Here is a 144,179-nt window from a genome sequence, read left to right on the forward strand (position 1 = left end):
AGAGGATTCCGTGAAGTGTTCGACATCAAAACATCTATTCACATTTCACGGGTTGTGCTTGGTACTTTGAGAACCATTGACATTACTGGTGTTTTCTCTCACGCTTGCTAACAGTTTACATCATTGACTGGTAATCAAGTGGTTTCTACCATGTTCGACATCGAATCATTTAATCACATGGCTAGAATCGTACCAATTCGGGAAGTAGAAGTGAAGACCCTGGATCTAGTTTCTACCATCCAGGCTGCGAGGAGTTTTGTATTCATTATCTATGTAGACTAATCATAAACAGATGGCTGCGTCCATACTGTGTCTACAAAAGTCTATAAAAATGATGTACTGCAAGATCATTCCTATATCAGAATAGTTAGTCCATTAGTTAAAGTTTTGAATCTGAGTATGGGAATGCCTACCTCAGTGATGATATAATCTTATCCATGTATTTTGTGTTGAAAATTGCAGGTTCCAACCAGGCCATCCACAAGGCAATCCTTGAAATGATAAAGCGCTTCACCCTTCCTAGAATTACAAAACCCTATTCTATTCCAGGCTTCGCACTTTAGGGGGCAATCTGTTACACTAAAAAATGTCACCTTGACTACTTACAGTTAGTATGGCTCCAATCAACAAGTCATGCTACCCTCTTAGGCAAGTCTCATGCCTCTGTTATCCATCTCAAACTCAAAGAAGAGAGAAAGTCTTGTAAAAATCATGTTTATCTCTGGGGTCGCAGGTTCTCTCTAGCCTTACCTGCGGGGACGCTGACCGTGTTCACAAAATATGCGTCCATGGACGCTCTGTATGTTAAGGGACAGGTGCGTCCCTCTGTAAAAGGCAAAATGCGCGAGTTTTATCTTGAAAAAGTTACTTGTGGTTACTTCTAGAACATTCTAGAGGTCGGTTTGATGAAATGGATGCGCCTCCAGTTGGTTCATGTATCTCTATTAAGGGGGAACCTATCCCATCAATAAGGGAGCTATCCCACCCATAGAGGGGGATGATCCCATTGATAGTGGACCTGAATAACCTCTTTACAGTACTATAAATAAAGGCATTGAGCCAGAAGGAGAGGAGGTTGGAGCTATACATTTTCTTTGGGTAAATGCTGCAGGATTTAGGTCTTCCATTAGAGCCTTTGTGAGGAGAGATTGTCTTCACTTGATTCTACTTGGGAGAGGGTGAGCTTTGTCAAAGTAGAGGAAAACCCTTGATGGACCCTGGGAGGAACTTGCACAACACCAAGGCCAGGTTGTAAGAGTTTCTTTGTTTCGTTATTAATACAAACTGGTTTATTTTTCTCAATAGCTTATGTTAATGAGTTATTTCATGTGTTCCTTGGTCTGCATGTTGAATATATGTTTTATTATATGAAATGCAAGTGCTTGGTAATTGTTTGATTGTTTGTGGTTGCAGGAATTGACTTGAAGGAGGAGCTCATCCGGATCGTCAAGAACGGACTTCAACAACAGCGTTTTGGAATAAGGTAAGCCTAAACACTTGTAGTTTTCATGTTGTAAAAGGTGTATTTAGAGAAAGATCACTCCATTTTGTCTTGTTTGTCATTAGAATGTCTTAGACTTCTAGGAAGGTCAGTCGTGTCCGCACCCTTGACAGATTCCGTGTGACACCCTCTATAAATAAAATTTCTCTTAACTCTTGTATATAGAAATAATGAGGTAGGAGAGTAGAAGAGACTTATCTAATGTCACTAAAGCCGGAAAAGTGATACAATAAAGGGAAAATTTATCTCAAAATCGCTATAGTGTTTTTTAAAATAAATTCTTGACCCTTAAGTTGCTTTCTTCCTCCTTACAACCTTAGTTCCTCCTCATACATGCATTTGATATCTAATCCACCTAAATTAGTTAATATTAGGTAATAAATCCTCTTAATCAACATTGTAAAACAAGACGGGTAGTGGGAATGTAACTGAAAGTAGTTACACATTCACTTTTTTCCCTTTGCTAACTTGAGGCTTGATCCTTTCTACACTTGCACTAGTTATCCCAACAACAAAACTAATGGTTTTTTTTAGATGATCATTGTAGTTGAGATACCCACTAACTTGGAAAAATTTGATCCAAGGGTTGAATATTTTATGGTGTCAATCACTTAGTCATAAACTTCTAACAAGGAGCCATCTACTGTTGTGGCACTTGTTATGATTGAACGATGATATCAGCATGGATTTTTCTCACATTAATCCACCCTTCTCTGTGGGAAACCATCATAACCCACAATATCTTCAAATGTTTATCTTGATCTGTATAGTAAAAAAATTCACCAGATTCATTATCCTTGTCATATGGTTTATGATTATTATGCCAACCAACAATTTTCTAGTCTTTATAATCTTATCTCTCTAGTCCCATATTGTGAGTGACATTGATTGGTAAAATATGTGAATGCAAACTAAGTTGACAAAGTGCTTGATACTTTATTGGTATGAGAGCTAGATGATTGTTCTTTCATTGGCCAAGAAATACATTTAGAATATTAAAAGGAAGGAAAATTGGAAATTGAGACATGGAAAAGGTTTGGAATAGCCAGCAATGGGATATCTAGTATTCAATCATCTTCAAACTATATTATAAAAGAGAATTCCAAGATAGATTCTTGGATTTACATAGGGAATCACTTTAATCTATTCAGGGGGTGGTTATTTGGAGTGGAGAGGCCTGGAGGCTACTTCTTGATTAAGGAATGTTTCTCACTCTCATGAAATGAAACATACATATTTATTTGAATCTCATGACACAAGATAGTGAACCTAAACAATAAGGATCCCTCCCACCCCCTTAGACTTCCCATGCTAATGGGAGGTGTGACTTTCATTTAACCTAGCCTCCATTATCTTGTCATGAAAACGAGGTTATAAAATTTCTCCTTCACCAAAGCTAGTAGAATTAACTTTAGATAACACCACTTCATTTAGCTCATCGATATATTTTAGGTGATATAAAATTTACCCCGATCTGACTCTTGGATCAAAATTTATGCCCATTTAAAGTTTGAGCCCCTTTACTTGCCACATCAGTGAGGATCAACCCTGTGGCATCCACATGGCCACCTCACATGATGTCCTATGTGGCACCTACCATGTCATAGCACCATAGTGCCACCACGTCATTCCTTGGATCTCACCCCATTCAATTTCTCATGGAACGTCATGAATATATTTGTTAGATAATGGAGAAAACTTATGTCACACAACTTCTATCTACCACCATGGGTTTTGTTAAGTCCAAAGTTTTCCTTGATAATGGAGCCACTGATTTTCCTCCATGGTCCCAAGCCCCATGATAGCATGACCTCAACACATATATCACCACATCATTACCACATGGAAATTCCCCATGCTAAGTGGCACCACAATCCACAACCATGTCTCTACTGGGTAACACATCAACCTATCCTCCATGTAACCACTCGACTACCTCTTATTGATATCATATTGAAATCAAGGTGATGTCATCTTGCCATGTGGTATTCCACAAGGGTGCCAAATGCCACCCAAAATCCAGCAAATTAGCCCTCCAAAGGATCCATATTTGCATGAAACATGTCTCGTTCTTAGTATTCCACGTCAACAACCTTTCCATGTCATGAGTACACGTCATTTTTGTCCCACGTGGAATCTACCTCATAAAAATCAAGGGTCCCACCAGATCCCATACCTCCATGCAAAGCACTACTTTTCCATTTAATGACAGATAGGGTTTCTGGGCGTGCCCTCTATCAACAACGTTACATGCCCAATCTCGAAGGAGCCCACCATCACACTTCCATGGTGAAATGACAATTTTGGTAGTAGCTGATGAGCATTTCCCTAGCCCATGCCATTTTTCAACCATGATCCTTTTCACAACCACTCTCTTGGCATTTTTGGCACGACGTAACACAAATAATATACGAAAGGTAATGGGAATTTTCATATCCCACACTTTATTAACTCAATGCCTTAGTATCTCATAGTGCTCCATTTGAAATTTAATCAAGGCCCATTTGGCCCAAAGACAATCCAACTCTACATGAGCGCAAACTTAGAGTCTTAAGAACTTCAATGACCCTTTGTAGTCATTCTCAACACATTTGATGCAAGATCTCAACATCATTTCATAACCAGAGAAGATGGACAATAGGATTCATATATAATAGGAATCCATACAATCTCTTAGTTGCATTCCATAAGAAAAATTTTAACAACATAGATCATTAGCTCTAAGACATGGATACTCCATCTCAAATATAACTTCCAACCCATGACCTTCCATGCAACACAATAGATTGCTAGGTTTATTAAACATTTTAACCACAAGTCTTCATTAGACTGCACATAATAATTGTCCATGGTATTTCAACATATTATACAATAAAACATCACACACAACCACAGTCAATTCGTCATGTCCACAATCAACATATGCATATAATTAACTTTTCCATTCATGAGCATATCAACATCACAAGGATGCACAAGTCCCTTACAATCACAAGAAGCATTCACAATCATCATCATGCAACACACAATAATACACATCCTCATTGATAGTGTTGACACACATCCATTATCATATAAATACATTAGTAATTATTTATACTGCATAAACATGCACAAGATACAAGTGAGAAATTTATCTTAGTAGTTAGATAGGGACTTCAACTCTCCACCTAACCATATGCCAATTGCACTCTTATCCTTTCTTGGAGTTAACCACCCCTAAGACAGATTCAGATTCTGAGGAGTTAAGTGCTCAACGGTTTGACACCAATCATTAGTCAACAACTAATCCAGGTAAAGAGTCCACTATCCAAGTGGTTTATCAACTACTCTTTATAGTAAGCACCACAATGACCCTTAATCTAATCTAAGTCAATCATAAGGATTCATCCAAGGGTCACTGATACATCATTTAGTTTTAGGAGGATGAATGAACTACGTAGGTGGTTTATCAACCCTATGAGAAAGAACTTAAGTGGTTTATCATCCCCAAGGCAAGAACTTAGTGTTTATCAGCTCTAGGAAAGCACCCCGGTGGTTTATCAGCCCTATGAGAAAGCACATAGGTGTTTTATCAGCCCCAAGGAAAGAACCTAGTGTGTAATGTCCCTTTTTTATCATTAGGAACAAGGGATATTGAGTCATAGCCTATCTATATCCCATGGTCTATTTACAAGAAAACTAAAGGGGTCATTATAATAAAACAAATAATAAATAAATAAAATTGGAGAAAGTCACTTTGTGAAATAAAGTGTTCCATGGTATTACCCATGGTTTTCAAAGGAGGAAGTCATTATTGAAAAAGGAGAAGAGATTGGAGGAGGGGTGTGGATGATTAACTAAGAATTTGTTCTAATAGTTATCTGAGAGGGTTTGCAAGCTCTTGTTTGTAAACCAATTTTGGTTTTGAAATATACCCTAGATGGCGGCATTGGTTTTGGTAGTTACTAAGCCACCCTAGACAATTACTTCGATTTGTAGATTGATTTTATAGAGGAAGAATTCATAGCATGAGGAATGGGTAAAAGTTAGAATTAAGAAGAACAATATTAAGGGGTCGATCTATACCATTCAAGTGCATATTAGAGGGCCAATATTGTACCCATAAAGGAGGCCACTTATCTCGCTCTTAGGGGCTGAAGTGAATTTAATGAGGTGGAAGATTTGAAGATAAATCCACTATCTTAGAGGGGTTGTCGTATTGTATCAGGGGCCAAATTAGGTCAATATTCTATCGCTCAGGACCGAGTTGGATATTACTAGGCAACCTATTTGAATTTAATGCATTGTCTTAGAAGGGACACATTATTATCTATCAAGGGGATGATTTAAAGCTGGTACAAAAATCTCATAGGGGCCTTATTTTTGTGGTCGAATTCATTGCATAGTTGGGCCAAATTTAGGGATGTCTACAAAAGTGTTGTGCACATTGTTTGTGTAACCACCCTCATCCCACACTTACCCAAGTTCATCAGTCCACAGGGGTAAATATGTGATGAAGAGTTACTATGATATGATTCAACCTCCTAGATGCAGTTAAGGAATTGGAATTGACATAACAAAACTTTATTGACTTCCCTCAGGTGCTAGAGGACCCCTAAGAGCTAAACCGCCCTTCCAGGCGCCCAAAACCCGAGTTAAACTTATATTTCAGTGACCTAGACTCCCAAATGTTGGTACAACACTGCAAAAATTTGATTGTAACCCTCCATTCACATGCATAAGCCTCCAAGGTAGCGACTGCAGTCTTTTTCTCCTAGTTCTATGCCTGAAACCATGATATCTGAGCCACTTTTTCAGGGCTAGTCTCTAGACCACTGCCCATAACATGATGAAACTTTCCAAAACAATAAGGGACACAAAGACAAATATTTTAACACAAAACTTGATCAAGGACTTGGCCTAAACAAGCCTAACCATGACAAACATTTTTTCCCTTGACTAATAATGGCGAGATTGTGATTGATGTCCCTTGACTGCTAATGGCGAGATTGTCAAGTATCTTCTGCCTAGGATAACATAAGGTACTCATCAAAGAAGAATACATCTACAAGATTTCTTTCCAGACCAGGTATGGGAATTGTGAGTCTATTGTAGTTCCTTTTGGTCTAACTAATGCTCCAACTACTTTTATGTGTTTGATGAATAATGTGTTGTGTCCTTATCTAGACAAGTTTATCATTGTATTCATTGATGATATATTGATATATTCTAAGAATGAGGAAGAGCATGCTGAACTCTTAGCAACAATATTGATATTACTAAGAGAGAATTAGTTGTATGCCAAGCTTAGTAAATGCAATTTCTTTCAGAAAAAGGTACATTATTTGGGGCATGTTGTTTCCAATGAAGGCATAACAGTGGATCAAAAAAAGATAAGAGTTATCATGGAATGGGTAGCTCCTAGGAATATGGATGAAGTCAGATCATTCATGGGGTTAGCAAGCTACTACAAGAGGTTCATCAGGGACCTATAATGAATTTCCTATCCTATTATGCCATTGCAGAGGAAAGGAAAGAAATTTGAACGGACAGAGGAATGTGCAGCCAGTTTTGATCAGTTGAAGCAATTGCTTACAAATTCTCAAGTTATAAATATTGCAGATCTTGATGAAGAGTTTGTGGTATGTACAGATGCTTGCAAGAGAGTACTTGGTGGAGTCATGATCCAGGAGGACAAGTGGTATTCTACAAGTCAAGGAAACTGAATGAGCATGAGCAGAACTATGTGACACATGATCTTGAGTTGGAAACGATCATTCATGCATTGAAGATGTGGAAGCACTACCTTCTTGGCAGGAGGTTGTTGAAATGTGGCAACAAGAATATTCCAATTTAATTTGTCCTTGAATTAAATTGTGAATTAAAATCGAATTTAGTCTTAACAGCTACTTGGAATTAATTAATTAATTTGTTTCAAATTAATTAGTTGGAGAAATTCAAGTTAGAAGTCTTTCTAAAGTCATGCAAGAGCTATCCCTTAAATTAAGGAGATAAGATTGAGTTATATTTGAGTTGTAATTAGTTAACTTAGTTTACTGAGTTAAGTCCAGTTAAATTAGTTCCAAAATATTTGAGGAACTAATGGTGAGTTAACAGTCAGTTGATGCATGCATGCACTCAACTAATGCTACTCTAGTTAACTGAAGATTCCCTCATCAGAAACTCTTGCATGTCTATTCTGAGAAAGACCTAGTTGAGATTAAAGTCAAGGATAGTGTACTATTAGTTGCATGTGTTTTCTTATAAAGGAAACTCATGCATACAGTCAAGGAATCATTCCTTGAAGATTGCATAGTTCTGACAGTGTGTGAGAGAGGTTTTCCACTTGGTGAGGTGAAGATCATCCACAAGGAACAATGCAAGGAAATAGGAGCTTGGAGGGCAAAGAGGAAGGCTAGAGAGAAGCCAAGATTTCTTATGAGCATCTGTGAGGATTGTAATGAGAGTTGGCTAGCTGTGAGAGCTAAGGCTTTGTATAATTCCTATGTATTTCCACCTGTATGATAATACAATAGTGTGGGGTTTTTAGCTGAGGCTTTCCCCAAAGTATTTTCATTTGTATTGTGTGATTGATTCTTCTTCTTCTGGTTATATGTGTTTAGCTTGATCTTTAAGCTTCCAGAAATTGATAGTAGAAGTAGGTTATAGTATTCTGCTTCAATTTATATTTCATTATCGAGTTAACCTACCAACAAAATTTCTACAGAGGTTTGTCTTGATGAGTGATCACAGTGGATTGAGATATTTATTTGACCAACCTAATCTGAATGTGAGGAAAGCTAGGTTTTTGGCCATGCTTAGTGAGTTTGACCTCGAAATTAGGTACATCAAGGAAAAGGAGAACGGGGTTGCATATTCTCTTAGAAGAAGGATACAAGTAAATCATATAAAAAATATAAGTTATTATGGGACATATTTACATGATCAAATCATATAGGCAAGACAACAAGATGATATGTACAGGGATCTTAGGCACATGTTACGACAACAAGGTACAGGTGAACAGGATGTGGATTTTCATCTCACGACATATGGTTTGGTCAAATTTAGGGACAAGATCTATGTGTCGGACAACAGTGAGATAAAGAAGATTATCTTGAGGTAATTTCATGTCAATACATATTCAGCTCACCCAGGAAATTAGAAGACGTTGACAATGGTCAAGAATTTCTACTACTAGCCAAATATGAAGAAAGACATGGAAGAGTTTTTGGTTGAATGTTTGGATTGTCAATAGGTAAAAGAAGAGTGTAACCATCTAGGTGGTCTACTACAACTTATTTTTATTCTAGAGTAGAAATGGGAGGTCATTTCTATGGATGTCATCACAGGTTTGTCGAGGACATCTAAACAACATGATTCCATCATGGTTGTAGTTGACAGGTTGACTAAGGTAGCTCACTTCATAGCAGTTAAGTCTACTTATTCAGCAAGTTAGGTAGCTCAGGTCTTCATCAAAGAGATAGCTAGGTTGCATGGTATTCCAAAGAAGATTGTATCTGACAAAGATACTAAGTTCACTTCTAGGTTTTGGAAAGAGTTATTTGCAGATTTGGGTAAAGAGTTGGCCTTCTGTACAACTTATCCATCATAGAAAGATGCATAGACAAAGAGAGTCAAGATTATTCTAGAGGACATGTTGAGGATGTATTTTATGAACCAACAAAAAAAGTGGAAAGGGTATCTACCACTCATAGAGTTGTCTTAAAACAAAGGGTATCGGGATTCAATGAGGATGAGTCTGTTTGAAGCATTTGATGGGCAAAGTTGTAATACTTCCATCAGCTGGATTGATCTAGTGATAGGGTTTTGATATGATCAGGCATGTTGGAAGATATGGACCAGGAAATGCAGGTTATCAAGAAATATCTAAAGGAAACATGGGATAGACAGAAGAGTTATGCAAATCAGCACAGGGCATTTAAGGAGTTTCAGATTGGGGAATATGTGTACTTGTGCATCAATCCCAAGAAGAGACCCTTGAGGATTGGGTCATGTGTGAAGTTGGTACCTCGATATTGCGGGCCTTTCGATATCCTTGAGAGGATTGGACCAATGGCCTACAGACTTGCACTACCTCCGACGGTGAAAGTCCATGATGTTTTCCATGTTTCATTGCTTAAAAGATATGTAAAGGATGTTGATCATGTGATTGATTGGTCTCTATTGCAGGTGGAGCCAGAGGGAGAATTCCATTTAGAATCTCAATGGATTTTGCAATGGAAACAACTCATGCTCCCGAATCGAGAAATTGAGCAAGTTAAAGTGTGGTAGAATACCTTTGGGCCCCATGAAGCTACATGGGAGATATCTTATCAGATGTGGGCTATATTTATTGGTCGAGGAAAATGAGTTTTGGTATATGTATATATATCTATATATCTGTGTGTGTGTGTGTGTGTGTGTGTGGTTGTTATTGTAAATATGGCAATGAGATAAGTTATAAAGCTCCAATAAGCAGTACGATTGTCATGTTGTTATGTTTTTCATGATGGTTTGCTTCTAAGCAGGTTATTCATTGTAAATACAACATCGAGCTAAGTTATAAAGCTCCATAAGCAGTATGTTTTGGTAATTCAATGGTTTTGTTGGTCATAGGTGTCATTGAACATCAAGGATGGTGTTCCCCTAAGGGGGAGGGGTTTCTAACAGCCTCAGGTTAAAATTTCATGTAATAAAGTTAATAAAGGAAAAAATAAGATAAAGGTCACAGGACACATATTCCAAGTTGAATGTTGGGCAAAACATCATATTGCGTGTTAATTTTGGTTTATTATGGCTAAGGAAATTGGAAAAGGCAATGGAAAAGGATTTGAAAAGGTAAAGAGGCATTAATTGGAATTTAATTTATGAAAATAAAGGAAAATAGGAGAAAAGGAAGGTGAAAGGTCACAGGTTTCAAGTGAGGAGGAAATTGAAGGAAAATAATGGAAATTGAAGAAAATAGAGGCCTCATTTATAAAAAACCTTCTAAGGATCATTTCACAACTATTTCTTGTTAACCTTTTGTCAATTCAATTTTTTATCTCTCTCCATTCTCTCTCTCTCATACTCTTGCACACTTAGAGCATTCTTGGAGCACTTGAGCATTGGATAAAGGAAGGCAAAGGAAGGAAAAGAAAGAAAAGGGAAGAAAAGATCAAGCAAGGAAGAGTTGGATCAAGTGGCTACAATGAGATAACTTGTAGGTATCGAGTTGTATGTATGATTTCCTTGCTAGTTTTGGCATGCATTTTAAATGAATGTGTGTATTTGGTTCTATTGCTATCATTGGCATGGGTTTTTCCACTGTAACAGTGGTTCTCATCCTTTCCTTTCCATTTTTAGATATGCATGGTGTGATGGGGTTCTTTTACTTGGTTGAAATTTGGATTGCCGAATGGTTTTGGAACCTAGTGAGTTGGTCTTAGGAAAATCCCAAGGCCCTAGAAATCCCTTAACTGGTAATTGTGGGATACACGATAAATCCTGAGGGTGGATACCAGAAAATTCCTCAAGGTATTGGTGAACAAATCCAGACGCATCCAAACTTGCTTAGGGGCTAGTGATCCCTTGACCAGTTTTGGTGGAATTGTGATAAAGCCTCGTAATGTATGTTTGTTGTTTGGCCTAGGAATCCCTTGACTGGTAATGGCGAGATTGCGATAAATCCTAGTTGTGTAGATTGCCTAGGATACATGGATGGTTATTGAATACATGATCTAATAGATGTGTGCCCCTTCAATTGATCAAACAATTCATCAATCTTAGGCAATGGATACTAGTTCTTGATGGTTACCCTGTTCAACTTCCTGTAAGGATTGCACAACCTAAGAGTACCATCCTTCTTCTTTACAAACAACACTGGTGCACCCCAAGGTGACACACTTGGCCTAATGTATCCCTTGTCAAGCATTTTTTTCAACTTCAACTTCAATTCCACTAACTCTAGAGTGCTCATCCTGTACGATGCCTTTGATGTTGGTGTTTCTTTTGGTACCAACTCAATAAAAGAATCTACTTCCCTGTGAGGCAACAAATTTGAAATCTCTAATATAAATACTCCTGAAACTATTGTAAAACTTGATACCTCTTCAATACTTATGCATCCTCAACATCCTTACCTTTCTCACTAGAAATATGCACTGCAATTAAAACACACCCCTTCCCGCGACTTCACTTTGCCTGCATATCTATAACCATTCTAACTGATGTAGCCTTCCTCTTACCCTACAAGATTCTTTGTTCCCCATTATCATCCAAGAACTCAATATCCTACTCATAACAATCCACCTTAGTCCTGTGAAGATACAACCAATCCATACCCAAAAGCATACTATATGATCCCAACAGAAGTACATTCATATGCGTTGATGTAGGAATACCATTCAACTGAAATGCACAAGCCCTTACCCAATGATGAACTCTTTTCTTAGAACCTATAGCCAACTGCACTAACCAAGACTCTGCATGCACTTATTTATTCAAACCACACTTATCCACCAGATCAGGGTTAACATAACTATAATTAGATCCATAATCAATCAAAATAGAAACAACTTAATCACAAAGATTATCATCCATCTTGATAATAGATGCCTGGTGATATACCTTCTTGTTATCCAATGTTGCATAGATCTAAGGAATGCTCTGCCCAAAATCCCCAATTGTCTGCACTTCACGTGCACTGTAAATCTGAGGCCTACCACCCTGATGCTCCTTGCCACATATACAACACTACAACTATCCCCTACCACCACCTCTATTTTGTTGCTCTCCGGGTTGAAACCCAAGTCCCCTCTCAACTTTATTAAACTTCTTGGAAGGAACATCATTCTCTTGCTCACCTACATCCGAAGGTCTTGTTCACTTCGGTGGCCATTTACCTTTAGCTTTTTCATTCCCTTTACAAAATTTCTTAGTCTTTGTCTTACGCTTCGAATTTTCATAATAGTGATTCTACTTTCCAATGACTTATTCAAGCGACTAAGGCCCTTTATCCTCAATCTAATCCTTAAATTCTAATGGCAATACACTAACAAATATATGAATCTTGGCCTTCTCATCCTTAAGATATGGTACATACCTCAATAACTCCAAGAACTTGGTCGTATACTCTTCATTTGTCATCAATCACATCTTCAGCTCATAGAACTCCTTGGGCTTACTGTCATATTACCTCTATGACAAATACTTCTTCCTCAAGAGTCTTTTGAGTTCATGCCAACTCAACTCCCCTGTCCTGATGTCTCTGACTCACTTCACATCTTCCGACCAAATGTATGTTTTCCATTTGAGACCATAAATAACTATCATAGCCTTCATGTTCTTTGTCTAGTCATGGAACTCAAGAATTTATTTATCGCAAGTAACCATGCCTCTACATCTTCTGAATTCTTCAGCTCTCCATCAAATGTAGGTGTCGAGAATTTTTTGAACTCATCTGAAATATATCCTCTATCATTCCTTCAGTAAGGATGATAGTGATGATGACCATGATACTTGTCTAAATCATAACTAGAGTAAAGCCCATGTCCAATTCCTCTCCTATCAAGGGTATCCAAGAATCTACCATCCCTGATGCTATCATCCCTATCTGACCTATGCCCAGCATGAGATATACTAGCATAGGCTCCGTTAATCTTGTCCTTCTGTTGATGACTAATCCTATGTAGTCCTTGTCTTTGCAAATCTAAAAAACTCTAAAGGATAACTGCATTGAACTCTAATTGTTTCTCCTTTGCCTTGGAAAGTCTTTCTTGTGACTAAATTATTTTTTCATTGTCCTCCTTGCAACTCCTTATTTCTTCCTTCAAACTTCTCAAAGTGTCTGCTATGTGAGGGGAATACTTATCACCATGTTTCTCATCTGATCTCTAAGGAAAGTCTCGTGAGCTTTAATCCACCATTTTTCTTGTCATCTTTGAGCTTCTATTTCCTAGAAGCATGCCATGTCATATAACCAAATATAAACAAAATCACACATACCTCAATGAAGTTGAGGGAAGGCTATCTTGTCTGCACCAAACAGTCCAGATTAATATATCATATGTATATATTATGAAATCAACATACCAAACATAGTAACATCATCATCCTATACATGAAGACACAACTGCAACAATGACCAATACCATGCATGCATCAAAAGCACATATACAACAAACATGCATGCATGACATTCACATTTCGCCCATTTATTCCAAGTATTGAACCATGCTCTGATACCAATCTATAACCATCCTCATCCCACACTTACCCAAGTTCACCATTCCACCAGGGTGAATATGTGATAAAGGGGTACTACGATATGACTCATCCTCCTAGATGCAGTTAAGGAAGTGGAATCAACATACCAAAACTAAACTGACTTCCCTCGCATTCTACAGGATCCCTAAGAGCTAAACCACTCTTCTAGGTTCCCAAACCTTAAGTTAAACTTCATTTTCAATGACCTGGACTCCCATACACTGGCACTACACTAAAATAATTTGGATGTAACTCTCCAGTTGCATGCATAAGCCTGCAAGGTAATGATAACATTCTTTTTCTCCCATTTTTGTGCCTGTGACCACGAGATCTTAGCCACATTTTCAAGGTTGGTTTCTAGACCAGTGCATAGAACTTGATGAAACTTTATAAAACAATAAATGACACAAATAAAAAGCTTCTAACAAAAAACTTGATTAAGGATTTGGCCTAACCAAGCCTAACAATGACATACATTTCGTCAAACACATTGAGAACATGTAATCCATATGCCATGAATTCATATTTAAACATAGGGTTCTGATACTTATTGGAGAATATTTAAGAAGGTATAATTCCCTCTCATAATAGTTGCAAAATTTATTATATCATGAATTCAATAACCATCCATGTACAAATCAAAACATGATAAGAGCCATAACTAGAATCTGTCATAAAACCATGATTATAACCAACATATAACCAAAATAATAACAATGATAGAACAACCATTAAAGCCACATAATAAAAAGTATAATTACTCATGAAATACAAGAGGAAAATAGCTCTTATTAACATATTCAAAAGCCAACGAATGCAAGGACTTCCACGTACCACCCAACCATAGATTTGGTTGAACTAAATCTTTCTTTCAGCCAATCACCCCTGTGACATATTCCAAGCATGAATGTGGGACTCACAACACAAAAACTAGGGCTTCCTCGAGATTTACCACATATCCTGTCATTACCAATTAAGGTATTTCTAGGCCCAAAACCCTCATCTATACAACTAGGCTTTACTGCAATCTCACCATTACCGGTCAAGGGATTCCTAGGCCAAATAATAAACATACAATACCAGGATTTACCGCAATCATGCCAAAACTTTTCAAGGGATCACTAGGCCATAAAAAATCTTGGATGCCTCCATATTTCTTCACCAATGCCTTGAGGAATTTTCCCGTCTCCACCCTCAGGCTTTACAACATATCCCACCATTACCAGTTAAGGGATATCTAGGCCCTTGGGATTTTCCTGAGACCACCTCACCAGGTTCCAAAACTATCTGACAATTCAAAGCTCAACCAAGTAAGAGAACCCCATCACACCATGGCTATCCATAACTGGAATGGAAAGGTTGATAACCAGTGTCACACTTGGCAAAACCCATGTCAATGACAACAAGAGAACCAAATACACACATCCATGTGCCATTCATGCCAAAACTAGCAAGTAATCTCGTTATAGTCACTTGATCCAACTCTTCCTTGCTTGATATTTTACTCCCTTTGCTTTCTTGTCCTTCCTTTGGCTTCTTTTCTCCAATGCTAGACTACTCTAAGAATGCTCTGAGTTTGCAAGAGTATAAGAGAGAGAGAAGAGAGAGAGCTCCAAAAATGAACCAATGAAATTTTAACCAACAAAAGTTGTGAATTGATCCTTAGAAGCTGTTTTATTAATGATGCCTCTATTTTCTTCAATTTCCATTATTTTCCTTCAATTTCCTCCTCACATGTAACTTGCAACCTTTCATCTTCCTTTTCTCCTATTTTCCTTTATTTTCATAAATAAAATGTCAATTAATGCCTCTTTTCCTTTCCAAAGCCTTTTCCATTGCCTTTTCCAATTTAATTAGTCATAATAAACATAAATGAACACCCACTAGGGTGTTTTTCCCAACATTCAGCATGGAATACGGGTCCCGTGACCTTGGTCTTATTTTTTCCTTTATTAACTTCATTATATGAAGTTTTAACCGGGGTTGTTACAGTTTTACAGGCACCAAATACTTCAAATTGTTTTCCTGAGTACTATATTGAAGCAATGTGAATCAGTGGAAAGGGGATACAATATATTAGTGAAGGAATCCAAGTTCGATTGGTGCAAGTAAGCCAATATGAAGATAAGATGATGGGTTAACAAATATGGAAGTCGAGATCAATATTTATCAAGGGGTTGACTTAGTTTGAGGGACTGAATTGTCAATCTTCCCGAGGCCAACAAATTGTTGGAGAAAAAGACCAAATCTGGGGTCGAGTAATAAATTGTTGGAGAAAGAGATCAGATCAAATAATAATATAAGAAACGTAATAATCTAACCTGCATGAAAGTTCTTCCTGCTAGTCTCTTCAACAAATATGAGCAATGAAGTGGCAATATCGACTTGTTCATTCTCAATTTCAAAATTAAGAGGATCCACTATTGTCATAAATTTTGGATCATACAAAAACAAGTAAAAGTAGACGAAAAGACTCAAAAAGAACAAAAGTTAAATCGAAAAGACTTAAAATTAGCAAAATAAAAAGAAAAGATCATATATAAACGATACCAATGATCACTTATGCTCCCCATTATGGTTTCCAAAGAAATGTTGATGGATAAAAATGGCCTAAGCTATTCTTGCAACATTTTTTGAATTCTTGGTGGGCTAGACAAAGAAAGATGGGAACGTAACCCAAGATTTTATAGCCTTGTGAATAACCACTTATATATTCAAAATAAAATAAAAGAAAATAACTTAACAATAAATATATTACAAAAATTTAAATGAATGTTGATAATAAGCACCATTGTTTAAGATTGCTTTACAACTCTAAGAAAATAATTTAATTAAATTGTTGTAATATGAAACATACACTTTATTACAACAAATACAAACTTATAAATAAAATAGAAATAGTATTAAAATAAGAGACACAAATATTAACAAGATACTGAAGAAGAAAGCAAAAACTAAAGCACGTGATAGTAAAACTTAATGAAAATTATTCATTGAGTTCATTCAAGAGAATTGTTGATACCTCTTGAGTCAATTTCAACATATATTAGAATCTATGAAAAATATCTCTTTACAAATGACATCCTCTAATGACCATAGAAGTCAAATCCAAGTAGTAAAGAACCAAAACAAAGCTTAGGCCTAGCTGCAATTGGTTCGAATAGAAACTTTCTAAACATTGGTAAGACTACTGCTAAAGTATCAATGATTAGCCATGATAAAGAAGCAACAACACTAAACACTCATCAATGACCAAAATTATAAAATAATACCTTCAACAACAAGAGAAGAACTTAATAACCCCATTCATCACTACTTTTTTAAAGAACACCTATATCATCACATCTATTAGACTCAATATCTCTTAAAGAAAACTAAGAGAATCTTCTCAATACTAAAAAAATAACTCTAAATCATTCCATGCCTTATGTAAAAGTCCATCCCCTTTCTCCGTCTGCAAGTTGAAATATATGGGTTAAGACTTGCTGAAATGATTTTAGAAAAATCATTCTTCTTTTTCTAATTTCATACTCAACTCTATACGCTCATCTTTTCCCAAAAGTTATCCCAAGAAAACTAATTTTGGATTTAAAGAAGGAAAATAAAAATAAGAAGAATGACATTTTTTTAGAAAGTAGATGGATGGCTACATGAATCGTTAGGGAGGGACGATCCAATTTCCATTTTGGAATATTTAATTTAAATTTCAAAATTTATTTAAATTACTAGAATGCATGATCCATCACCTTGTCACTCCCATACATGATTTGGTTAAAAAAAACACAATCATCAAATGATTGGCATCTTTTGCACATCAAATATATATATATATATATATATATATATATATATATATATATATATATATATATATATATATCAAAAGAAAGTGCAACAATATTAGTTCTTGTTGTTAGTTCAACTTATCTAAAAAAGTGCCACAATATCCATCAAAATATAATCGATATAACTGAAAAATAAACCTTAAAATTCTTCAATTGACTGCCATTGAAATATTAGAAGCGATAAGAAAACTGTGTTGAATTATAATGAATATCAGGAAAGAGATATTTTGCTAAAATTGTTGGTTGAATTTTAGAAGTCCCTACTAAAATGTTTGTACTTGAACTCTCTTCTCCTTCCTTGCCTTTTCTTTTGTTCTAAGAAGCTATAGAGGCATGGTCAAGACTAGCATTTTCTTGGTTGAGACATTCATCAACATCATACACTTTTGAGAAACTAGGGGCATTGACTTGATTAGGAATTGAATCAGCGAAAGGGTCATCGGGAACATGATCAACATGATTAGCAGGATAGTGAGCAACATGACAAGTAGTATCATGAGCAATAGTAGAATTAACATCATTGCCAATAGTAGGTTAAAATTACCCAACTAGTGTCATATGCTTAGGATTTGGGGTATCAATAGGCTATTGGATTCAATGCTCCCAAAGAAGATTATTTGGAATGCCTATCAAAAGAGTGTGGCTGATTGGGAGTACTAGCAATTATTTTACTCCATCCCTTGTTTTATTCCTGAGGTGGGTTGGGAATGGAATTCCATTCATCATTATCTTGGTTTTTATCAGGGATTTATCGCACATTAGGATGTGATTCCAAAGGGGAATGAGGTCTCACATGTGAATTTTATGGATGGAAAGACACATTAGGTGACCCATGGAATAAATAGATGGTAGTAACAAGTTGGTGAAATTCCTTAGAATCTGAATTGAAATGTACATAAAACCTTTTTTTTTTCTCCTATTTTCCCACAAATTACAAGGCATGTTTCCTCTATCATGACCTCTTCCATGACCTTTCCTAGCTGATCCCCCACTAAAGAAACTCATTTATGCAATTATATTTCATTTAAAAACATGATACATACTACAAAAATAATAACCAACAAAAATTCTAGATTGTATCACTTTTAAATTATTACAAAAGAACACATTCAATATTATCAATAAAATCTATGTGGAAAAGGAATAAAGGTTGTCATGGACAGAGGAAGTGAAAACAAGAAGTTGGAACGAACGTGGTTAAGAAGAGCTTCAATACTTGGTCATGTTTTTTTTAACATTCCTTTTCACATCCACTGATATCATGCATTTAAATTTCAATTTCACACCAGGGAGGTAACTGATATGCTCTGCATAACTCTGAATCATATGTAAAAATTGATTTACAACTACGGTATATGTATCCAAAATTATTATAGCCTGTGCAATAATGCATAAATATTTTTATTCAACTCTTTTATGGTTCCATATAACAACATCAGACAAAAACTGATTTGAGGACAAATAATGGTAGGAAGAGTAGTAGAATGGGAAGGCATATTGTATGCCTTGATGCATGCAATTGAAAATAAGTTTACCTTGCACATAGAATCAATGACATAATTTTTTGGTTCTTATTTAATGTTTACAAAACAACAGTAGGGTGTAGGGTTTTTATTTTTATACAACGGAGAACCAGGAAACCCCTTAAACATTTCAAAAGTTTTCATCTATTCAAGTCAACTTAATATGCAATGAATTTGTTGAATGGTTGCATTAAAGTTTTAATCATTTATAGGGTGAAAGAAAACATTTCAAATTGAATATGGCAGAGGGATGACAAACCTAGAGTCTACCACTAAAACCAAATATTTTAATTTGCATAATTAACCGTAAGCTAAGCCGAAAGTATCTAGAGATGTTGTGTAAAAACCAACTTCCATATCCCCAAGATGAACACACAATCCAATGTAATGAATTCCCTCTTTCCTTACCAAATTTCCGACAAAGATCACTCACATAGAAAGCAACAACAAACGAAATGGACAGAGTAAAGGAAAAAATGCTAAGTTTGTAGGTCTATTTCCATACAAAACCCAAGAAAAAAATCAACGTGATGCAGGCAATCTCCACCATTATTACAAAAACACTACAAATCCTACTTGTTGAACTAACGCAGGATAGGGGTGAGCATTAAATTTTCCACCTTCCTATTTATTTCATGACAACCAACATTCTATTCGAATTGATGTTTCCATTCTTCATACCCATTCATACGAACTTTATAAAACACCCATGTATCATTTGTTGGACTAATAAAACCATGTATACATGATAGAAATAACCATCGCATAACAACAACTGAAATATGGTAACCATTAATATTCATACCATGTCACACAACAAACCATTCTCCATGTGAATATGATTTCACAATCACCCAACCATATTAATGAGGCATCATAACATACCAATCAACATATCCTCGCTCTATTCACTACAACTTGCATTATTCCCACATTCAAACCAAATCACAAACCTTTGAAATATTTACAATATCATTTTTCAAACAAAATCCTACCATCAAATGTATGCGTTGTTAAAACATAATCTTTGGATACCTTGTTGATATTTGAAGTTGAATATATCAAAATTTCCAATGTTTAATACCAAATTCAAGAGAGCTATCAGCGTATATACAACCCTTTTTCATATAACCCAATGGATATGAACCAAAACCCTTCTTTTTCCACCTAACATATATACAATATATGTTTTTTAATTATGACATTATCACCATGATATCAAACATAAGCATAGAATTGTAACGATGCTTTGTGAAGTTGTAGCATATGATAATTTGCATATGCACTATCATTTCAAACCAAACCACTGATATTGAGAGTTGAAGCAAACATTCACATATATTTCGTGTAGTTTTCTGTGTTGGGTGTGGAGCCTAATTATCTTCTATATTCAAAGGTTTCAACCATATGTATAGCCCAGGAAGAATGTACACCCCTCCATGCGGGGGGGTGCGGGGGGGATTGGGCCGTTCATTAGGCGGATGATCTGACGATAGAAGTTATGCTTAATTTAGGGTTTTTTGCCCTAGAAGGCAACCCCTCACTATATATGAGGGAATTGTATTGCATCTATGTAGATCTGTATTCTGAGTGAGGAAGAGAGAGGAGATTGAGAGTGAAGAGGGAGTCACAGTGGATCTTTTGTAGGTTGTATCTCTTCATTTTGTTGGATAATATAAAAAGAAGGATTGTTGTTTCTCCGTGGACATAGCCCAAACTTGGTGAACCACGTATATCTGTGTCTCTCTTGTTTTATGCATTTTCTGTGTTTATATTTCTGCAATATTTTATGTGTTCCATTGCTCTATAATATATAATTTTCTAATAGTCTGTGATTTTTTTTAAAATTCTAAATATGGTTATAATTTCTCATGTGGTACCCTCCCTAACCTGTGGTCATGGTGAAGGGCACCATTTTTTTTTTTTGGGGGGGGAGGGGGGTGTGGGAGGGGGGGACATGGTCAAATTTGACGGGCAATGCAGGGTACTTTTTCAGTTTTAATGTAAAATTCAAAAAAATTCAAAAATTGGTATCAATATGCTCTTTTTTGTCCAACATCATACACCCTAATAATAATTTCATCTTCCAATACATGTTTATGGGTTTGCATGTACTAATTGAATCGACCCCTGGTCCACCCAGTATCAATGATCTAGTCATCCCATTCTACTTAGACCTCTATATCTGAGAGAGGGGTTTTGTGTGTGGAATATTCCCCTCAACTTGAGAAATTTCATCTTGGATAGGACTAGTGTTATTTCTAGGTATCACGTAGATAATTCCTCCAATCGATGATGCATGTGGGAGTGCCCACTTTGGGATCATTTTTTATAACAAGCTACCCCCTCCTTATATGTGTCATCTGTCATGGCATTGGTATTGAGAGAAATTATGTGGAAACCTGAATTAAATATTGAATACAATGGGTGAAGTCTGAACCATAACAACACTAAATATCTCTCAAACTGATGACCTGTACCAGAGGGAGTGTCTCGAAAAATCTGTTAGATAGGCCCACATTGTAGAGGGTGATATAATTATCTCCCCACCCCACTTCCTCTAGACTATTGGCCTTGACCACAAGCCATTTTTACCATTAAGTTTCCAAAAATATAGTGATTGCTATACAAAGCAAACATACTAGAAGTTAAAAAAAACATGTGACAATAAGGGATTGGAGACACATATATATAGATAAAGTTGAAGAACATATAAGCTATCGTGAAAGTCAATATTGGTGGAAATACTTTTGGTTTCCCCTACATCCTAAAACTAAATAATCCCTAGCACAAATTCCATCCCAATACCACTACAATTACACAGATGGTTGGTACCAGGTGAGGGACATTCCAAACAAGAAATAAAATATATCAACATGCCAAGGAAAGGATTGGAAAATCCAAATATCGTTCCCTCCCAATATTTTAGAGGTCCCTTAATTGGGGCATACAATAAAATTTCATAGTGTATATCCAAATCACCATCCTGTCCAAGGCCAAGAAAGATCAATTCAAATAAAAAGGAAATAATTGAGAGTTGCAAGCATAAGAGTAGAGATAACCTTGAAGGAAAAATACTACATCATAAATGCCAAACTGATAAATCTGAAACTAAAACCTCCTCACATCTCAAAATAGAGACAATATTGTTTTCCTTCCTTGCACACTATAGACGTTGTCGATCCTACAATTAGGAAGGAATAGAATACCAAAACTAGAGCCAAAAAGAAAAAGAAATTTACCCCCGGACTGGTGATTTTTTGGACGACTAAGAGAAAGAGACGCCCCTCTATGTTGAAGAACCAGTTGGGTAGGTGACCAACGAAGCTGCGTCGACTGGATGAGGAGACCAATATCATCCAAAAAGAAAAATAACTGAGGGGAAGGAAGTGTTTCCTTACAAGTGTCCTCTAGAACTCCACCTAGTATAATCACTTTGAACATTAGCAGGGTGGATTTAACCTCCACCATTGACTTCCTTCTTTATGAGACCACGCTACCAGAACTCTCTTGCTACAAATTTAGTAAACTAGTTACCATTATTTCCCCTCCTGCCATCGCACAAATGCACCTTTTTTCACTCCGTCTGCAGCCTACCGTCTTCTCCTGCTCATCGATAAAATTAAATCTCATGCAATATGCACTGATCCCATGGATTATTAGCATTATATTTCACTAAGAGTGAGTTCCGCAGCCCCCGACTCATTTTCTAGGTTGGGTGGTGGCATTCCACGCTCCCTTGCTGTACCAAAATTGTCACCCATCCATGATAAATAAAATGATTTTGATTTTATGGTGATTCAATATAATTTTCCAAAAAAATGCCATATTTAAAATAAAATAAAAAAATGTAGTGAGACAACAACATATTTTAGATATTCTTTATAAGTATATAAAATAAATTTTACTATATTAAACATTTGGGTTGCTCTCACATCATAAGATGGGGGAGATATTTGTATACATATGAATGTGAATGTGGGTAACATTAATACAATTTAATAAAAATAGTAGTATTTTATTTAATATTCAAAAAATTGATTAAAAAAGGTTAAATAAAAAAATAAAAAATAAATTCATTTTAATTCAAATATTTTTGATATTACTATATTTAATTTTAAATTAGGAGAAAAAATACACTAATTAAAAAAAAACTGTATATACATCCAAAAACAATAAGTTCTAATAACAATAAACACTTAAATAGAAAATGCATAAGAGGGGCTCTATTATGCCTCCTTTTTATTGAACACTTTTTTAATATTGGGAATTGGTAACTAATTGGAGTGATATAATATACGTCTAGGATGAAACCTCCTAGCTATAACCTAAGATTATATCCAACAACCTATAAGCTAGATATACCAATAAATATAAGGGCTAATGATCTAGATTGGATCGCTATATAATTTGGAATCCACTATATAATTCAGAATCCACTAGAGAATTAGGGTTTGAAACCTTTCAAGGCTAGTTTGAGGACTTCAATATAAAAACTTGGAGTAAGAATTTTCCCCTTAAGTGTTATACCATATGACAGCCTAAGAAGTATGCCAATGAATTTCATATGCAAAATTTATGTCTCTTAAAATTTGACCCATGGTGATTAACCACCATAATTCAAGTGGATTCCGTGTTAGACTCTATTACTCATGGAAAAGGGAATAACCATGTGGAGGTATAAAGAATATTCTATGAGGGTCAACATTGTAACTCTAGTTTAGAGTTGGAGTAAAAATTAACCCATAGTTGGCTATTGGGTTGCGTTATAACTAGGCCACTTGGAGGAAAATGGGTTCCATTCTATTTTAGTGCATTTTGTTCCATAATATAGAAAATTTGCTAAGAATGAATAGAAAGTGATAGAAAATAAAGGGGATTTGTGTTTTATAACATCCAATGGGCCTGTTGTAACATATTTTGGCACACTAAAAATTTAAAAAATTTCTTGTTTTGCCTTTTATAAATGTGGTGAGAATGGAATATGATACTATTATGAAATAATTGCTATGTGGATGGGAGGTCGAATGCAAAGATAAGGTGAAACTACATTTTACAGGAGATTCATAGATGGAAGACCAAGTTGGTAAAATGAAATAAGTGTAAAATGGTTTTACAACGACACATGAAATAAAATTCACAGATGCCATGAATTTATCAGAGAAAATAAAAGGGAAAATTTCATATGAAATTAATGTACAGGTGAGCAAAGATAGCATTCATGTAAATGCATTTCACGATAGGAGATTAAGGTAAAAGAAACATGGTGAAATCAATTTACAGGCATGGTGAAATCATTTATAGGCATGGTGAAATCAATTTATAGGTGTAAAATCATGTTGCAGGTGAAAGTAAAAGAGTAAAGTGAAAATACTCTTCCAACCACACAAATCAACACATGGTTTTGAAAAACCATCCTTGTATTCTACAAGGGTAAAAGGAATTTACAAGCATGAAATGAATTTATAGAGAAAGGTGAAAGGGAGAAACAAGCCATGGATTTTAAAATCTACACATGGTTCTGTGAATCCATGGAAAGGGAAAACAATACGCTGATTTGGTAGATGGTTTATCAAATCATTTAAATATATATATTGAAATTCTAAATCCTGAAATTCATTTAAGAGTTTAATCAAATATTTGAAAATTTTATATTCCTCAAATATTTGTGACAAAATAAAGGATGATGAAAATTAGAAAATGACAAAAATAGAATTCAAAGGGGCATATGGCAGACCAATCAAGTTTAAAGGGACAATTAGCAGATTATGGGAAAAAGGTTTCAACCTTTTTCTAGACCTCAAGGGAATAAAGATCAGTCTAAAACACCTAACAGTAGAGAATTGACAGATTGAGGTTTATTTTGCAGATTTTCAGTAGTCATTTAACCCATTCCAGATCTCAAGGCAAGATACTTGCAAGCAATTCAAAGTTTCCAACAGATAATTTAGAGAAAGTGTTTTATTTTTAGTATACTATTCAAGATTGTATTCCATAATTATTGTAACAGTTAGGAGAGATCTTGTCTATATATATTATTTCATTTGTAATAAACAAGGTGGGCTTTTGATGCCAAGGCTCTTCACTTTGTAATAGCTTCTATTATAGGATTTCTAATGAAAGCCTTCCGGCTCTAGTTTGACAGAATTTTGTGATTTCTAGTATGTTTTTCTAGTGTTTCATATCTTATTTCTACACATGTTCAAAGAATTTGTAGGAAGGTTTGGGTAAGTGTAGATTGAGTATCAATCTATTCTTAAATCCCCAACAAATTCATAACTTTAGAAAGAGATTATCTTATTGGACTGTTTGTCCAAGATAACTCCTCTTTGACTAGTTTTTTCTTTATGCCTTCTGATAGCCATTAAAAGAGATTAGTTTATTGGACTATCTGTTCAAAATAGATCCTCTTAGAATTGGTTTCAGTTTGGCCTTCTTGAATACTCTGTAATGTGTTTTGTTGAGTTGTAGAAACCTTCTACACGCATACAAATTTCCCTAGTTGTTAAGTAGTCAATCTGACTGCTTAATTAGGAACATTCGTACATTCTTCTATCATAATCCTTGAAAATCTAAGTCATTATGTTAGGCTGGAAGCTGACACGTTCTGAAGGAACCTTGTGAGAGAGGCCTTTAATCACAGATAGGGATTGTCATTGATCACCAACCACCCCCAATTAAAACCATAAATCTGACCATTGTGTTTCAAAGGTTGTTGTTCAATGACAGGTGAACAACATTAAAAAAGGCCTCATAACAACTGAGGGAGCCCCCTCTAGTCCAAAGGCCAACTTGAACCTAAAGGCTGGTTGAGCTGGTTTCCTGGCGTAGGTTTTGCAGCCAAGGACTACCTACCAGAAACGAGAGTTAATATATTTTAAATCAAAATTAATATATATAAAAAGAATAAACCATTCAAAAGCACAATAATTATATCTATCAATATTTAACCCAGAAGGAAAGTGGCAATTTCTCACTAAATTTTTTTAAATTTTCAGTGTGCCAAAATATGTTACAACATCAGCTCCAATGGGGAGTCTTCCCCCTACAGGATGTAGAGAACTAGTAGACCATATGCCTTATGTGTTGGGCATGGAGTCATACCATAAAATCATTGATCACTGATCTTCCATCATGTAATGTATAGCCAATCCCCATCATCCAGCGACTGCATATTAAACCTGCAACTATGATTGGCAACTTATATTTCTAGCACTAATCCAGAGACTTATTCATTCTGAAATCTGAAAATTGAAAACTGCTGAAGTGAAACAACTGACACTGTAAGTGGAAATAAGCACAAGAGTGCCTAATTCATGGGCTATGGAGTCAATTATTTAATCCCTTGGAAGTCATTGCACTCAACCAAACCAAACTTAATACTGCAATCTGGAAATATAACTGAAACAATTGTAGATCTACTACACCTTGAATCTAAAAGTAGCTAATCAATCCCACACCTCTATCTAACTGAACTGGAAAATTTTACACTATTAGGTGTAGTATTCTTTCCAATGTAACTGAGTGCAGAGTGGATTTATTAACAAACCATGTTGCGAGCAGCTGAAAATATGAAGAATATATACAATATGAACATAAAAACCCATGGAAAACTTATACTCATGGGTGTACTTTAAAAGTTGCATCCTCTACAAAGCTTTTAGATTTCTGACCATGGCTAAGAGGGAAAGACATATACTGTTGATTGCAAGTATCAACGAACCTTGCATAACAGTAAAGGTAGTTGAAATTTCAAAACAGTGGGATTGGTTACCCAGTGGAATCGCCATATGACAAAGTGGAGTCGCCAGGTGAAAGAAATGCAATAAATAATAAATGCCTACTCCTTGTACACCAGCAAGGAATATATCTAATCTTTATCATTCCCTGGAGAAAGATATCTTCGTTACTTTTCTCCCCGACAACGACACCAAATGTTGTTCCTATTTCCCATAGGCAGTCCTTGGCTACAAAAACTACGCCAGGAAACCAACTCAACCAGCCTTTAGGTTCAAGCTGGCCTTTGAACCAGAGGGAGCTCCCTCAATTGTTACAAGGATTTGTTTAACGTTGTTCACTTGTCACTAAACAACATCCTTTGAAGCACAATGGTTAGATTTATGGTTTAAATTGGGGGTGGTTGGTGATCAATGATAATCCCTATCTATGATTAAAGGCCTCTCTCACAGGGTCCCTTCAGAACATGTCAGCTTCTAACCTGACAGAATGACTTATATTTTCAAGGATTATGACAGAAGAATGTAAGTAGATTCCTAATAATTAAGCAGTTAGACTGACTACTTAACAACTAGGGAAATTTGGATGCGTGTAGAAGATTTCTACATCCCAACAAAATACATTGCAGGGTATTCAAGAAGGTCAAACTTAAACCAATTCTATGAAGAGCTATTTTAAATAGATAGTCCAATAAGCTAATATCTTTTAATGGCTATCAGAAGGCATAAAGAAAAAACCAGTCAAAGAGGAGTTATCTTGGAAAAATAGTCCAATAAGCTAATCTCTTTCTAAAGGTTGTGATTTTGCAGGGGATTTAAGAATAGAGTGATAGTCAATCTACACTTACCTAGACCTTACTATAAATTATTTGAACATGTGTAGAAATAAGATATGAAACACTAGAAAAACATACTAGAAATCACAAAATTTTGTCAAACTGAAGCCGGAAGGCTTTCATTAGAAATCCTATAATAGAATCTATTACAAAGTGAAGAGCCTTGGCATAAAAATCCCACCCTGTTTATTATAAATGAAATAATATATATAGACAAGATCTCTCCTAACTATTACAATAATTATGGAATACAATCCTGAATAGTATACTAAAAATAAAACACTTTCTCTAAATTATCTGCTGGAAACTTTGAACTGCTTGCAAGTATCTTGCCTTGAGATCTGGAATGGGTTAAATGACTACTGAAAATCTGCAACATAATCCTCAATTAATCCTCTACTGCTAGGTGTTTTAGACTGATCTTTATTCCCTTGAGGTCTGGAAAAAGGCTGAAACCTTTTTCCCATAATCTGCTAACCGTCCCTTTAAACCTGATTGGTCTGCCATCTGCCCCTTTGAATTCTAGTTTTGTCATTTTCTGATTTTCATCTTCCTTTATTTTGTCACAAATATTTGATGAATATAAAATTTTCAAATATTTGATTAAGCTCTTAAATGAATTTTAGAATTTAGAATTTCAATATATATATTTAAATGATTTGATAAACCGTACACCAAATCTGTGTATTGTTTTCCCTTTTCATGGATTCATGGAACCATGTGTAGTTTTTAAAATCCATGGTTTGTTTCTCCCTTTCACTTTTATCTGTAAATTCATTTCATGCCTATAAATTCCTTTTACCCTTGTAGAATACCTAGATGGTTTTGTAAAACCATGTGTTGATTTGTGTGGTTGGAAGAATATTTTCACTTTACTCTTTTACTTGACATGATTTTACACCTGTAAATTGATTTCACCATTCCTATAAATGATTTCACCATGTCCGTAAATTGATTTCACCATGTCTCTTTTACCTTAATCTCCTACCATGAAATGCATTTACATGAATGCTATCTTTGCTCACCTGTACATTAATTTCATATGAAATTTTCTCTAATAAATTCATGGCATCTGTGAGTTTTATTTCATATGTGGCTGTAAAACCATTTTACACTTATTTCATTTTACCAACTTGGTCTTCCATCTATGAATCTCCTGCAAAATGTAGTTTCACCTTATCTTTGCATTCGACCTCCCATCCACATAGCAATTATTTCATAATCGTATCAAATTCCTTTCCCGCCACATTTATAAAAGTCAAACAAATAAAGTTCATGGTTTTCGGAGGGGGGTAGTGGTAAGTGGTTTTAGGCTTTGGGGGTCCGAAATTACAAGGGAGTGACACGTAGTAAAAATGGGCAGCCATTGAACAGCTTTTGGGACCCCCCGTTAATTAAAGGTCGGAAGAGTTGGGTTTGAAAATTATTTTTAACTTAATGTGCCCATATCACGAGGCATGGGAAGAAAGGGGTGTTTTAAGCATATGAGTGCCGGGTGGACCATAAGTTTACCTTTTTACTTGGTTTGAATTTAGATCGAATTTTTATAACATAATTTTAATTTAAAGTAAATATTTTCATAAAAATATATAATTATATTTTTATAAAAATAATATATTTTAAATCAAAATTAATATATATAAAAAGAATAAACCATTCAAAAGCATAATTATTATATCTCTCAGTATTTAGCCAAGAAGGAAAGCCAATTTCTCACTGAAATTTTTTAAATTTTCAGTGTGGCAAAATATGTTACAACATGGCCACAAGTCTCAGATAACTCAATAGAGAGTGCCTTCTCCTTTGTATTTGCATCATTTCTATTTAGGCAAAAGAGAGCAGAGAAACCTTACCTTCTCGTTGGGTTTTCTCCTGAAAGGATTTCCCATATCATTTATCATTTCTTATGTGCACTTCTCGTTGGGTTTTCTCCTAAAAGGACTTCCCATATCATTTCTTGTGTGCATTGTGATTTGTGTGTGTTTGTATTTAACCATTCTCTATTTTTATCATTTTATCGTCGCATACATGAGAAAAGAAATAGTAACTAATAAATTGAGAAATATAAGGAAAATTAACCCTCAATTTATATATTTCAAATTTTAATCTATTTTTATCATATTTGTTGTGACAAATTGTCTAGTGAAATATCGATGACAATTTACAAATCTTATTGGTATCACAACATGATTCTTTGATTATTTTGTGAGAAGTTATAGGGGATTTGATTGGTTTAAGCATAATGTCACAAAACCCCTGTCACGGTTGACATAACCCTTGAGATCCGATAGAGGAGAGTTTTGCATAGTTGGAAGTGAAAGTGATCAGGTGCTCAAAATTAGGCTTAAAAATCAAAGTGTCATAATCTTGTTAAACTTAGGTTTAGATCGAAGAGTTCATCATTTTGATTCCAATGGTGTGAACGACAATCAAATCTGAGCTCGTATGCAGAATTTATAGAAATTCAAACTTCAAGTTTGACTTGCTCACATGGTAGGATTAGATAATGTGACAAGGTCCTACAGTGAATGAGGAGGCGCCAAGTGCCAGGATACCATTGCCCCACACATTTCACAAATCACAATCGCAAGTGAATTGGCATTAAAAATTTGCCCCATAACAGCCAAAGTGCGATGCGATAACGCAGGCGGGAAGGAATTCAAGTATCAGTTGAAGGTGTGATGTGATGGATCACAATCGCACATCAACGAAGGGAAGCATTTTAGATAATCAGGCCCCAGTATACCCAGGTTGCGATGCAATGGATCGTAGATCACAATCGCAACTCGCAAGAAAACAAAGACCCACATTAGGTTATCCATCAATTGCGATCGATTGTGAAATGCGAAAGGGATCCCAGATGCGATGCAACTTTAGGATTCAGTTAATAATTCTATCGGGTCCGCCACATTGCTATCACAGTATCGTTCGTCGCATACACAAAACTTAAGCCCGTTGGTCCTCGCCGATTGTGATGTGCGATAAGACTTGACCGACAGATTATGGCCCGCCGCGCGGCAAAATTTTCACCCAGTTAGCATGTTTTTGGGGCTAATTTATAGGATCATGCTGGTAATGGGGCAATTTGTGGAGCGAATAGTAGGAAAACTAGGAGAAGTCATGACTTCTTCAGTTTTCCACCAAATTTGTAGCAAAAAGAGGCAAGATAGCCATTTTTTAGTATTCTGGACTAGTTGGGGTAGGTTTTAGAAGCATTTGAGAATTATAAACACAAATTTTTACACTTCTGAGCATAATAGAGAGGCCTAAACTATTGGAAGCTGGACCAAGGAGATGTAGCCTAGCAGGGGTGAACTCCTTTATCATGTGCTTGTTGTAATGTGTTTTTGATGATGTTTTGTATATGTTTGTGATGTTGTTTAGTTTCCAGTTTATGTTAAATTGCTCATAAAATTAACATAAAAACTCTTCATTTCACTTGAAAAATTTGATGAATCCTTAAGCACGATGAAAGCATTTTGTTTATAATATGAGGAAGATCTTAGCACTACAAACTAATATTCTAAATCAGATCAATTTGGTATCAGATCACTAGGTTTTCTTTGTGAAAGAAGGATTTAATTGTTTACAAGTTTATGTCATGCTTACAAGGTTAAAACTTAAAATAGGTGAAGGAAAGCTGGTTGGAAGCCCTGAAGTTGGCTCAAGGGGAAGAAGAGCAAGGTTTCCACAATCTCCAACACTAGTTTAGCCTCAAGTTGCAGTTGAGACTCTAGAGTTCATGTCTCATGAAGGAGAACCTACAAACATGATAGAATATGAGAAGACCTTTAGAAAGGCTTTCTTTGATATGAAAAAGATGGTGAAGGTCCTCTATGAAGAGAGGAATAGTAGGTTGCAAGGAGAAAGTTCCAAACCTCCCAAAGGAGAAGGCTCTTTAGGAGGAGGTAATGGAAAAGGAGGTAATGGGAATGGAGACAAACCTCCACCCTCTCCACCATCTTCTTCATCTTATTATTCACAAGCATATTCACACTCTTCCACTAATACAACCCTTACTCATACTCATCATCATTCTTCAAAAGGAACTGGTAAATCACCTTTTTTAAAACTTGATGTTAAATTTGAGTTGCCCATTTATAATGGTGAAGTGAATGCAGAGAAGCTTGATAATTGGATTTCTTCAGTTGGAAGTCTATTGCAGGATTCAAAACCTTCAAGAGGATGACATAAAGATTCAGTTAGCTTCCTTGATAATGGAGGGTGAAACACTTGTATGGTGGGAGTCAAATACCAAAGACGAGATTAAAAAACATGGTAATATCTCTATTTCTTGGAATGATTTCATTGCTGCAATCAAAAGACAATTCTACCCTTTATCTTATATGCAGAACGTCATCATGAATTCGCAAAACTTTAGACAACTTAAAGGTCAAAATGTGCAAGACTACACCCAAGAATTCAGAAAAAGGTCTCTGATGTTAGGTGTAGATTTGCAGTCATAGGATACTTTGTTGAACTACATTGGTGGTTTTCACGGTTACCTTAGGCACACTATCTTAATGTTTAATCCCATTAATCTAGATGATGTGTGTGTGGAAGCCACTTATCTTGAGGCAAGAGGGAGAAACACTCCAGAAAAAGGTAGTAAAGAGCCATTTAGGAGTAAAGGAAAAGAAAAGGCTTTCAAAGGGAAGGAAAAGAAAAATGAATCTATTAAAAAAGAAGGAGAGAAGATTAGATGCAAACACTATTCCGGAGAGGGTCACGATGAAGCTCATTGTTGGAAGCTTCACCCCAAAATGAAACCAAAAAGAAATAACAACAAGGGAAAATAGAAGACAACTGCAACCACTCAATGGTATTTGGGATCTGAATCAGGTGATGAAACAAAAATCACAGCCATGGGGTTTTAAGGGAAGGAATACATTGCCAACACTAGTTATTCAAACTCACATAATGAAACTCCAAATGAAAAGAGGAGAATAGGATTGTTTCACATAAGGGTGATATCGAAACATAACAAGATTGGCACGATGTTTGATAGCGGCTCTTAAGCAGTTCTTATCTCTGAAAAAATTGTCAGAGTTTAAATATGGAAACTGTTCCACATCATAAACCATATCGACTTGGATGGGTATATGACAATGCGCAATTGCAGGTTATGAGAAAGTGTAATATGAGATTCACAATCACTGCAAAAATTCATAGATGAAGTGGAGCTTGACGTTGTGTCATTAGATATCCATGGGATTGTTTTGGGCAGCCATTACCTTTATGGTAGAATCTATCTTCCGTCAACATGAAAATAAATATCAGTTATTTAAAAATGGAGTAGAGTATATTGTGAGAGGTCACATTACGAAAACAAATATTGCGCTTGTTAATGCAAGGCAGATGAAAAGACTGGTGAATTCGAGCAAGAATTTTATGCTTCTGATGATCAAACCTAGGAATCATGTCGATAATGAAGCTTTTAAAGGTTGTGATTCAAATTTGAAATCTGAATTGGTTGACGTAGTTAACCAATATTATGAAATGTTACAGGAATGAAAGGGATTACCTCCCAAGAGAGGAATTCAACACGAAATATAGTTGTAGCAAGATTGTCCTCTTCCTAACATTGGCATGTACAGGATGTCAGTGATGCAAAAACCAAGACGCAAATCCAAGAGTTGTTGAATAAAGGTATCATCAAACCATGTTCCTCACCTTGTGGTTCACCTATTGTTTTGGTGCTAAAGAAGGATGGAACATGATGCATGTGTGTGGACTTCCGTGCACTAAACAAAATCATGGTAAGGAATCGTTACCCACTTTCTCGAATAAATGATTTACTGAATCAATTGAAAGATGCAAAGTATTTCACTAAGTTGGACTTAAGAAGTGGCTACCATCAAATTAGAATAGTTGAAGGAGACATTTGGAAGAAAACATTCAAAACAAAACAGGTTTTGTTTGAATGGCTAGTTATGCTGTTTGGTTTATGTAATGCTCCTGCTACATTCATGCGTGTGATGAATGTTGTGTTGAGGCCATTTCTTGATGAATTTTTCATAGTCTACTTAGATGACATCATAATTTTCAGTAAATCCCGTGCTAAACATGTCATGCATGTAAGAAAAGTACTTGATGTCTTGAAAAAAGAACATTTGTATCTTAAGATGTCAAAGTACGAATTTGGAAAGACTTCTTTAGTTTACTTGGGTCATATTGTTGGAGAAGGTGAGTTGAAAATAGATCCCTCCAAGGTTGATGTCATTGTGAATTGGCCAAGGCCCAAGATAGTTACAAAGGTAAGAAGTTTTTTGGGAGCAGCCCAATATTGGAGGAAATTCATTGCTAATTTTTCTCTTATAGCAGCTCCTTTGCATGCATTTACCAGCGTGAAATTTTTTTCAGTGGGGAGGCAAACAACAAAAGGCCTTTGATGCATTGAAATAAAATATCAGTACAGTTCTCGTACTTGCACTTCCATACTTGAGACAACCATTTGAGATTCAGACTGATGCTAGTGATTACGGTATGGGTGCAGTCCTCATGCAACATGGTAAGCCTATTTGTTATCATTCAGAAACTTTTAATGGTGCAATGATTAATTATCCTACATATGACAAGGAACTATATGCATTGTTACAAAGTGTGAAAAAATGGAAACACTACTTGATGGGTAAAGAAACAGTCTTTCACACTAATCATCATCCATTGCAATACCTGTAATCTCAATCAAAGTTGTAGCAATCAAGTCACTTCTGATGGATGGGTTTCCTTCAGCAATTCCATTTGGTAATCAGGTATAAGAAAGGTATCTACAATAAATTTTCCAATATGCTTTCTAGGCCGATTATGAGTGCAGCTAATTTAATCAAGCATAATTTTGTTTTACATGAAAGTTATGTTCAAAAAAATACATACTTTCAAGATGTATATTCAATCTTGAGTCAAAGGAATCAAGTGGAGGAATTTGTTTACCATTTGCATCATAATGTATTGTATCATCTTGGTAAGAAGGATGTTGCTACTGATAGTAACATGGACAAGGCCAAAGAGTTCATTGAACAACTCCAAATGGTACATCAAACAGTGCAAGAACAACTTGAAAGGGTTAAAGGAAAGTGCATAGAAAGGCATGACAAGAATCGTGGAGATCACAAGTTCCAATCCAGTGATCAATGGATCGAGATTGGAAAGGTGAGGGAATTGTACCCTCACCTGCTAGTCAATTGAAAGTGATCTTTTGGGATCCAAAAGACTTCCAGTGGGGAGGAGTGATCAGGTGCTCAAAATTAGGCTAAAAAATCAAAGTGTTAGAATATTGTTAAACTTAGGTTCAGATCAAAGAGCTCATCATTATGATTCCAATGGTGTGAACGACACTCAAATCTGAGCTCGTATGCAGAAGTTATAGCAATTCAAAGTTTAGGTTTGACTTGCTCACATGGTAGGATTGGATGATGTGGTAAGGTCCTTCAGCAAATGAGGAGGCATCAAGTGGCAGGTCACCATTGGTCCCTGCATTTTGCAAATCATAGTTGTAGGTGGATTGGCATTAAAAATCAGCCCCAAAACAGCCAAAGTGCGATGCGATAAGCCAGGCAGGAAGGCAATCAAGTATCTCCCGGAGGTGCGATGCGATGGATCGCAATCGCACATCGGCGAAGGGAAGAATTTCATATAATTGACCCCCAGCATACCTGGGGTACGATGCGATGGATTGCAGATTGCAATCACAACTTGTAGGAAAACAAAGACCTGCATTAGGTTATCCGCCAATTGCGAAATGCAAAAGGGATCTCGGATGCGATGCAACTTTAGGATCCAGTTAATAATGTCATCGGGTCCGCCACATCACTATCGCAATATCACCTTCCACATACATAAAACTTAAGCCCGCTAGTCCTCGTCAATTTTGATTTGCGATAAGACTCGGCCGACATATTATGGCCCACTGCGTGGTGAAATTTTCACTCGGCTAGCACATTTTTGGGGCTAATTTGTAGGATCATGCCAGTCAAGGGGCAATTTGTGAGTGAATAGTGGGAAAACTAGGAGAAGTCATAACTTCTTCTGTTTTCCACCAAATTGGTTGCAAAAAGAGGCTAGATAGCCATTTTTTAGTATTCTGAATTGATTGGAGCAAGTTTCAGAAGCATTTGAGCATTGTAAACACATATTTTTACACTTTTGAGCATAATAGAGAGGCCCAAGCCATTGAAAGTTAGACCAAGGAGATGTAGCCCAAAATGGGTGAACTCCTTTATCATGTTCTTGTTGTAATGTGTTTTTGATGATGTTTTGTATATGTTTATGCTACTGTTTAGTATCCGTTTTATGTTAAATTGCTCATAAAATTAACATAAAAACTCTTCATTTCACTTGCAAAAATTGATGAATCCTTAAGAACAATGAAAGAATTTTGTTTACAATCTAAGGAAGATCTTAGCACTGGAAACTAATATTCTAAATTAAATAAAAAAGTCACAAATATAAAATGTAATGTAAGCCTCTTCATAGCAACCCTATCCAATAAGATTGGGTTATTTGGAGAAGATGGAGGTTCCAACACATAGGTCAGATCGAAGATGAAATCGAGGGATTAGGAAAAACTGGAGAAGGAGTCTAAGAAACCTAAAAAGAGAATCTGATTTCAATAATTGTGAACCCTTCATAGTCTCTCTTCAACATGTAAGCAAAGGTGGACATCAATTTGTGTGCATGTGAGAATCGTCCTTTCAAATTAAATCGCTAATTGTAGCAGTTAGATGTTTACTTTAGTCTTCATTGTATACATAAGGAACACAAAATTTCATTTTCATGTTTGAAATTAGAAGGTTGTGTCATGACCTAATGGGAAAGTCATTTGGAAATAATCAAGATAGAGGGGAATCCTCCATAAACCAAGTGGGGGTATTTTAAAACTCTCAAAAGTCCCAATTCTACCCTATCGGGTATGTAAAGGACTAGTGGATCCAATGGAATTACTTCAAGAAGAATAGGGGCATAGTCTACAAAAGTAGACCACAAAATTCAAAAAGATGGAAATAATGTTAGATATATCTTCCAAGAACCCATACGTAATCCTCAAGTATTCGGGGGATCTACATAGCCATCTACGAAAGTAAGTGACATTGTTCAAACCAAGAATGGTGGACAAGGCTTGTGTGCAAGTGACATACTTAGAAAACATAGTCCAAAAGAAAGGCAGTTGAGAGGTTCAAAGTAAAAGGAACACCAAGAAGTTTCAAAAGAAGGGAAGAAGAATTGGAAAGGGGAGGAAGGACAAGAAAAGCGATGAAAACAAACCAATGTAAAGATCTTGGTAACCATTACAACCACTATAACATTGAGGGTCACATAGAGGAGAAGTGTTGGAAATTACATTCATAACTCAACTTGAAGAATTGGAAGAATAGCATGGAGAAGAAAATATCATAGCCATATATTTTAGTAATTAGTGGGAAAGTAGCTTGGACATGGATGAGAATATTGTCTACAGGTTAGTGCAAAAGTGGGTGAATTTGAGTGGCCTTTACCAATAGGAGGAGAAGGAGATGGCCAAAATATTCCATATAAAGATACAAGTCAAGAAGGAAAAAATTGATTCTATAATCAACTAGAGATCACAAGTGAATCTCATTACAAAAATCTAGTAAACAAACTAGGGTTGGAGTTTTGAGATCATGCTAGCCCATATCCATTGGGATGGGTAAATAAGGATGCAGAAATCAAGGTAACAAAAATTGTCAAATAAAATTTACTATTAGTGATGTTTTTATTAATGAAATAGAATTGATGTAATTCCACTTAATGTATTTGGAATTGTGTTTGGGAGTCCCTATATGTATATGTAGGATGAAATCTTTATGAAAATATCAAATCAGTACCACCTCATCAAGGAAAAATATATATTCATCATCAATACACACAAGAGAAAGTCTAAAATTTCATTGGTAAGTGCCAACGAAGTTAATAAATTAACCATTTCTAGCAAGAAGTGTGTTTTATTGTTTTTAAGAGAAAATTAGTTTGTATAAGAGTCAATAAGAGAAAAATACATCCCAAGAGAGGTGAACTAAGGCATAGATACAACAATTGGAAGAAATTATATAGGTATACAAGAGAGTGTTCCAGGATCCTAAAGGGTTACCACCTAAGAGGGAAGTGGTGCATGAGATCCAAACCTTGTCAAGCTATCCATCTCCAAACATTGGGTTATATAGATAGTCCATATTGTAAGTAAGTGAAGTAAAGAGAGTTGCAATAGCTATTAGAGAATAGTGTTATTTGACCAACTTTCTCACCATGTGAGAGAGAAGAATAAGACTCAGTGAATGCGCATTTATTATAGGGAGTTGAACAAAATTATGCTCAAGAATTGGTACCCCCACCCAAGATTGATGATTTGTTGGACCAGTTACAACAAGCAAAATAATTCACCAATATTCATTTGAAATTAGGGTATCCCCATGTTGGAGTCAAAGTAGAAGATACCTAGAATACTACCTTCAAAAATAGACAAGGTTTGTATGAGTGTTAGTCATTCCATTTGGTCTACGTAATGCACCAGCTACATTCACAAAATTAATGAATGATGTATTGTGCCCTTATATAGATTCATTTGTTATTGTTTATTTGTATCATATATTGGTATACAATGCTACCTAGGAAGTAATGTAGGTGTTAGAGATTGTAAAGAAGCAATATTGTTGGAAAATCTCAAGAAATCTAAGTTTTCATGGTAGCCTTTGGTGTATTTTAGCTATGTGATTGGTCAAAGGGAGATTAAGATAGACCTTTCCAAGATGGAGGTTGTCATGAAGTGGTTGGTGCCTACCAATGTTCCTAAGGTTAGGAGTTTTATTGGGGTAACAAAATACATAAGAAAATTTGTAGCCTCGTCTTTAGTAGTAGTTGTGCCACTCCACACCATAACAGTGAGTGGTAAGAGTTTCTATTAGGGAAAGAGTTATTAGAATTCCTTTAAAGAGTTGAAGAAGAAAAATAATCAAGCACTAGTTCTTGCATTACCAAACTTGTGGCATCCCTTCAAAGTGGAGATGAATGTGAGTTGGTAGGCTATGTGAGCAGTCTTGCTGTAGGGAGGAAGGCCTATATGCTACCATTATGAAGTGTTTCATAGCATGGTTCTCAATTTCCGTACCTATGAAAAGGAGCTCTATGCCCTAGTACAAGTTTCCAAAAAGTGGAAATATTATCTAATGGGAAAGGAGACAATTATTCACACAAATCACTAGTTTCTATAGTACCTACGAGTCCAAAGTAAGTTACAACAAAATAGACATTACAAATGCATGGGATTTTACAATTGTTTCATTTGTTGATCAAGTACAAGAATGGAAACACAAACAAGTTGGATGACATGATTTCAAGGCCACTCACATAAAAAATTACATATTTGGTAACTCTAATGCACACGGAACCTTTCATCCATGATGCATATACAAAGGATGATGACTTCAAGGAGGTGTTTTAATAGTTGCATAGCTAGTTTCATGTAGATAATGGAGACAAGAAAGTTCGCTATCATCTCCATAACGAGTTACTCTTTAGGAAGGGAAATCTATGCGTTCCTAAAGGTGAGTGACTACAATTAATCAAGGAGGCCCACACCTCCAAGGTTTAAGGGAATTTTGGTGTATGGAAGAAAATTCCAATTTGTAGAGGTATGTGTACTATCCCATAATGCAAGAAGATGTAGCTAAGTTCATAATAACATGTATGCTTTGGTGTACTAGCAAGCCTAGTAATAGGAAACAAGGCCTACAGTTGTACCTACTTGTTTGGGAAGGCATTTCCATGGAATTTGTGGGAGGTTTACCAAAAAATAGGAAGGAACATGATGGCATGATTTTGGTAGTTGATAGGTCTAGCAAGATGTTCTTTCTCGTGCACTATAAAAATACCATTAGTGGGAAAGAAGTAATAAACTTCTTATTTAGATAGCTCTAGGTGCACTTTATGTTGGGTATGTGTTATATTTTTGGCATGACTATCTCCATGTGTTGTATGTTGCACCAGGTGTAGCAGGAGCGCCACAGAGGGGTTCATGGGGGAGTGAATCTCGTCTTTCTTGGGGGTTTTGGGGACAGTTCCCCTGGTAATTATTTTAGACAATTTTTCGCATCCATTTTTGGTGGTTTTCAACACATGTTTTCAATTTTAGTAGTTTTGTGGCACATGGCGGTTTTCCCAATAGTTTTCTAGTTTCAGTTACGAAACTAGGATTGTATTATAATCTATGGTAAATGGATTGGTAGCTTATGGATACTGCGAGATATATATAATGTATTCTAATATTATAAAAATGAATCTATATTGAAATACATCTTATTGGTTTTCCTGGTTTAGGTTTCTAGGATAGAATTTTTGAGTTAATGTATGTTTTCCATTTCATATTTACTATTTGTTAAAGAATCTATTTGTAGTAGTTAATTGGACGGGGTTAAAACCTACATTTGATATCAAAGTAGTTTTTGCTTCAAGGGGACGCCTTTGTGGCTAAGGGGTTTGGCCTAGGCTTGTGGTAGACCATGTTGCAATGGGATATCCATGGAAATGATTCATGTGGTGAAAGGAAATGGAGAGAAATTCAAATATATAGATTGAGAAATTCAATGGGCAGAGTTTTGAGCTATGAAAGCTCAAAATGGAAGAGCTGTTGGTGGAAAATGATTAGTGGATTACTATGTATCTAGGTTCTACAAAGGTCGGGATTTGAATAGAAGACTAGATCAAGTTGGATCAAAAGGAAAAGAGAACAATAGGATTTACCTCAGATTCAATATTACTAAATGTTTCAGGGGAACCTATAGCAAATACTTTGTGGAATGAGTTAGGGGCTTTATATTAGTCTAAGTCCCTAGTGAACAAACTGTTCTGTGAAAAAAGTTGTATAACTTGAGAATGAAGGATGGAAACTCTATGAAAGGACATTCCAACACCTTTAATAATATGGTAAGTCAACTATTATTTGTTGATTTAAGATTTTAAATGAAGATAAGTTAGTTTTTTGTGTTCTTCACTAAACTTGTTGAATAGTCTATTTGTTTCTATAGGTAGTAATGCAACTACTTTAAGTTTGAACAAAATAGTCTCATCCTTGTTATCTGATCCAAGGGATCAAAATATGTTTAAAATCTCCTAAACCCAGCACCAAACATTATATCTCATCATTCTGAATCCAATGACACTTGAATCGCCTCAATTTGGCACCATATGAGGAAGTTATCACGTTTTGAAGTTTTTGGAAAACAATAAATAAGTCAAAGTGCAGGGTTGACTGTGTAGACCATATGCTGATGTGGAAGACCATATGTTGACTTAATCAACATGATTGGCTTGTACGGATTGTAACATGGACCAATCTCATGATGATAAGTGGTGATGTTTTATTGGCGGATTCAATTTGAGTTTGGGGAAATCCCAAGCCACGACGTGGGCCAATCAGAGGGTGCCACGTGGCCCAATGAGAGGCCTCCACATGGCCTTAGGAATGGAACCGACTTTTTTTTTGGTGATCAATAGGCTCTATGGGGTTTGACCCCATGACCTCCAACCAACAAACCAACTGCATGATTATTTGGGCTACATTACTGCTTTTTTTAAACAACGTCGGCATAATTCATTTATTTTAATACCATTGGACGGTAGGGGGAAGGGTCAGGTCGACAGGGGCACATGACCGCCCCAGCCACAGGTTTTATGGAACATCTATGGGATTGAAGGAAGAGGTAACAAAGGTGAGGCATTGGCAGAAGTCTCAACCCTTGGTTTCTGGTATGGCATATGACCATGATGGAGAAGATTAGGGCAGGGCACGTGGCACCCTGCTTGCACTCAAGGTCCAAAAGATGTATCCATAGAACCGGAAGCAGGGCTAAGGAGAGCATGTGGCCTATGGACCGTGCCCCTCAGTCCCATGTGGCCATGCGACCAGGTGCACGATCTTCGAAGGGGGCTTCGGCCTTGTATTATTTTTTATATTTTATTTTATAACAAAATCAAAGTAACCATCATTGATGATGGTGGATCGAACCTAAGATCTAAGGGATACCAACCCAAGCACCCAACCAAATGGGTTGGAATGAATTTTTTACCAATTTTACAAAGCCGGGACCTTTTTTTTTTAGTAGTTTACAGGGATTTTGAAGAAAGAGGCCTATTTTGCTCAATTTTTAATATTTTTGAGCTCAAGAAGAGACTGAACAAGGGTTTTTGAGCATTATGGACACGATGGTAGTGTTAATTTTGCATATTGAAGCTTGTATTTTGATGTATTAATCATTTGAGAACATAATAAAAAAAAAGTTACCATTAGAAGTTGGATTCGGAGACATAGCCTAGAAGGGGTGAACTCCATTATAAATTTGTTGTGTTTGATGTTGCATGTTTTTCCATTTTTAACTGTTAAAATTTTGCAAAATTTACTTAAGTTTTTGTGCTTTTGCAAACACGATCCATTACCTAAAAGACATAAACTAGCTTGCAAATTATTTCATGAAACCTTAATTTTTTTAATTTTGGATCAGTTTGGTATCAGAGCATGGTTTTTGTGAAGGTTTGAAAAAATTTGCAAGGTTTTTGAATGCTTAAAAGGTCTAAATTGAGAAGAGGAGAAGGAGCACTTGAAGAAACTAACCCTCAACTTGGCTCAAGGGGGCCACAAACTCCACAAGTTATGGCACATGAAGAAGGAAAAGGACAAGAGTTGATGTCTGAGGATGAAAGAGCGTTAAGAAAATATTTCTTTGATATGACTAAAATGGTGAAAGTGTTGTACAATGAGAGAAAAATACAGTTGCAAGGAGAAATTTCTAATCAACCAAAAGGTGATAGTGGTAATGGGAGAAAACCTCCACCTCCTCCTCCTCCTTCACCTCCATCCTCACCTCCTACTTTACCTCCTTCTTCACATAGACCTACTCATCCTAAATCTCCAAGAGGACATACTAAGCCTCATTTGATTAAGCTTGATGTCAAGTTTGAATTTACAATGTTCAATGGATAAGTAAATGCTTAAAAGTTGGATAAATGGGTTTGTAAAATTTAATTTTATTGCAGGATTCAAAAGATCGTTGATGATGTTATAAATATCCAACTTGCTTCTCTTCACTTGGAAGGTGCAACTCTCATCTGATGGGAGGCCAAAACCCAAGAAGATTTGAGGAAAAGTGGTAAAATTATCTCTTCTTGGAATGATTGTATAGTTGCATTAAGAAGGAAATTTTATCCATTAGCTTACATGCAAAAATAAATTATGGATTGGAAAATTTTTAGTCAAACTAAAGGTCAGAGTGTCCCAAGTTACACACAAGAATTTAGAAAAAAGATCTTTAATCTTGGGTGTTTATTTAACCTCACAAGATACTATCCTTAAGTATATAGGTGGATTACATAGTTATTTGAGACATATTATACTTATGTTTAATCCCATGAATTTAGATGAAGTATGTGTTCAAGAAACTAATTTAGAATCAAGAGGCAAGAATGTTCCTCAAGAGTCCAACAAGAAACCCTTTAAATCTGGAGATAAAGGAAAGGGTAAATTCAAAGGAAAAGGTGAGAATAATTCTATCATCAAGAAAGAAGGAGAGAAAATTTCTTGTAAGCATTGTTGAAAAGATGGCCATGATGAAGACCAATGCTGGAAATTATAGCGAGAATTGAGACCAGAGAAGTTCAACAACAAGGGGAAACGAAAGTCTGCTGCTACAACTCAACAAGATCTAGGATCTGATTCGGGTGATGAAACCAAAATTGCGACCATGGGAATGAAATGTATAACTTGTAACGCAACTACTAGTTCTTCTAGAACACCCGTTGAATCTCAAAATGATAAAGAAAGAAGTGAGCTTTTTCATATCAAGGTCATTACTGTTGGACACCTAATCCTAAATGGGTTAGTGTGGAAGCCGAATGGACAAAAGGAGTCTAAGAGACCTTGGGATGTGAAACCCAACGGTCACAACAATGTACTATAGATGTATATCTCTTGTTAATAAAAATTGTATTGCATGTTTTATCTTTCATATCTCTCTTGTTGTCCATGTGTGTTTAACATGGTATCAGAGCCATGATGTGTGGCCTGTGTAGTTTTCTTCCTCAGGGTTTATCCTTTAGTTAAAAAATGAGATGTTGTTATTCCCTGAGCAACCGGCCTGAGCTGCCTTGAATAGTGTTGGCCTAGTCTTCATTACCTGTAACGCTCCATTAATTCTGCCTGCCTGTTCTTCTGAATACAATAATCGCTCTCTGACTGTCATATACGTTTAAAAAAAGAGTGTCATTACACCTGCGCCTCTACTGCCTGACAATTCACCTGATTATTCTCACCTGCGTTACTGAATGTGTTTGAATAGCCATTAAACTTGAACGCCTCTGTCGTTCTGCCACACCTGCGCTGCCCTGAATTGCACTCTGTCTGCCCTGAAGAGCCCAGACGGTTAACGCACAAGCTGGGTGCCGTGGCGATCACATAATCATTCAATATATTTGCAGTTTGATTTCTGTATATATGCAGTCGTCTGTATATTCATATGTGCAGGCAGTGTCAATTGACGAAGTTTAATGATTCTTAATTGTTGAAATGACGGTACGTGGGTCAAACTTGGGTTAAGAGTAGAACCCAGCAGTTTAATTGCCCATGTCCCCATGTATATCTGAAGAATAATCCATTCTGAAAGCATAATTAATCAGAGCTGAGCTTTTGGCTTGAGAGCGAAGCAAGATCGATTTGTTCTTTCTCTTCTGTGTGAGCGCAATCGATGGAGTAATTTACATTTGTCTAGCTTGATAAGTGCTGTTTCAAAGCGCTGTTTTACACCAGTTTTAGAGTTGATTGGACAGAGGATGAATATGAGCGCACACAAGTAAGGATGCTTCTCATACAACGGGAAGCTGCACCAACGGTTTTGGTTGCCATAGCTAAAATTTTATGAACGCCAGAGTACTTCCAGTAGACTATATTTCTCTCGCCCTGATTTTTGGAGTGGTCTGAACAAGAGAATACTGAGGACCTGGTCTTTCACAACAAGGTCCCCTACTGTGACAGAATCTTGAGACAAGAATCCAGAGATTGCACCACTTCCATACTGAATATCACAGGATTTTCCATTCTTTTTGTAGGTGCTTGACTCGGATGCCTTGAATGGAAATAACAAGCCAACGAGAAGTAACATTTGGAAGACGGCACCCAAAGATTTGAGCTGCCGGTATCAAATATGACCGTAAAAGTCTGAGCTGGAGTTCCAATTCCAATCTCTCCGAAGTACTGAGCGTCCAAGTAATTCTTCAAAGGAACATAAACGCCCTCTGCCAAAGCCTATATGTGCTCAACCGTTGCACAATTTCGAATTATGTTTCATTCATAGTCTTGACATAACAATCAGGCTGTAATTTTACCTACATTCTACACCCTGTCTGTGCTCATTTTCTTGGTCAATTTCAGGCCCTACTTGGTGACCTCTACTCAAATTTGCGCTCAAATACTTGTCAGATACACTTGTATGACCATCTATTGGAGTGTTCTCCTCTGCACAACCCTCACACAATTGATTCTCAATTGAATATAACATATTCTCTGTGGTTTATCCTCTCGCTCAATTGGTACCGCACAGGTTTTGACTCTCGCTCAAATGGTCATCGATTGATCTCGTCACAATATGATTGGGCACTTCCATATGGCATGATACGTCTCGTTGTATGGTATGGCTCGTCGCACATTTTATATGCACCCTCTATCACTGGTCTGTCTCGACTCTCTGTAAAGTATGCATCCTCTGCAATCACAATATTAGACTCACTACGATCTTGTTATAATGTTGTCTTGACTCTCAATATTTCTGCAAAATGGCACAATGGCTTCGATATAATAGTGGCACAATAGTCTCGGCATAATAGTGCCTCAGTAGTCTCGAAAGAGCTCAGTGGCAAAGTGTTCTCGGCTCTCAGTGTGTAAGTATAGTTATCAATCCTCTACATCACCGTATTGTATAATGGCATCTCGGTAGGGATTTGTTTGCTGGTTAAAATGATGATTTTATGCTTTGAATATGAGTTGGAATACGGTGGTATGTTGTCTGCGAGTCCGTTTTGGTGTAGGTATGGTTACAATGTTATTTGAGCCATTTCTATGTGAATTGATATGGTATAATGTTGAACGTTTTATGGTGTTGCACATTGAAAAATAAAAAAAAAAATAGAGAAAGAGGAGCCTATCTCAAGAAGTTGAGTTGGTTGTAGCTTATCCAAAGAGGAAAAGTTGGTTTCAAAGCATCTTCAAATCAAGTTCTATCAGTTTGTGTTCGAGTTGTCCTTTGTTGGCAGATTTTATCACTGTCAAAGAGTCAAATCTCCTTAATAATTTGCTGCATATACATCTGAAGTAGGAGCGAGTATTCTCTAATCTCCTGGAGGTTTTCCTGAAACTGTGTGTAGTTGGAAGGCTCTTGAAAGGTCATGGTAAAATGCTATGGTATATATGACCAGCACCATACAGTTTGCTAAGTATTTGGACATGTAAGGAAGTCTATCACTGCTGTTTTAGCATGCTAGAGATTCATTCCAATGCCCATGACATGGTGTTATAATTATTGAAGTTTTGATAGTCATCATTTCTGATTTGAAAGTAAAGGAGTACTTGAAGGATCCAAGCAAGTTTGCAGTTGCTGCTGCCCCAATTGTGGCATTGTATTTAAAACCCATTATAGTTTCCGTCTACATATATATGCATTGATTCCCTGATTCATTTGTTGCACATTTATACAAGATATTGCTGTGTACTGTAAGTGGATATTACTTTTCTGCATTAAGTAATAATTGTGATCAGTTTTTAAGGTGTAAATCTGACATTGAAGAAAAATGGCCAGAATCAGTGAAGTATTAGAGTTCATGAAAACTCTTATACAATCTACTGTTGATGACACATTACAAATCAGCAAAGGATCTCTCTCAGAAATTCAGACATGTCTACAAAATGCACAGGAAAAGATTGATTTTTTGCAGCTTGAATCACAGCTACAGCAAGAAGAGCTACATCAAAATAGACATCATTCTGAACCTGTTTTTGTTCAGAACATTGAGACAACCACCCATCAGCAGCAAGTCAATAATGTTACAGTTCATTCAAATAAAGCAGCAGTTGTAAATACAGATACTCAGTCTGCACTTCCCAAGCCCATCATCAGACCTTGGGAATAGCTTGTCCACAACAAGCACAGAACTGGTCTTGGATATGACAAGGACTTGTCCTTTCATATTCCAGACTATGCCAAGCCCATTCAGTTTCAGAGTGCTGGATTCATTCATGACAGTTCACCTGCTCCTCATGACAGTTCAGCTTCAGCTGTTCCAGACTCTGCCCCTCTTCCACAGCAACAGCAACAACAACAACAACAACAACAACAGATCATAAAATGCCAACACTGTGACCGAGTTGGCCATCTGAAAGATCACTGTTTTGATCTTCATCCATGTAAGCACTGTCATAAAACTAGCCATTCTTCACACAGATGCTTCAAAAACAAACGTCCTGCAAGAACAAAGATTCATCTTGGATGGATCGCTTCTTGGCAATGGGCATCAACAGCCAAGAAGATATTCCAAACACATGTTAGAACTTGTTCCAGAGTATTGAACAGTCTTGCAGCTGAGTTTTCTCCATCATCTCACCTTGTATCTGACAGGGGGGGAAATGATGGTCATCTACAAGCTTCAAAGTCACATCAAGCGAGCCTGAGCCACAACTTGCCACACCAGTTTCAGAGTTGTAGCCAGAGACAAAGATGCCCCTGAGCATGCCTTCAGTTGGCAATCTGGGACACTTCCTCTAGCAGAAGACTTTAGCTTCTTGCCAGTTTTGGGAGAGTTCCAGGAACAAAATTGAGAACACTTCCTCTAGCAGAAGACATTAGCTTCTTGTCAGCTTTGGAAGAGTTCCAGGAATTGCATTAAGCATTCCAAAGTTGTTGGTTATCCTTAAACCATCACAGGTTGAGACTTCCCTTTTCAGGTTGAAGTTTTACCTTTTATGTGGGGTGAGACCTCCCTTTTATGGTTGAAGGTCTCCCTCTTTAAAACAATAGGATCACTTCCTCTAGCAGAAAACTTCAGTTTCTTGCCAGTTTTGGAAGAGTTCCGGGAAATGCACTAAGCGTTCCAGTGTTGGTGGTCATCCTTAAACCACCGCCCTTTATACCAACATTTCATAGAGCACATTCAGCCTAGTGCTGCCATGCATATTTGCACATTTTGTATTACAGCTCTCTTCTTGGACTCATACATAACCCTTCGGATTAAGGGGGGGAATGTTGGACACCTAATCCTAAATGGGTTAGTGTGGAAGCCGAATGGACAAAAGGAGTCCAAGAGACCTTGGGATGTGAAACCCAACGGTCACAACAATGTACTATAAATGTATATCTCTTGTTAATAAAAATTGTATTGCATGTTTTATCTTTCATATCTCTCTTGCTGTCCATGTGTGTTTAACAATTACAAAACATACAAAAGTTGATACATTATTTGATAGTGGAACTCCAGTCAATCTTATCTCTAAAGTAGTTGTCAAGAAAATTAATTTAGAAACTACACCTCATACAAAAACTTACCATTTGGGTTGGGTATGCGATGATTCCAAATTGCAAGTGACAAGAAAATGTACACTCAAATTTGCCGTCACTGTAGATTTTATAGATGAGATAGAGCTTGATGTTGTACGACTTGAAATTTTTGTGATTGTCTTAGGGAATCCATATTTATATGACCAAAAAGCCATATTATATTGTTATGAGAACAAATATCATATTATCAAATATGGAGTTGAGTATATTGTTAGAGAACATCACAGGAAGATGAACGTATCTCTTGTTAGTGCAAGTCAAACAAAAAGGCTTGTGAATTCTAATAATAATTTTGTGTTGTTGATGATTAAAGCTAAAGATACTGTTGAATATGAAGCTTTCTCAGGATGTAATTATAAACTTAAGCATAAATAGGTTGAAGTTGTTAACACTTATGACAATATGTTTTAGGAACCAAAAGAGTTACCTCTATAAACAGGAATCCAACATGAGATTCGATTGTAACTAGATACACCACTTCTGAATATTGGCATGTATAGAATTTCAGTTTTGGAGAATGCAAAGATTAAGAAGCAAATACAAGAGCTTCTTGATAAAGGGGTCATCAGACCTAGTACATCTCCTTGTGGGTCTCCTATTGTTTTGGTTCCAAAGAAATATGGTACATGGCGCATGTGTGTGGATTTCAGAGCTTTGGACAAGATCATGGTAAAGAATCTCTATCCTCTTCTTCACAATGATGATTTGCTATACCAGTTAAAGGATGTTGTTTATTTTACTAAGTTATACTTGAGAAGTAGTTATCATCAGATAAGGATCATTTCAGCAAAATGTGTGTGTTGATACCTTGTAAGAAATATGTTACGACTGAGGAAACTACAAATATGTTCTTCCAGAATGTATGGGTTCATTTTGGGTTACCTACTTCGATTATTTATGATCGAGATTCTCGATTTATCAGGAAGTTTTGGACAAGTTTATGGGGACTCATGGACACAAATTTAAAGAAGAGAACGGCATTTCATCCTCAAACCAATGACTAGATAGAAGTAGTGAATAGAACAATAGTGCATCTTGTTTGAGGATATTGTGGTAATCATCCTAAACTTTTGGATGGGCATTTTCATTACATCTAACAATCCTACAATCGTGCCAAGGATTCATCTACACAAGTATCTCCATTTGAAGCTTATTTGGGTTATTTTCCAAAGTCTCCTTTGGATTTCATATTTGGTAAAGATATTATAATAAATGGACATAGTGATGTGGAAAAAGCCAAGAATTTTATTGAACAAATCCAATTAGTGCATCAAAGAGTACAAGAACCGATGGAGAAAACCCAAGCCAAGTACAAAACAAGACGTGATAAGCATCAGGTTGATCATGATTTCTAAGTGGGAGATCAAGTTTGGTTATACATCAACAAGGAAATATGACAAGGTGAAGGTAAAAAGCTAAAGTCAATTAGATATGATCCTTTCAAAACCTTGGAGAATATTGGTAACAACGCTTTCTGATTATAATTGCCACCTTCCATGAAAATTTATTCTATTTTGAATGTGGGAAATTTGAGATTGTACAAGCCTCTATGGTTGTTGATCAAGAAGAGAAAGTTTGTATTCCATATATAGAATCTTTTTCTCCAGAATATTTAAATGAGTTACAGGAAGAATCTATTCTTGATAGGAGGATAAGAACTTCACGTAAAGGCAATGTGGACTATATTCGTGTGGGGCTTAAAGGTACCAATCCAAGCAAAGCAAGGTGAATAGAGATCAGGAAAGTGAGGGAGATGTACCCTCACTTATTTGTTGAGTAAAAACGGACTTTTGGTGGTCCAAAATCTTCCAGTGGGGAGGAGTGATCTAGGGGATCAAAAATATGCTTAAAAAGGAAAGTGCTCAAAATATGTCAAAACTAGCACCAAATCGCGGATCTCATCGTTTTGAATCTAATGACACTTGAATTGCCTCAATCTGACACTTTATGAGGAAGTTATCACATTTTGAAGTTTTTGGCAAACAACAAAAAGTCAAAGTCGAGGGTTGACTATGTAGACTGTATGCTGATGTGGCAGACCATACGCTGACATCAACAAGGTGACTGGGTTGTATGGATTAGTACGTAGGCCCATCCCATGAGGACAAGTGGTGACGTTTTATTGGCATATTAAATTTGTATTTGGGGCAATCTCAAGCCACCACGTGGCCCAATGAGAGGCTGCCATGTGGCCCAATGAGAGGCCGCCACTTGCCCTTGGGAATGGCACAATTTTTTTTGAGTGACTAACAGGCTCCATGAGGTTTAACCCCATGACCTCCAACTAAACTGACCATTTTCGATACATTATTTCTTGTTTATACTATATGGGCACAATTCATCTATTTTAATACCATTGAACGGTTGGTGGAAGGTCCAGGTCAGTGGGTGCGCTGACCAACCTAGCCACATGTTTTATGGCACATCAATGGGACTAAAGGCAAAGGTAATGGAGGAGGGGTGTTAGCGGAAGTCTCGACCCTTGGTTTCTAATATGGCATATAATCACGACAAAGAAGATATGGGTGGGGCATGTGGCACCTTGCCTGCACCCAAGGCCCAGGACATATGTAACCACAAAACTAGGAGTGGGGCCAAGGAGATTTTGTAGCCTATGACCTGTGCCCTTGGTCCCATGTGGCCATATAACCAGGGACGTGACATTAGGAAGGGGCTTCAGCCTTGTATTTGAACTATATATATATATATATATATATATATATATATATATATATATATATATATATATATATATATATATATAATGGTGGATCGAACCCGCGACCTACAGTATACCAACCAAAGAATCCAAAAAACTAGGCTAAATTGAATTTATGGCCAAATTTGAAAATTTGAGACCTTTTTGTTGAGCAGTTTACAGGCAATTTAAAGAAAGAGGCCTATTTTTCTCACATTTTAACCTTTTTGAGCTCAAGAAGAGCCTAAACAGGGGTTTTTTTTTAGCATTTTGGACACAATGACAGTGATATTTTTTCATATTGAAGGTTTTTTGTTGATGTATTAATAATTTGAGCATATAATAAAAAAGGCCACCATCAGAAGTTGGACCAGGAGACGTATCCCAGGAGGGGTGAACTCTATTATCAATTATTTGTGTTTGATGTTGCATGTTTGTCTATTTTTAATTGTTAAAATTCTACAAAATTTACTTAAGTTTGTGTGACTTTTCAATCACGATCCATTTCCTAAAAGACATAAACTAGCTTGCAAATTATTTCATGAAACCTTCATTTTTTTAATTTTGGATCATTATCAGGGGAGATGAAATGGAAAAACATGGAAAGTCAGAATGTTATAGATCTAACCCGGAAGCATTATAGATCTGATATGAAAATGTAAGTCAATGCAAATAACCCAGAAATAATATAAAATGATTCTTTATTGATCAAACCCTTAAGGTAGGGCAACACCATACATTCTCTCCTTAAGGAAGGAGAACACTCCACAAGCCATATGCCTGTTCATACAATAATCCTTGACATTATTCCTTGACGTGGAGTCTCTAGCCTCTATATAGGCCTCATACATACAATACCATGGGTCATTACCATGGTTCCCTCATACCATCAACTAATACTATGGGCCCATTACATTATTACTAACTACTTGTGGTCCCTTACATGATATGGGTTAACCACCTTATTTATTACTATGGCCCATCCCATTATTACATTATTACCTTGGGTACCTCCCTTGGTACCCCATATTATCCCCCCTAGGTATATAAGATTCCACCCCCCTTAGCATGTTTCGTCCCTGAAACATGGGAGTGTTGTTGGGAAAAGTATCCAATACAGAATGACCCTATCCCACTCTAAGGGTGATAGTTCCTTAGCAACAATCAAAGCAAAGCTATCTGAGATTACTTCTTTATGAGATGTAAAAGAGGGGAGAAAGAGATCCACTAACCGATGTCTTTCGCTAATGGTTGATCCAATCTTCTCTCTTTGCTGCTTGCCCCCAGCTCCTTGCTCTTTCGCTGGCCCAACTACACCAAGATCCTGCAAAATGGCAAGAGAGGGAAACTACAAGAATCATACATTCATAATTGATTCAAGGATTAGAATAAATCAAATACACAAGTATAACAATACATCATTGAGACACATGTATATAGAAGAACCTCAAATGCTTTATTAATGGAAGAAGTAAGGTTCATGAAGTGATACAACCATAAGAGGCCCAATCTAGCATCACCTTCCCAGCAGAAAGAAATCTCCTCTTCACCTCCTTCAAAGCAAATCACCCAATAGTTCTAAACTCAAACCAACAGCAATTCTTTACATTCACAAGATTCCAACCTCCGGATCTCATGGGAGAGAGATCCATATATAGGAGTTTGGAGAGAGGATGAGTCAGCCTGAGATGTGACTAGTGTCCTCTCCCACTCCAGTTCTTCTTCAGTTCTTGAGTCCACTTGGAGGTTCTTGCTTCCACTTGGAGATCTAGAACCTATTACTCATCACCAGTCGAATTCCTTGATCCAAGTGTCATTTTGGAAGCTTCCTGGGCATTGACTCATTGAGGAATGAGACTTCCACATGTCACAACTCGCTCAGCGCAGGTAGCCTTTGTTGGAGTTGACATTCAACGTAGGTGGTCCATGGAGCAGTTGACATTCAGTGCAGATGCTCAGTGGAGCAGCTGACATGATCCAGAATTGCCTTGTTTTTGAGTAATTTTTAGTGGAGAACTTGTTTGGATTGCTGTGGTTTGCTGACCTTGTTCCCCTAGGGGTAGGAACAACATGTTTAGGGACTTTGGATCCCTTAGATTATGGACATTTCATGCTTCATGTTGTAAGGCACAAAAATGTCTATAACAGGGAGGAACACAAATAATAAGATCTACTCAAAAGAGTAGTCCACTGGTACCATGCACGTGCATCTAGCCATCCAAGAGAAAGTTGAACTCTCGATCTCGCTGGTGCCTCGCTCGCTTGAGATGGAAGTTGACCGTGGCAGCTCTTCTGTGTTGATATGTAGTAGGTGGATCTTTGCTCCTCTCTATCCTTCATATGGGGGTTGTTGTCCTTGTGGCTAATTGGTTGCCATCTTGTTGGTTGTTTTCTTGCGGGCTGATGTGGGTGATGATATGTTGAAGTTTTAACCCATGGTGTCTTTTTCTTTAATTCACCCTGCTGTGGTGCTTGTTGTGATGTCTTATTTTCCAATATGACTTCAACCACTGATCCCTCATCTGAGGTACCTGTAACCTTGTCTGCTTCAGCCTCTATTTGTGTTTGATTGTTGATCATCAAAGGCTCATCATCTGATATGTCAGTCCCTGGAACATCTTCTGCTTCAACGTTTGTGGACTCTACCTGTTTATTGATGGAAATATCCTGTAATGTAATTTTCTTCTTTTTATACCAGAGCTTCAAGAATTTCTTCTGCACATTAATATTGATAGTACCCGCAGATTCCATCCAAGGATATCCCAAAACAACATCCATATTATCCATCTCTAAAGTATAAAAATCACCATGCAACACATACTTATTCATAGAAAGCTTCAAATCCTTATAAATTTGAACATCCTCATCATCAACCTGTGTATTTTCAATTTGTTTTGCTGGAACTTGCAATTTGTTTGCCAAATTAACATTGATGAAATTATGCTTGCAACTAGGATTTATAGAAACAATGATCTTCTCTTTCTGAATCAATCCATGAACCTGCAATAAGGATATACCAGTAGGAAATAACCCCATATGTTTCTCCTTATCTTGTTTTCTAGTATGAGACCATCGGTCTAAAAGGAATTTTTCAAATTCTTCATTAGGCAGGTTGTAACACTTCTTTTGGTTAAGTAATCCCCACCATGTGGCTACATCATCTCTAAATAGTTGCACTACAGGCCATTTCCAATTGTTTTTCCATAACCTCTTGTATTCTTTTATGTATTCTTCAATAGTAGGACCATTATCTTTTCCTGTAAAATATAGAACCGCCATGAAGAAGGTTTTGAAAAAAGTCACTTACTTGGCGAAAATTTGAAATGGCCACAATTCCGTCAATATTGCTCAGAACTCGTATTATGATCTGTTTTCGGAAATGGAACAATCATTCTGCATCTGCCCATGTGATAAAAATCTTGATACAGGCACTAGAATTTCAGATCTGCGCTGCAACTCTCCCGTCGTCGCCAAAATTTCTGCAAAACGAGCTGATTTTAAATCAGCGATATCTCCCTCATCCGAACTCCGATTCGACCGATTTTTTTTTGAAATTAGGTATTTTTTCACAAATATTCCAGATCTACCATTATATTTGGAAAATCGTGTGCTAGGACGTCCATATATGTGCCGCAAATTCGCTACCCGGAAAAATTGTCTGCAACACCACTGATTTTTAGATCAGTGATATCTCCTTCATCCGGACTCCGATTCAGCCGATTTTTTTTTTTGAAATTGGGTATTTTTTCACATAGAATCTAGATCTGCAATTAGATTTTTCAGATCTTGCACCAAAACATACAGATTTGATCTGCAAACTCGCCTCCCCCGAAATCCTGCAAAAATATAAAAGAAAAATTCTCCACTTTTGCCCAAGAAAGTGCTCTAATACCACTTGTTATAGCTTTGATCCAAAAATATAAGATAATTCAAATATACCCAGAAATAATAAGAGAGAAATAGATAGAAATGATTCACTTTATAGCTCCGATACCACTTGTTATAGATCTAACCCGGAAGTATTATAGATCTGATATGAAAATGTAAGTCAATGCAAATAACCTAGAAATAATATGAAATGATTCTTTATTGATCAAACCCTTAAGGTAGGGCAACACCATATATTCACTCCTTAAGGAAGGGGAACACTCCACAAGCCATATGCCTGTTCATACAATAATCCTTGACATTATTCCTTGATGTGGAGTCTCTAGCCTCTATATAGGCCTCATACATACAATACCATGGGTCATTACCATGTTTCCCTCATACCATCAACTAATACTATGGGCCCATTACATTATTACTAACTACTTGTGGTCCCTTACATGATATGGGTTAACCACCTTATTTATTACTATGGCCCATCCCATTATTACATTATTACCTTGGGTACCTCCCTTGGTACCCCATATTATCCCCCCTAAGTATATAAATAGAAAAACATGGAAAGTCAAAACATATATTCCTTTTTATAAGAGGATTCTCCTAGAATAGAAATAAAAATAATCCCTCGAGTGGGAGATCTAAATCTAGAGGAATATCTAAATCTCTAGGAAAATTCATTAAGACAAGTTGGAGATGTGGAAAAGAAGGGAATTGCATGAAAGATTGTAGATCTAAAATTATAGAGAAAGGGAAGGGATATAAATATGCTCCTTTTGTAGAAGAAAAAACCTCCTTAGATGAAGGAGTAGTTGTGTACTTAACTTCTTCAAGTACATGTAGTTCATGAGGCATGGCTAGTAAACCTCAAGTATATCCTTTCATATGACTCCTCAAGTATATCCTTTCAAGTATTAAAGATATGATGATGATGGTTTTTTCTAGGAGATGACTTCACAACCAAAATCATAGGATGAGGAAAAGTTAAATTGAAGCTCATAGGTTCAAGGATTAGAACACTCCTTAGTGTTTTTCACATCCCAATATTGGCTAGAAATTAGATTTCTATAATTAAGATGAGTAATGCAAGTGAAATAAATGTTTTAAAAGGATACTTGTAGGATGACTCGAGAAGTAATGGTATTTTTGAGAGGAGTTTGGATTGGAAATTTGTACAAGCTTTTTGAAAACATTATTAGCGATAGATGTAATAGTTCCATTATTCCTAAGATTCAAGCAGAAGAAGGAAAAACGCCTACTGGATTTAGAGAAAAGATTATGTTGTGTCATCAAAGGCTAGGATATATCAAAGAGAAGAGCCTTTAAGTACTACATGGTAATGGTATGGTAGAAGTTATGTCTAATTTCTCTCTGGATTTTGATTCCTATAAACAATTTTAATATTGGAAGGAAAATTAGGTAATATTACCATTGGTGCACAATGATGTGTTTGGACATGTGTCAATTCCATCACTAGGAAAATATATATACTATGTATCATTTATACATGACTTTTGAAGGAGTACATGGATTTATTTCATCAAGAAGAAATTTGAAGTCTTTTATAAATTAAAAGATTTTAAGGCTCTTATGGAAAATCAAATAAAGAAAAAAAATTAATGTGTTGAGGACAAATAATGGTGGAGAATTCTATGGGCATGAATTCGAAGAATATTTATGAAGTGCATTATAAAAAAGGAAAAAAATCTAATCCATGCACACCATAGAAAAATGGAGTAGCAAGAAGGATTAACAAGGCTTTGATGTAGAAATAAAGGAGAATCTCAGTGGTGCCAGGTTAGGACATGAATTCTAGGCAAAGGAAGTGAACATTGTGTGTTATTTGGTAAATAGATCACCCTCATTAACATTGGATGACAAGACTCACATGAGGTATGGACTAGTAATGAAAATTATTTTAAACATATTAGGGTATTTTTTTTCGATGCTTATGTACACGTTCCAAGGGAGAATCAGAGAAGTTGGATAAGAAAGTTGAAAAGTGTATCTTTATTGCATATAAAGATGGTCTAAAAGTGATGAGCCCCAATTTTTGGTATAATTTGGGCTCATTTGGCCTACTTGTTTTGCTCAAACCATTCACTTTTTACTGCTTATGCATGCATTTCTTAGTTTATTCGTGTTGTTTGTAGGAAGAAGGGTAGACACTTTATCTACGTGACTAATGCATTATGATTTCAGGTTTTTGCATTAAAAGGGAGAAAAGACCACGTGAAAAGGAGACAAGGAGACAATGAGGTGGCACTGCTGGTTTTTAGGAGAGGATGTCCACAGTCTTGGGACCCTCCTCGTGATTCCCACCATAGCTCCGAGCTCCAATCCATCTCCCCACCGAGCTTAGAAGCAACCAGCTGTTCTACAGGAACAACAGTTATAACTGTTCTACAGGAACAACAATTATGACTGTCCTACAGGATCAGCAGTTTAAACTTCAGTTGGACAGCCGAGCACCTAAAATCAAGGACACCTGTTGGATGATCGTTTTGCATAAGTATGGAGGCCGTAGCCTTTGATAGGTTGTTGAAACTCTCGCATTACTATTGTAATTTTTTAGCACAGCTCGGTCTTTGTTCCTTTTTGTAAGCCAATTTGGCATGACATCAGATTATGAATAAAGAAGGCAGATTTTGATCTAGTTCTGAGTTTTCTCAAGGAGCTATAGCTCTCAGGTTAGGGCCCAACCTGAGAGCAATAGATCTCCTCAGTGTTGTAATGTGTTTGCATTTCGTTCCAGCACTTTGAGTTTGTTTATTTCCACATGCAATTTGAATTCACAGTTTGGTAATTTAGTCGTTTTCATGAGCATAGATAGGACTAGTTTATGGTTGAATTGATTTCGGTTGTTTAGTTAGATTAGCAGGTTGATAATACATTGGAGCTCCAGCAAAAAAGGTTGAGAAAGTCTCCACTGCCATCTCTATTTGGAGATTGGAGTGCAGCCCATACCAGCCACAAAAATACGCAGTTCTTCACGTTATACATGCTGCAACATAGTCTCGTTTATGATAGATCTTCCATGCACTTCACTCTTGCACCATACACCTTCATCACTGCTTCATGCACATTCCTCTACACGCTTTATCTTGCTGTTCATTGAGTTCAGGTAGCTTAGGTTAATGAATTTGCTTCTTGGTGATAGTCATAAGCCATTTGTTTCATTTACACTGCTTTTCATCATTCTATCACCTCCTTCTTCATCTTGATCACGCATACAACCACATTCTTGACCTCTGTTACGCTCTGTTATCTCCCAAACTCCTCCACTCCTCACGTAACTTCATCCTTTAGACATTTCGTTGTTATAACCTCCCATCCATCAACCCACTTCATACACTCGTTCTCCATCCTACTTCTCCACTCCCGAGCCATCACCAGCCTTATTCCTACCTTACACATCTCCCCCTACCATTCCATCACTTCAACCACCCACGGTAGGTCATCCTGTAGCAATTTGTAGACTTCCTGTAGAAACCTCTGCGGTTCCTGTAGAATCCCCTGCAGACATCCTGTAGGAGGCCACTCACTCGGTTGTTGAGCCTCTGAACGTGAGGAACCTCTATGGACTGATGCTAAGGATCTCTGGGGACCTCTCCTAGCCTCCCCAACCTTTCCCAAGCTTTCCTTCCTTCCGCATCACATCTGCACAACCAAACCCTAATAAGCACAAAATCACAATCACTCCATCCACTTAAAGGAAAATTACAAAAACATGTCTTTTATGCTGCAAGTAGATTAGATTCATGCATTTTCACTTATTAGAGGTAATGGCATCATTGGTAGAAGTTTCCTTCACATTCTTTGCATCATAGAGGTTAGACTAGTTAAATTAGGGTTTCCTAGGGTTTCCATGTTTTGATTTGCTTTCAGTTCATTTTTGCCAAGTAGATTAGTCTTCTTTGAGCTAGCTTTCGTCCATCATTGATAAAGCTTCTTCTGTGAGCCTATAGAAGTTGGCTTGAGCCCTAGCGGACTTGTGCCAGCTGACCAAGTGACAGCTGCGACAAGAGCTAGTACTTGTGCATACAGCACCGTCGCTTCCAAGTTTGTACGAACTACCGGGTTGATAAAAGTAAGAGACAGGAAGCCCCAGGAGTTGTAGCATTATTGCTACAATACTGGAGCTCACCATCTTTTTGGTGCCGTTGCCAGGGAAGCGTCAGAGTATTAGTAAGTGTTGCTTTTCTTCTACTTTCGAACTCTTACTTCTGCTAGTAGTTTACTTCATTTCCATTCTGCAAAAGTAGCATAGACATTTCCTGCTTTCATAGATTAGCATTTCCTGCTTTCATAGATTAGCCTTTCCTGCTTTCATAGACTAGCATTTCCTTTCTGCAATTTCATTTGAGCAAAGTAGATTAGTTCTTTCCTGCTTTCAGTTAATTTTGCATCTTTCATAGTTAGTTGTAGATCAATCTGTCTCAGTTTTGAAGGTACCAAAAGAAAAGCAAAGCAAAAGCAAGCAAAAAAAGAAAAAAAGAAAGTCTTTTCCATTTCATGCCTCGTAGGAACCGAGATAGATCAGGAAAATTCCTACCAAACACCCCCACCACATCACTGAGTCACCCTTCTCTCTTCTTTGGTGACAGTGACCCAGAGGAACCTATAGGTGAACAACCTGAGATATCCAAAGACCCTATAGTAGAAGAAGAGTTAGAAACCAATCCATCTGAAGCTATGGCTGACAATAGAAGAGAAGATGAGAGAATAGAAGGAGCTTTCCCCATCCGAGAGACTAATGGAGAGATGAAAATGAAGAACATTAGCCCCTCCGCCTTGCCTCACTTCCATGGACTGACCACTGAGGATCCTGATACCTTCTTGTTTGAGTTTGCTGTCCTTTGTAGAACCTATGACTATACTGAAGATGAGCAAAAGCTGAAGCTTTTCCCTTCCACTCTTAAGGATGCAGCACTACGCTGGTTCATGGGATTACCTGGGAATAGTATCACTACTTGGGCTCAGATGCAGCAAGCTTTCAACACCAAGTACCGGGATTACTGTAGGTCCAAGGAAACAAAGGGGGAAATCTTTCGGATGTCCATGGGAAATGATGAGTCCTTAGAGGATTATGAGGAGAGGTTCCAACTAAGCTATAAGCGGGCCAGGTGCACACTTGACCCTGAATCCCTTAAGTTGGTCCTACTCCGAGGAGTCCCTGAAGACCTCTTAGATACCCTTCACATGTTAGCTGGGGGGGACATTTACCAACTGCCTTATGAGGACATCAAGACTGTGTTTAGAAACCACTCCAGGGCAGCTCGGAAACAAGGTAGAGGAAACCACCTCTCAACTAGTGTCCCTTTCTCCAAACATGAGCTTGCAAACCAATTAGAAGATCTTAAGAGTGAGGTGAGACAAACCATTGCCATGTAGCTTGATACATTCAGGATTCAGCAAAAGAAAGAAGAGGCTGAGAGAGCCTTGGCTGTCTTCTTTCCTAGGTGCACAAGGAGGCACCCTAAGAACGAATGTCCATTGCATTCGGTTGAAGTGTGTTTCGTTTGTGAGGAGGACCATCCCAAAAATCAGTGTCCAACCTTACCTGGGTTTAAAGCCATGTACCAAGGGACCGAAGCTCCCACAGAGCCTCTCTATTACCTCAACCAAAGGAGGCCACAAGGATCTAGACCTTATCAGCAGGGGATGCAAGGGGCATCTCAAGCTTATTACAACCCCAACCAGTCAACTCCTATGCCTTCCTGGGGTCCCCCTGCTCATCCTTCATGGTCCATGCCTCCTCCATGGTCTTATGCACCTCAGTACCCCACTCAACCTACTTCTCATCCATACCACTCACATACCCAGCCACAGCCTCAATGGAATGCACCTCAGTCGGGGTGGAGGCCCCAATACAACACTCCTCCTGCCATTTTGCCTCCACCACCAGTGCAACCTCAACCATTACCTCCTACTCCTCCAAGGCAACCTCAAATGCCTGCTCAACCGAACCCGAACCCCAACAATAGACAGGCCCAGCAGGTATACACTGGGGAAACCTCATGCCCTACCTATGCTGTGGAGATCCAGGAGATCAATCTTAGATCTGGAAAGACTCTTCCAGATCGCCAGCCTCCTCCCCCAGAGGATGAGGAAGACCATCAGGAGAGTGAACCAAAGCCTATTCCACCCTTTCCTGAGAGACTAACAGCCACCACACAACCTAACCCAGAAGAAGATGAGCTTTTGGGTGAGCTCAAGCAGTTGTGTGTAAAAATCCCACTTCTCCAAGCCATCAAGGATGTGCCAATATATAATAAGCTGATTAAGGAGAAGTGTTTCAAACACCCAGGCAGACGGAAGAAAGATGCCTCAACTATCAATGTCATAGGACAACTGTCTGACCTTATGCTAGGACAAGTCATCTGCCCTAAGTACCTAGATCCTGGAAGTCCTGTAGTAGATGTTCACATCAATGGCACCATCATACCTCACACCTTGATTGATCTGGGGGCTGCCATTAATGTGATGACCAGGGATACCATGCTTAAACTCAATCTACAGGGTTCCTTGAGGAAGACCTCGACAGTACTGCAATTAGCAGATCGCTCCACCGTGACTCCCGAAGGGTTTGTGGAGGATGTCATGGTCTCCATTGATTCTTGGGAATACCCTGCAGACTTCTTGGTTCTGCAACCAAAGGCCAAGCTTATTGGATATCCTCTCATTTTGGGAAGGCCTTGGTTAGCTACTGCAGATGCTTACATAAGTTGTCGGGCAGGAAACATGACCATCAAAAATGGTCCCATGTCCAAGCAGCTAGTCCTATACCCTCCTGCCCAACCTTCTTTAGAGCATGATTTACCACTCTGGTTGGAAGAAGGAGAAGAAGACGAGGTGTACTCAGCACCTCTGTGCACCTTAGATACCACTAGAAAAGACCCTCCAACCGAGGATGACTTGATCGAGACCTTGATCCAGAATCCACCTTCCAGTGCACTACCCTTAGAGGAATTGGTGGAGGATGCCCAAGCTAGCACCTTAGTGGATCTCTGTACAACCAACCCTGTTACTCCCAGAGTCAAGAATGTGGAGTTCGGCCCTGAGAAAGCATTGAAGATCAGCTCCTCCTTATCTCCTTCTCAGGAAAAGGAGCTGTGTAGTCTGTTGGCCAACCACCTAGATGCTTTTGCTTGGAGCTATAAGGAAATGAAAGGAGTCCATCCTTCGGTCTGTACCCATCATATATACATCAAAGAGGATTGTAAACCGGTTAGGCAACCTCAGAGGAGAATGAATCCAGCCCTTAAGGACATTGTCAAGGAAGAATTGCAGAAACTGTTAGATGCCGGATTCATCTACCCCATCTCAGATAGTGAATGGGTGTCCCCTTTAGTGTTGGTTCCCAAGAAGAATGGGAAGTGGAGAATCTGTGTGGATTACCGGGAGCTGAACAAAGCTACCAAGAAGGACCACTTCCCTCTACCTTTCATAGATCAAGTGTTGGATGGACTGGCAGGAAAGAAGTTCTTCTCTTTCCTGGATGGGTTTAGCGGGTACAATCAAATCCAAATCAGCCCGGAAGACCAAGATAAGACCACCTTCACTTGTCCTTGGGGTACGTTTGCCTACCGAGTCCTTCCCTTTGGGCTATGCAATGCTCCTGCTACCTTTCAGAGAGTTGTCTTGAGCATCTTCTCGGAGCTGGTCCATGATGCAGTGGAAATATACATGGATGACTTTACTCCATATGGGGCCAACTTCCAGGAAGCATTGTCCAACCTGGGGAAAGTCCTAACCAAATGCACCGAGATGAACTTGTCCCTTAGTCCTGAAAAATGTGAATTCCTAATGACTGAGGGGACCGTGCTAGGCCATACCATTTCTTCCCAAGGATTGCAGGTGGATCCTAACAAAATTGCTCTCATCAAGAGGGTTCCACCTCCTCAAAAGGTAAGGGATGTCCGGAGTTTCTTGGGATTAGCAGGATACTACCGGAGATTCATTAAAGATTTCAGCAAGCTAGCCTCACCATTGTTTGGCCTATTGGCAAAAGATGTGGAGTTTAAATGGACTGACGATTGTCAGAGGGCTTTGAATGAGTTAAAGGACAAGTTGGTGTCAGCCCCAATCCTGAGAGGTCCAAACTGGGCCCTACCTTTCCACATCCACACTGATGCCTCGAACAAAGCCATAAGTGCAACTTTAGGACAAGTTGAGCAGAAACTTCCATATGCCATTTACTTTGTTAGCAAAAACTTGTCCAAAGCTGAGCTGAATTACACTGTAACCGAGAAGGAATTCTTGGCTGTGGTCCATGCATTGAACAAGTTCCGACATTATATTACTGGTTACCAGACCTTTGTACATACTGACCATGCTGCTATTAGATATTTGATGAATAAACCAGATGTGAATGCTCGTATTATTAGATGGTTACTTTTATTGCAACAGTTTGATCTAACCATTGTTGATAAACCAGGTAGAGAAAATGTTGTTGCTGACTTTTTATCTAGATTGGATTTGTCTGCAGATGAGGATGGAACAGTGGACGATCAGATGCCTGATGAACATCTGTTTGCTATTTCAGTACTCTCTCCATGGTTTGCTGATATAGCAAACTATCTTGTTTCAGCACAGTTCCCTCCGCATCTCTCTTCAAAAGAGAAGAGCAGAATCATCAGAAAAAGTGCCTCATTTACTTGGATCGGGGGCAACCTGTTCAAGCTTGGCCCCGATCAGATATTAAGGCGTTGTGTAAGGGAGGAGGAAGTCTTTGATATCCTCCTCACTTGTCATGATGGGCCTTGTGGAGGGCATTTTGCAGCAAAGAGAACTGCCTTCAAGATCCTGCAGGCAGGCTACTATTGGCCCACACTTCATCAAGATGTCAGAAGATATGTCAGTCAGTGTGACCAATGTCAAAGAATGGGGAAACTAACCCAAAGGGATGAGATGCCTCTCCAACCTCAAGTGACTCTTGAGCCATTTGAGAAATGGGGCATGGACTTTGTGGGTCCAATCAATCCCTCTTCGAGGCAAAGATCCTACATCATTGTGTGTACTGACTACTTGACAAAGTGGGCAGAGACTAAAGCAATCAAAGCAGCAACAGAAGAGAAGGTGGTCGAGTTCTTAAGAGAGAACATCTTCTACAAGTTTGGCTACCCAAGAGAGCTGGTGACCGATCAAGGGAGCCAGTTCACATCCAACTTGGTTGAAGATCTCCTAGCTCATCACAAGATCAAGCATAGGACTTCCACTCCCTATCATCCTCAAGCAAATGGGCAGGTGGAAGTCACCAATAGAGCATTAGAAGGGATCTTGACCAAAGTGGTGAGCAGTAGCAGAAAAGATTGGGCAGATCGCCTGGTTGAGGCCACATGGGCCTACAACACCACTTGGAAGACCACCACCGGCTTCACACCTTATGAGTTGGTCTATGGGAAGAAATCTTTGCTGTCCATTGAGTTTGAGTATAACACTTTGAGGATGGCAGCTCAGCTGGACCTAGATCTCAGCCATGCACAACAAGAAAGGCTGTTGCAGCTGAATGGACTGGATGAGCACCGCATGCAGGCCCTCCTTCACTCAGAAGTGGTTCAACTTCAGAGGAAGGTGTGGCATGACCAACATCTCCATGACAAGCAATTTCAGCCGGGAGATTGGGCTTTGTTGTATGATTCCAGATACAAAGATTTCAAGGGGAAGTTGAGAACCAGATGGCTAGGACCATATACAGTGGAGAAGTGCCATGACAATGGATCTGTCCTCATTCGAACCATTGATGAGGAAGCCATTCCCATGCTTGTCAATGGGCATCGATTGAAGATCTACAGGAGACCTCTCTCAAGACAAGAGTTTATCAAAACTATGGAGAAATCTGTATTGGTCATAGAGAAGGGTTCTGCCTCTGCCTCTGGCACACCCTGAAAGAAGATCTGAAAAAAAAAAAAAAAAAAAAAAAAAAAAAAAAAAAAAAAAAAAAAAGAAGAGAGAAAAAAAAGAAATAAAGATCCTTGGGTGAAAACCTCTCTGAGGCGCCCAAGGCAGGTAGTAGGGGTGAAAACCTCATTGAGGCGCTCCTATTGCTTTTCCAAAAAAAAAAGAGAGAAAAGGTTGAAAAAGATCCTTGAGTGAAAACCTCTCTGAGGCGCTCAGGGCAGATGGCACGGGTGAAAACCTCCTTGAGGCGCCCCTGTTATCTTTCAAAAAAAAAAAAAAAAAAAAGAAGAAAAAAGAAAAAATAATAAGCACAATATGAAAATTGCATGCAGGTTGCAGATGTTCTATGGAGGAGAAGAAGCCTCTTCAATCACAGCCAAGGGTCCTTATCATGCTGTCAAGGAACCTCATCAGTACCTCCTCCAAGAGCACCCATGTTTTTTAAGGTATGTGCAATTTTATCATGGTTTGAATCTTCTACAGGAAGCTGTTGTCTTTCTACAGGAGGGCGCAGTCTTTCTACAGGAAGGCGCGTATTTTCTACAGGAAAGTGCAGACTTTCTACAGGAAGGCCGAAATTTCTACAGGAAGCTTTGTGTTCTACAGGAAACTTCCTGTAGAAGTTTGGGACGGCCAAAAATTTGTTTCAAACGGAGATCTAGCGGCTGAGGAATGGGTTGGATGCATGCATGCCACTGATTGGCACCCCTGAACGTTGCTGTAACCTTGCTCCACCATCCTCGTCGCCATGCAACCAAGATCCCTGCACCAGCAAACCAGATCAATGAGTTCTCGTGGTAAGGCCATTTGTCAAAGAAAAACAAGCACCGAGAGCTCATACCACATCCATGTCGAGCATCAGAAGCTCCGGGAGCGTGATCAGAAGATTCCATCCATCGTCGTGCAGCATGCACCCAAGGAGGCGAGACTGTTACAAGGCACCCCGCGGGAATCCTGTAACAGTCAAACCTGCATGAGTGGATACCGTTCACAGCACCGCCCTCTGCAAGCAAAACACGGGCGCAGGCAACCAGAGCATCCACTCCATCGCCAGCATCCTGTAACCATGAGCCTCCGGGACTGTGTAAGCCGCATGCAGCAGGTAGATCCGCTCCCCGTCGTCCAAAAACCGAAAAATCGTGTGCAGCCGCGCGCAGGTAAGTGTCTCAACCCTTCCTTCCACCAAATCGCATGAGTATTACTTTGATTTGTTTTGCATGGCGTAGAAATGAATGGTTGAGCGGCCGTATGGCCAGTTGACTGGCCATGTCGGCTAGTTATGGTATAGTCAGATGCTTGGGTGGCAGCCACGACAAAGAAAATATGCAGCACACACGTGAGGATAGTCCCGTCAACCGAGAAACGAGTTTAACCGAAAAGGGCGGCGGCAGATCTGTGGGAATGAATGCGGCAGCGAGTGAATATGCAGGTGAATGATGGGTGACGTCGCCCAACGGTCCGGCGGGGACAGCTCACCCCCGCGCCACGAGCTGCGCCGATTCAAAATCTAATCGGCTAGATTATGCGCATGTATTCATCAACCTCCACTTCAAAACTCGAGTGGCTCTTCTGATTTCCTCTGCACGTTGATACGCCGAGCTTTCGGCTACCAGAACACCGGTGAAGCACCTCTCGACCGCTGGCCAACTACAGTCCTCCCCGAAGTTTGCACACTGCTCCTACAGGAATAGTTTCTACAGGAACGCAGTCCTACAGGAAGCAGTCTCTACAGGAACGCGGTTCTACAGGAAGGTGAATTCTTCACGTAAGAAAAGGTGGCAGAAAAAAGGTAACCCTGAAACTCCTTCCGAAATTGGCTTTCAAAGGTGGCAAGATCATTATTCACAGTCTGGTCATAAGAATATCGGATTGCTATGCCTATACTATCGCTTCTATAGGATAGCAGTATAATTAGACTGTGTTTTGTGAATTGTATGCATGCCCTGCCTAAAATAGACCGAATCTCCTTTGCATTTGTCACCTTTAGTCAAAACCCTCGTGTTCATCATGCCGGGTGGGTTTATCAGGCGGGAACCCACAGATTCCACCAAATTAAGGAGAAACCCGGCAGTGGTAGAGCTCTTTACCAGAGCACAATGGATGCCTTTTTGTGATAATCTGCAGGGCTACGATGATGAAGTAGTCGAGGAATTCTTGCAGGCTTTGAAGCCTAAATCCCAGACACTGGCCACAGTAAGCTTCAGAGGTCTAAGCCTCAAACTCACCCCAGAACATATCAGTCGGATCACAGAACTTCCTATGGGTCTGCCGTGGGATAAAGAAGAGCGAAAGCAGAGCCAGCAAGCAAAGAAAGAATTCTTTCCACCTGAGGAAGAATTCTCGGAGGATAAAAACGGGGTGAGAAGAACGAGTTTATCACCACCTTGGAATGAAGTCAGTTTGCAGATCATGAAATATATTACTTGTGAAGGCCGGTTCAGCATCGTGTATGCATATCACTTTCGGTTACTCACTGAGTTGAGGCACCGAATTGACCTTCCTGTAGAGCAAAAACTGAGCATCCCTCATTATCTCCTGCAGTCCCTAATGGAGTGTGCTACAAAGCTAAGAGAGGGCATACCTGATCAGATAGCCCACCATGGGTTAATAAAATTGCTTGTGGAGGATGCACTGCACTCATATAAAGTTCCCCTCTCCTGGGAGTCATTTAGGAATCTAACACGAGATGGGGACATTAAAATGTTGATCGAAGATAGTGGCTCCTCCAGCAGTGAAGACAAGGAAGCAGTGGCTGAGGAAAAGAAGGACGAAGAAAAGGGTGGCACACCAATCCTGTCAGCAAGGGAAAAGAGGATGAAAGGCAGAATGGACAAAGCTGAGGTAGTCCACGTCAGCCCAAGTACCTCAACAGCACCTGCAACCAAAGCAAAAAGCAAAATTCAGGCAGGCAAGCAAGCAAAGACGGAGACACCTGTACCTACAGGAAAACAGAAGCAGGCTTCTACAGGAAGCCCGAAAATCACTAAGGAACAGACTTCTACAGGAAGTCCGGAAACAAAGACACAGGCTTCTACAGGAAGCCCAAAGACTCAAGAAAAGGCTCCTACAGGAAGCCCAAAGCTGCTAAAGGAAAAGGCTCCTACAGGAAGCCCAAAACCGGTCAAGAAAGGGTCTTCTATAGGAAGCCCAAAAGTGATGAAGGAAAAGGCTTCTACAGGAAGCCCGAAATTGCAGAAACAGGCTTCTACAGGAAGCCCCAAAAAGGTAAAAACCAAAGAAAAGGAGGTGGATATTCTGGCACGGGAGGCAGCAACTGTATTAGCTGGCCTCAATACGCCACCTAAGCCAAAAGACAAGAGGAAGAGGGAGACTCCTCTGTACTTTAAGGCTCGGAGAAGTGTTAGGATAAAGACGGGCAAGCCACAGGCCCAATCCAGCAGCCCGATTGTCATCGAAGATACACCTACTTCTCCCAAAGAAAAGTCACCCTCCAAGGTCACAGTCACCTACGAGAAAGGGAGTCCAAAGAAAAATACATGGCAGGAAAAGTTAGAAAAAACTCAGCTACAGGAAGCCGAAAACGTTCTACAGGATACTCTGGCCCGGCTACAGGAAACAGAAAAGAGGGAAGGAGAAGGACCCTCATCACCAAGGGAGGGTGAGGCAGAACTGCCTGAAGAGATAGCAAGAGAACACATACCAGAACCTAGCCCTTCGCCCAACCTGAATTCATATTACACCTTTTTAGAGGCGGGAAAAATCATACCGCAGAAATTCACCGTGCCTCTATTTTTTGAACTAGAGAAAGAAAGAGTCCGTTCCCACACATGGATGCAGATCGCCAAATCGAAGGGTGTGGCAGACATAGGCCCTCTACAGGATCAACTCAGGGAGGTCAGGAGTGAATTCACCATGGCTAAACATGTGGCTAGTTTCCAGCAGGCACTTCTACAGGAAGAAAATCAGAAGTTACGGTTGCAGCTACAAGAACTAAAGGCAGGGGCAGGGACCTCCTCCAAGGACATCACAAATGAACAAGAAGGCAAAAAGGAGCTGACCACCAGTCTTGAAGAGCCAATGACACTTCTACAGGAGGCAGAACAGCAGACAAGAATTGAAGTGCAAACCTTAAAGGAACAGCTGCAACAAAAGGAAGCACAATTGGCCTGCATGGCCAGTTGGGCCATGGAAGCAATTCAGTGCAGAACGCCTGCAAAATCTTATGGATTTTTTTTAAAAGATCAATGGCTTCAGTTCCAAATAAACACCTTGGCCCAAAGAGGTATTGCACACATCGAAAACCCACAACAATTTTTTGAATTATGCACTACTAGTTCGGCAGAAGACAAAGCCAAATTGGCAGAGTTTTACCTCCACAACTTGGCTTTGCCTAATGAAGTCTCATGGGATCCTAACATTGCTTTGGGTGATATGCAATTGATGGCCCTCGCCTCATGGTTAAACCATGAAGATCAAAGAGCAGCTGAAGCAAAATCGGTCATGAACCGAGAAGTGATCGAACCACTGTTCATTAGGCCGGAACTAGAGGACCCGGTGGAACTCATCTCAACCCACCAATAGTTGGCTACGGATCCCACAGCTTCCTTGAGGTTTATGGACCAACAAGCCCAGGCCATAGCCCACTTTGAAGACATGGAAAGGTTGTTGGGAGAAAGTGCTGCCCAGGCTTGTGCACGCAGATGGAATACCATGGCCCACAGCTTGAAAATCCGAGAGTACCATACCCCCATCCAGATGAGAGAAGCTTTGGCAAGGGTTGACCTTTACAAGAATTCCATGCAAAGCCTCCAGGCCAGCTGGATTGGGCTTAAACTCAGTCCACCACTATTGCTAGGATTGACTGAAGGAAATACAAAGGAAGATGACAGTCAACAATGGGAAGAGGTAAACAGAAAAGCAGGGTTTCACATCTACAGAGAGGACCCTACCACAGAGCCTTGGGATGCAAGAGAAGCAATGAAAGCAATGAAAGATGAGGACTTGGACTAAGTTGCTCAAGGATGAGCAAATAGTTTAGCTGGGGGGTGATGATGAGCCCCAATTTTTGGTATAATTTGGGCTCATTTGGCCTACTTGTTTTGCTCAAACCATTCACTTTTTACTGCTTATGCATGCATTTCTTAGTTTATTCGTGTTTTTTGTAGGAATAAGGGTAGACACTTTATCTACGTGACTAATGCATTATGATTTCAGGTTTTTGCATTAAAAGGGAGAAAAGACCACGTGAAAAGGAGACAAGGAGACAATGAGGTGGCACTGCTGGTTTTTAGGAGAGGATGTCCACAGTCTTGGGACCCTCCTCGTGATTCCCACCATAGCTCCGAGCTCCAATCCATCTCCCCACCGAGCTTAGAAGCAGCCAGCTATTCTACAGGAACAACAGTTATAACTGTTCTACAGGAACAACAATTATGACTGTCCTACAGGATCAGCAGTTTAAACTTCAGTTGGACAGCCGAGCTCCTAAAATCAAGGACACCTGTTGGATGATCGTTTTGCATAAGTATGGAGGCCGTAGCCTTTGATAGGTTGTTGAAACTCTCGCATTACTATTGTAATTTTTGAGCACAGCTCGGTCTTTGTTCCTTTTTGTAAGCCAATTTGGCATGACATCAGATTATGAATAAAGAAGGCAGATTTTGATCTAGTTCTGAGTTTTCTCAAGGAGCTATAGCTCTCAGGTTAGGGCCCAACCTGAGAGCAATAGATCTCCTCAGTGTTGTAATGTTTTTGCATTTCGTTCCAGCACTTTGAGTTTGTTTATTTCCACATGCAATTTGAATTCACAGTTTGGTAATTTAGTCGTTTTCATGAGCATAGATAGGACTAGTTTATGGTTGAATTGACTTCAGTTGTTTAGTTAGATTAGCAGGTTGATAATACATTGGAGCTCCAGCAAAAAAGGTTGAGAAAGTCTCCACTTCCATCTCTATTTGGAGATTGGAGTTCAGCCCATACCAGCCACAAAAATACGCAGTTCTTCACGTTATACATGCTGCAACATAGTCTCGTTTATGATAGATCTTCCATGCACTTCACTCTTGCACCATACACCTTCATCACTGCTTCATGCACATTCCTCTACACGCTTTATCTTGTTGTTCATTGAGTTCAGGTAGCTTAGGTTAATGAATTTGCTTCTTGGTGACAGTCATAAGCCATTTGTTTCATTTACACTGCTTTTCATCATTCTATCACCTCCTTCTTCATCTTGATCACGCATACAACCACATTCTTGACCTCTGTTACGCTCTGTTATCTCCCAAACTCCTCCACTCCTCACGTAACTTCATGCTTTAGACATTTCGTTGTTATAACCTCCCATCCATCAACCCACTTCATACACTCGTTCTCCATCCTACTTCTCCACTCCCGAGCCATCACCAGCCTTATTCCTACCTTACACATCTCCCCCTACCATTCCATCACTTCAACCACCCACGGTAGGTCATCCTGTAGCAATTTGTAGACTTCCTGTAGAAACCTCTGCGGTTCCTGTAGAATCCCCTGCAGACATCCTATAGGAGGCCACTCACTCGGTTGCTGAGCCTCTGAACGTGAGGAACCTCTGTGGACTGATGCTAAGGATCTCTGGGGACCTCTCCTAGCCTCCCCAACCTTTCCCAAGATTTCCTTCCTTCCGCATAACATCTGCACAACCAAACCCTAATAAGCACAAAATCACAATCACTCCATCCACTTAAAGGAAAATTACAAAAACATGTCTTTTATGCTGCAAGTAGATTAGATTCATGCATTTTCACTTATTAGAGGTAATGGCATCATTGGTAGAAGTTTCCTTCACATTCTTTGCATCATAGAGGTTAGACTAGTTAAATTAGGGTTTCCTAGGGTTTCCATGTTTTGATTTTCTTTCAGTTCATTTTTGCCAAGTAGATTAGTCTTCTTTGAGCTAGCTTTCATCCATCATTGATAAAGCTTCTTCTGTGAGCCTATAGAAGTTGGCTTGAGCCCTAGCGGACTTGTGCCAGCTGACCAAGTGACAACTGCGACAAGAGCTAGTACTTGTGCATACAGCATCGTCGCTTCCAAGTTTGTACGAGCTACCGGGTTGATAAAAGTAAGAGACAAGAAGCCCCAGGAGTTGTAGCATTATTGCTACAATACTGGAGCTCACCAAAAAGGTTATTATATTTAGAACCAAGAAACTGTGAAGGTTTTTTATAATAGAGATGCAGTATTTAGAAAAATAAAAGATGTTTTCAAATAAGAAGTCCTACTAGGGAAGAAAGTACTTAGAGAATATATAGTTTGAATTGAAGGATGATGAATCAAACTCTAGAAAAGAACAGGAATCAAAATAAGAACCAAAGACTCCAACATTGAGAAGATCAATTTGTGAAAGAAGGCGGCCAAAAAGGTATACTCCACTTGATTTCCATTCAAATTTTTATTTGTTTATTAGTGACGATTATCCTAGAACTATTTAGGAGGTAGTGGATTAATAGGGGAAAACCCTGGAAAAAGGCCATTGTTGAAGAAATGGAATCCTTAAACAAGAATAAGGCTTAGGATCTAGTGGAGTTCCCAACTGGAAGAAATACCATAAGTGGAAAATGAGTATTTAAGAAGAAACTAAATGTAGAAAAGGTAGTGTGGATAAATACAAAGCTCAGTTAGTAGGAAAAGGTTATTCCTAGGTAGAGGGAATCACACTTGGTGATGTTTTATCTATTATGACTAAGTTATCTTATATTAGGTTTCTCTTATCCGTTATCGATGATTTTGATTTTGAGGTAGAATAGATGGTGTTGAGAAATCTAGGGCATTAGCATAAGGTGATTTCTCTTTGATTAGTGACTGTTTGTGAATGCATTTTTCTTCTTTAGATTAGGATCTTCTTCTTGTTAGATTATTAGTGCTCTTCTTCATCCAACAATAAAAAATGCATGAACATAAATATACAGTAGACACAACATGTAGGTTATGAGCCAAGGCCAAAACCTCTTACTCTTTGAGAGGAAAACCCACACAAATTCTTCTTATAGAGATTCCAATTGATGAATACCAGGACCAAAACCAATACCAAGACCAAGACCAAGGCCCTTGACCTATTATCCACTCCAAGACCAAGACACTAGTTCTTTGTTCTTCATCTTGACTCCTCTTCCTCTTCGACCTTCTTCATGCTGAGATCATCTCTTCAACAAACACACAATGGTGTCCAAGATAGCACCGAGTTGTGGCCTTTTCAAAGGACATAGATGTAGTATATATATACTTATATCAAGTGGTCTTCTTTTGATGTAGCTCTAAAACCCTTAACTCATGATATCTAAACTGTTATACCTAGACAATGCTTTGTTGGCCTTTCATTATTCCTTGTTGTCCCTTTGTTGCCCCATTCAATTGACTTCACTATAATAGAGGTGCAAACCTCTCTCTATTCAGCCCATCCGAAATTCTGATTATGATTTCCCACCGAATTTAGAGATCTAAACTTGACTTGTAACCTCATCCAAACTTCATTCTTCTATTACACAACATAAATCAAAAAGAGACCACCAAACTTCTAACTATAGTTGTCATCCAAAAATATCAGAGATAGATCCAAATTTATGTGCATAAATTTGAAGAGACTAGATTTGTATATATAGGAGTTTGCCTCCATAAATACACTAACATGATCTATCAAATGGATGTGTCCCTTTAACTGTGAGCCGACATCAGTTTAATTTATTCATTTGGAGGCTGACTTGAAGATGATGGATAGTGCTTGTCGTTGGATGGTTATATAGACATTTTGTAGACTCATATACACTGATATATCCCCAAGAAGGGTTCTTCACACATGACATAGACTCTTTGACTTTTAATGACAAAACCTAAGCCTCTCAATGGAAGCCAACTAAAATAAAATCACCTTCTCATGAAACCCATGAAGTAAGGATTACAATAATAATTTTATTTTTCTTCATTACATCATTCACAAAAGTCATAATTACATGTCATTGTGAAGACCGAACCTAGTTACACTTTTCAACACTCCCTCTTAACTAGGGAGGTATTAATAATGGTACTTGGTCATTCTCAATCTGAAGAATTTCTCATACGAAGAATTGGATTGGTAACTCAGTTGTATAGAATCATATCAACTAGCATTATCACATAGAAAGGCCTTAACTAACAGCTCCATCTCTCCACAATATCTGAGCTCAATTCTGCTGAGACTAATGATTTATAGACACTCTCATCATTGTCTCTCTCAAAACATCCCATACTTGGGTACTCATGGTTTGTTCCATGAGGACTATTCTTATCTTAGACTCCCCATCCCTCAAAGAATATCGGTCCTCCATGACTACTCTTCTATTGGATGCCCTATCTCATCCTCAAAGAGTATCAGATGCCAAATAATTACCCAATCCTCGATTTTGTCTTCCCAAGTGAAGAGCAGAATGATGTGTCTATCTCTTCCTCTCACATAGGGAGGACATATTCCAATAAAGGAATGTACTCATTCCTACAAAAAGGAATGTACCTAAGCTCCCTCTTGTCTTAGTAATTTCCAAGTTTCTTCCAAGTAAGAAACTTCTTTTTAGGCTCCTCTTAACTAGGGACCTACAACAACTCCTCATGTGGAGATCATGGAACAACTAGTTGCTTGAAGATCTCCTTCCTTTGATGTCATGAATTTTTTCTTCATCATGGAGTCTTGATATTTTGGTACTTCTTCATAGGGCATAGACCATCCATCACTTTCATTCATGAGTCAGTCATGTCCTCATTCTTTTCATCAAAAAGTGATTCATCAGTTTTTCCATCTAGCTTTGCTTCATGTCATGATTCTTTCTTCATGCCATATTTTTCTGGAAGGATCTTATATCCTTCTATATGGTCCTCTTGGAAGTCATCCACAGTTCTTCCCTTTGGCAATCCTGCATAAGCCCATCCAGATATTTTTTCAAAAATAATAAATGAACACTTAAATCAAAATTACCTTTGTGATTGTCTTTCTGTTGAGAAATGGAAACAAGAAATTCTAGTTTATTTTGTCCTTCAATTAAACTATGAATTAAATTTGAATTATATTCTCATAGCAACTTAAAATAGTTAAATTAAGTTTATTAAACTTACTTAACTTAAGAAATTCAAGTTGGAAGTCTTTTGGAAGTCATGTATATGTTCTCCCTACTTTGTAGGAGTCCAGTATGAGTTAATTGTGAGTTGTAAAATAGAAGACTCAGTTTCATGAGTCATTTCAGTTAAATTAGTTCTCAAACTGATTGAGAGAACTAATAGTGAGTTAATAGTCAGTGGTGACACTAATAAACTCCACTAGTGCTACTCTAGTTAACTGAATATTTACTCATCAGAAACTCATGCATGTCGATTATGAGAAAGACCCAGTTGAGACTAGAGTGGAGGGACAATGTACTATTTGTTTTAGATTTATATGAGTTGCACTGATAACACATGCATTCAGGAACCGATCCTTAAGGGATTGCGCTATTTTTAGAGGCTTTATTTCCCTTTAAATCCAAGTTATTCTTCATAGGAATTACACATTGGAATAGATACTTAGAGAGCTTATGAAGAGGCTAAGCTTTGGCCTTGAGCTTTCTTATGAGTTGGAGATTGAATTTAATGACTGCTGGGATTTTTCTAGAGAGAACAAGAATTGTAATTTCATCTTGATTTTCTGGATTAATACAAAACAAATAGTGGCGTTTTGAGCTGTGGATTTCCCCAGATATTTATTGTGTTATGTGCCTTTGATTCTCTTCCTTTATCGATTATTGTTTGCTCGATGTTTATGGGCTTCCGATGTAAAGAGTAGAAGTATATTATTGTTTCTACTTTAGCAAATTGCATTAGCTTGTGAATCTACAAGATTTTCTACATGGTATCGAAGCAAGGTTGTTTTTTGGGACGATAGTTTGCAGAGATGGTATGAGAATTTATGTTCAAAATTTTTAGAAACAAATTGCAGATATGGATTCCTTGGGAAAAGATACCCAAATTTTAAAAAAAATGGTTGAATCGGAGTTCGGATGAGGGAGATATTGTTGATTTAAAATCAGATCTCTAGAGGTGATTTCGAAGTTTTGATTTCTGGGCTACAAGTGAAAGACAAATTTGTATACATACTTCAGGATCAACAGATGGCATTCCATGGTTTGAGGCTTGAGTATGCCTTGGAAGGAAACTCGAATTTTATAGCCCTGTTGATGCCCCGAAAATCGTTGCAACAACATTGGGGGATAACCACCCGGTTCAGACCTTAGTACAGCTCCTTTTCCGTTTGGAATGGTGGCTCCGACTGGGGATAATGGGACCAGTTTCCCAATAATGGATAAACGGGATGAATGGATGATTGTTTAACTAATCTAATGATAGGCGAATAACTTAATCTATTGACAGAATAAAATAACTACTACTAATCCCGGGAATGGTTATATTTCTCTAAGTGTAGCGCTTGATGATCTATGTTTTCAAACAGGCATATAGATGACTCCATCTGACAGGCATAGACATTAATTCATTCAATGATTACTTTACTTAAATAGTTAAGCAAAGTGATTAAAACAATAATACTACACTCATCATTTATATCATCGACACATATATGATTAAAAGAAAAGCATACCATAAACATCCAATAGTGGAAAGAATACAGAACTGTTGTTAAAACACATACATATATCTGATAATAGCAAAGGAAATCGGATAACAATTCATATGAAAAGAATGGAATCAGACATAGATAATAGTACCATATGAGCTGATAAAATACTCCCAATATCAATCATTATCTGTAATTCTTCCTTCAACGCAGAGATGCTTTCAAACAAAGACAATAGTGCACATTTGCAGAAAAGCTACCATGTTGAATTTAGAATAACTGGTCCAGTTTTATAAAAGAATATGGTTGAAGCACAATAGTGTGACTTCAGTCTTTAAGTCAAGTACAAAACTTTTCGACCCTTTCCAAAACAATGAAAGGGTATATAAATACCTAATTATGATAACTATCTATGAAACTGAAATCCTACTAAACTGGTATCAATCAATTTTGATCATATTTTCCCTCAGCGATCTAGCAGTCGGCGGCATGGATCATCAAGTAGGCTTCTTGCCTTTAAATCTGAGCTAACTTGTAGCAAGCATTGGCTCCACTTTGGGTGGTTTGTTGAGGCAAGAGCTGAGCTGGACGGTGTATGTGGCGTCCTGAATATCGGGGATAATATACCCGATTGCATCCGTAAGGCACTTGAGGGCGGCTCTCTGCGAGTGTGGTTTTACCAAGAAAAACCAATACGTGTCCTAGGTTAAACTGTTAATCCCAGTGATTAACCTTCCTTTCTCCTCTAAATCTGGATAACATGATTGCTCCAATGTATTCGTTGTTGTCAATTTTCCTGGTGTGCATTGGGAGATCATGTTTGATAAGTAGAGAGTGTTATTAACTAATTCAACCAGATTGCTTGAAGTTAATTTGCATCTCGAAACTGCCCTCTCAGCTTTCATTAACTGGGACTGCCATTCTGTAAAGAGTATATCTTTATATGACTCCAGTATTCTTGGTAAATTAGCCGCTTGCCCTTGATTTGTATCTTGCCAATCGAGAAATGCAGCTATCGTTTCTTCGGCCTGATCCAATTCAGTCCTAGCCTTGTCTACTTTATTACTTATGGATGTCGTTAACTCACATAGGGGCTCTGCCTGGGCGATTTGTTGACATAGAAGCTTAATTTGAGCTATCAATGCAGTATTTATCTGTAGTGCTTCTGCTCTAAATTCAGCCACCTGTGGAATGCCCTTTGTCTTTTCAATTTGTGCTGATAATTGAGCAATTTGCTCGTCTTTTGATTTCAACATTCTCTCATTCGCCACCTTCAGTTGTGCTAAAGCTTCTGACAATTCCTTTTGCTTCTGGATTGTGCTTTGATCGACCCGTTGTTTCTCTGCCTGCAGTTGTTGAGTTAGTTGATTATTTAATTGTTGTTGCGTCAACAACTGCTGTTCTGCCTGCTCCGCTTTTTGTTTTGCTTCATTTAACTGTGCCTGCAATGAAAAGATTTCTTGGTCCTTTGTTTTTAGTAAAAGGCTTACCTCCGATGCCTTATCTATTGTTGCTGCCGAATAAGCTCCCGCATACTGTGATAGTTTTGTCAGGTCATCGGAGGGGTCAAATTCCTCCTTCCAAACCACATTTCCCGTGACAGTTTGCTCTGGGAAAAGGGAAGGTTGATCAGTCCTTCTTCTTTTCCTTTGTCGCTTAACCACCGCTTTATGCCTTGGGCTGTAGAAGACATCCAGGGGAGGAATATCTTCTACCTGCAAAATGATCTGGTCGGAGGGGTCCTTTGGTATCATCTCTACCTCTTTAGAAATGGGTGGGCCGCTGGTTCCACTCAGAACCTGTGATGAAGTGATATCCTGTGTGTCCGTTACCTTAGAAGTGTCGGTGTCCTTTGAACATTCCAAACCACTGATAATGGAATCAAATTGCTTCCATTCCTGGAGAAATTTAGGGTCAATATGAGTATCTATATTGACATCAATGGTGGTTTGTTTTTCCTTTTCAGCTTGGGTCTCCTTCCGCACTTTTTCCTGCTCTCTTTTCTGCCTTTCCTCCTGCTCTCTCTTCTGCTTTTCCTCTTGTTCTTTTCTCTGCTTCTCCTCCTTTTCTCTTCTCTGCTTCTCCTCCTGTTCTTTCTTCCGATTTTCCTCCTGTGGCTTCTCTTGTTCTTTTGATATAACTGGAGGTTCCTTTGACTGTTGCCGATCAGGCTCGCTTGACGATGTCGCTGGGGTTGTCGCTAGTAGATCTAGAGGCAGAGTTTGCAACCTCTGTTCTCTAAGTTTATTAAATTCAGTCAACCCTTCATCATTATATTTCATTTTGGCGAATGCTTTAACCTGATTTATTGTCTCAACTGAAGAGAACAGGTCATCAAACATATCTTCCTTATGATCAAATTTTGTCAATTTGGCCTGTTCTAGTGCAGTATAGGCAACTTTGTTTGGATCAAATGGCCTATTTGGGAGAGTCGCCAGAGTTAATGATTTAATATTTGTGGCTTCCTTTTCTGCATGTTTGAGATCATGCAGAGTATAGACACCACACTTTAAGGGAAAAGAGGGCTAGTCCTGCTTCTTATTTTTCTTGAGAGTTTGTGTAACACTCTCAGCCATAATCTGGTAAGAGATTTCTCTTGCCAACAATTTATCTGGTATGTATAAAGGGAGAACATGAGGTTCGGCTTGGCTACCGAAAACTCTTATATAAGTGAATTTCTCCTCTCCAAACCATCTCCCTACCGCTGTTAAATCAATCGCAGCTTGGTAGGAAATCTTGGGAATGGGTTTATCAAAAATAGAATAATAAATAGGCACCATAAAGCCATTACAGACTTGGTACAGATGGTGCTTGTAAGAGGATTTCCATAGTTTCTGATGGTATATGTGGATAGTCGTGGGGTCTTGTGGTGTCCACCTCCAGCCGAGCACGGGAAATTCAGAATTGAAACACAATGTATCTAAAATATATGCACTGTAATAGAATGGGGGAATTATCCTTTCAGAGATGGAAGTCTTATTCCTAAACTCAAGAACAGCTTTGGCTAGTTTATCTGAGAGAATAGTGGCCCAATCCATTATTATACTGTTGCATGCAGCTTCCATTAAGGGGACCATTTCTATAGTGAAATTAGCAGAGTCATGCAATCCCCACAATCTACACATCATTATTCCAGCATAGCAATAAGGAGAAGCCAGGGAATCAACTGAGTACTTACCAGAAGACTCATGTTTGTGCTTTGTCGGATTTTGTCTCCAATCCCGGATGGGTTCGGATTCAACTTCATTTTTGTTTGCGAATTTCTCCAGGAATGCCTTATTATATATCTTCTCTGGCTCAGGCAAATGATACATTTGCCTCAAATCATCAGCTTTAAATGACCCGAAAATTCTCCCGTCTCTGGTGCTGAAGGTTCTATCCAGGATTGGGATTTCTTCAATTGCCCACCGCACTACATCTGTGTATGGGAGAATTTGTTCCCTAGCTGCTATCCGGTGAAGGAAGGAGTCAGCTAAGTCCTTAAGAGTACCCTCAGATTTCCGAGTAGAGTCTGCAGTAGCTTCTACTGTTGTCACTTTAGGTTCTTCGATTTCGATCAAGTTGTAGGTACCCTGCCAAGTAGTTCTGCCGAGACCAGAACATGTGGTATCCGAAATCAATCCTTTCTTTTTGTCAGCGACAGCTTGTCCTGCAGCTGGCGCCGCGGAAGCGCCTGTGGTCTTCTTGGATTTCTTCCCCATTTTGCTTAAGCTTTCTCCTTTGGATGAATTCTGCACAGAGGCGAAAATAAACGTAACACAGAGAGATGACAATGAAAATCCAATATGGGAAAGATATATTGATCAAAGCGTGCTGAGAGATTAACTCTAAAAATGGCCGCGGATACAATCCATGGGAAGATCTTACAATTACATTAAATGGCCGTTTAAAACCTGCCAATCCTTAAATGCCCATTATATCATTATTCGGCCGAATGACCCATTTAAGCGTGCTATGGATGTTTTGGCGGTTGGGCGCAGGTGCATCATTGCTTAACAGATTAAGCTTTAAATATGATTCGATCATAATATCCCTCCATTTAATTGGCTTTTTGAAAACTGCGCTTTATCGCCATCGGCCATCGGGGAGAGCTTTAACCTCTTGTATTGACACCATTTAAAACCCCCGATCGCCGATAGCTGATATCGCATCGCGTCGGGAGAATAGGGATTATATATGACATGGACAGCATATTGCCAATTTTCCGATTGCGATATCGCATCGCATCGGGCTACATCACTTGGGCACCTTAACAATGTGCATAGGATATTGCCGATTGCCGATTGTGATATCGCATTGCATCGAGGTGAAAGGCTTGGGGCACTTTAAGACTGCGTATAGAGTATCGCCGATAGCCGATAGCGATATCGCATCGGCAGAAACCAATATGTCACTTATTTGTGTTCTCTATGTCATTGCGATATGCGATCTTGCGATCGCTTTATCGCAATTATAAAAGATTGTTTTATTTGATCAAAATGGTTTTTTCAAAAGGTTTTTATATAATGTTTTCATTTGGTTACCGGACCTTTTTGAACAATACAATATTGATACCAATTAACTTCTAAAAGGACCCATTTCATATGATAATTTTGTAAATAAAAATGATATGAAATGGGGGGTTGTTGTAGAGCACAACAAGCCCAGAGGGACATGATGGAGGTTGTGCGAGAAGATAATGGCTTGAAGGAATTCATTGACCAAGAAGTCCCCAAGCCAACAGCTACAGATGCACAGAACTTGGCCAAATGGAAGAAGTGTGTGGCGAAGGCAAGGAGGGTAATCCTTGAGGGATTTTGAGATCATATTGTCTCAAGTCCCCATGGAAAGCAAACCCCGCATGCTATGTGGAAAACATTGACAAACTTTTATCAGAATAGCAGTGATCAAAGGAAGTTGGCACTGAAGGATAAACTTCATAAAATCAAGTTGGAGAAAGGCGAGACGATTCTGAAATACTTAACCAAGTTCACTCAATGTCGCAATGAACTTGGAAGTGTTGGAATCAAGTTTTCCGAGGAGGATATGGTGAGCCTTTCTCTTCTTGGACTCCTAAAGAGTTAGCATAGTTATCAGGACTCTGTCAATTGTCGGCAGAAGCTTCCAGATTGGGAACAACTATGGTCAGATTTGATGCAGGATGAGATCAGGAGGAACACCAGGGATGGCTCTTCATCAAAGACTGATGATGAAGAGAACTGTGCCTTAGAAATTAAGGCGAGGAAGGGGAAAGGTAAAATTTCCCATTCCAAATCAGATTCTTATCATGGAGGTAAGAAGAAGGACATGACAAAAGTTAAATGCTTTCATTGTCACAAGATGGGACACTTTGCTACAAATTGTCCATTGAAGAAGTCCAAGGAGAAGTCCTCAGGAGGAGCAGCGGGTGAGGCTTTGGCCTCCCAATTCGAATTGGACTTTTCCCTCATTGCATGCATGGTGTCTTCAATGATGGGAAGTGTCTGGTACTTAGACAATGGAGCTTCTTTCCACATGATTGGCGACAAAGAGTTATTCAGTGAACTAGAGGAGAAAGATCTCAAGATGCATGTCGAGATGGGTGATAACGATAACTATAGTGTTAGTGTTGTGGGCACTATTACTTTTCAAAGGGACTGACCTATAGTGTTACTCATCTTGAAGAATGTTATGCATGTACCTGGACTGATGAAGAACTTGGTATCCATTGCCATGCTTGAGGATAAAGGGTATGATGTGATATTTTCGAAAGGAAAGACGTTCCTTTGGCACATAGCCATGGTTCAAGTAAAGAAGATAGGGATTCGAGTTCAGAATCTCTATAAGATAGAGGTAGAGGATTGTGCCGCTTTGAGTTCAAAAGCAGAAAAAATGTTGAGATGAGACATCAGCGAGTTGTGGCACAGGCGACTGGGCCACTTGCATCATGGGGCTTTGAAGATATTGCAACAAATCTCTACCAGTCTTCCCAAAGGTATGCTTGAGCAAGTTGATACATGCAAGGGTTGTACTTTGGGAAAATACACCAAGTATTCCTTTGGAGACAAAGACAGTCGAGCAGAGTCTATTATGGAGAGAGTCCATTCAGATGTGTGTGGACCATTCTCGACAGCATCCACGACCAAATATAGGTACTATGTTATATTTTTTGATGACTATTCTCGTAAATGCTGTGTATTTTTTATGCAAAAAAAAATCAAACTTTCACAAAGTTTTGTGACTTCAAAGCATTTGTAGAGAAAGAGTCTTGCAAGAAGGTTAAATATCTATGAAGTGATAACTATGGTGATTATGTCTCTAACGACTTTAATAACTTTTGTGTAGTGAAAGGGATTAAACAAGAGTTAACGACACCCCATAACCCTCAAAAGAATGGGTTTGCCGAGAGGAAGAACATGAGCATTGTAGGGGAAACAAGGGATATGTTCCATGGTTAGGGCCTACCACTACACTTGTGGGCTGAAGCATGCAACACATCGGTTTATGTCTAGAACCATAGCCCACATCAAATACTTGAGATGAATATTTTGTCTTTGAGGCTTCTGCGAGTTTCTTGATTCTGTGGCATATCTTCCGGATACATCGCATTAGGTTTGTTTATAGTCGACATTTCGAACCAGCAACGATGGTTCATCATTAGGATTTGAAAATTTGTTGAAAGACTAATCCCATTTTTTTTTTAAATATATAGAGATGTGTGAGATGTTTAGCCGACAGTTGTAATTTTACTTGTTTTATTATATTTTGTTAATTTTGATTGTATTTTTGAAATATAGGGTTTTAAAATTGTGCAAATTAGTTTAATTCCTCCTCCTCCTCCTCCTCCTCCTCCTCCTCCTCCTCCTCCTCCTCCTCCTCCTCCTCCTCCTCCTCCTCCTCCTCCTCCTCCTCCTCCTCCTCCTCCTCCTCCTCCTCCTCCTCCTCAATATTATTATTATTAGGGTTATGGTTATATTTATTTTGATTAATTTTGTAATTATTTTAAATTAGTTATTTAATTTTGATTATTTTAATTAATTAATTATTTTTTATTATTTAATTTTATTAATTATTTATTTTAATTATTTTTAATTAAATTTCTTTTAATTAATTCTGAATTTTAATTATTCTAATCCTATTTGTTTTTATTTATTAATTAATTATATTTATTCTAATTATTTATTGGAGTTAATTCATTTTTTTATTTATTTTTAAATATGTTTTTATTGTAACTGTTATTTTGTATTTGTATTAATTTGAATAATTAGAATAAATTTTTATGTTTTATTGCAATCATGGTTATATTAATTGAATTAGTATTAATCTTTAATTATATTTCTTTTAATTATTTTAATTAATTATTTATTTTGATTATTTAATTTGATCAATTATATATTTTATTATATATATATATATATATATATATATATATATATATATATATATATATATATATATAAGATTAATTATTTATTCTCATTATTTATTATAGTTAATTGATTATTCTTATTCTATTTGTTTTCATTCATATGTTTTATTGTAATTGTTATTCTATTTTTGTATTAATTTTAATTATGTTTATTTTAATTTATTGTTTAATTTTAATTATTTTAATTCTATTTATTTCACTTAATTATTAATTTTAATTGTGATTATTATAATTATTTTAATTCTAATTATTTTAATTATAATGTTTTAGAACATTTATGTTTGTTCTAGGTTAATTAGAGGAGGGTTATGGATAGGTGGGGTCGATTTGGATGATAGGATAGGAGTCCAGTTTTTACTTATAGTCCATCCATCGTCTCTATTGAGGTTATTAGGGTGTTTGCTAATTTCTATGGCTTCTCTGAATTTCCTTATGAAGTAGTGTTCACTTCTAGCTAAGACGCAGGTATCTTCTATACAGATTTGGTGTTTGGTTTTATTAGAATGCTCAGCTAGAGCTGAGGATTTGGAACGATTGTGTTTAATGTCAGCGGCATGTTCTTGGATTCTTGTGTTAAAGGATCTCCCAGTTTCACCTACATAGGGTTTGCCGCAAGAGCAGGGAACTAAGTAGACCCCTTTATGGCATTTCGGATCAATTTTGTCTTTGACTGGCTTAAGGTAGTTCCGGATAGTGTTTAAGGGTTTGAAAGTGGTTAGAATTCCATTATTTTTTAGGATGCGGGAGATTTTGTCTGTAGTCCCTAATATGTAGGGGAGGTTGACTTTACCTATTATGTTATCAAAGCTTTTGTTTTTGTTAGGTTGAGTGTTTGCCTTGTTTATGGCTATGATGGCTTGATGCTTGTTGTACCCATTTTTTAGGAAAACTTTAATAAGGTGTTCTATTTCTTTTTCTAGGTGTTCTTTCTCAGAGATTCTAAGGGCTCTGGTTGCTAATGTGTTGAGGACTCCTAGTTTTTGGGTAGGGTGATGATGTGAGGAGGCATGTAAATATTGTTCTGTGTGAGTCTTTTTGCTATATACCCAGTGGGATATAGAGCCATCATCATTTCTAGTGATGAGGATATCAAAGAAGGGGAGGCTTTTGTTGACCTCAACTTCCATAGTGAATTTTATTGAAGGGGATAAACTATTTAGGTGTTGTTTGAAGGTTTCTAGGGTTTCTCTTCCATGAGGCCATATGATGAATGTGTCATCCACATATCTTTTCCACAATTTAGGATTTAGGGGTGCTGTCATGAGGGCTTTGTTTTCAAAGTCCTCCATAAATAAATTGGCAATAATAGGGGACAGAGGCGACCCCATGGAAACTCCACATGTCTGTTCATAAATGTCTTCCATGAAGCTGAAGAAGGTTGATCTTAGGCAAATTTCTATAAGTTTTGATGTGTCTGGATATGTGAGTTTGTAGATGACCTCCATGGCATCATCAATGGGGATATCGGTATATAGTGCGGTGACATCGAAACTAACCAAAATGTCATTTTGATCAAGTTTGATGTTCTTGATTTCTTCAATGAATTGGGTTGAGTCTTTGACAAAGGAGTCTGTGTTTCCCACTAGCGGTTTTAGTTTCTTGGCTAGGTGTTTTGCTAAATGGTATGTAGGTCCATTAATCGTGTTTACTATTGGTCTGAGAGGGATGTCTTCCTTGTGAATATTTGGAGCTCCATAAATTCTTGGTGTGTAAGGATTGTTGACTATGAGATTTTTGTTGTCTTGTATCTTGCTGGTTTTGATTAGGTTGCATACTTTTTTGGAGACTTTGTTTAATGGCTTTTTGTTGAGTTTTCTATAGCAACCACTGTTATTTAGATGATCTAGCATTTTTGCTATGTAGTCACTTTTGTTCATGATAATGGTGGCTCCTCCTTTGTCTGCTTTCAACACTATAATATTAGGGTTGGAGTTCAATGTTTTGAGAGCTAGATACTCTTGTTTGCTGACATTTCTTTTGGGGAGTTTTGCTTTCCTAAGGGTGATGGAGCAGTCTTGTCTGATTTGTTCTTTTATGTTGTCTAGAAGGTTTTTGATACCATATTCAATATTGCATAAAATGTCTTCAATAGGGATTTTGTGAGGTGTGATGGAGAAATTTAATCCTTTTCTTAATAAGTTTAGGGTGTGTTCGTTAAGTTGGAGGTCAGATAGATTTATGACTAGATTGTCTTTGTTCTCATTGGGTTTATTATTATTATTTGTCTGAGATCTAGGTTCATTATTGATGTCATATTTCTTGTATTTGTGTGCATGTTGGGACAACCTAGGTTGGAATGTAGGGGTGGGTTGGAGTTTAATGCTCGAGTCTGGCAACGCTGGTTGGGAATGTGTGGGTTGGGGAGTCTTGTTATCATTACTGAGTTGCTTTATTTCTTTCATCTGCGTGGTATTATGGATTTGTGACAGCATAGGTGATTGAGTGATCGCTGTTAATGACATTGTAGGTGAGGGGGCTGGGTTACGGGATGTGGGAGCAGACAGCGTGGTAGAGGGTGTTGGGTTTCTAATTGCAGGAGTAGGGCTGGACCATGAAGACAGTGCGTAGGGACAGCGTAGAGTTGGACTGCATGGTATTTCGAGTGGGAGTTGGTTATCATAAGACAGCGTGGGTTGAGTAGAGGATAGCGTGGGGTTTAGCCTGGACTGCGTGGGAATCTTGCCGGATGACAGCGTGGGATGGCTTTGAGTTGGGCTGGACTGTGGAGACAATGCGTAGGGATGGCGTAGACTTGGACTGCATGCTGTTTCAAGTGGGAACAAGGATGCAGGTTGGATATCGTGAGACTGCGTGGGTCGAGTAGAGGACAACGTGGATTGAGTAAAGGACTTTAGCCTGGACTGCGTGGGAACCTTGCCTGATGACAGCGTGGGGTTGCTAAAGCCAAGTCTGGACTGCGTGGGAACCTTGCTGGATGATGGCATGGGATCAAGTCTGGACTGCGTTGGTTGAGGAGAAACCTTGGAGGACAACGAGGGATTGAAAATAGACTGCATGGTACGTGTTGTGAGTTGAGTGGACTGTGAGGGGGTTGGGTTGTATTTGTTGAGGGGTGTGCTCTGAAAGGACGAAGAGGGAGTGTTTCGATGTGAGGGGTTTGTTGTTGGGTCTTTTGAGGGTGGGAGTTCAGAGTTTTCCACAGATTGAATAGTGTTATTGACAGAAAGATTATGGCTGATGAGGGATTGTAATGAGGAAATTTGTGAAGCCTTTATTTTAGAGTGAAAGCTATATTCAGATACATTGTGGAGAGTTACCTTTTTGTTTAGGAGTTTGGGAAATTTTTGAGTTTGTTTAGTGATAGTAAGTTGTTCCAATCTAGTAGCTTTTAATGCGAAAGTCGAGTCAATTAATACCCATAACTCTAGTTTGATTGAATTAGCTAAATTAGTATGAAGATTAAAAGTTTTTTGGGATAAAGTGCTGAGTTCATACCTGGTTTTTCCGATTTCGCTTCGAATAAGAGCAATGCTGGCTTTGATGAATATTTGATTATTGTGATGTCTTCTCGGAGAATGATTGATTGTGGAAAAGGGAGGAACAATTGTTGAATCTCTGCTTCTCTTCAAGAATGTGAGGTCAGTCTTCTTTTTCGTTAAGAGCAATCTGTGTTGTTCAAATCTACGAACTTCTTTTATTATCTCCCTTCCATATTGGGTGAGTATTTTGTCTTTGAGGCTTCTGCGAGTTTCTTGATTCTGTGGCATATCTTCCGGATACATCGCATTAGGTTTGTTTATAGTCGATGTTTCGAACCAACAACGATGGTTCATCATCAGGATTTGAAAAATTGTTGAAAGACAAATCCCATTTTTTTAAAAATATATAGAGATGTGTGAGATGTTTAGCCGACCGTTGTAATTTTACTTGTTTTATTATATTTTGCTAATTTTGATTGTATTTTTGAAATATAGGGTTTTAAAATTGTGCAAATTAATTTGATTATTCTTTCTTTCTTTCTTCTTTCTTCTTCTTCTTCCTTTTTTTTTTTATAAAATATTATTATTATTATTAGGGTTATGGTTATATTTATTTTGATTAATTTTGTAATTATTTTAAATTAGTTATTTAATTTTGATTATTTTAAATATTTATTTATTTTTTATTATTTTTAATTATTTAATTTTATTAATTATTTATTTTAATTATTTTTAATTAAATTTCTTTTAATTAATTCTGAATTTTAATTATTCTAATCCTATTTGTTTTTATTTATTTATTAATTATATTTATTCTAATTATTTATGGTAGTTAATTCATTTTTTTTTTTTTAAATATGTTTTTATTGTAACTGTTATTTTGCATTTGTATTAATCTGAATAATTAGAATAAATTTTTATGTTTTATTGCAATCATGGTTATATTAATTGAATTAATATTAATCTTTAATTATATTTCTTTTAATTATTTTAATTAAATATTTATTTTGATTATTTAATTTGATCAATTATTTATTTTATATATATATATATTATTTATTATAGTTGATCCATTATTCTTATTCTATTTGTTTTCATTCATATATTTTATTGTAATTGTTATTTTGTTTTTGTATTAATTTTAATTATGTTTATTATTAATTAGAGTAATTTTTTTATGTTTCATTGTAATCATGGTTACATCAAATGAATTTGTATTAATCTTTAAATATATTTATTTTGATTAATTTAAAATTATTTTAATTATATTTATTTTAATTGATTGTTTAATTTTAATTATTTTAATTCTATTTATTTTAATTCTATTTATTTCTCTTAATTATTAATTTTAATTGTGATTATTATAATTATTTTATTTATAATGTTTTAGAACATTTATGTTTGTTCTAGGTTAATTAGAGGAGGGTTATGGATAGGTGGGGTCGATTTGGATGATAGGATAGGAGTCCAGTTTTTACTTATGGTCCATCCATCGTCTCTATTGAGGTTATTAGGGTGTTTGCTAATTTCTATGGCTTCTCTGAATTTCCTTATGAAGTAGTGTTCACTTCTAGCTAAGATGCGGGTATCTTCTATACAGATTTGGTGTTTGGTTTTATCAGAATGCTCAGCTAGAGCTGAGGATTTGGAACGATTGTGTTTAATGTCAGCGGCATGTTCTTGGATTCTTGTGTTAAAGGATCTCCCAGTTTCACCTACATAGGGTTTTCCGCAAGAGCAGGGAACTAAGTAGACCCCTTTATGGCATTTGGGATCAATTTTGTCTTTGACTGGCTTAAGGCAGTTCCGGATAGTGTTTAAGGGTTTGAAAGTGGTTAGAATTCCATTATTTTTTAGGATGCGGGAGATTTTGTCTGTAGTCCCTAATATGTAGGGGAGGTTGACTTTACCTATTATGTTATCAAAGCTTTTGTTTTTGTTAGGTTGAGTGTTTGCCTTGTTTATGGCTTTGATGGCTTGATGCTTGTTGTACCCGTTTTTTAGGAAAACTTTAATAAGGTGTTCTATTTCTTTTTCTAGGTGTTCTTTGTCAGAGATTCTAAGGGCTCTGGTTGCTAATGTGTTGAGGACTCCTAGTTTTTGGGTAGGGTGATGATGTGAGGAGGCATGTAAATATTGTTCGATGTGAGTCTTTTTTCTATATACCTGGTGGGATATAGAGCCATCATCATTTCTAGTGATGAGGATATCAAGGAAGGGGAGGCTTTTGTTGACTTCAACTTCCATAGTGAATTTTATTGAAGGGGATAAACTATTTAGGTGTTGTTTGAAGGTTTCGAGGGTTTCTCTTCCATGAGGCCATATGATGAATGTGTCATCCACATATCTTTTCCACAATTTAGGTTTTAGGGGTGTTGTCATGAGGGCTTTGTTTTCAAAGTCCTCCATAAATAAATTGGCAATAATAGGGGATAGAGGCAACCCCATGGCAACTCCACATGTCTGTTCATAAATGTCTTGCATGAAGCTGAAGAAGGTTGATCTTAGGCAAATTTCTATAAGTTTTGATGTGTCTGGATCTGTGAGTTTGTAGATGACCTCCATGGCATCATCAATGGGGATATTGGTATATAGTGCGGTGACATCGAAACTAACCAAAATGTCATTTTGATCAAGTTTGATGTTCTTGATTTCTTCAATGAATTGGGTTGAGTCTTTGACAAAGGAGTCTGTGTTTCCCACTAGCGGTTTTAGTTTCTTGGCTAGGTGTTTTGTTAAATGGTATGTAGGTCCATTAATCGTGTTTACTATTGGTCTGAGAGGGATGTCTTCCTTGTGAATCTTTGGAGCTCCATAGATTCTTGGTGTGTAAGGATTGTTGACTATGAGATTTTTGTTGTCTTGTATCTTACTGGTTTTGATTAGGTTGCATACTTTTTTGGAGACTTTGTTTAATGGGTTTTTGTTGAGTTTTCTGTAGCAGCCACTGTTATTTAGATGATCTAGCATTTTTGCTATGTAGTCACTTTTGTTCATGATAACAGTGGCTCCTCCTTTGTCTGCTTTCAACACTATAATATTAGGGTTGGAGTTCAATGTTTTGAGAGCTAGATACTCTTGTTTGCTGACATTTCTTTTGGGGAGTTTTGCTTTCCTAAGGGTGATGGAGCAGTCTTGTCTGATTTGTTATTTTATGTTGCCTGGAAGGTTTTTGATACCATATTCAATATTGCATAAAATGTCTTCAACAGGGATTTTGTGAGGTGTGATGGAGAAATTTAATCCTTTTCTTAATAAGTTTAGGGTGTGTTCGTTAAGTTGGAGGTCAGATAGATTTATGACCAGATTGTCTTTGTTGTCATTGGGTTTATTATTATTATTTGTCTGAGATCTAGGTTCATTATTGATGTCATATTTCTCGTATTTGTGTGCATGTTGGGACAACCTAGGTTGGAATGTAGGCGTGGGTTGGAGTTTAATGCTGGAGTCTGGCAACGCTGGTTGGGAATGTGTGGGCTGGGGAGTCTTGTTATCATTACTGAGTTGTGTTATTTCTTTCATCTGCGTGGTATTATGGATTTGTGACAGCATAGGTGATTGAGTGATCGCTGTTGATGACAGCGTAGGTGAGGGGGCTGGGTTACGGGATGTGGGAGCAGACAGCGTGGGAGAGGGTGCTGGGTTTCTAATCGCGAGAGTAGGGCTGGACCATGGAGACAGTGCATAGGGACAGCGTAGACTTGGACTGCATGGTATTTCGAGTGGGAGTTGGTTATCGTAAGACAGCATTGGTTGAGTAGAGGACAGCGTAGGGTTTAGCCTGGACAGCGTGGGATGGCTTTGAGTTGGGCTGGACTGTGGAGACAATGTGTAGGGACAGCGTAGACTTGGACTGCGTGGTGTTTTGAGTGGGAACAAGGATGCAGGTTGGATATCGTGAGACTGTGTGGGTTGAGTAGAGGACAGCGTGGGTTGAGTAAAGGACTTTAGCCTGGACTGCGTGGGAACCTTGCCTAATGACAGCGTGGGGTTGCTAAAGCCAAGTTTGGATTACGTGGGAACCTTGCCGGATGATGGCGTGGGGTCAAGTCTGGACTACGTTGGTTGAGGAGAAACCTTGGAGGACAGCGAGGGATTGAAAATAGACTGCGTGGTACGGGTTGTGAGTTGAGTGGACTGTGAGGGGGTTGGGTTGTATTTGTTGAGGGGTGTGATCTAAAAGGAGGAAGAGGGAATGTTTCGATGTGAGGGGTTTGCTGTTGGGTCTTTTGAGGGTGGGAGTTCAGAGTTTTCCGCAAATTGAATATTGTTATTGACAGAAAGATTATGGCTGATGAGGGATTTTAATGAGAAAATTTGTGAAGCCTTTATTTTAGAGTGAAACCTATATTCACATACATTGTGGAGAGTTACCTTTTTGTTCACGAGTTTGGAAAATTTTTGAGTTTGTTTAGTGATAGTAAGTTGTTCCAATCTAGTAGCTTTTAATGCGGAAGCCAAGTCAACTAATACCCATAACTCTGGTTTGATACATCACATTAGGTTTGTTTATAGTCGACGTTTCGAACCAGCAACAATGGTTCATCATCAGGATTTGAAAAATTGTTGAAAGACTAATCCCATTTTTTTTTAAATATATAGAGATGTGTGAGATGTTTAGCGGGCTCCTCCTCCTCCTCCTCCTCCTCCTCCTCCTCCTCCTCCTCCTCCTCCTCCTCCTCCTCCTCCTCCTCCTCCTCCTCCTCCTCCTCCTCCTCCTCCTCCTCCTCCTCCTCCTCCTCCTCCTCCTCCTCCTCCTCCTCCTCCAATATTATTATTATTAGGGTTATGGTTATATTTATTTTGATTAATTTTGTAATTATTTTAAATTAGTTATTTAATTTTGATTATTTTAATTAATTAATTATTTTTTACTATTTTTAATTATTTAATTTTATTAATTATTTATTTTAATTATTTTTAATTAAATTTCTTTTAATTAATTCTGAATTTTAATTATTCTAATCTTATTTGTTTTTATTTATTAATTAATTATATTTATTCTAATTATTTATTGTAGTTAATTCATTTTTATTTTTTTTAATATGTTTTTAGTGTAACTGTTATTTTGTATTTGTATTAATTTGAATAATCAGAATAAATTTTTATGTTTTATTGCAATCATGGTTATATTAATTGAATTAGTATTAATCTTTAATTATATTTTAATTAATTATTTATTTTGATTATTTAATTTGCTCAATTATTATATATATATATATATATATATATATATATTAATTATCTGATCCATTATTCTTATTCTATTTGTTTCCATTCATACATTTTATTGTAATTGTTATTTTGTTTTTTATTAATTTTAACTATGTTTAATATTAATTAAAGTAATTTTTTTATGTTTCATTGTAATCATGGTTACATCAAATGAATTTGTATTAATCTTTAAATATATTTATTTTGATTAATTTAAAATTAGTTTAATTATATTTATTTTAATTGATTGTTTAATTTTAATTATTTTAATTCTAATTATTTTAATTCTAATTATTTTAATTATAATGTTTTAGAACATTATGTTTGTTCTAGGTTAATTAGAGGAGGGTTATGGATAGGTGGGGTCGATTTGGATGATAGGATAGGAGTCCAATTTTTACTTATAGTCCATCCATCGTCTCTATTGAGGTTATTAGGGTGTTTGCTAATTTCTATGGCTTCTCTGAATTTCCTTATGTAGTAGTGTTCACTTCTAGCTAAGATGCGGATATCTTCTATACAGATTTGGTGTTTGGTTTTATCAGAATGCTCAACTAGAGCTGAGGATTTGGAACGATTGTGTTTAATGTCAGCGGCATGTTCTTGGATTCTTGTGTTAAAGGATCTCCCAGTTCCACCTACATAGGGTTTGCCGCAAGAGCAGGGAACTAAGTAGACCACTTTATGGCATTTGGGATTAATTTTGTCTTTCACTGGCTTAAGGCAGTTCCGGATAGTGTTTAAAGGTTTGAAAGTGGTTAGAATTCCATTATTTTTTAGGATGCGGGAGATTTTTTCTGTAGTCCCTAATATGTAGGGGAGGTTGACTTTACCTATTATGTTATCAAAGCTTTTGTTTTTGTTAGGTTGAGTGTTTGCCTTGTTTATGGCTATGATGGCTTGATGCTTGTTGTACCCGTTTTTTAGCAAAACTTTAATAAGGTGTTCTACTTCTTTTTCTAGGTATTCTTTGTCAGAGATTCTAAGGGCTCTGGTCGCTAATGTGTTAAGGACTCCTAGTTTTTGGGTTGGGTGATGATGTGAGGAGGCATGTAAATATTGTTCGGTGTGAGTCTTTTTTCTATATACCTGGTGGGATATAGAGCCATCATCATTTCTAGTGATGAGGATATCAAGGAAGGGGAGGCTTTTGTTGACCTCAACTTCCATAGTGAATTTTATTGAAGGGGATAAACTATTTAGGTGATGTTTGAAGGTTTCTAGGGTTTCTCTTCCATGAGGCCATATGATGAATGTGTCATCCACATATCTTTTCCACAATTTTGGTTTTAGGGGTGTTGTCATGAGGGCTTTGTTTTCAAAGTCATCCATAAATAAATTGGCAATAATAGGGTACAGAGGCGACCCCATGGCAACTCCACATGTCTGTTCATAATTGTCTTCCATGAAGCTGAAGAAGGTTGATCTTAGGCAAATTTCTATAAGTTTTGATGTGTCTGGATCTGTGAGTTTGTAGATGACCTCCATGGCATCATCAATGGGGATATTGGTATATAGTGCGGTGACATCGAAACTAACCAAAATGTCATTTTGATCAAGTTTGATGTTCTTGATTTCCTGAATGAATTGGGTTGAGTCTTTGACAAAGGAGTCTGTGTTTCCCACTAGCGGTTTTAGTTTCTTGGCTAGTTGTTTTGCTAAATGGTATGTAGGTCCATTAATCGTGTTTACTATTGGTCTGAGAGGGATATCTTCCTTGTGAATCTTTGGAGCTCCATAGATTCTTCGTGTGTAGGGATTGTTGACTATGAGATTTTTGTTGTCTTGTATCTTACTGGTTTTGATTAGGTTGCATACTTTTTTGGAGACTTTGTTTAATGGGTTTTTGTTGAGCTTTCTGTAGCAGCCACTGTTATTTAGATGATCTAGCATTTTTGCTATGTAGTCACTTTTGTTCATGATAACGGTGGCTCCTCCTTTGTCTACTTTCAACACTATAATATTAGGGTTGGAGTTCAATGTTTTGAGAGCTAGATACACTTGTTTGCTGACATTGCTTTTGGGGAGTTTTGCTTTCCTAAGGGTGATGGAGCAGTCTTGTCTGATTTGTTCTTCTATGTTGTCTGGAAGGTTTTTGACACCATATTCAATATTGCATAAAATGTCTTCAACAGGGATTTTGTGAGGTGTGATGGAGAAATTTAATCCTTTTCTTAATAAGTTTAGGGTGTGTTCGTTAAGTTGGAGGTCAGATAGATTTATGACCAGATTGTCTTTGTTGTCATTGGGTTTATTATTATTATTTGTCTGAGATCTAGGTTCATTATTGATGTCATATTTCTCGTATTTGTGTGCATGTTGGGACAACCTAGGTTGGAATGTAGGTGTGGGTTGGAGTTTAATGCTCGAGTCTGGCAACGCTGGTTGGGAATGTGTGGGCTGGGGAGTCTTGTTATCATTTCTGAGTTGCTTTATTTCTTTCATTTGCGTGGTATTATGGATTTGTGACAGCATAGGTGATTGAGTGATCGCTGTTAATGACATCGTAGGTGAGGGGGCTGGGTTACGGGATGTGGGAGCAGACAGCGTGGGAGAGGGTGTTGGGTTTCTAATCACGCGAGTAGGCTGGACCATGGAGACAGTGTGTAGGGACAGCGTAGATTTGGACTGCGTGGTATTTCGTAAGACAACGTGGGAATTGGTTATCGTAAGACAGCGTGGGTTGAGTAGACAGCATGGGGTTTAGCTTGGGCTACGTGGGAATCTTGCCGGATGACAACGTTGGATGGCTTTGAGTTGGGCTGGACTGTGGAGACAATGCGTAGGGACAGCGTAGACTTGGACTGCGTGGTGTTTCAAGTGGGAACAAGGATGCAGGTTGGATATCGTGAGACTGTGTGGGTTGAGTAGAGGACAGCGTGGGTTGAGTAAAGGAATTTAGCCTAGACTGCATGGGAACCTTGCCTGATGACAGCGTGGGGTTGCTAAAGCCAAGTCTAGACTGCGTGGGAACCTTGCCGGATGATGGCGTGGTATCAAGTCTGGACTGCGTTGGTTGAGGAGAAACCTTGGAGGACAACAAGGGATTGAAAATAGACTGCGTGGTACGGGTTGTGAGTTGAGTGGATTGTGAGGGGGTTGGGTTGTATTTGTTGAGGGGTGTGCTCTGAAAGGACGAAGAGGGAGTGTTTCGATGTGAGGGGTTTGCTGTTGGGTCTTTTGAGGGTGGGAGTTCAGAATTTTCCGCAAATTGAATACTGTTATTGACAGAAAGATTATGGCTGATGAGGGATTTTAATGAGGAAAATTGTGAAGCCTTTATTTTAGAGTGAAAGCTATATTCAGATACATTGTGGAGAGTTACCTTTTTGTTTAGGAGTTTGGAAAATTTTTGAGTTTGTTTAGTGATAGTAAGTTGTTCCAATCTAGTAGCTTTTAATGCAGAAGCCGAGTCAATTAATACCCATAACTCTGGTTTGATTGAATTAGCTAAATTAGTATGAAGATTAAAAGTTTTTTGGGATAAAGTGTTGAATTCATACCTGGTTTTTTTGATTATGCTGGCTTTGATGAATATTTGATTATTGTGCTGGCTTCTCAGAGAATGATTGGTTGTGGCAAAGGTAGGAACAATTGTTGAATCTCTGCTTCTCTTCAAGAATGTGAGGTCAGTCTTCTTTTTCGTTAAGAGCAATCTGTGTTGTTCATATCTACGAACTTCTTTCATTATCTCCCTTCCGTATTGGGTGAGTATTTTGCCTTTGAGGCTTCTACGAGTTTCTTGATTCTGTGGCATATCTTCTGGATACATCGCATTAGGTTTGTTTATAGTCGACATTTCGAACCAGCAACGATGGTTCATCATCAGGATTTGAAAAATTGTTGAAAGACTAATCCCATTTTTTTAAAAATATATAGAGATGTGTGAGATGTTTAGCCGACAGTTATAATTTTACTTGTTTTATTATATTTTGTTAATTTTGATTGTATTTTTCAAATATAGGGTTTTAAAATTGTGCAAATTAATTTGATTATTCTTTCTTTCTTTCTTTCTTTATTCTTCTTCTTCTTTCTTTTTTTTTTTGTATAAAATATTATTATTATTAGGGTTATGGTTATATTTATTTTGATTAATTTTGTAATTATTTTAAATTAGTTATTTAATTTTGATTATTTTAATTAATTCTGAATTTTAATTATTCTAATCCTATTTGTTTTTATTTATTTATTAATTAATTATTTATTAATTATATTCATTCTAATTATTTATTGTAGTTAATTCATTTTTTTTTAAGTATGTTTTTATTGTAACTGTTATTTTGTATTTGTATTAATTTGAATAATTAGAATAAATTTTTATGTTTTATTGCAATCTTGGTTATATTAATTGAATTAGTATTAATATTTAATTATATTTCTTTTAATTATTTTAATAATTATTTATTTTGATTATTTAATTTGATGAATTATTATATATATATATATATATATAATTTATTCTCATTATTATTATAGTTGACCCATTATTCTTATTCTATTTGTTTTCATTCATATGTTACATTGTAATTGTTATTTGGTTTTTGTATTAATTTTAATTATGTTTAATATTAATTAGAGTAATTTTTTTATGTTTCATTGTAATCATGTTTACATCAAATGAATTTGTATTAATCTTTAAATATATTTATTTTGATTAATTTAAAATTATTTTAATTGATTGTTTAATTTTAATTATTTTAATTCTAATTATTTTAATTATAATGTTTTAGAACATTTATGTTTGTTCTATGTTAATTAGAGGAGGGTTATAGATAGGTGGGGTTGATTTGGATGATAGGATAGGAGTCCAGTTTTTACTTATAGTCCATCCATCGTCTCTATTGAGGTTATTAGGGTGTTTGCTAATTTCTATGGCTTCTTTGAATTTCCTTATGAAGTAATGTTCACTTCTAGCTAAGATGCGGGTATCTTCTATACAGATTTGGTGTTTGGTTTTATCAGAATGCTCAGCTAGAGCTGAGGATTTGGAACGATTGTGTTTAATGTCAGCGGCATGTTCTTGGATTCTTGTGTTAAAGGATCTCCCAATTTCACCTACATATTGTTTGCCGCAAGAGCAGGGAACTAAGTAAACCCCTTTATGGCATTTGGGATCAATTTTGTCTTTGACTGGCTTAAGGCAGTTCTGGATAGTGTTTAAGGGTTTGAAAGTGGTTAGAATTCCATTATTTTTTAGGATGCGGGAGATTTTGTCTGTAGTCCCTAATATGTAGGGGAGGTTGACTTTACCTATTATGTTATCAAAGCTTTTGTTTTTGTTAGATTTATGACCAGATTGTCTTTGTTGTCATTGGGTTTATTATTATTATTTGTCTGAGATCTAGGTTCATTATTGATGTCATATTTCTCGTAACAAAAGCTAACAAAAACTAAAACAAAAGCTTTGATAACATAATAGGTAAAGTCAACCTCCCCTACATATTAGGGACTACAGACAAAATCTCCCGCATCCTAAAAAATAATGGAATTCTAACCACTTTCAAACCTTTAAACACTATCCGGAACTGCCTTAAACCAGTCAAAGACAAAATTGATCCCAAATGCCATAAAGGGGTCTACTTAGTTCCCTGCCCTTGCGCAAACCCTATGTAGGTGAAACTGGGAGACCCTTTAACACAAGAATCCAAGAACATGCCGCTGACATTAAACACAATCGTTCCAAATCCTCAGCTCTAGCTGAGCATTCTGATAAAACCAAACACCAAATCTGTATAGAAGATACCCACATCTTAGCTAGAAGTGAACACTACTTCATAAGGAAATTCAGAGAAGCCATAGAAATTAGCAAACACCCTAATAACCTCAATAGAGACGACGGATGGACTATAAGTAAAAACTGGACTCCTATCCTATCATCTAAATCGACCCCACCTATCCATAACCCTCCTCTAATTAACCTAGAACAAACATAAATGTTCTAAAACGTTATAATTAAAATAATTAGAATTAAAATAATTATAATAATCACAATTAAAATTAATAATTAAGAGAAATAAATAGAATTAAAACAATTAGAATTAAAATAATTAAAATTAAACAATCAAATAAAATAAATATAATTAAAATACTTTTAAATTAATCAAAATAAATATATTTAAAGATTAATACAAATTCATTTGATGTAACCATGATTACAATGAAACATAAAAAAATTACTCTAATTAATATTAAACATAATTAAAATTAATACAAAAACAAAATAACAATTACAATAAAACATATGAATGAAAACAAAAAGAATAAGAATAATGGATCAACTATAATAAATAATGAGAATAAATAATTAATAAATACATATATATATATATATATATATATATAAAATAAATAATTGATAAAACTAAATACTCAAAATAAATAAATAATTAAAATAATTAAAAGAAATATAATTAAAGATTAATACTAATTCAATTAATATAACCATGATTGCAATAAAACATAAAAAAATAAATAATTGATCAAATTAAATACTCAAAATAAATAAATAATTAAAATAATTAAAAGAAATATAATTAAAGATTAATACTAATTCAATTAATATAACCATGATTGCAATAAAACATAAAAATTTATTCTAATTATTCAAATTAACACAAATACAAAATAACACAATAACAGTTACAATAAAAACATATTAAAAAAAAAATGAATTAACTACAATAAATAATTAGAATAAATATAATTAATAAATAAATAATTAATAAATAAATAAAAACAAATAGGATTAGAATAATTAAAATTCAGAATTAATTAAAAGAAATTTAATTAAAAATAATTAAAATAAATAATTAATAAAATTAAATAATCAAAAATAATTAATTAATTAAAATAATCAAAATTAAATAACTAATTTAAAATAATTACAAAATTAATCAAAATAAATATAACCATAACCCTGATAATAATAATATTTAAAAAAAAAAGAAAGAAAGAAAGAATAATCAAATTAATTTACACAATTTTAAAACCCTATATTTCAAAAATACAATCAAAATTAACAAAATATAATAAAACAAGTAAAATTACAACTGTCGGCTAAACATCTCACACATCTCTATATATTTAAAAAAAAATGGGATTAGTCTTTCAACAATTTTTCAAATCCTGATGATGAACCATCGTTGCTGGTTCGAAATGTCGACTATAAACAAACCTAATGCAATGTATCCGGAAGATATGCCACAGAACCTTGAGATGAAGACACCAAAGGAGGCTTATTCCATTAAGAGGCCAAATGTTGGTCACTTTAGGATTTTTGGGTCATCGATTTATTGCCATGTGACCAAAGATGCATGGAAGAAGATTGATCCAACAACAAATTTGGGGATCTTTGTGGGGTACACTGATACACCCCACAATTATCGAGTGTACATGTCAACCACACGAATGACATTGGTTCATAGGGATATCAGGTTTGATGAGGAGAAGGCCATGCAAGTATCCCTTGAGAGGGAGTTTGAGCAACATGCAGATGAGGATATTTCAGATCCTAAGGTTGAGGGGCCTCAGATTGATGTGGAGCAACCACATGCAGAGGTTCAGAGAGAGGAGACATCCACTCAGGCAGAGTCTTCCAGAGAGGGAAGAAAGTACACTAGAGAGGCTGACAGATTGTTGGATGAGGCACGAGAGAATGTGGGAGCACCCTCTTCTCACCGCAAATAGAGGAGTTCACCAGAGAGGTACATTGGATACATGGCACTTGTCGGTGCATGTGTTGTGAAAGAGCCATCTTCCTTTCAGGAAGCAGTGCAGCATCCGGTTTGGGTTGATGCGATGGTGGAGGAGTATGACTTCATAGTTCGAAACAATGTTTGGGATGTGGTCCCGAGACCGAAGGATAAGTTAGTTGTGAGCTCCCGTTGGCTTTACAAGTTAAATCAAGCTACAGATGGTAGTGTGCAGAAGCATAGGGCCAGATTTGTGGCCCGTGGCTTTTCACAGGTAGAGGGGATTGACTATGATGAGACCTTTGCTCCTGTTGCAAGGTACTCATCAATCAGATCTATTTTGTCACAATCAGCACATATGGGTTGGAAGATCCATCAGATGGATGTGAAGATTGCCTTCCTCAATGGCATGATTGAAGAAGAGGTGTACATAGAGCAGCCCGAATGTTTTCAAACCTTGGACCGTGGGTCGCATGTGTACCGACTCGAGAGAGCGTTGTATGGGCTGAAGCAAGCACCCCATGCTTGGTACACCATGATATATATTTACTTCACTGGGTTGGGCTTTACGAAGAATGAAGCGAATGTGAACTTGTATCACATAGTGGTGGAAGGCAAGTTGTTGATCATTGTACTTTATGTAGCTGATCTTATACTAATAGGTGATAAGAATCTCATCAAATCTTGCAAGGAGGACCTTGTAAGAGAGTTTGAGATGAAGGACATGGGGCTCATGCATTACTTTCTTGGCATGGAAGTATGCTAGGGAGATGGGGAGTTGTTTGTATCTTAGGGAAAATATGCCAACTAGATACTCAGGAGATTCCGCGGGGAGAGAAGTAAACCCATGGAGACTCCTCTAGATGGTAATTAGAGGAAGGAGGACGCTACTTCAGGGGAATTAGTGGAAGCTACTGTTTATAGGAAGCTTATGGGTTCACTGATATACTTGGTGAACACAAGACCAGATATGTGTTATGCAGTTAACTAGCTTAGTCAAGCGATGGTTAGGCCTACCAAGCTATATTGGAAGGTGGAAAAGCATGTATTGAGATACCTCATAGGCACTACTCAGTTTGGATTCTGGTACAGACAGACAGAGGGAGTGAATCTTTAAGGCTTCACTAATGCAGATTGGGCAGGGAGTCCATCCAATGGGAAGAGAACATTAGGAGGGGTATTTAGTATTGGTTCAGCGACAGTTTCTTGTTACAATAGGAAATAAATATTGGTTTCACTCTATTCGGCAGAGGCGAAGTACATGGCTACAAGTTAGGTAGCATGTGATGCTATCTGGATGAGGAAGATCCTGGTTGGTTTGTTTGGTCAGCAAATGGATCCGAAGGTGATTTATTGTGATAATCAAAGTTGTATCAAACTTTGTGAAAATCATCGTTTCATGATCGGTCCAAGCATATTGATATCTAGTATCATCATCACGGAGATTGTGTATTGAGGCGGATCATGTTGTTAGATTACATTCCCACGGAGAAGCAAGATGCTAACATCTTGATAAAGGCATTGTCAAGATGTAAATTCTATAGAAATTTTGAATAATATGACACTTATTCACAAAGATTATCCCGATTATACACTATTGCGGAATACATGAATAATACATAACCTCCTCTATGTTGATCATCAATTTAGCAGCATTAAAATCAATGAAACATACACAGTATGCAACCCGGGGAAAGCATACAATTGAAAACCCCACACTATCTATATATTATATTGATTGAGAACATGTAACAATACATAGTACAATACTCCTCACAAGTACTCAGTACTATCTCCACCTGTTACACACAAACTAGCTCAGATCTGATGCCTCAAATCTCCTCCATTGTTTGCCTGCCTCCACTGCGCAATCCTGCAAGAGAATAATGATGAATGGCTGAAGCAAACTCGTATTTCCTTGGCTGAACCATGCAATCCTCATTGGCATTACTCAATCCCACTGATTGTGCAAGATCTCATGCACAACTATAGTCACAACTGATAGCAATCTCAACCTCTAACACCTGTCTCCACTAAACTGTCCATGCACTGAGTTAACTGATGTATTCTTTAGTTGCTTTATGAGTTAATAATTAGTGAATTAATTTAACAATTAATTCACATCACTCATCACTAGTGTATTCTGCAATTAGACTAAATACAACTAGTTTAACCAAGTCAAACTGAACACAACTCCATCAACTCCACCAAAACTCAACCACTTGAGTTCTAACTGAAGTCCACCATGCAATAGCTCAACTGACCCACAAGAAAAGCGTATTTCCTTCTGACAGCTGCATGTGCCACATCTGTAGCTCAAACTGAAGTGCTCCAAGAGGATAAGATAATGTTTATAGTCAAAATATTATTATGAGCTAATAATATTCGACTATTCTATTTTTAGCCTGGCAGTCTAAAAATAGAAACCGCCCATATGTCTAAAAATAGAAGTCCATCTATTTTTACCAACATGACCAATCATCCACAAATAGCATCCTGCAACTCATAGACCATGATCCATATGTCTAAAAATAGACATAGTCTAAAAATAGACTTTGCGCCAAAAATAGCTTGTGGGCCCACTTAGTGAAGGCGACTCCTTTCCACTAAGCTCCATCATCTTGTTGCATTTTCAACACTCCCTCTCAACAAGATATGGATTATCTACAACCCCTATCCTGCCTCTGGAATGTTCTGCATGCAACACGTTTGCCCGGTCCACTTGCTCCAATAACACTTGGAACAAAAACACTCCCAACTGACCACTCTGTTGGGCTAGGAACATACTCTAATGCTGAAGCTCTACCTGCTGCTAAAAAGTGCTCCCTCTTTGACATCTACGCTACTGCAACATCTCCATGCATCTCGCACCATTTCACACCTCTTTGTGCCACCTAGCACTGTGCAAAACACTTGTACCTCTCGCATTGTTGCAGCCTGCTAGCTATGCGCTGTCCTGGTATTCCCTACACTGTCGCTCTCTCTGCCGCTCCATCCGCATCTGTCTCTACCCAATCAGTCAGTTCTTGCTACTCCACATCGGGGCTCCCGTAGCAAGGTCTCATCCAAGAGGTTGGGTACCTCAAGAATCCTGCCCCTCCTCCTTGGGACGATCACTCTATATCGCCCCACCTCCTACCTAGAGGTATGGCTACATGTGATCCCTCAGCCCACCTAGCTCGAAGTTTCCCCCTACTGGAGGTCTCTGAATGAGTATATGTCTCTACTTGATCTCCTCTCAGCTTCCCTTGTTGTGGTTGCTCCACAACCTCCTGAAGCTACTGCACCAATCGTGGCTCCTCCATAATCATCTGAGACTTCTTCTGGCTCTGCATGTTGAGAGGTAATATACGCTCCCTCTCAACCACCAAGTCTCCATCAGTTTCCTCCCTGCTCAAGGCTTTTCATGCATCTTGAACCTCAAGAGCATATAGGTTCTTGACCCATGAACCAATCTTCTTCACCTGTCTAGTGATGATGTTTCTAAGGAAAACCTTTCCCTTACTGAAGACTACATCACAGCCTGTGTCTTCCAGCATCGTGATCGATACCAAGTTTCTCTCCAGTCCTGGTACATAATTGACATTGGTCAAGGTAAGGCGAGCTCCATGCTCCCTCTGAAAAATAACCGTGCCTATACCTGAGACACTATACTTCTCATCATTACCCATCGCTATGAGTATCTGGAGATCTTTCTCCTCCAAAGTACTGAACAAACTTTTTTCACCGCTCATGTGGAAAGACGCTCCACTGTCAAGAAACCAACCACTTCCCACCATGGATGAAACCATGCATGCGAAGAGTGTGAAATCCAACTCGAACTGTGAAGCAAGTGCCTCACCTTCAGATCCTTCCCCGGATCCCTTCTTGGATTTCCTCCATGGACAATTTACAGCATAATGGCCCACCTCATGACAATGAAAGCATCTCACTTTTGATTTGTCAACCTTCTTCCCATCATTGGAAGAACTAGATTCGAAAAGAGAACCCTTCTCCTTCCCTTTCTTTGCTTTGGCAGACAAAGCGCAATCTTCTTCATCAGATGCCTTTGATGAATATCCGTCCCTAGTATTCCGCTTGATGTCCTCTTGCACAAGATCTGACCAAAGTCTCTCCCATCCTGGAAATTTCTCCCGACCATTGACAGAGTCTTGATAGGAATGCCAACTCTTCGGAAGACCAAGGATAGCCAAGCTCACCAAGTCCTCATCATCGACAGTCACCCCCACACTTCCCAACTCATCCCTGCACTGAGTGAACTTCGTGAGATACTTGGGCATACTGTCTCCCTTCTCACATGTAATGTTTCTGAGTTTATCCTTGAGCGCCAGCTTCCTCTTATCGCTCTTGCTTTGGAATAGATATGTCAACGCTTTCCACATCAAGTATGGAGAAGCCTTTCCATGCAGGCTGGACACAATGTGATCCTTCACGCCCTCCAACAAAATCCTTCGACACTTTTTTGTCTTATTTTTCCAAACCTCAGCCTCAGCAGCATCTGTAGGCTTTGGGACCTTAGCCTCTATGAACTCCTTCAGCCCATTATCATCTAACACCACCTCCAGCTTGTCCTTCCATGCAATATAGTTCAAGCTACCCTCAAGAGCATACTCCAATCGCAATCAGTTGAAAGACATTGCAACGTTGACACCAAGAAAACACTGCTGCAAATTCGAATTCAACCAGCTCAAAACTCAACTGCCTCTGATCTAAATTTCGTGAGAATAAAGTATTTCTCGTACAGAGATTGACTGTATGGGCTTTTACTGGATATCTCACCTTCCAAAGGAAGGATGAATCCAGAGGCTACCTGGCCCGATTACAGACTCTGCCTAAAGAAATAAAATGTAAACACTTTCTGAATAATGGATCTTATGATCAACAGCTCTGATACCATGTAGAAATTTTGAATAATATGACACTTATTCACAGAGATTATCCCAATTATACACTATTGCGGAATACATGCATAATACATAACCTCCTCTACGTTGATCATCACTTTAGCAACATTAAAATCAATGAAACATCAATCGCATGCACACATTAACACAGTATGTAACCCAGGGAAAGCATACAGCTGAAAACCCCACACTATCTGTATATTATATTGATTGAGAACATGTAACAATACATAGTACATTACTCCTCACAAGTACTCAGTACTATCTCCACCTGTTACACACAAACTAGCTCAGATCTGATGCCTCAAATCTCCTCCACTGTTTGCTTGCCTCCATTCGCAATCCTGTAAGAGAATAATGATGAATGGCTGAAGAAAACTCTTATTTCCTTGGCTGAACCATGCAATCCTCATTGGAATTACTCAATCCCACTGATTGTGCAAGATCTCATGCACAACTATAGTCACAACTGATAGCAATCTCAACCTCTAACACCTGTCTCCACTAAACTGTCCATGCACTGAATTAATTGATGTATTCTTTAGTTGCTTTATGAGTTAATAATTAGTGAATTAATTTAACAATTAATTCACATCACTCATCACTAGTGTATTCTGCAGTTAGACTAAATACAACTAGTTTAACCAAGTCAAACTGAACACAACTCCATCAACTCCACAATCAACTCCACCAAAGCTCAACCACTTGAGTTCTAACTGAAGTCCACCATGGAATAGCTCAACTGACCCACAAGAAAAGTGTATTTCCTTCTGACAGCTGCATGTGCCACATCTGTAGCTCAAACTGAAGTGCTCCAAGAGGATAAGATAATGTTTATAGTCCAAATATTATTATGAGCTAATAATATTCGACTGTTCTATTTTTAGCCTGGCAATCTAAAAATAGAAACCACCCATATGTCTAAAAATAGAAGTCCATCTATTTTTACCAACATGACCAATCATCCACAAATAGCATCCTGCAACTCATAGACCATGATCCATATGTCTAAAAATAGACATAGTCTAAAAATAGACTTTGCACCAAAAATAGCCTGCGAGCCCACTTAGTGAAGACGACTCCTTTCCACTAAGCTCCATCATCTTGTTGCATTTTCAACAAATTCGAGTTTCACTGAGACAGGATTGAGGTAGTTGATAATCCCTTTCTTGTTGAGAGGGAGTGTTGAGAAATGGCAACAAGAAATTCCAGTTTAATTTGTCCTTGAATTAAACTGTGAATTAAATTTCAATTCTATTCCCATAGCAACTTAAAATGGTTAAATTAAGTTTATTAAACTTACTTAACTTACTTAACTTAAGTTTATAAAAAAGTCACTTCTGATTGCGAAGATAGTCGCGCCTGCATTATCTGCTTAGGTGTGCCTTCTGTTGTTTGGCATGATTAAGTTGCCTCATAGTCGTGAAGAGCTCTGAAATCGGCTCGGCATTGTTAACTAGTGTACCTCGGCGACGACATCGCCAAGTCGTTAGTTAGGGAGGTGTGACATTTTATTATCGGTGCATGTTCTCTATTTGATGCTCACGACGATTCCTGTAGATTTCAATTTTGAGGTTTGCTTACTGATTGGCCAGTGTGTCCTGTCCTTTTGAACTTCTCTTCTGCCTTTTGCTGTGTGTCAAATTGTTGATTACTAGAATATTTGATTCCAGGTTTCATTCCTCTTTGGAACTGTGTGACCTATTTACCTTAGGGTTTCTTGAAACATTGGTTTTCTTGGGTTACTTGGTCGTTTGATCTTTGGGCAGTGTTTGGCGCAATCCCTTGCTTATTTTGAGGCTTCTCTTTATTAATTGTTTTTTCATCTTCCTGATTGGTACGTGATGTTTGATTACCAAAGCTTTCAAGTCTTGGTTGTTTGGTTCCCTTCCTTCACTTGGCATAGATCACATTGCTTTCCGGTCAGTGAGAAAAGATTTCCAATTTTGCAAAAAGAAACATTTTCTTGGTTTTGAGTCTTTGATTCATTCCATTTAAAAATTGAAAAGTGAAATATGTGTTGTTCGTTTTCTTGATTAGGTTACTAGCGTAGCTCTCTCCTCTTGATTGGTTTTCTTGAGAAATGATGAAAAGTACCATTCTTGCATTTGCTTGCTTTGAAATGAACTTCTCACTTTTCTTTCATTAGTTGTTCATTGAAAATGAATGGTTTCTTTTCACATTTAGTTGCATTTTAGGAGTTTTTTAAGATACATTCGATAGGGCCTTAGAACTGAGATCTAATTCAAGATCAACCGTTAAAATTTGTTGAATTAGCCTAAGGAAGCATTGAAACTTAACACTCATATCTAGAGGTCTAGGCTAGAGACATGTTCTGGTGTCTTTAAACCTAGTGGCTATTGTTTTCACTAAGGTTGGGTGATTCCTCCTTTTGTGATTCGCTAAGTGCTTGTATAGACTTGTGCTCCCTGTACCATCGCGTATATGATGGGAGAACCCACTAGGTTGCAATCCTGTCATCCATAGGAGGCTGATTCAACTGCCTTGCAGACGTGATACACTCAACACAGCATTCGGGGAGATTTCCTGTTTGTACTTCTTGGTTCACCGAGAGTTATTTTGCAGTTCACGCTTTCCTGGTAAACCTTTTGCCTAGAGTTCCAGAGCAGTCACTTTCATTCCTTTTCGACTCTCTAAAAGTAAAAGGATCACCCAAGCACTTGTCCTTTCGAGCTTGTTTCCAATCGAAAGTGATAGAGTCACCTTTCGTCCCTTTCTCAACTCTTAAAACATGAAAATGCAAAGTTTTGTTTCAATGTCCTAAAATTAACTTACCACGAAATATTCCTGGTAAAAGTTGACTTCCTTAGTGATTCTTTAGAGTCGATTCCAATGGCAACATTTCCGGAGTCTACCAGTCAAGGGTTCCCCTTGGAAGGGAATTTTGGTCCTTTTCCTTCCTTTGGAAATGTTGGTGTTCCTTATATGGCAACGTTGTCCCTCCCTGGGTTAACCGTTGGTTTGCCTATCTAGTTATTTTCGACCTCAGTGATCCCGAGTGTCTCAACTCTTGCCCCTCCATCTCCTTCATTCAAATCACAGCATCATGATTCTGAGGTTGACCCATCGCCTTCTTCCCCTGTTTCTTCACCTTCCTCTTCTACTTCACCTGGTGAAAGTTTCAAATCTAGTAACTAGGAGGCTAAGGAGAAGAAGAAGAAGACGAAGAAGAAGAAGTCAACTAAGCAAGGGGCTGACCGTGTGGCTATTACTCCAAATGTGCTTCCTATCGGCAAACCTTCTGATCCTCCGTGGAAGGTCAAATTCCTTTGTAGGTTGTGTATGGGTGACCATCTCCTTTGAGACTGCCCTGGCATTCTTAAAGTCTTGGAGGTATGGTCTCAAAATCTGGATTGACTATCCCCATCGACCTCTGGAGATCATGTCGATGTTGCACTCTTGACTAACAATGGTAAGAAGAAAGGGAAGATTAGGTTTCCCTGTAGGTAAGTAAGTGAAGAGCCTTGGCATAAAAATCCCACCCTGTTTATTATAAATGAAATAATATATATAAACAAGATCTCTCCTAACTATTACAATAATTATGGAATACAATCCTGAATAGTATACTAAAAATAAAACACTTTCTCTAAATTATCTGTTGGAAACTTTGAACTGCTTGCAAGTATCTTGCCTTGAGATCTAGAATGAGTTAAATGACTACAGAAAATCTGCAACATAATCCTCAATCTATTAATCCTCTACTGCTAGGTGTTTTAGACTGATCTTCATTCCCTTGAGGTCTGGAAAAAGGCTGAAACCTTTTTCCCATAATCTGCTAACTGTCCCTTTAAACCTGATTGGTCTGCCATCTGCCCCTTTGAATTCTATTTTTGTCATTTTCTGATTTTCATCATCCTTTATTTTGTCACAAATATTTGATGAATATAAAATTTTCAAATATTTGATTAAGCTCTTAAATGAATTTTAGAATTTAGAATTTCAATATATATATATATATATATATATATATATATATATATATATATTTAAATGATTTGATAAACCGTATACCAAATCTGTGTATTGTTTTCCCTTTTCATGGATTCATGGAACCATGTGTAGTTTTTAAAATCCATGGTTTGTTTCTCCCTTTCACTTTTCTCTGTAAATTCATTTCATGCCTATAAATTCCTTTTACCCTTGTAGAATACCTAGATGGTTTTGTAAAACCATGTGTTGATTTGTGTGGTTGGAAGAATATTTTCACTTTACTCTTTTACTTGACATGATTTTACACCTGTAAATTGATTTCACCATTCCTGTAAATGATTTCACCATGTCTCTTTTACCTTAATCTCCTACCATGAAATGCATTTACATGAATGCTATACCTGTACATTAATTTCATATGAAATTTTCTCTTTTATTTTCTCTGATAAATTCATGGCATCTGTGAGTTTTATTTCATATGTGGCTGTAAAACCATTTTACACTTATTTCATTTTACCAACTCGGTCTTCTATCTATGAATCTCCTGCAAAATGTAGTTTCACCTTATCTTTGCATTCAACCTCCCATCCACATAGCAATTATTTCATAATCGTATCAAATTCCATTCCCACCACATTTATAAAAGTCAAACAAATAAAGTTCATGGTTTTCCGAGGGGGTGGGGGTAGTGGTAAGTGGTTTTAGGCTTTGGGGGTCCGAAATTACAAGGAAGTGAAACGTAGTAAAAATGGGCAGCCATTGAACAGCTTTTGGGACCCCGTTAATTAAAGGTCGGAAGAGTTGGGTCTGAAAATTATTTTTAACTTAATGTGCCCATATCTCGAGGCATGGGAAAAAAGGGGGGTTTTAAACATATGAGTGCGGGGTGGGCCATAAGTTTACCTTTTGACTTGGTTTGAATTTAGGATCGAATTTTTATAACATAATTTTAATTTAAAGTAAATATTTCCATAAAAATATATAATTATATTTTTATAAAAATAATATATTTTAAATTAAAATTAATATATATAAAAATAATAAACCATTCAAAAGCATAATAATTATATCTCTCAGTATTTAGCCAAGAAGGAAAGCGGCAATTTCTCACTGAAATTTTTTAAATTTTTAGTGTGGCAAAATATGTTACAACATGGCCACAAGTCTCAGATAACTCAATAGAGAGTGCCTTCTCCTTTGTATTTGCATCATTTCTATTTAGGCAAAAGAGAGCAGAGAAACCTTACCTTCTCGTTGGGTTTTCTCCTGAAAGGATTTCCCATATCATTTCTTGTGTGCACTTCTCATTGGGTTTTCTCCTGAAAGGATTTCCCATATCCTTTCTTGTGTGCATTGTGATTTGTGTGTGTTTGTATTTAACCATTCTCTATTTTTATCGTTTTATCGTCGCATACATGAGAAAAGAAATAGTAACTAATAAATTGAGAAATATAAGGAAAATTAACCCTCAATTTATATATTTCAAATTTTAATCTATTTTTATCATATTTTTTGTGACAAATTGTCTGGTGAAATATCGATGACAATTTACAAATCGTATTGGTATCACAACATGATTCTTTGATTATTTTGTGAGAAGTTATAGGGGATTTGATTGGTTTAAGCATAATGTCACAAAACCCCTGTCATGGTTGACATAACCCTTGAGATCCGATAAAGGAGATTTTTGCATAGTTGGAAGTGAAAGTGATCAGGTGCTCAAAATTAAGCTTAAAAATCAAAGTGTCATAATCTTGTTAAACTTAGGTTTAGATCGAAGAGTTCATCATTTTGATTCCAACGGTGTGAACGACAATCAAATCTGAGCTCGTATGCAGAATTTATAGAAATTCAATCTTCAAGTTTGACTTGCTCACATGGTAGGATTAGATAATGTGACAAGGTCCTACAGTGAATGAGGAGGTGCCAAGTGCCAAGATACCATTGGCCCACGCATTTCACAAATCACAATCGCAATTGAATTGGCATTAAAAATTTGCCCCATAACAGCCAAAGTGCGATGCGATAACGCAGGCAGGAAGGAATTCAAGTATCAGTTGAGGTGTGATGCGATGGATCACAATCGCACATCGACAAAGGGAAGCATTTTAGATAATCAGGCCCCAGCATACCCAGGTTGTGATGCAATGGATCGTAGATCACAATCGCAATTCACAAGAAAACAAAGACCCACATTAGGTTATCCATCAATTGCGATTGATTGTGAAATGCGAAAGGGATCCCAGATGCGATGCAACTTTAGGATCCAGTTAATAATTCTATCGGGTCCGCCACATTGCTATCATAGTATCGTTCGTCGCATACACAAAACTTAAGCCCATTGGTCCTCGCCGATTGTGATGTGCGATAAGACTTGACCGACAGATTGTGGCCCGCTGCGCGGCAAATTTTCACCCAGTTAGCATGTTTTTGGGGCTAATTTGTAGGATCATGCTGGTAATGGGGCAATTTGTGGAGCGAATAGTAGGAAAACTAGGAGAAGTCATAACTTCTTCAGTTTTCCACCAAATTTGTAGCAAAAAGAGGCAAGATAGCCATTTTTTAGTATTCTGGACTAGTTGGGGTAGGTTTTAGAAGCATTTGAGAATTATAAACACAAATTTTTACACTTTTGAGCATAATAGAGAGGCCCAAACCATTGGAAGCTGGACCAAGGAGATGTAGCCTAGCAGGGGTGAACTCCTTTATCATGTGCTTGTTGTAATGTGTTTTTGATGATGTTTTGTATATGTTTGTGATGTTGTTTAGTTTCCAGTTTATGTTAAATTGCTCATAAAATTAACATAAAAACTCTTCGTTTAACTTGCAAAAATTGATGAATCCTTAAGCACGATGAAAGCATTTTGTTTATAATATGAGTAAGATCTTAGCACTACAAACTAATATTCTAAATCAGATCAATTTGGTATCAGAGCACTAGGTTTTCTTTTTGAAAGAAGGATTTAATTGTTTACAAGTTTATGTCATGCTTACAAGGTTAAAACTTAAAATAGGTGAAGGAAAGCTAGTTGGAAGCCCTGAAGTTGGGTCAAGGGGAAGAAGAGCAAGGTTTCCACAATCTCCAACACTAGTTTAGCCTCAAGTTGCAGTTGAGACTCTAGAGTTCATGTCTCATGAAGGAGAACCTACAAACATGATAGAATATGAGAAGACCTTTAGAAAGGTTTTCTTTGATATGACAAAGATGGTGAAGGTCCTCTATGAAGAGAGGAATAGTAGGTTGCAAGGAGAAAGTTCCAAACCTCCCAAAGGAGAAGGCTCTTCAGGAGGAGGTAATGGAAAAGGAGGTAATGAGAATGGAGACAAACCTCTACCCTTTCCACCATCTTCTTCATCTTATTCTTCACAAGCATATTCACACTCTTCCACTAATACAACCCTTACTCATACTCATCATCATTCTTCAAAAGGAACTGTTAAATCACCTTTTTTAAAACTTGATGTTAAATTTGAGTTGCCCATTTATAATGGTGAAGTGAATGTAGAGAAGCTTGATAATTGGATTTCTTCAGTTGGAAGTCTATTGCAGGATTCAAAACCTTCAAGAGGATGACATAAAGATTCAGTTAGCTTCCTTGATAATGGAGGGTGCAACACTTGTATGGTGGGAGTCAAATACCAAAGAGGAGATTAAAAAACATGGTAATATCTCTATTTCTTGGAATGATTTCATTGTTGCAATCAAAAGACAATTCTACCCTCTATCTTCTATGCAGAAAGTCTTCATGAATTCGCAAAACTTTAGACAACTTAAAGGTCAAAATGTGCAAGACTACACCCAAGAATTCAGAAAAAGGTCTCTGATGTTAGGTGTAGATTTGCAGTCATAGGATACTTTGTTGAACTACATTGGGGGTTTTCACGGTTACCTTAGGCACACTATCTTAATGTTTAATCCCATTAATCTAGATGATGTGTGTGTGAAAGCCACTCATCTTGAGGCAAGAGGGAGAAACACTCCAGAAAAAGGTAGTAAATAGCCATTTAGGAGTAAAGGAAAAGAAAAGGCTTTCAAACGGAAGGAAAAGAAAAATGAATCTATTAAAAAAGAAGGAGAGAAGATTAGATGCAAACACTATTCCAGAGAGGGTCACGACGAAGCTCATTGTTGGAAGCTTCACCCCAAAATGAAACCAAAAAGAAATAACAACAAGGGAAAACAGAAGACAACTGCAACCACTCAATGGTATTTGGGATCCCAATCAGGTGATGAAACAAAAATCATAGCCATGGGGTTTCAAGGGAAGGAATACATTGCCAACACTAGTTATTCAAACTCACATAATGAAACTCCAAATGAAAAGAGGAGAATAGGATTGTTTCACATAAGGGTGATATCGAAACATAACAAGATTGGCACGATGTTTGATAGCGGCTCTTAAGCAGTTCTTATCTCTGAAAAAATTGTCAGAGTTTAAATATGGAAACTGTTCCACATCATAAACCATATCGACTTGGATGGGTATATGACAATGCGCAATTGCAGGTTATGAGAAAGTGTAATCTGAGATTCACAATCACTGCAAAAATTCATAGATGAAGTGGAGCTTGACGTTGTGTCATTAGATATCCATGGGATTGTTTTGGACAGCCAGTACCTTTATGGTAGAAAATCTATCTTCCATCGACATGAAAATAAATATCAGTTATTTAAAAATGGAATAGAGTATATTGTGAGAGGTCACATTACGAAAACAAATATTGCGCTTGTTAATGCAAGGCAGATGAAAAGACTGGTGAATTCGAGCAAGAATTTTATGCTTCTGATGATCAAACCTAGGAATCATGTCGATAATGAAGCTTTTAAAGGTTGTGATTCAAATTTGAAATCTGAATTGGTTGACGTAGTTAACCAATATGATGAAATGTTACAGGAACCAAAGGGATTACCTCCCAAGAGAGGAATTCAACACGAAATATAGTTGTAGCAAGATTGTCCTCTTCCTAACATTGGCATGTACAGGATGTCAGTGATGCAAAAACCAAGACGCAAATCCAAGAGTTGTTGAATAAAGGTATCATCAAACCATGTTCCTCACCTTGTGGTTCACCTATTGTCTTGGTGCTAAAGAAGGATGGAACATGATGCATGTGTGTGGACTTCCGTGCACTAAACAAAATTATGGTAAAGAATCGTTACCCACTTTCTCGAATAGATGATTTACTGAATCAATTGAAAGATGCAAAGTATTTCACTAAGTTGGACTTAAGAAGTGGCTACCATCAAATTAGAATAGTTGAAGGAGACATTTGGAAGAAAACATTCAAAACAAAACAGGTTTTGTTTGAATGGCTAGTTATGTTGTTTGGTTTATGTAATGCTCCTGCTACATTCATGCGTGTGATGAATGATGTGTTGAGGCCATTTCTTGATGAATTTTTCATAGTCTACATAGATGACATCATAATTTTCAGTAAATCCTGTGTTGAACATGTCATGCATGTAAGAAAAGTACTTGATGTCTTGAAAAAAGAACATTTGTATCTTAAGATGTCAAAGTACGAATTTGGAAAGACTTCTTTAGTTTACTTGGGTCATATTGTTGGAGAAGGTGAGTTGAAAATAGATCCCTCCAAGGTTGATGTCATTGTGAATTGGCCAAGGCCCAAGATAGTTACAAAGGTAAGAAGTTTTTTGGGAGCAGCCCAATATTGGAGGAAATTCATTGCTAATTTTTCTCTTATAGCAGCTCCTTTGCATGCATTTACCAGCGTGAAATTTTTTTCAGTGGGGAGGCAAACAACAAAAGGCCTTTGATGCATTGAAAGAAAATATCAGTACAGTTCTCGTACTTGCACTTCAATACTTGAGACAACCATTTGAGATTCAGACTGATGCTAGTGATTACGGTATGGGTACAGTCCTCATGCAACATGGTAAGCCTATTTGTTATCATTCAGAAACTTTTAATGGTGCAATGATTAATTATCCTACATACGACAAGGAACTATATGCATTGTTACAAAGTGTGAAAAAATGGAAACACTACTTGATGGGTAAAGAAACAGTCTTTCACACTAATCATCATCCATTGCAATACCTGTAATCTCAATCAAAGTTGTAGCAATCAAGTCACTTCTGATGGATGGGTTTCCTTCAGCGATTCCATTTGGTAATCAGGTATAAGAAAGGTATCTACAATAAATTTTCCAATATGCTTTCTAGGCCGATTATGAGTACAGCTAATTTAATCAAGCATAATTTTGTTTTACATGAAAGTTATGTTCAAAAAAATACATACTTTCAAGATGTATATTCAATCTTGAGTCAAAGGAATCAAGTGGAGAAATTTGTTTACCATTTGCATCATAATGTATTGTATCATCTTGGTAAGAAGGATGTTGCTACTGATAGTAACATGGACAAGGCCAAAGAGTTCATTGAACAACTCCAAATGGTACATCAAACAATGCAAGAACAACTTGAAAGGGTTAAAGGCAAGTGCACATAAAGGCATGACAAGAATCGTGGAGATCACAAGTTCCAATCCAGTGATCAATGGTTCGAGATTGGAAAGGTGAAGGAATTGTACCCTCACCTGCTAGTCAATTGAAAGTGATCTTTTGGGGTCCAAAAGACTTCTAGTGGGGAGGAGTGATCAGGTGCTCAAAATTAGGCTAAAAAATCAAAGTGTTAGAATATTGTTCAACTTAGGTTCAGATCGAAGAGCTCATCATTATGATTCCAATGGTGTGAACGACACTCAAATCTGAGCTCGTATGCAGAAGTTATAGCAATTCAAAGTTTAGGTTTGACTTGCTCACATGGTAGGATTGGATAATGTGGCAAGGTCCTTCAGCAAATGAGGAGGCATCAAGTGGCAGGCCGCCATTGGTCCCTGCATTTTGCAAATCACAGTTGTAGGTGGATTGGCATTAAAAATCGGCCCCAAAACAGCCAAAGTGCGATGCGATAAGCCAGGCAGGAAGGCATTCAAGTATCGTCCGGAGGTGCGATGCGATGGATCACAATCGCACATTGGCTAAGGGAAGAATTTCATATAATTGACCCCCAGCATACCTGGGGTGCGATGCGATGGATTGCAGATTGCAATCACAACTTGTAGGAAAACAAAGACCTGCATTAGGTTATCCGCCAATTGTGAAATGCAAAAGGGATCTCGGATGTGATGCAACTTTAGGATCCAGTTAATAATGTCATCGGGTCCACCACATCACTATCACAGTATCACCTTCCACATACATAAAACTTAAGCCCGCTAGTCCTCGTCGATTTTGATTTGTGATAAGACTCGGCCGACATATTATGGCCCACTGCGTGGTGAAATTTTCACTCGGCTAGCACATTTTTGGGGCTAATTTGTAGGATCATGCCAGTAAAGGGGCAATTTGTGAGTGAATAGTGGGAAAACTAGGAGAAGTCATAACTTCTTCTGTTTTCCACCAAATTGGTTGCAAAAAGAGGCTAGATAGCCATTTTTTTAGTATTCTGAATTGATTGGAGCAAGTTTAGAAGCATTTGAGCATTGTAGACACATATTTTTACACTTTTGAGCATAATAGAGAGGCCCAAGCCATTGAAAGTTAGACCAAGGAGATGTAGCCCAAAATGGGTGAACTCCTTTATCATGTTCTTGTTGTAATGTGTTTTTGATGATGTTTTGTATATGTTTATACTACTGTTTAGTATCCGTTTTATGTTAAATTGCTCATAAAATTAACATAAAAACTCTTCATTTCACTTGCAAAAATTGATGAATCCTTAAGAACAATGAAAGAATTTTGTTTACAATCTAAGGAAGATCTTAGCACTGGAAACTAATATTCTAAATTAAATAAAAAAGTCACAAATATAAAATGTAATGTAAGCCTCTTCATAGCAACCCTATCCAATAAGATTGGGTTATTTGGAGAAGATGGAGGTTCCAACACATAGGTCAGATCGAAGATGAAATCGAGGGATTAGGAAAAACTGGAGAAGGAGTCTAAAAAACCTAAAAAGAGAATCTGATTTCAATAATTGTGAACCCTTCATAGTCTCTCTTCAACATGTAAGCAAAGGTGGACATCAATTTGTGTGCATGTGAGAATCGTCCTTTCAAATTAAATCGCTAATTGTAGCAGTTAGATGTTTACTTTAGTCTTCATTGTATACATAAGGAACACAAAATTTCATTTTCATGTTTGAAATTAGAAGGTTGTGTCATGACCTAATGGGAAAGTCATATGGAAATAATCAAGATAGAGGGTAATCCTCCATAAACCAAGTGGGGGTATTTTAAAACTCTCAAAAGTCCCAATTCTACCCTATCGGGTATGTAAAGGACTAGTGGATCCAATGGAATTACTTCAAGAAGAATAGGGGCATAGTCTACAAAAGTAGACCACAAAATTCAAAAAGATGGAAATAATGTTAGATATATCTTCCAAGAACCCATATGTAATCCTCAAGTATTCGGGGGATCTACATAGCCATCTACGAAAGTAAGTGACATTGTTCAAACCAAGAATGGTGGACAAGGCTTGTGTGCAAGTGACATACTTAGAAAACATAGTCCAAAAGAAAGGCAGTTGAGAGGTTCAAAGTAAAAGGAACACCAAGAAGTTTCAAAAGAAGGGAAGAAGAATTGGAAAGGGGAGGAAGGACAAGAAAAGCGATGAAAACACACCAATGTAAAGATCTTGGTAACCATTACAACCACTATAACATTGAGGGTCACATAGAGGAGAAGTGTTGGAAATTACATTCATAACTCAACTTGAAGAATTGGAAGAATAGCATGGAGAAGAAAATATCATAGCCATATATTTTAGTAATTAGTGGGAAAGTAGCTTGGACATGGATGAGAATATTTTCTACAGGTTAGTGCAAAAGTGGGTGAATTTGAGTGGCCTTTACCAATAGGAGGAGAAGGAGATGGCCAAAATATTCCATATAAAGATACAAGTCAAGAAGGAAAAAATTGATTCTATAATCAACTAGAGATCACAAGTGAATCTCATTACAAAAATCTAGTAAACAAACTAGGGTTGGAGTTTTGAGATCATGCTAGCCCATATCCATTGGGATGGGTAAATAAGGATGCAGAAATCAAGGTAACAAAAATTGTCAAATAAAATTTACTATTAGTGATGTTTTTATTAATGAAATAGAATTGATGTAATTCCACTTAATGTATTTGGAATTGTGTTTGGGAGTCCCTATATGTATATGTAGGATGAAATCTTTATGAAAATATCAAATCAGTACCACCTCATCAAGGAAAAATATATATTCATCATCAATACACACAAGAGAAAGTCTAAAATTTCATTGGTAAGTGCCAACGAAGTTAATAAATTAACCATTTCTAGCAGGAAGTGTGTTTTATTGTTTTTAAGAGAAAATTAGTTTGTATAAGAGTCAATAAGAGAAAAATACATCCCAAGAGAGGTGAACTAAGGCATAGATACAACAATTGGAAGAAATTATATAGGTATACAAGAGAGTGTTCCAGGATCCTAAAGGGTTACCACCTAAGAGGGAAGTGGTGCATGAGATCCAAACCTTGTCAAGCTATCCATCTCCAAACATTGGGTTATATAGATAGTCCATATTGTAAGTAAGTGAAGTAAAGAGTTAGTTGCAATAGCTATTAGAGAATAGTGTTATTTGACCAACTTTCTCACCATGTGAGAGAGAAGAATAAGACTCAGTGAATGCGCATTTATTATAGGGAGTTGAACAAAATTATGCTCAAGAATTGGTACCCCCACCCAAGATTGATGATTTGTTGGACCAGTTACAACAAGCAAAATAATTCACCAATATTCATTTGAAATTAGGGTATCCCCATGTTGGAGTCAAAGTAGAAGATACCTAGAATACTACCTTCAAAAATAGACAAGGTTTGTATGAGTGTTAGTCATTCCATTTGGTCTACGTAATGCACCAGCTACATTCACAAAATTAATGAATGATGTATTGTGCCCTTATATAGATTCATTTGTTATTGTTTATTTGTATCATATATTGGTATACAATGCTACCTAGGAAGTAATGTAGGTGTTAGAGATTGTAAAGAAGCAATATTGTTGGAAAATCTCAAGAAATCTAAGTTTTCATGGTAGCATTTGGTGTATTTTAGCTATGTGATTGGTCAAAGGGAGATTAAGATAGACCTTTCCAAGATGGAGGTTGTCATGAAGTGGTTGGTGCCTACCAATGTTCCTAAGGTTAGGAGTTTTATTGGGGTAACAAAATACATAAGAAAATTTGTAGCCTCGTCTTTAGTAGTAGTTGTGCCACTCCACACCATAACAGTGAGTGGTAAGAGTTTCTATTAGGGAAAGAGTTATTAGAATTCCTTTAAAGAGTTTAAGAAGAAAAATAATCGAGCACTAGTTCTTGCATTACCAAACTTGTGGCATCCCTTCAAAGTGGAGATGAATGTGAGTTGGTAGGCTATGTGAGCAGTCTTGCTGTAGGGAGGAACGCCTATATGCTACCATTATGAAGTGTTTCATAGCATGGTTCTCAATTTCCATACCTATGAAAAGGAGCTCTATGCCCTAGTACAAGTTTCCAAAAAGTGGTAATATTATCTAATGGGAAAGGAGACAATTATTCACACAAATCACTAGTTTCTATAGTACCTACGAGTCCAAAGTAAGTTACAACAAAATAGACATTACAAATGCATGGGATTTTACAATTGTTTCATTTGTTGATCAAGTACAAGAATGGAAACACAAACAAGTTGGTTGACATGATTTCAAGGCCACTCACATAAAAAATTACATATTTGGTAACTCTAATGCACACGGAACCTTTCATCCATGATGCATATACAAAGGATGATGACTTCAAGGAGGTGTTTTAATAGTTGCATAGCTAGTTTCATGTAGATAATGGAGACAAGAAAGTTCGCTATCATCTCCATAACGAGTTACTCTTTAGGAAGGGAAATCTATGCGTTCCTAAAGGTGAGTGACTACAATTAATCAAGGAGGCCCACACCTCCAAGGTTTAAGGGAATTTTGGTGTATGGAAGAAAATTCCAATTTGTAGAGGTATGTGTACTATCCCATAATGCAAGAAGATGTAGCTAAGTTCATAATAACATGTATGATTTGGTGTACTAGCAAGCCTACTAATAGGAAACAAGGCCTACAGTTGTACCTACTTGTTTGAGAAGGCATTTCCATGGAATTTGTGGGAGGTTTACCAAAAAATAGGAAGGAACATGATGGCATGATTTTGGTAGTTGATAGGTCTAGCAAGATGTTCTTTCTCGTGCACTATAAAAATACCATCAATGGGAAAGAAGTAATAAACTTCTTATTTAGATAGCTCTAGGTGCACTTTATGTTGGGTATGTGTTATATTTTTGGCATGACTATCTCCATGTGTTGTATGTTGCACCAGGTGTAGCAGGAGCGCCACAGAGGGGTTCATGGGGGAGTGAATCTCGTCTTTCTTGGGGGTTTTGGGGACAGTTCCCCTGGTAATTATTTTAGACAATTTTTTGCATCCATTTTTGGTGGTTTTCAACACATGTTTTCAATTTTTGTAGTTTTGTGGCACATGGCGGTTTTCCCAATAGTTTTCTAGTTTCAGTTACGAAACTAGGATTGTATTATAATCTATGGTAAATGGATTGGTAGCTTATGGATACTGCGAGATATATATAATGTATTCTAATATTATAAAAATGAATCTATATTGAAATACATCTTATTGGTTTTCCTGGTTTAGGTTTCTAGGATAGAATTTTTGAGTTAATGTATGTTTTCCATTTCATATTTACTATTTGTTAAAGAATCTATTTGTAGTAGTTAATTAGACGGGGTTAAAACCTACATTTGATATCAAAGTAGTTTTTGCTTCAAGGGGACGCCTTTGTGGCTAAGGGGTTTGGCCTAGGCTTGTGGTAGACCATGTTGCAATGGGATATCCATGGAAATGATTCATGTGGTGAAAGGAAATGGAGAGAAATTCAAATATATAGATTGAGAAATTCAATGGGTAGAGTTTTGAGCTATGAAAGCTCAAAATGGAAGAGTTGTTGGTGGAAAATGATTAGTGGATTACTATGTATCTAGGTTCTACAAAGGTCGGGATTTGAATAGAAGACTAGATCAAGTTGGATCAAAAGGAAAAAAGAACAATAGGATTTACCTCAGATTCAATATTACTAAATGTTTCAGGGGAACCTATAGCAAATACTTTGTGAAATGAGTTAGGGGTTTATATTAGTCTAAGTCCCTTGTGAACAAACTGTTCTGTGAAAAAAGTTGTATAACTTGAGAATGAAGGATGGAAACTCTATGAAAGGACATTCCAACACCTTTAATAATATGGTAAGTCAACTATTATTTGTTGATTTAAGATTTTAAATGAAGATAAGTTAGTTTTTTGTGTTCTTCACTAAACTTGTTGAATAGTCTGTTTGTTTCTATAGGTAGTAATGCAACTACTTTAAGTTTGAACAAAATAGTCTCATCCTTGTTATCTGATCCAAGGGATCAAAATATGTTTAAAATCTCCTAAACCCAGCACCAAACATTATATCTCATCATTCTGAATCCAATGACACTTGAATCGCCTCAATCTGGCACCATATGAGGAAGTTATCATGTTTTGAAGTTTTTGGAAAAAAATAAAAAAGTCAAAGTGCAGGGTTGACTGTGTAGACCATATGTTGATGTGGAAGACCATATGTTGACTTAATCAACGTGATTGGCTTGTACGGATTGTAACATGGGCCAATCTCGTGATGATAAGTGGTGATGTTTTATTGGCGGATTCAATTTGAGTTTGGGGAAATCTCAAGCCACGACATGGGCCAATCAGAGGGTGCCACGTGGCCCAATGAGAGGCCTCCACATGGCCTTAGGAATGGAACCGACTTTTTTTTTGGTGATCAATAGGCTTTATGGGGTTTGACCCCATGACCTCCAACCAACAAACCAACTGCATGATTATTTGGGCTACATTACTGCTTTTTTTAAACAACGTCGGCATAATTCATTTATTTTAATACCATTGGACGGTAGGGGGAAGGGCCAGGTCGACAAGGGCACATGACCGCCCCAGCCACAGGTTTTATGGAACATCTATGGGATTGAAGGAAGAGGTAACAAAGGTGAGGCATTTGCAGAAGTCTCAACCCTTGGTTTCTGGTATGGCATATGACCACGATGGAGAAGATTAGGGCAGGGCACGTGGCACCCTGCTTACACTCAAGGTCCAAAAGATGTATCCATAGAACCGGAAGCAGGGCTAAGGAGAGCATGTGGCCTATGGACCGTGCCCCTCGGTCCCATGTGGCCATGCGACCAGGTGCACGATCTTCGAAGGGGGCTTCGGCCTTGTATTATTTTTTATATTTTATTTTATAACAAAATCAAAGTAACCATCATTGATGATGGTGGATCAAACCTAAGATCTAAGGGATACCAACCCAAGCACCCAACGAAATGGGTTGGAATGAATTTTTTACCAATTTTACAAAGCCGGGACCTTTTTTTTTTAGCAGTTTACAGGGATTTTGAAGAAAGAGGCCTATTTTGCTCAATTTTTAATATTTTTGAGCTCAAGAAGAGACTAAACAAGGGTTTCTGAGCATTATGGACACGATGGTAGTGTTAATTTTGCATATTGAAGCTTGTATTTTGATGTATTAATCATTTGAGAATATAATAATAAAAAGTTACCATTAGAAGTTGGATTCAGAGACATAGCCTAGGAGGGGTGAACTCCATTATAAATTTGTTGTGTTTGATGTTGCATGTTTTTCCATTTTTAACTGTTAAAATTTTGCAAAATTTACTTAAGTTTTTGTGCTTTTTCAAACACGATCCGTTACCTAAAAGACATAAACTAGCTTGCAAATTATTTCATGAAACCTTAATTTTTTTAATTTTGGATCAGTTTGGTATCAGAGCATGGTTTTTGTGAAGGTTTGAAAAAATTTGCAAGGTTTTTGAATGCTTAAAAGGTCTAAATTGAGAAGAGGAGAAGGAGCACTTGAAGAAACTAACCCTCAACTAGGCTCAAGGGGACCAAAAACTCCACAAGTTATGGCACATGAAGAAGGAAAAGGACAAGAGCTGATGTCTGAGGATGAAAGAGCGTTAAGAAAATATTTCTTTGATATGACTAAAATGGTGAAAGTGTTGTACAATGAGAGAAAAACACAGTTGCAAGGAGAAATTTCTAATCAACCAAAAGGTGATAGTGGTAATGGTAGAAAACCTCCACCTCCTCCTCCTCCTTCACCTCCATCCTCACCTCCTACTTTACCTCCTTCTTCACATAGACCTACTCATCCTAAATCTCCAAGAGGACATACTAAGCCTCATTTGATTAAGCTTGATGTCAAGTTTGAATTTACAATGTTCAATGGATAAGTAAATGCTTAAAAGTTGGATAAATGGGTTTGTAAAATTTAATTTTATTGCAGGATTCAAAAGATCGTTGATGATGTTATAAATATCCAACTTGCTTCTCTTCACTTGGAAGGTGCAACTCTCATCTGATGGGAGGCCAAAACCCAAGAAGATTTGAAGAAAAGTGGTAAAATTATCTCTTCTTGGAATGATTGTATAGTTGCATTAAGATGGAAATTTTATCCATTAGCTTACATGCAAAAATAAATTATGGATTGGAAAAATTTTAGTCAAACTAAAGGTTAGAGTGTCCCAAGTTACACAAAAGAATTTAGAAAAAAAGATCTTTAATCTTGGGTGTTTATTTAACCTCACAAGATACTATCCTTAAGTATATAGGTGGATTACATAGTTATTTGAGACATATTATACTTATGTTTAATCCCACGAATTTAGATGAAGTATGTGTTCAAGAAACTAATTTAGAATCAAGAGGAAATAATGTTCCTCAAGAGTCCAACAAGAAACCCTTTAAATCTAGAGATAAAGGAAAGGGTAAATTGAAAGGCAAAGGTGAGAATAATTCTATCATCAAGAAAGAAGGAGAGAAAATTTCTTGTAAGCATTGTTGAAAAGATGGCCATGATGAAGACCAATGTTGGAAATTATAGCGAGAATTGAGACCAGAGAAGTTCAACAACAAGGGGAAACGAAAGTTTGCTGCTACAACTCAACAAGATCTAGGATCTGATTCGGGTGATGAAACCAAAATTGCGACCATGGGAATGAAATGTATAACTTCTAACGCAACTACTAGTTCTTCTAGAACACCCGCTGAATCTCAAAATGATAAAGAAAGAAGTGAGCTTTTTCATATCAAGGTCATTACAAAACATACAAAAGTTGATACATTATTTGATAGTGGAACTCCAGTCAATCTTATCTCTAAAGTAGTTGTCAAGAAAATTAATTTAGAAACTACACCTCATACAAAAACTTACCATTTGGGTTGGGTATGCGATGATTCCAAATTTCAAGTGACAAGAAAATGTACACTCAAATTTGCCATCACTGTAGATTTTATAGATGAGATAGAGCTTGATGTTGTACGACTTGAAATTTTTGTGATTGTCTTAGGGAATCCATATTTATATGACCAAAAAGCCATATTATATCGTTATGAGAACAAATATCATATTATCAAATATGGAGTTGAGTATATTGTTAGAGAACATCACAGGAAGATGAACGTATCTCTTGTTAGTGCAAGTCAAACAAAAAGGCTTGTGAATTCTAATAATAATTTTGTGTTGTTGATGATTAAAGCTAATGATACTGTTGAATATGAAGCTTTCTCAGGATGTAATTATAAACTTAAGCATAAATAGGTTGAAGTTGTTAACACTTATGACAAGATGTTTTAGGAACCAAAAGAGTTACCTCTATAAACAGGAATCCAACATGAGATTCGATTGTAGCTAGATACACCACTTTTGAATATTGGCATCTATAGAATGTCAGTTTTGGAGAATGCAAAGATTAAGAAGCAAATACAAGAGCTTCTTGATAAAGGGGTCATCAGACCTAGTACATCTCCTTGTGGGTCTCCTATTGTTTTGGTTCCAAAGAAATATGGTACATGGCGCATGTGTGTGGATTTCAGAGCTTTGGACAAGATCATGGTAAAGAATCTCTATCCTCTTCTTCACAATGATGATTTGCTATACCAGTTAAAGGATGTTGTTTATTTTACTAAGTTATACTTGAGAAGTGGTTATCATCAGATAAGCATCATTTCAGAAAAATGTGTGTGTTGATACCTTGTAAGAAATATGTTACAACTGAGGAAACTACAAATATGTTCTTCCAGAATGTATGGGTTCATTTTGGGTTACCTACTTCGATTATTTATGATCAAGATTCTCGATTTATCAGGAAGTTTTGGACAAGTTTATGGGGACTCATGGACACAAATTTAAATAAGAGAACGGCATTTCATCCTCAAACCAATGACTAGATAGAAGTAGTGAATAGAACAATAGTGCATCTTGTTTGAGGATATTGTGGTAATCATCCTAAACTTTTGGATGGGCATTTTCATTACATCTAACAATCCTACAATTGTGCCAAGGATTCATCTACACAAGTATCTCCATTTGAAGCTTATTTGGGTTATTTTCCAAAGTCTCCTTTGGATTTCATATTTGGTAAATATATTATAATAAATGGACATAGTGATGTGGAAAAAGCCAAGAATTTTATTGAACAAATCCAATTAGTGCATCAAATAGTACAAGAACCGATGGAGAAAACCCAAGCCAAGTACAAAACAAGACGTGATAAGCACCAGGTTGATCATGGTTTCTAAGTGGGAGATCAAGTTTGGTTATACATCAACAAGGAAATATGAGAAGGTGAAGGTAAAAAGCTAAAGTCAATTAGATATGGTCCTTTCAAAACCTTGGAGAATATTGGTAACAACGCTTTCTGATTATAATTGCCACCTTCCATGCAAATTTATTCTATTTTGAATGTGGGAAATTTGAGATTGTACGAGCCTCTATGGTTGTTGATCAAGAAGAGAAAGTTTGTATTCCATATATAGAATCTTTTTCTCCAGAATATTTAAATGAGTTACAGGAAGAATCTATTCTTGATAGGAGGATAAGAACTTCACGTAAAGGCAATGTGGACTATATTCGTGTGGGGCTTAAAGGTACCAATCCAAGCAAAGCAAGGTGAATAGAGATCGGGAAAGTGAGGGAGATGTACCCTCACTTATTTGTTGAGTAAAAACGGACTTTTGGTGGTCCAAAATCTTCCAGTGGGGAGGAGTGATCTAGGGGATCAAAAATATGCTTAAAAAGGAAAGTGCTCAAAATATCTCAAAACTAGCACCAAATCGCGGATCTCATCGTTTTGAATCCAATGACACTTGAATTGCCTCAATCTGACACTATATGAGGAAGTTATCACGTTTTGAAGTTTTTGGCAAACAACAAAAAGTCAAAGTCGAGGGTTGACTATGCAAACTGTACGCTGATGTGGCAGACCGTACGCTGACATCAACAAGGTGACTAGGTTGTATGGATTAGTACGCGGGCCCATCCCATGACGACAAGTGGTGACGTTTTATTGGCATATTAAATTTGAATTTGGGGCAATCTCAAGCCACCACGTGGCCCAATGAGAGGCTGCCATGTGGCCCAATGAGAGGCCGCCACTTGCCCTTGGGAATGGCACAATTTTTTTTGGGTGACTAACAGGCTCCATGAGGTTTAATCCCATGACCTCCAACCAAACTGACCATTTTCGATACATTATTTCTTGTTTATACTATATGGGCACAATTCATCTATTTTAATACCATTGAACGATTGGTGGAAGGTCCAGGTCAGTGGGTGCGCTGACCAACCTAGCCACATGTTTTATGGCACATCAATGGGACTGAAGGCAAAGGTAATGGAGGAGAGGTGTTAGCGGAAGTCTCGACCCTTGGTTTCTAATATGGCATATAATCACGACAAAGAAGATATCGGTGGGGCGTGTGGCACCTTGCCTGCACCCAAGGCCCAGGACATATGTAACCACAAAACTAGGAGTGGGGCCAAGGAGATTTTGCAGCCTATGACCTATGCCCTTGGTCCCATGTGGCCATATAACCAAGGACGTGACATTAGGAAGGGGCTTCAACCTTGTATTTGAACTATATATATATATATATATATATATAGATATAGATATATATATATATATATATATATATATATATATAGATATATATATATATAATGGTGGATCGAACCCGCGACCTACAGTATACCAACCAAAGAATCCAAAAAACTAGGCTAAATTGAATTTGTGGCCAAATTTGAAAATTTGAGACCTTTTTGTTGAGTAGTTTACAGGCAATTTGAAGAAAGAGGCCTATTTTTCTCACATTTTAACCTTTTTGAGCTCAAGAAGAGCCTAAACAGGGGGTTTTTTTTTAGCATTTTGGACACAATGACAGTGATATTTTTTCATATTGAAGGTTTTTTGTTGATGTATTAATAATTTGAGCATATAATAAAAAAGGCCACCATCAGAAGTTGGACCAGGAGACGTATCCCAGGAGGGGTGAACTCTATTATCAATTTTTTGTGTTTGATGTTGCATGTTTGTCTATTTTTAATTGTTAAAATTCTACAAAATTTACTTAAGTTTGTGTGACTTTTCAATCACGATCCATTTCCTAAAAGACATAAACTAGCTTGCAAATTATTTCATGAAACCTTCATTTTTTTTAATTTTGGATCATTATGAGGGGAGATGAAATGGAAAAACATGGAAAGTCAGAATGTTATAGATCTAACCTGGAAGCATTATAGATCTGATATGAAAATGTAAGTCAATGCAAATAACCCAGAAATAATATAAAATGATTCTTTATTGATCAAACCCTTAAGGTAGGGCAACACCATACATTCACTCCTTAAGGAAGGAGAACACTCCACAAGCCATATGCCTGTTCATACAATAATCCTTGACATTATTCCTTGACGTAGAGTCTCTAGCCTCTATATAGGCCTCATACATACAATACCATGGGTCATTACCATGGTTCCCTCATACCATCAACTAATACTATGGGCCCATTACATTATTACTAACTACTTGTGGTCTCTTACATGATATGGGTTAACCACCTTATTTATTACTATGGCCCATCCCATTATTACATTATTACCTTGGGTACCTCCCTTGGTACCCCATATTATCCCCCCTAGGTATATAACATTCCACCCCCCTTAGCATGTTTCGTCCCCGAAACATGGGAGGAACACAAATAATAAGATCTACTCAAAAGAGTAGTCCACTGGTACCATGCACGTGCATCTAGCCATCCAAGAGAAAGCTGAACTCTCGATCTCACTGGTGCCTCGATCGCTTGAGATGGAAGTTGACCATGGCAGCTCTTCTGTGTTGATATGTAGTAGGTGGATCTTTGCTCCTCGCTATCCTTCATATGGGGGTTGTTGTCCTTGTGGCTAATTGGTTGCCATCTTGTTGGTTGTTTTCTTGCGGGGTGATGTGGGTGATGATATGTTGAAGTTTTAACCCATGGTGTCTTTTTCTTTAATTCACCCTGCTGTGGTGCTTGTTGTGATGTCTTCTTTTCCAATATGACTTCAACCACTGAGCCCTCATCTGAGGTACCTGTGACCTTGTCTGCTTCAGCCTCTATTTGTGTTTGATTGTCGATCATCAAAGGCTTATCATCTGATATGTCAGTCCCTGGAACATCTTCTGCTTCAATGTTTGTGGACTCTACCTATTTATTGATGGAAATATCCTGTAATGTAATTTTCTTCTTTTTATACCAGAGATTCAAGAATTTCTTCTTCACATTAATATTGATAGTACCCGCAGATTCCATCCAAGGATATCCCAATACAACTTCCATATTATCCATCTCTGAAGTATAAAAATCACCATGCAACACATACTTATTCATAGAAAGCTTCAAATCCTTATAAATTTGAACATCCTCATCATCAACCTGTGTATTTTCAATTTGTTTTGCTGGAACTTGCAATTTGTTTGCCAAATTAACATTGATGAAATTATGCTTGCAACTAGGATTTATAGAAACAATGATCTTCTCTTTCTGAATCAATCCATGAACCTGCAATAAGGATATACCAGTAGGAAATAACCTCATATGTTTCTCCTTATCTTGTTTTCTAGTATGAGACCATCGGTCGAAAAGAAATTTTTTAAATTCTTCATTAGGCAGGTTGTAACACTTCTTTTGGTTAAGTAATCCCCACCATGTGGCTGCATCATCTCTAAATAGTTGCACTGCAGGCCATTTCCAATTGTTTTTCCATAACCTCTTGTATTCTTTTATGTATTCTTCAATAGTAGGACCATTATCTTTTCCTGTAAAATATAGAACCGCCATGAAAAAGGTTTTGAAAAAAGTCACTTACTTGGTGAAAATTTGAAATGGCCACAATTCCATCAATATTGCTCAGAACTCGTATTATGACTTGTTTTTGGAAATGGAACAATCATTCTGCATCTGCCCATGTGATAGAAATCTTGATACAGGCACTAGAATTTCAGGTCTGCGCTGCAACTCTCCTGTCGTCACCAAAATTTCTGCAAAAAGAGCTGACGTCCATATATGTGCCGCAAATTCACTACCCCGAAAAATTGTCTGCAACACCACTGATTTTTAGATCAGTGATATCTCCTTCATCCGGACTCTGATTTAGCTGATTTTTTTTTTTTTGAAATTGGGTATTTTTTCACATAGAATCCAGATCTGCAATTAGATTTTTCAGATCTTGCACCAAAACATACAGATTTGATCTGCAAACTCGCCGCCCCCGAAATCCTGCAAAAATTAAAAAAAAAATTCTCCACTTTTGCCCAAGAAAGTGCTCTGATACCACTTGTTATAGCTCTGATCCAAAAATATAAGATAATTCAAATATACCCAGAAACAACAAGAGAGAAATAGATAGAAATGATTCACTTTATAGCTCCGATACCACTTGTTATAGATCTAACCCGGAAGTATTATAGATCTGATATGAAAATGTAAGTCAATGCAAATAACCCAGAAATAATATGAAATGATTCTTTATTGATCAAACCCTTAAGGTAGGGCAACACCATACATTCACTCCTTAAGGAAGGGGAACACTCCACAAGTCATATGCATGTTCATACAATAATCCTTGACATTATTCCTTGACGTGGAGTCTGTAGCCTCTATATAGGCCTCATACATACAATACCATGGGTCATTACCATGGTTCCCTCATACCATCAACTAATACTATGGGCCCATTACATTATTACTAACTACTTGTGGTCCCTTACATGATATGGGTTAACCACCTTATTTATTACTATGGCCCATCCCATTATTACATTATTACCTTGGGTACCTCCCTTGGTACCCCATATTATCCCCCCTAAGTATATAAATAGAAAAACATGGAAAGTCAGAACATATATTCCTTTTTATAAGAGGATTCTCCTAGAATAGAAATAAAAATAATCCCTCGAGTGGGAGATCTAAATCTAGAGGAAGATCTAAATCGCTAGGAAAATTCATTAAGATAAGTTGGAGATGTGGAAAAGAAGGGAATTGCATGAAAGATTGTAGATCTAAAATTATAGAGAAAGGGAAGGGATATAAATATGCTCCTTTTGTAGAAGAAAAAACCTCCTTAGATGAAGGAGTAGTTGTGTACTTAACTTCTTCAAGTACATGTAGTTCATGAGGCATGGCTAGTAAACCTCAAGTATATCCTTTCATATGACTCCTCACAGGGATATGACTCCTCAAGTATATCCTTTCAAGTATTAAAGATATGATGATGATGGTTTTTTCTAGGATATGACTTCACAACCAAAATTATAGGATGAGGAAAAGTTAAATTGAAGCTCATAGGTTCAAGGATTAGAACACTCCTTGGTGTTTTTCACATCCCAATATTGGCTAGAAATTCGATTTCTATAATTAAGATGAGTAATGCAAGTGAAATAAATGTTTTAAAAGGATACTTGTAGGATGACTCGAGAAGTAATGGTATTTTTGAGAGGAGTTTGGATTGGAAATTTGTACAAGCTTTTTGAAAACATTATTAGTGATAGATGTAATAGTTCCATTATTCCTAAGATTCAAGCAGAAGAAGGAAAAACACCTACTGGCTTTAGAGAAAAGATTATGTTGTGTCATCAAAGGCTAGGATATATCAAAGAGAAGAGCCTTTAAGTACTACATGGTAATGGTATGGTAGAAGTTATGTCTAATTTCTCTCTGGATTTTGATTCCTATAAACAATTTTAATATTGGAAGGAAAATTAGGTAATATTACAATTGGTGCACAATGATGTGTTTGGACATGTGTCAATTCCATCACTAGGAAAATATATATACTATGTATCATTTATACACGACTTTTGAAGTAGTACATGGATTTATTTCATCAAGAAGAAATTTGAAGTCTTTTATAAATTAAAAGATTTTAAGGCTCTTATGTGGAGAATTCTATGGGCATGAATTCGAAGAATATTTATGAAGTGCATTATAGAAAAGGAAAAAATCTAATCCATGCACACCATAGAAAAATGGAGTAGCAAGAAGGATTAACAAGGCTTTGATTTAGAAATAAAGGAGAATCTCAGTGGTGCCAGGTTAGGACATGAATTCTAGGCAAAGGAAGTGAACATTGTGTGTTATTTGGTAAATAGATCACCCTCATTAACATTGGATGACAAGACTCACATGAGGTATGGACTAGTAATGAAAATTATTTTAAACATATTAGGGTATTTTTTTTTTATGCTTATGTACACGTTCCAAGGGAGAATCAGAGAAGTTGGATAAGAAAGTTGAAAAGTGTATCTTTATTGCATACAAAGATGGTCTAAAAGGTTATTATATTTAGAACCAAGAAACTATGAAGGTTCTTTATAATAGAGATGCAGTATTTAGAAAAATAAAAGATGTTTTCAAATAAGAAGTCCTACTAGGGAAGAAAGTACTTAGAGAATATATAGTTTGAATTGAAGGATGATGAATCAAACTCTAGAAAAGAATAGGAATCAAAATAAGAACCAAAGACTCCAACATTGAGGAGTTCAATTTGTGAAAGAAGGCGGCCAAAAAGGTATACTCCACTTGATTTCCATTCAAATTTTTATTTGTTTATTAGTGACGATTATCCTAGAACTATTTAGGAGGTAGTGGATTAATAGGGGAAAACCCTGGAAAAAGGCCATTGTTGAAGAAATGGAATCCTTAAACAAGAATAAGGCTTAGGATCTAGTGGAGTTCCCAACTGGAAGAAATACCATAAGTGGAAAATGAGTATTTAAGAAGAAACTAAATGTAGAAAAGGTAGTGTGGATAAATACAAAGCTCAGTTAGTAGGAAAAGGTTATTCCTAGGTAGAGGGAATCACACTTGGTGATGTTTTATCTATTATGACTAAGTTATCTTATATTAGGTTTCTCTTATCCGTTATCGATGATTTTGATTTTGAGGTAGAATAGATGGTGTTGAGAAATCTAGGGCATTAGCATTAGGTGATTTCTCTTTGATTAGTGACTGTTTGTGAATGCATTTTTCTTCTTTAGATTAGGATCTTCTTCTTGTTATATTATTAGTGCTCTTCTTCATCCAACAATAAAAAATGCATGAACATAAATATACAATAGACACAACATGTAGGTTATGAGCCAAGGCCAAAACCTTTTACTCTTTGAGAGGAAAACCCACACAAATTCTTCTTATAGAGATTCCAATTGATGAATACCAAGACCAAAACCAAGACCAAGACCAAGACCAAGGCCCTTGACCTATTATCCACTCCAAGACCAAGACACTAGTTCTTTGTTCTTCATCTTGACTCCTCTTCCTCTTCGACCTTCTTCATGCTGAGATCATCTCTTCAACAAACACACAATGGTTTCCAAGATAGCACCGAGTTGTGGCCTTTTCAAAGGACATAGATGTAGTATATATATACTTATATCAAGTGGTCTTCTTTTGATGTAGCTCTAAAACCCTTAACTCATGATATCTGAACTGTTATACCTAGACAATGCTTCGTTGGCCTTTCATTATTCCTTGTTGTCCCTTTGTTGCCCCATTCAATTGACTTCACTATAATAGAGGTGCAAACCTCTCTCTATTCAACTCATCCGAAATTCTGATTATGATTTCCCACCGAGTTTAGAGATCTAAACTTGACTTGTAACCTCATCCAAACTTCATTCTTCTATTACACAACGTAAATCACAAAGAGACCACCAAACTTCTAACTATAGTTGTCATCCAAAAATATCAGAGATAGATCCAAATTTATGTGCATAAATTTGAAGAGACTAGATTTGTATATATAGGAGTTTGCCTCCATAAATACACTAACATGATCTATCAAATGGATGTGTCCCTTTAACTGTGAGCCGACATGAGTTTAATTTATTCATTTGGAGGCTGACTTGAAGATGATGGATAGTGCTTGTCGTTGGATGGTTATATAGACATTTTGTAGACTCATATACACTGATATATCCCCAAGAAGGGTTCTTCATACATGACATAGACTCTTTGACTTTTAATGACAAATCCTAAGCCTCTCAATGGAAGCCAACTAAAATAAAATCACTTTCTCATGAAACCCATGAAGTAAGGCTTACAATAATAATTTTATTTTTCTTCATTACATCATTCACAAAAGTCACAATTACATGTCATTGTGAAGACCGAACCTAGTTACACTTTTCAACACTCCCTCTTAACTAGGGAGGTATTCATAATGGTACTTGGTCATTCTCAATCTGAAGAATTTCTCATACGAAGAATTGGATTGGTAACTCAGTTGTATAGAATCATATCAACTAGCATTATCACATAGAAAGGCCTTAACTAACAGCTCCATCTCTCCACAATATCTGAGCTCAATTCTGCTGAGACCAATGATTTATAGACACTCTCATCATTGTCTCTCTCAAAACATCCCATACTTGGGTACTCATGGTTTGTTCCATGAGGACTATTCTTATCTTAGACTCCCCATCCCTCAAAGAATATCGGTCCTCCATGACTACTCTTCTATTGGATTCCCTATCTCATCCTCAAAGAGTATCAGATGCCAAATAATTACCCAATCCTTGATTTTGTCTTCCCAAGTGAAGAGCAGAATGATGTGTCTATCTCTTCCTCTCACATAGGGAGGACATATTCCAATAAAGGAATGTACTCATTCCTACAAAAAGGAATGTACCTAAGCTCCCTCTTGTCTTAGTAATTTCCAAGTTTCTTCCAAGTAAGAAACTTCTTTTTAGGCTCCTCTTAACTAGGGACCTACAACAACTCCTCATGTGGAGATCATGGAACAACTAGTTGCTTGAAGATCTCCTTCCTTTGATGTCATGAATTTTTTCTTCATCATGGAGTCTTGATATTTTGGTACTTCTTCATAGATCATAGACCATCCATCACTTTCATTCATGAGTCAGTCATGTCCTCATTCTTTTCATCAAAAAGTGATTCATCAGTTTTTCCATCTAGCTTTGCTTCATGTCATGATTCTTTCTTCATGCCATATTTTTCTGGAAGGATCTTATATCCTTCTATATGGTCCTCTTGGAAGTCATCCATAGTTCTTCCCTTTGGCAATCCTGCATAAGCCCATCCAGATATTTTTTCAAAAATAATAAATGAACACTTAAATCAAAATTACCTTTGTGATTGTCTTTCTGTTGAGAAATGGAAACAAGAAATTCTAGTTTATTTTGTCCTTCAATTAAACTATGAATTAAATTTGAATTATATTCTCATAGCAACTTAAAATAGTTAAATTAAGTTTATTAAACTTACTTAACTTAAGAAATTCAAGTTGGAAGTCTTTTGGAAGTCATGTATATGTTCTCCCTATTTTGTAGGAGTCCAGTATGAGTTAATTGTGAGTTGTAAAATAGAAGACTCAGTTTCATGAGTCATTTCAGTTAAATTAGTTCTCAAACTGATTGAGAGAACTAATAGTGAGTTAATAGTCAGTGGTGACACTAATGAACTCCACTAGTGCTACTCTAGTTAACTGAATATTTACTCATCAGAAACTCATGCATGTCGATTATGAGAAAGACCCAGTTGAGACTAGAGTGGAGGGACAATGTACTATTTGTTTTAGATTTATATGAGTTGCACTGATAACGCATGCATTCAGGAACCGATCCTTAAGGGATTGCGCTATTTTTAGAGGCTTTATTTCCCTTTAAATCCAAGTTATTCTTCATAGGAATTACACATTGGAATAGATACTTGGAGAGCTTATGAAGAGGCTAAGCTTTGGCCTTGAGCTTTCTTATGAGTTGGAGATTGAATTTAATGACTGCTGGGATTTTTCTAGAGAGAACAAGCATTGTATTTTCATCTTGATTTTCCGGATTAATACAAAACAAATAGTGGCGTTTTGAGCTGTGGATTTCCCCAGATATTTATTGTGTTATGTGCCTTTGATTCTCTTCCTTTATCGATTATTGTTTGCTCGATGTTTATGGGCTTCCGATGTAAAGAGTAGAAGTATATTATTTTTTCTTACTTTAGCAAATTGCATTAGCTTGTGAATCTACAAGATTTTCTACATGGTATCGGAGCAAGGTTGTTTTTTGGGACGAGAGTTTGCAGAGACGGTATGAGAATTTATGTTCAAAATTTTTAGAAACAAATTGCAGATATGGATTCCTTGGGAAAACATACCCAAATTTAAAAAAAAATGGTTGAATCGTAGTTCAGATGAGGGAGATATCGTTGATTTAAAATCAGATCTCTAGAGGTGATTTCGAAGTTTTGATTTTTGGGCTACAAGTGAAAGACAAATTTGTATACATACTTCAGGATCAATAGATGGCATTCCATGGTTTGAGGCTTGAGTATGCCTTGGAAGGAAAATTGAATTTTATAGCCCAGAGGGACATGATGGAGGTTGTGCGAGAAGATAATGGCTTGAAGGAATTCATTGACCAAGAAATCCCCAAGCCAGCAGCTACAGATGCACAGAACTTGGCCAAATGGAAGAAGTGTGTGGCAAAGGCAAGGAGGGTAATCCTTGAGGGATTTTGAGATCATATTGTCTCAAGTCCCCATGGAAAGCAAACCCCGCATGCTATGTGGAAAACATTGACAAACTTTTATCAGAATAGTAGTGATCAAAGGAAGTTGGCACTGAAGGATAAACTTCATAAAATCAAGCTGGAGAAAGGCGAGACGATTCTGAAATACTTAACCAAGTTCACTCAATGTCGCAATGAACTTGGAAGTGTTGGAATCAAGTTTGCCGAGGAGGATATGGTGAGCCTTTCTCTTCTTGGACTCCTAAAGAGTTGGCATAGTTATCAGGACTCTGTCAATTGTCAGCAAAAGCTTCCAGATTGGGAACAACTATGGTCAAATTTGATGCAGGATGAGATCAAGAGGAACACCAGGGATGGCTCTTCATCAAAGACTGATGATGAAGAGAACTGTGCCTTATAAATTAAGGCGAGTAAGGGGAAAGGTAAACTTTCCCATTCCAAATCAGATTCTTATCATGGAGGTAAGAATAAGGACATGACAAAAATTAAATGCTTTCATTGTCGCAAGATGGGACACTTTGCTACAAATTGTCCATTGAAGAAGTCCAAGGATAAGTCCTCAGGAGGAGCAGTGGGCGAGGCTTTGACCTCCCAATTAGAATTGGACTTTTCCCTCATTGCATGCATGGTGTCTTCAATGATGGGAAGTGTCTGGTACATAGACAATGGAGCTTCTTTCCACATGATTGGTGACAAAGAGTTATTCAGTGAACTGGAGGAGAAAGATCTCAAGATGCATGTCGAGATGGGTGATAACGATAACTATAGTGTTACTCACCTTGAAGAATGTTATGCATGTACCTGGACTGATGAAGAACTTAGTATCCATTGCCATGCTTGAGGATAAAGGGTATGATGTGATATTTTCGAAAGGAAAGACGTTCCTTTGGCACATAGCCATGGTTCAAGTAAAGAAGATAGGGATTCGAGTTCAGAATCTCTATAAGATAGAGGTAGAGGATTGTGCCGCTTTGATTTCGAAAGCAGAAAAAATGTTGAGATGAGACATCAGCGAGTTGTGGCACAGGCGACTGGGCCACTTGCATCATGGGGCTTTGAAGAAATTGCAACAAATCTCTACCAGTCTTCCCAAGGGTATGCTTGAGCAAGTTGATACATGCAAGGGTTGTACTTTGGGAAAATACACCAAGTATTCCTTTGGAGACAAAGACAGTCGAGCAGAGTCTATTATGGAGAGAGTCCATTCAGATGTGTGTGGACCATTCTCGACAGCATCCACGACCAAATATAGGTACTATGTTATATTTGTTGATGACTATTCTCGTAAATGCTGTGTATTTTTTATGCAAAAAAAAATTCAAACTTTCACAAAGTTTTGTGACTTCAAAGCATTTGTAGAGAAAGAGTCTTGCAAGAAGGTTAAATATCTATGAAGTGATAACTATGGTGATTATGTCTCTAACGACTTTAATTTAACTTTTGTGCAGTGAAAGGGATTAAACAAGAGTTAAGGACACCCCATAACCCTCAAAAGAATGGGTTTGCCGAGAGGAAGAACATGAGCATTGTAGGGGAAACAAGGGAGATGTTCCATGGTTAGGGCCTACCACTACACTTGTGGGCTGAAGCATGCAACACATCGGTTTATGTCTAGAACCATAGCCCACATCAAATACTTGAGATGAATATTTTGTCTTCGAGGCTTCTGCGAGTTTCTTGATTCTGTGGCATATCTTCTGGATACATCGCATTAGGTTTGTTTATAGTCAACGTTTCGAACCAGCAACGATGGTTCATCATCAGGATTTGAAAAATTGTTGAAAGACTAATCCCATTTTTTTTTAAATATATAGAGATGTGTGAGATGTTTAGCCGATAGTTGTAATTTTACTTGTTTTATTATATTTTGTTAATTTTGATTGTATTTTTGAAATATAGGGTTTTAAAATTGTGCAAATTAATTTGATTCCTCCTCCTCCTCCTCCTCCTCCTCCTCCTCCTCCTCCTCCTCCTCCTCCTCCTCCTCCTCCTCCTCCTCCTCCTCCTCCTCCTCCTCCTCCTCCTCCTCCTCCTCCTCCTCCTCCTCCTCCTCCTCCTCAAAAATATTATTATTATTAGGGTTATGGTTATATTTATTTTGATTAATTTTGTAATTATTTTAAATTAGTTATTTAATTTTGATTATTTTAATTAATTAATTATTTTTTATTATTTAATTTTATTAATTATTTATTTTAATTATTTTTAATTAAATTTCTTTTAATAAATTCTGAATTTTAATTATTCTAATCCTATTTGTTTTTATTTATTTATTAATTATATTTATTCTAATTATTTATTGTAGTTAATTCATTTTTTTATTTATTTTTAAATATGTTTTTATTGTAACTGTTATTTTGTATTTGTATTAATTTGAATAATTAGAATAAATTTTTATGTTTTATTGCAATCATGGTTATATTAATTGAATTAGTATTAATCTTTAATTATATTTATTTTTATTATATATATATATATATATATATATATATATATATATATATATATATATATATATATATATATATTAATTATTTATTCTCATTATTTATTATAGTTGATCCATTATTCTTATTCTATTTGTTTTCATTCATATGTTTTATTGTAATTGTTATTCTATTTTTGTATTAATTTTAATCAGGTTTAATATTAATTAGAGTAATTTTTTATGTTTCATTGTAATCATGGTTACATCAAATGAATTTGTATTAATCTTTAAATATATTTATTTTGATTAATTTAAAACTATTTTAATTATATTTATTTTAATTGATTGTTTAATTTTAATTATTTTAATTCTATTTATTTCTCTTAATTATTAATTTTAATTGTGATTATTATAATTATTTTAATTCTAATTATTTTAATTATAATGTTTTAGAACATTTATGTTTGTTCTAGCTTAATTAGAGGAGGGTTATGGATAGGTGGGGTCGATTTGGATGATAGGATAGGAGTCCAGTTTTTACTTATAGTCCATCCATCGTCTCTATTGAGGTTATTAGGGTGTTTGCTAATTTCTATGGCTTCTCTGAATTTCCTTATGAAGTAGTGTTCACTTCTAGCTAAGACGCGGGTATCTTCTATACAGATTTGGTGTTTGGTTTTATTAGAATGCTCAGCTAGAGCTGAGGATTTGGAATGATTGTGTTTAATGTCAGCGGCATGTTCTTGGATTCTTGTGTTAAAGGATCTCCCAATTTCACCTACATAGGGTTTGCCGCAAGAGCATGGAACCAGGTAGACCCCTTTATGGCATTTGGGATCAATTTTGTCTTTGACTGGCTTAAGGCAATTCCGGATAGTGTTTAAGGGTTTGAAAGTGGTTAGAATTCCATTATTTTTTAGGATGCGGGAGATTTTGTTTGTAGTCCCTAATATGTAGGGGAGGTTGACTTTACCTATTATGTTATCAAAGCTTTTGTTTTTGTTAGGTTGAGTGTTTGCCTTGTTTATGGCTATGATGGCTTGATGCTTGTTGTACCCGTTTTTTGGGAAAACTTTAATAAGGTGTTCTATTTCTTTTTCTAGGTGTTCTTTTTCAGAGATTCTAAGGGCTCTGGTTGCTAATGTGTTGAGGACTCCTAGTTTTTGGGTAGGGTGATGATGTGAGGAGGCATGTAAATATTGTTCGGTGTGAGTCTTTTTTCTATATACCTAGTGGGATATAGAGCCATCATCATTTCTAGTGATGAGGATATCAAAGAAGGGGAGGCTTTTGTTGACCTCAACTTCCATAGTGAATTTTATTGAAGGGGATAAACTATTTAGGTGCTGTTTGAAGGTTTCTAGGGTTTCTCTTCCATGAGGCCATATGATGAATGTGTCATCCACATATCTTTTCCACAATTTAGGTTTTAGGGGTGCTGTCATGAGGGCTTTGTTTTCAAAGTCCTCCATAAATAAATTGGCAATAATAGGGGACAGAGGCGACCCCATGGCAACTCCACATGTCTGTTCATAAATGTCTTCCATGAAGCTGAAGAAGGTTGATCTTAGGCAAATTTCTATAAGTTTTGATGTGTCTAGATCTGTGAGTTTGTAGATGACCTCCATGGCATCATCAATGGGGATATTGGTATATAGTGCGATGACATCGAAACTAACCAAAATGTCATTTTGATCAAGTTTAATGTTCTTGATTTCTTCAATGAATTGGGTTGAGTCTTTGACAAAGGAGTCTGTGTTTCCCACTAGCGGTTTTAGTTTCTTGGCTAGGTGTTTTGCTAAATGGTATGTAGGTCCATTAATCGTGTTTACTATTGGTCTGAGAGGGATGTCTTCCTTGTGAATATTTGGAGCTCCATAGATTCTTGGTGTGTAAGGATTGTTGACTATGAGATTTTTGTTGTCTTGTAGCTTACTGGTTTTGATTAGGTTGCATACATTTTTGGAGACTTTGTTTAATGGCTTTTTGTTGAGTTTTCTGTAGCAACCACTGTTATTTATATGATCTAGCATTTTTGCTATGTAGTCACTTTTGTTCATGATGACGATGGCTCCTCCTTTGTCTGCTTTCAACACTATAATATTAGGTTTGGAGTTCAATGTTTTGAGAGCTAGATACTCTTGTTTGCTGACATTTCTTTTGGGGAGTTTTGCTTTCCTAAGGGTGATGGAGCAGTCTTGTCTGATTTGTTATTTTATGTTGTCTAGAAGGTTTTTGATACCATATTCAATATTGCATAAAATTCCTTCAATAGGGATTTTGTGAGGTGTGATGGAGAAATTTAATCCTTTTCTTAATAAGTTTAGGGTGTGTTCGTTAAGTTGGAGGTCAAATAGATTTATGACTAGATTGTCTTTGTTGTCATTGGGTTTATTATTATTATTTGTCTGAGATCTAGGTTCATTAATGATGTCATATTTCTTATATTTGTGTGCATGTTGGGACAACCTAGGTTGGAATGTAGGGGTGGGTTGGAGTTTAATGCTCGAGTCTGGCAACGCTGGTTGGGAATGTGTGGGCTGGGGAGTCTTGTTATCATTACTGAGTTGCTTCATTTCTTTCATCTGCGTGGTATTATGGATTTGTGACAGCATAGGTGATTGAGTGATCGTTGTTAATGACATTGTAGGTGAGGGGGCTGGGTTACGGGATGTGGGAGCAGACAGTGTGGTAGAGGGTGCTGGGTTTCTAATCGCAAGAGTAGGGCTGGACCATGGAGACAGTGCGTAGGGACAGCGTAGAGTTGGACTGCGTGGTATTTCGAGTGGGAGTTCGTTATCGTAAGACAACGTGGGTTGAGTAGAGGACAGCATGGGGTTTAGCCTGGACTGCGTGGGAATCTTGCCGGATGACAGCGTGGGATGGCTTTGAGTTGGGCTGGACTGTGGAGACAATGCGTAGGGACAACGTAGACTTGGACTGCATGGTGTTTCAAGTGGGAACAAGAATGCAGGTTGGATATCGTGAGACTGCATGGGTTGAGTAGAGGACAGCATGGGTTGAGTAAAGGACTTTAGCCTCGACTGCGTGGGAACCTTGCCTGATGACAGCGTGGGGTTGCTAAAGCCAAGTCTGGACTGCGTGGGAACCTTGCTGGATGAAGGCGTGGGATCAAGTCTGGACTGCGTTGGTTGAGGAGAAACCTTGGAGGACAACAAGGGATTGAAAATAGACTGCATGGTACGTGTTGTAAGTTGAGTGGACTGTGAGGGGGTTGGGTTGTATTTGTTGAGGGGTGTGCTCTGAAAGGACGAAGAGGGAGTGTTTCGATGTGAGGGGTTTGCTATTGGGTCTTTTGAGGGTGGGAGTTCAGAGTTTTCCACCAATTGAATACTGTTATTGACAGAAAGATTATGGTTGATGAGGGATTTTAATGAGGAAATTTGTGAAGCCTTTATTTTAGAGTGAAAGCTATATTCAGATACATTGTGGAGAGTTACCTTTTTGTTCAGGAGTTTGGGAAATTTTTGAGTTTGTTTAGTGATAGTAAGTTGTTCCAATCTAGTAGCTTTTAATGCGGAAGTCGAGTCAATTAATACCCATAGCTCTAGTTTGATTGAATTAGCTAAATTAGTATGAAGATTAAAAGTTTTTTGGGATAAAGTGCTGAGTTCATACCTGGTTTTTCTGATTTCGCTTCGAATAAGAGCAATGTTGGCCTTGATGAATATTTGATTATTGTGTTGTCTTCTTGGAGAATGATTGATTGTGGCAAAGGGAGGAATAATTGTTGAATCTCTGCATCTCTTCAAGAATGTGAGGTCAGTCTTCTTTTTCGTTAAGAGCAATCTGTGTTGTTCAAATCTACGAACTTCTTTTATTATCCCCCTTCCGTATTGGGTGAGTATTTTGCCTTTGAGGCTTCTGCGAGTTTCTTGATTCTGTGGCATATCTTCCGGATACATCGCATTAGGTTTGTTTATAGTCGATGTTTCGAACCAACAACGATGGTTCATCATCAGGATTTGAAAAATTATTGAAAGACTAATCCCATTTTTTTTTAAATATATAGAGATGTGTGAGATGTTTAGCCGACCGTTGTAATTTTACTTGTTTTATTATATTTTGTTAATTTTGATTGTATTTTTGAAATACAGGGTTTTAAAATTGTGCAAATTAATTTGATTATTCTTTCTTTCTTTCTTCTTTCTTCTTCTTCTTCTTCCCTTTTTTTTTTTATAAAATATTATTATTATTAGGGTTATGGTTATATTTATTTTGATTAATTTTGTAATTATTTTAAATTAGTTATTTAATTTTGATTATTTTAATTAATTAATTATTTTTTTATTATTTTTAATTATTTAATTTTATTAATTATTTATTTTAATTATTTTTAATTAAATTTCCTTTAATTAATTCTGAATTTTAATTATTCTAATCAGATTTATTGTAATTGTTATTTTGTTTTTGTATTAATTTTAATTATGTTTAATATTAATTAGAGTAATTTTTTTTATGTTTCATTGTAATCATGGTTACATCAAATGAATTTGTATTAATCTTTAAATATATTTATTTTGATTAATTTAAAATTATTTTAATTATATTTATTTTAATTGATTGTTTAATTTTAATTATTTTAATTCTAATTATTTTAATTTTATTTATTTCTCTTAATTATTAATTTTAATTGTGATTATTATAATTATTATAATTCTAATTATTGTAATTATAATGTTTTAGAACATTTATGTTTGTTCTAGGTTAATTAGAGGAGGGTTATGGATAGGTGGGGTCGATTTGGATGATAGGATAGGAGTCTAGTTTTTACTTATAGTCCATCCATCGTCTCTATTGAGGTTATTAGGGTGTTTGCTAATTTCTATGGCTTCTCTGAATTTCCTTATGAAGTAGTGTTCACTTCTAGCTAAGATGCGGGTATCTTCTATACAAATTTGGTGTCTGGTTTTATTAGAATGCTCAGCTAGAGCTGAGGATTTGGAACGATTGTGTTTAATGTCAGCGGCATGTTCTTGGATTCTTGTGTTAAAGGATCTCCCAGTTTCACCTACATAAGGTTTGCCGCAAGGGTAGGGAACTAAGTAGACCCCTTTATGGCATTTGGGATCAATTTTTTCTTTGACTGGCTTAAGGCAGTTCTGGATAGTGTTTAAGGGTTTGAAAGTGGTTAGAATTCCATTATTTTTTAGGATGCGGGAGATTTTGTCTGTAGTCCCTAATATGTAGGGGAGGTTGACTTTACCTATTATGTTATCAAAGCTTTTGTTTTTTTTAGGTTGAGTGTTTGCCTTGTTTATGGCTTTGATGGCTTGATGCTTGTTGTACCCATTTTTTAGGAAAGCTTTAATAAGGTGTTCTATTTCTTTTTCTAGGTGTTCTTTGTCAGATATTCTAAGGGCTCTAGTTGCTAATGTGTTGAGGACTCCTAGTTTTTGGGTAGGGTGATGATGTGAGGAGGCATGTAAATATTGTTCGATGTGAGTCTTTTTTCTATATACCTGGTGGGATATAGAGCCATCATCATTTCTAGTGATGAGGATATCAAGGAAGGGGAGGCTTTTGTTGACCTCAACTTCCATAGTGAATTTTATTGAAGGGGATAAACTATTTAGGTGTTGTTTGAAGGTTTCTAGGGTTTCTCTTCCATGAGGCCATATGATGAATGTGTCATCCACATATCTTTTCCACAATTTAGGTTTTAGGGGTGTTGTCACGAGGGCTTTGTTTTCAAAGTCCTCCATAAATAAATTGGCAATAATAGGGGATAGAGGCAACCCCATGGCAACTCCACATGTCTGTTCATAAATGTCTTCCATGAAGCTGAAGAAGGTTGATCTTAGGCAAAT

This window comes from Pinus tabuliformis, chromosome 2_2, assembly GCF_031772625.1.
Source record: "Pinus tabuliformis cultivar Carrire ecotype Pingquan chromosome 2_2, CPIR1, whole genome shotgun sequence".
NCBI classification, from domain to species: domain Eukaryota; kingdom Viridiplantae; phylum Streptophyta; class Pinopsida; order Pinales; family Pinaceae; genus Pinus; species Pinus tabuliformis.